This window comes from Miniopterus schreibersii (assembly GCF_964146895.1).
Source record: "Miniopterus schreibersii genome assembly, chromosome: 5".
NCBI classification, from domain to species: Eukaryota; Metazoa; Chordata; class Mammalia; order Chiroptera; family Miniopteridae; genus Miniopterus; species Miniopterus schreibersii.
Window position 1 is genome coordinate 70,407,377 of NC_138106.1, and position 144,179 is coordinate 70,551,555.

Below are 144,179 nucleotides of genomic sequence, written 5' to 3' on the forward strand. Positions count from 1 at the left end.
TATTAATAATATATGTATATATATTTCCACTTAGCCTTTTATGAACATTGCATAGGCAAAATACTTACAATGAATTATTTTCTAATTTTGAGTACTCTAGAACAATGGTCAAAAGAAACATCTTTATATCAATAAATTTTATATTCATGTTGCTATTAAAATATAAACTATATTCTTATTACTTTAGCAGTTTTAATTTATTTCCTTCTAAAAGTTTAAGTGTTTCATCACTTAGCATTCATTTAGTTACTTCACCTCAAAAAAACCCCCAACCTTTTAATAATAAACCCTTTTTAAACTAACATCGGCATCTCACAAGTTTTTGGAATGCTTTCTTGAAATCTTCGTTAAAAATTGTATAAATCAGCGGATTTATAAGGGAATTGAGATAGCCAAGCCATGTCAAAAAATTTGACATTTCTTCAGAAATTTTACAGTTTTCACAGACATTAACCACCAATTCTTTTACAAAAAAGGGAAGCCAGCATATTACAAATGCACCCAGAATGAGGCCCAGGGTGGTGGCTGCTTTGCGCTCCCTGGTGCCTGAGATCCTCTGCCTTCTCCAGGATTTCTCGTGCCTGAAGCCCCCGGGCGTTTTCCCGGCGCCGTGAGTTTTATCCAAGTCTGTCGAGGGGTCGGACAGAGACTTCTCCAGCGCGCAGGCTGCCGAGGCCAGTCTAGAGCTTCTGTGCTCACTCTCCAGAAGCACCTGGCCGTTCAGGTCCTCCTTGGCGATCCTGCTCGCTTGCCTCTTGTGGTACAAGGTCTTCGCTGCTCTATATATTTTGTAATAGAGGATCAAAATCAATGTCAGGGGGATGTAGAAAGCTCCAAACGTTGAGTAAATGGTGGAAACGATGTGGTCGTGCTTGATGACGCACTCGTCCTCTCGGCTGGTTGCCTGGTGCCTCCAGAAGAGAGGAGGCATGGAGATGAAGACAGATAGGGTCCACACCACCGCAATCATGATGCCCGCGCGCCTGGGGGTCCTTTTCCTGGCATACTCCACAGCGTCCGTGATGGCCCGGTACCGGTCCAAGGCGATGGCCGAGAGATGCAGGATGGAGCAGGTACAGCAGGTGATGTCAACGCTCAGCCAGATGTCACAGACGGCCTGGCCCATGACCCAGCTCTCTCTCACGATGTACACAATGCTGAAAGGCATCACCAGGACGGCCACCAGGAAATCTGTAACTGCCAGGGAGCAGATTAAATAGTTGGCCGGGTGGTGCAGCTTCCTGGTCACAAGAATGGCAGTGATCACCAGAGAGTTGATGGTGGTTGTCATCAGCGCCAGCCCGGACAGGGTGAGGGACACCAGAATCTTGGATGGCGTTCTGTTGAATAGGTCTTCTGAGGTCAGGTTCTGATCAGACGTGTTTAAGAAATCCATTTTGGTGGTTGTCTTAAAACATCAATATAGTTGGAAATTGGTTACCTGTAACAAAGGAGGGGAAAACAGTTCAAAGAAGGCTTTAAAGATCTTTTCCTTTCAGAACAATTTTTAAAAAGCATATGTGTATTTTCCCCCAGAATATTCTATGGATTAAAAAAATGAGTTGACATTGCACATTTTCTTTTTTGTTTTTAATAAGAAACCCATGAGAACAGCAACAAATAACTTTCAAAACATTTCTTAAAATATAGCTCAAATAAAACAATTTTTATGAGTAAGCTAAACTATTATGCAGTAAAATCTCTACCATTATAGAATTGCATTAAAAAGACTGTATTAATCCTAGCTATGATTTTCTCTTGTCTGCACCAGAAAAAGTTTAAAAGCACATGTCATTAATATTTATTTGTGCATTATATAAGAAAATATTATTTTAAAGGCAGTATTTTAAACCATAAACAATTTTGTACTTAATTCAAAGTTACATTGAGAACATTATTATTGAGTTTATGGAGACTAAAGGAACTTTTAATGTATTTTATGTCATGATATAAAGGAAAATAAACAAAAATAAAATATTTTTAGTATCTCTCTAGCATTCCATGATTATTTTATGAAATTAGGAAAATGTCAGAGTGTTTAGTAGTCTTTGTGGTTAGAAGTAGTTAATTTAGTTTAAAATAAAATTAGTTACAGTCAAATAACTGGACAACACTGCCCATTATTACAGTAAAATATATGACCAAACAGCCCACTCAACAAGGTGAACGTCACTCTAAGGACAACTCAGAATGGCACACACCCTGAAATGCAAAGTATTCTTTTTACAACTCACCATTATGACAATCATGCAACCTTACTTCTGAAAGAAGACCCTCCAAACATGGTTTATGATTTTTAAATCAGTCCATGCTATTGTTTAATTATAAGTCAAATAAAAGCAATTGGAATGTAACCAAATAAGAATAATCATTTTTATAAGATAATTTTTTTGCATCTACACTTCTCTCTTTTTAAAATTTATTTTTTAAATTTATCTTTATTGCTAAAAGTATGACAGATGTCCTCCTTGCTCCCCATTGACCCCTCTCTTGCTTTAATAATTCTTTAGTAGCTACCTATATCTTAGGAAGAGACAGAGAGGAGATGGAACCTGAAACTTTATTCTTACTAATAACTAATAATAATTTTACCTCCATAGTCCTTAAATAGTTTTTTACTTTAAATGGTTATATTTCATTTGTTGGAACAAATAGAACAATAATTAAAAATACGTGGTATTTCTATATCAAGTGCTTCTTATGAAATGTGTGTATTAGAAAACATTGGAGTGCACGGTATTTAATATTCTACTTGTTTTTGGTTCACCAGCACTAAATTTAATTTTTATTTTCTCATATTCATTGAAGGCAGGTTCTGATGGCTTGCTCCTAAGTAAATTGAGAGGCAGAAGAAATTTGAATACCTGCTACCTGGAAAATGAGTATTTCTTCAGTGTGTAATTGAAAAGGAGTTGTATATCTATAATTTATATCAACAGTTACCCACTTTTTAAAAAAAATGTTTTTATTGATTTTGTTTTTGAGAGCGAGAAAGGGAGAGGGAGAGAGATAGAAACATTGATGCATCAACATTGGTTGGCTGGCTCCTGAACACCCGCTGCTGGGGATCGAACCTGGAAACCCAGGCATGTGCCCTGACCTGGAATGGAACCAGTGACTTCTTGGTGCATGGGCCAGTGCTCAACCTCTGAGCTACACCAGCCGGGCAACATTTACCTATTTTCAAAGGTCAAGGAAGACAACTCCAGATAAAGGATAGAGGCTAAAGTCTCCTTCGGAATTCTAAACCAGTTGCTCTGGAATTTAATTGCTTCAGAATTACCAGGAGGAGTTGTTAAAACACAGATTGCTAGGTCCCACTCTCTGGGGTTTGAGAGATGGTAAATCTGAGGCGGGAGCTTTAAATCTGCATTTCTAGCAGGAGCCCAGGTGATGCTGCTGCTGGTCCAGGAAGTCAGGTTTGTGGAGGGTAATCAGTATGATTGTTAGCTCTTTGCTTAATCCTTTCACTGCTGTAGCATCTCCGAGCGCCTGTCACTGAGAGCAGCTCTGACATTTCTGCTGTACGACTTTCTCAGCATCTCTCTTTCCCACATTCCTCACTTTCTTCTTGGAGTGCCTCAAATAAATGATCTTACTCCAGTTTTTCTCCTGTTGTTTCCCTATTTCATTGAGGTCTTAGGGCAGCTCTTGGACCTCCTGCTCTAGGCCTTTTAACTCCCTCGTCCCCACATCATTTCCACTCTTTCCAACCCATTATGAGAGTTATGCCATATGACAATATTTCCTAAATCAATATTGGATCATAGGTCCTGGGGCATAATGATGCGCTCATTGGTACCATGAGAACTGTCATGAAAATCTTTGATATGTGTTTTCAATATCAGTGAACCTCATAGTATTTAGCTAGCTTCCCTGGAAACATCTCTGGGGTGTGTGTGGGGGGGGTCCATGGTCAACGGTGAAACGCCTACTCCAAAGCCATTTAGACATTTTAGAAACATGGTAGATTAATTAATTTCTACATTCCTTCCGATTTTACCCCCATCATAAAATTTGCACTACAAATTAGACTATTCAATAAAAAGGCTAAATGTTTTCTTAATTGGTTAATTCTTTTGAAAAAGTATTTAGTATTATGAAAATTCATTTAAAAGTGCTGACACTTTCCATGTTATAAGCAAAAGTAACTTTCCATTTTAATTTGCCTGATAAACAATGTTGGAACACGAGCCTCTTCAAGAGATAACTTCAAATTACACTTTGAGTAGAATATTAAAAAAGATAAACTGAAAATAGTAATGTGTGTTTCCATAATAAAAATAATTCTGTAAAAAAATGGACCAGTTTATAAAAAGGTGAATTATTTGATAATTCAATTGATTTCTCTAACCATCACACTGTAGCATTTAAATTAAGCCCAATAAAATGGTATTTACTAAGGAAAAAAATCAAAGTGTGTCATAAATTCAACTGCAGTTTATCAGAAATCTCATTATTAAATTTAGAAAAATTAATCTTCTAATAGTATATTTATAGAAAGCAAAGAAAATAGGAAAACAAGTGTAGCCAATCACAAATGGGTTTCTTTATCTTTTTGTCTTATTTCCTTGCCACTTACAATTAAAATTTCAATGAATCATGTACCATTATTAAATCAAACACAGCCTTTAATCAGATTTGTTCGTATTCCTTTCATTTAAAGTTCCCACTGTGAGTCCTCATGATGGTAGGTACTACCTTTGGGTTACTGAACATAGGCTATGTCACACAAGTTTCTCTTATTCTTAGAACACAGATTGTATTCTGTATTTTGAATGTCTTCACTGGGTAATAGTCAGGATTACTCTTTAAGTGGAGCCTGTAGTCCCATCAATTATATGTAGTCTTTAAAAATTTTATTTAATATGTCTTTATTGATTTCAGGGGACAGGGTGAGAGAAATAGAAACATCAATGATGAGAGAGCCACTGGTGGCCTGCCTCCTGCACGCCCCCTGCTGGGGATCCAGCCCGAAGCCTGGGCTTGTGCCCTGACCAGGAAGAGAACCAGCGACCTCTTGGTGCAGGGGATGGCACTCAACCACTGAGCCACACTGGCTGAACATATTTTATTTTTTAAGGTACAGGAGACAACACTCATAAATTGTTTTGCTACCACAAAACATAGGTTGCCCTCTTTCTAGTCTCCTAGGTATTGTTTCATCACTTCCTTTTCAGACACCACTAAAAGTTTGTTCAGAGTCTCCTCACTTTTTTTCAGTTTCTCCAGGCCACCTAGTCTTAAAGCCAATGCCATGTGTATTGACTCTAAGTTGACAAGGATGGACTGTGCTGGATTATTTGTTGTCAACTCGGCATCCCTATGAGCTCCAGCCCCTGCAATGTAAAGTGGATGTAGGGAACTATATTTCCCAGAATCTACTTTACAGAGTTTGGATTTAATTTGATAATGAGAGGAATTCCCACAAGGTTTGGGAGGCAGAGGAGGAGGAGAGCTGATGGGCCTCTGAATGTGGTTGCAGCTAAATGCATGGGCAGACATTGATAGGAGCTTCTGTGAGCTCTTGGAAAATTTCTCAGATATTTTTGAGAACTACAACGGTTTCTAAGGAAGCCTTTGAGAACTATCCACTTTGGGGCCTTAGGCTGACATGTTCAGTGTCTGTTTCTTTAACTTTAGGCAGCAACTGGATTTTGACTTTAAATTTGACTTTAAATTCAATGTTTACTTTCCTGATCTTCTCCTAGCTTTTCCAACATTAATGTAAACTCCAATATCTTCATTAAATCCCTTTATTCCAGGAATGTGTTGGGTGACTCTGTTACCCTGACCAGTCTTAGACAGATACAAGGAGACATATTGCTAAGCGGTAACTGGAAATTAACAACCAAAGTAGCTTTAACCAATCTTAAAAATACTAAGCACAATGTTCATTAAAACCATTAATGAAAGCAGCTTTAACCATTAAAGCATCTTTTAACTAGCTTTAACCAAACAAATCTTAAAAATATTTAGGAAGAAGAGAGCATGTTCAATGAAATTTTGCATATTCACACATTTCTTTGTTTGAATGATTCTGGTTATTGTTTTCAAGTATTGCTTGCAGAATAGTCTGCTACAGTTGGGAAAATAATTGCAACAATGAAAATCTTAGGGAAAACTGCAGTGTGTTCAATGAGCACTGTGAAACTAGCCAGCAAACACACACAGAACAGACTCGTATGCTGCACTATTTCCTTTGGCTGTAACTGACCCTTGAAGAGGGAGGAAGCTGAGCGTTTGTGTGGGTGGAGGAGGGATGGGGGGACATGGAGGAATGGGGTTGTGGAGGCAGTAGAACTGATGTTTATTCCTGAGATGGACACTTCAGTTTATTAAGAGAATATCAAGCATTGTGAATGAAACCTACGAGTATTAGAGCTGAACAGAATTTCGGTTGACGTCTGTCTTCTCCATTTACTAGTGTGGGCCAGGAAAGTCATTTCAATTTTCAAAGACTCAGCTTCATTACCTGTAGAGTGAGAATAATAAGTTTCAAACCTTATAAAGTGTTATTGAAGATTAAATACAAATCCCTTAGGTGCCCGGCACCTCATAAACTTGATATTTAGACTTGTCATCCGTAGTGTGGAGCTAGCAACCTTTGCCTTTAGGATTATCAAAAGCATTAATCATGAAATGGGTCTAACAAGGTAAAAAATATTACTTTAATTTTTACCTCAGTCAACATTTTATAGTACCATCATTGTCTAATACCATGTTTTCTAATTCCTCTATAAGAAGGTGCCTTCTCTTTGGGTAAGACAAATAGTTCACTCCACAGTGACATTAGATATAAGAATGTAATAATGTCTTATGTGAGTAATTGTCACCAGGAACTAGATAAGAAATCTGGAAATTCTGTACCCTTACTGGAAAATTACTGAAAAAGTTAGATTTAGCTATATGCTAGAAGTGAAAAATATTTTTCAAAATTTCTTTCTAAGGAATGGAAAAAGATATTTCATGAAAATGGAAACAAACAAATAAAGCTGGAGTAGCAATATTTATAAAAGACAAAGTACAATTTAAAACAAAGGTTATAAAAGAGACAAAGAAAGACCCAGAAATTCCACTTCTGGGTATTTATCCAAAAAACCCAAAACCCTAATTCGAAAAGATATATGCACCCATATGTTCATTGCAACATGGTTTACAATAGCCAAGATACAGAAGTAACCTAAGTGTCCATCAGTAGATGAACGAATATATACATTCCTTATGTAAAATGGAATATTACTCATTCATAAAAATGAATGAAATTTTGCCATCTGCAACATGGAGGGGCCTAGAAGGTATTATACTAAGTGAAATAGGACAGATGAGAAAGATAATACCATATGATTTCACTTATTTGTGGAATTTAACCAATGAAATAAATCAACAAGCAAAACAGAAACCCACTCATAGATACAGAGAACATTTTTATGATTGCCAGATGGGAGTGAAGTTAGGGGTATGGATGAAAAGAGGGAAGAGATTAAGAAGTACAAAGTGGTAGTTACAAAACAGTCATGGGGATGTAAATACAGCATAGGGAATATAGTCAATAATATTATAATAACTATGCATGGTGTCAGATGGATGTAAGAATTATTGGGGTGATCACTTTGTAAGTTATATAAATGTATAATCACTATGTTATACACTGGAAGCTAATATTGTATGCCAGCCATAATTGAAAAATAAATTATTAAAAAATTCTTTCTAAAGTTAGTATTAATAATCTGATAAATATCTTAATCCAGGCATTTCATTTTTTATTCTTAATCTAGAATAAAATAGTACATTAGACAAAATCTAATCTCAAAATTTGGGTAAACAACAGTCCAGTTTACCTAAACATGAATAAAAACATCATGGTGAATTATTTGGAAAAAAAATATCACATGCTTAGGATGTATTAAAATTCAATGAAAGTTGTTGTTGTGAGGTTAAAAAAGATCTAATTTTAGTGATGATGTTTAATTTAACAGCTTCAAATTTTTTATGCACAATAACTAGTAAACCAAGCTAGGCTGGCAAGGTTTAAGCAGTTTCAAGCACAATATCCTCTCTCTCTCTCTCTCTAACCAGAACTTGAAAGGCATTACACTGTTACTTATATTTTATGCAAATGTTACTAATGGAATGAAAGGTATTTCACTTGAACATGATGTATACTCTATTTTATTCTACTTTCTTTTGTAAATATGCTAAATTGGAAGCATTTCTTTTCCTCTTCTTTAATTTTTAATCCACTTTCTCCCTTTCGATCCCTTATATGTGGAAGCCTTATAAAGTATATATTTGCATTTGGAAGGTTTAGTAAGCACCAACTGATTATCATAAATAAAATTAATATTGACATTTATTTAGCACCCTTGGGTTGGTAGAGCTGGTATACAAGGCAGAAATCTAGCAACATAGTGCGAGTGCTTAATAGCTGTCAGATCAAATTGGGTAGCTGATCTGTCATCTTCACCTAATGATATTATAGAATATTCAGCACTGAGCAGACGGCAGATGTTATATAGCCATGATTTGGACCTCAGTTTAAGTGCAATCTGGTCTTCCAGTCAGCTAGCTAATCACGGCTCTTAACTAAAATATGAAGAAAAATTCAACTTTTAAACTTGGATAAAACAAGCAGTGCTTGACTGAGACATATTTAGCCTAAATATATACTGATTTTATATAAATATAAGGTATTAAATAGTCACGATTTTAAATAAGATGGGTATTTTCTATTTTAATTTTATTTGGTTAACTTTACTTAATGCTGTAGAACTTGTACATCTCTGTTTTATGCAGTAAATTACCCTAGAATCCCAAGATATAAATTAAAGTGCAGGGGGTGATTAAGATAGCAACATCTTGAGATTCAACCCCAAAATAATTATGAAAATATTTTCAAAACATATTTTATAGTAAAAAAAATCATAGTGCAGAAAGAATGTATAGTATGTCCTATTCATGTAACATAAAGACTATTTATGAATATACTTATTTGTACATTGAATATCTCTGTAAGGATACACAAGAATCTGTTAACTTGGTTCTCTCCAGAGGATACAAATGCATGGCTAGGGAGATAAGGTTTGGAAAGAGACTCTAAAATTTTACACACATTATGCATGTTATCTATTTTTAAAAAAGAATAAAGTAAAAACTAACCAACCAATCAAACTTATTGAGTATATTAGTTTTTGTCAAACACTTTGTATAGTCTTATTTGAAACTAGAAGAAAAGAGCTAAGTGAAGGATTTAAGTTTGTAGCTAGTGAATATGTGAGCACGTATGTATCGGGGGTGTGGAAAACAGCAGGAACTTGGAGTTTCCATGTGTCATAGGCTCTTGTTTTCTCTCTGAATAGGAGACTGTGTCATCTGTTGAGGGGGAGGAGGCAGGGATCATGAGGGGTATGATGAACATTTGGCACAGCTGCTATAGAGGGTAGGAAGGGAAGTGATCAAAGGCAGCCAAAGAATTCTGCGTATTGTTTAGGGCTGTATGTGCCTCAGTCTTTACTAGGGTGCGGTTGTTCTTTGGAAATGCTCGGGAGCTTTGGTATGAGAGCAGAAAATGAACATTGCTGGATTATCTATCTTGTGGGAGAAGCACAAGGTAGCAAGGGAGTTGAGGATATTAGTGGAAAAGTCGTTAAAGTCAACTGATAAAGATACCAATTGGGAAATAAGTTTAGATTACAAGTGGAGGAGGCAGTGTCTTGGAAGAAGAAGTGGATTTAATTAGTTAAGAGAGGATTTCAAGGCAGAGCTCTTATCTTCTCTGGTTAGTGAGGACAACTCTTCCTTAGTCCCTGGTTTTCTTTTTCTTTTTTTAAAAATTGAATTTATTGGGGTGACATTGGTTCACAAAACCGTACAGGTTTCAAGTGTACAGCTCAATGAAATATAATCTGCACACTGCATCACGCATCCATTGCCCCAAGCAAAGTCTCTTTCTGTCCCCATTTCCCCCTTTGCTCACTTCCACCTACCACTCATTCCCCTTTCCCTCTGGCTCTCATGGCTTTCTGTTACTCAGCCCAGTCTCTGAAGGTAGCCCTTTAGAGTCTTTCAGAATGGCTCCAGCTAGCTCTTCCCAAAGTGGCCTCACTCAGGGAAACATTTGAATACATCTGGCACATTCCTACCTTGAAGCTTTTCCTATAGCTCACTGATTCTCAGAGTGCAGTTCCTGGACCAGCAGCATCTGCAGCAGCTGGCAACTTTTAGAAATGCAAAATCTTGCTTCCTCCCCTGACACCGAATCAGAAACTTTGGAAGTGGAACCCAGCAATCCCTATGTTTACAAACCCTCTAGGGAATTCCGATGCCTGCTCAAGTTAGAACCAACTGCTCTAGCTGTTTCTCTGCCTGACATAGTCTTTAAAAAAAAAATTGTATATATACACATATATATATGTATGTATATATACATCTATATGTATATAGATGTATACAGTCAAGAATTTCATACATCTATGTGTGTGTGTGTGTGTGTATATATATATATAAAATTCTTGACTCTATTACACATGTTCCCCATTTTCCCCCTTGACCCTCCACCCAGCCCCTGCTCCACCCCAGGCCTTCACCACACTATTGTCTGTGTCCTTGGGCTATGCCTATATGAATATAAGTTCTTTGGTTAATCTCTTCTTATCTCCCCCCACCCCACTCCCCTCTGAAATTTGTCAGTCTGGGCACAGATGGAAGGTCGGAGCTGGGTAACGGAGAAGGATGACCTTTTCTCTCTTTTCTAGTGCCTCTACGTTGTCCGAAGGGCGTGTTATTGATATGGGAGCCCATTCAGACTTGTTTTCCAGACTCTGCGTACTCCTGCGACTGCTTACTTTGTATATATTCATATTTATGCACATCGAAAGTATAATAGTCTTTAAAAACAAAATTTACTTTGATCATATTGTTACCGGAGAATTAAACTCCCTGTTGGAGGTTCTTGGGGTGCCACTGAAAGAAGCATTTTTAGAAGCCCCCATGGGAGGATGGTCTGTGGAAGATTTTATCGGTGTGGAGTTACATTTCTCTGGCTCCAATGTCACATTTCCCCCAAGCCAGTCCTGAAAGAGGGGCAGCTGGGAGTTTAATAGAGCCAGAAACAGGGCCAGTGTCCAGAGCTTCCCTTCCCTGTTGCAGTCGGGTGTGGTTCAGCATTCAGGCCAGTTTAAAGCCCATTAGTCCATGTGTGGAGTCCAGCCTGGCTGTGAGCCATGTGGGCAGAGGGGAGCGTGTCCCTGCAACAGGAATCATAGGAGCCAAGAGAGAGTGGCTCCTTTGTCTAGAAGTTTATATATTCAGGTTTCACTTGCTTGCAGTGACCATGCCCATCCTGGATAATTACCTGTTTCCAGGTGTGATTGATGGGAAACTACCCTTCCAAGTCACTCAGACCTTACTGGGCATGCATCCAAACTGCCTTTGTCCAGTCCCTTCCCTCATCAAACAGTGGGGAACAGACTTGGAGAATGTTAAATGCAGCTTTTTCACAAAGCTGTGTCAATGGCATGCCTATGTAATGTGGTCTCTCCTTTCACTCCTCTCTTGTAAAATAATAGCCAGGTTATTAAAACAGTATCGGTATGATGATGGTATTCTATTATGGTAGATGTCTATAATAATACTAAATGTATCTGAAATTTCTATTTATTTCTTAGACACTTTTTACCAGAACATCTGATTATTGAAGTATCGATCTTTTTGCTTAAAAAAGTAAAAAAAACCCCATAAATATGAGTATTATAAATAAGAGTTAAATAAATGCTATTTAACTCATTTCTATTTATGTTTTATTAAAACTCAGATATATTTAGGTTAATGTTTTAGTGATTTGTACTATACTAGAAGTTTTCAATGTTAATGAATCATTGTAAATAATTATCATAAATAATTATCATAAATAATTCCAGAAGCAATCCCCTTTTGTAGGTTCAGCAAGCAGAGTAATTAAGAGTTCACAAGTTAATATATTTGAAAGATTTTCTGAGCCCTGTCAAAGTGGAGTTGTCTTTTATTTTATGAGTTTTAAAAAACACGTAAAAAATCCAATTAATCAGCAAATATATATTTTAGTTCTTAAATCACTAATGAAGTTTTTTTGTCATTTGGGTTGAGTCATAAATTTAAAATTTAACTTATTTACGATTTTCTGTCAGATGTCAATTGTCATAAAATGATGAATAGAAATTACAATGCCAAAGATGTTCTTGTGACAGACCATTATTTTTCTATCAAAGCTTAAGTTTAACATGCAATAGAAATAAAATACCATATTTAGCAATCAATTTTCTCCTTTGGATAGAAAAAGCTCACAAAAGTGGGAGAGAAAAAAATGATTCAAAAGTTAAATACGCAACAGTTCTGATACCTTTCTTGGTGTCCTAGACCGTCTAAGAAGGGGAGGGCATAATATGAAGTCCAAAAAGGACATTTTAGTAGAGTATTCAAAGGCCATCTGAGCTACAGGGCTACTAAGGGAAAGGGTAGAATGTTAGCAGTTTCATCTGATGTGGCTCTAACCTGGGTAGGGAAAGCCTTAGTCAGTCACCTTTTGTCTGACTTGCAGAACAATTCATGGGCACATGGATATTCCTTGCCTTTATCTCTCATGGCTAAATTCTGAACTGCACAAGCCATCTAAAATGAATGTTTTATGGGCATAATACTTGGTGTTTGTGTTAATTCTGTGTTTGTTTAGTATCCTCAAAATGGCCTTGCAAAACTTATTAATCATAGGATATACTCTCACTTATTCCCCTAAAGATGTAACAAGTATTACCTAGCATCCTTGGCACATGTCTATTGACTTTACCTTTAAGAAGGCAGCATCTGATCAATATGCTTTTTGTATGTGTGGAAGGTCCGGAATGAGATCCTCTCCTGTATCTTGCCATGGTTTTGTATAGTCCAATTCAATCTTACAATTTCCATTCTCTTATTTTATAATTTGACATTAGTTGCCTCCTTTGGACCGAAGTTTACTTCTGTTATACATATGAAAAAGTAAGTGAATAGTGAAAAGGTGGTAGGAAATGTCTACTAAGAAGATTTTGGAACATCTTTTTTGAGACCACATAATGTAGCATATTATTTACATAGAAACATATGTCACTAATTCAAAGTTTCTGAAAATTTATGTCACTAACTGGATTAACATGTTGCTAATTGAATTAATCAGGGTTTGTGAAGGGCGTGGTTGTATAAAAGAAGAAATCCAACCATTCAGCTTAAGAAGAGGGAGTCATTAGGATGAGTGACTTAGTATTATACAAGGTCAGGAAATAAAGTACAGCTGGGGACTGGAAAGGGAAAGAGAAAGGGGAATCATGTTACTTATTTCTGGATTTGAGTGGTCTCTTTCATCTTCATTTATTTTTCCCCTTTTTTTTACTAACTTTCCCTGCTTGCATGTCAACCAACAAGAAGTCCTGGTGCCAGTATTATAACCCTTCCATTCAATTGCCTGCTTTGCCTCACAGTTAATTAACTCAGTAACTCCGTGCCCCATGGATATTCTGAGAAGAATGTTTAAATTGGTTTTAGAGTAAGGTGTCTTTAGATGTTGCCAACAGAGTGGAGTCGAGCTATGGCATGGGGAAAGGGGTAGATGGCAAAAGGAATTTCAGAGAAAGGTGATTACCCCAAATGATGTCAACAAAAACTAAAAATTAAGTAATATTGAAGAATTAAATTGATTACTCCATGTTGATAATTTTCTTGATATGTTTATGGCCAGTGTAAATAAATGACATCAGAGCCTTAGAAGTGGCTTAGTTTGACCTAATTAATGTATATTCAGTTGAAGATGAGAGGATTCAGAGTAAGTGTAAGGGCTATATTGCATTTTTATACTCTAATATTTTTGGATAATTTTATAGAATTTTAATACTTGCTCTTAGAAGATCTTTAAAAGAGGCTGAATACCTTGGCATTCTTCCAAGGCAGGAAGAAGACCAGATCTGATGAGAATCTAGGGCTATGATATTTTTAGCAATTGGTACAGAATTACTATAGTAATTCTGTTAATATAAATCTGAGGAATATAAATACTTAAATAAAATGCCAATCAATACAACTGACATAATTTAGTTTTCAAAAGAATTTCTGATGACTTTATGTCTTGCTAATTTAAGTGTAAAGAAAAAACTATTATGTTTGTAATGAATTCATTCATAACACAGATATGCATTTAGCTTCCTTTTTTATTTTTAGAAACAACTTTGACAGTACAATACTCATATGTTGACTTAATTATAATGAACTTCATGTTTCTTTTTGCATATGAATTTTTCTCTTGGCTTATTTTTAATTTTATGCTGAAGAAATTATACATATATTTAAATAAAAGTTGTTTATGGATGTATGACTTTAAAATAAATTGCAATTTGAAATAGCCTTTGTAGCCCTGGCTAGTGTGGCTCAGTTGGTTGGGTGTCGTCCAGTACACCAAAGGATTGTTGGTTTGATTCCTGGTCAGGGCACAGGCCAGGTTGCAGGCTTGATCCCCAGTGGGGGTACTGCAGGAGGCAGCTGGTTCATGTTTCACTTTCATATTGATGTTTCTCCCATCCCTTTCTCTAAAAGTCAATAATAAGTAAATAAATAGTCTTTGTAGCTATTTCTCACACTATCTCCATTTCCTAAAGCAGTTTTTGCAAAATTTAATTGATTTGCCTATTAGTTTTCCACTCTTCCCTTTAAATATTGCTGTTCTAAGTAGTTGCCAAAGCAGCAATTTTGAATTGCTAGACAGATCCCAATTTTTATCATCTCTTTGCAAGAAATTGAAGCTGCCTTTCTCTCTTTCTTTTGTGGCATGTCAATATTTAAAAAGTAAAAACTTACCTATTTTCATTATTTAGATTCTATGTATGTCATTTTTTTAAAGACATTTTTATCGATTTTTTTAGAGACAGGAAGGGAGATGGAGAGAGAGAGAAATATCAATGTGAGAGCAAACATCAAGCAGCTGCCTCCTGCACACCCCTAGGGGGCATGGAGCCCACAACCCAGTCATGTGCCCTGACTGGGCATCGAACACTGCAAACTTTTTGGTGTACAGAACAACGGTGAACCAACTGAGCCACCATGGTCAGGGCTATGTATGCCATTTTTGATGCAATTTAGATGTTTAGCATATTTAGGTTGCTAGATTTAGCAAATGAAAAATAGAATGCCCAGTTAAAGTTGAATTTCAGATAAACAAGGAATACTCTTTAAAGTATGTCGAGAATGTTTAAGCTGACAAAAATATTTCTTGTCTATCTGAATTCAAGTTTAACTCGGTGTCCTGTATTTTACCTGGTTACTCTAAAACATTTTACCATATTTGGTAGAATTTATGGAAACATAGCATTCTTTTTAGATCCAATCTCCTTTTTTATATAATCTCCTTTATGTGCCATTGTTAGATTACACAATGAGAAAACAGTGAATTCAGTTTTATATATATATATATATATTTTTTTTTCATACAGTGAAGTTGTTTTCATGGGTAAGATATCAGATACTATGTCTGCATATAATACATTAAAGTTACATGAAAAAAATTCAACAACCTAACAAGTAGCCACAATCCTGGTGACACTTGTCTCCAGTTTAACATTTTATCTCAGAATTTACTTTAAAACCTCCCCTACAGCTTTTAGGCTTCCTCCCTTGATTAGAGTTTGTTGGGGATGAGCTTGCTTTCAATGACAAGGAAGGGCAGGTTAAAATTAGTTTTCTGGCTTTATACCAGTCATCAGTAATATGCAGCAGTATTTCTCAACCTATATTCCTTGGACTTGAACCACTAAAGCTATTAATGGACGCCCCTGCGGGGAGGGGTGGTCAAAGGAAATTGGGAAATTCTGGGTTAAAGGCCCATCTCTACTGTGGAACTTCTCTTAAGCTTCGGGATGCTCCTTTTCTCTGGGCATCTGGAAGAGGGGCCCACAGTAAACTGCTTTTCCGCTTTTTTTTTGGCCTATAGACCTTTTTGTGTGTGTGACACACCAAGTACATTTTGTAAGACATTAGAGTTCTAAGAAACACCATTTGGGAATTCTGAAGAAGGTTCCAACTCATTTTCACCTGATTTCCAGACCACAGGTTTTTGAGGACTAGAGGACTGTGATCGGCATCAGAAGCCAGTATCCCACAGTCTCAGCCAGGCTGCATCAACCAGGACAGACTTCAAATGGCCAACTCTGACCATTGGTGGGTTAATTTAAATAGAATAAACTCAATGAGGGAATAGGAAATAGGGAAGGCATAGGGATTGGAGAAAATGATAATTGGAAATAACTTTTATTGAACACTTACTATGTATGGTACTGGAAATCACACAAGGTGCCTTACCTAGTTTGTCTATATGATTTTCATAATATTCTCACAATAAAAGTGTTATACCCATTTATACATGAAGAAACTGAGGCTCAGAAAAGTTTAGTGATTTATTGTCACGCACAATTAAGTTGTCACAGCTGGAATTTGGTACAGGATTTTTAGGCTTTAAACACATATTCTTTCCCTACTTTTAGGAATCCACTAAAAGTCCATTTCTTTTGGCTTCTTGTATCCCTAGAACTATCCATACTACTACTTCCATTTTGAGAATTACCACTCTAATACTATCTCTAATCTAATCAGCAATGATTCTTTATTAATCATCTGGACAGCTACCATTTTTGGGTAGTTTACAAAATCTGCTTCTTTTTGTGATTCATTTAGGATGTTTCTCAAATGGCAGATCCATAACCACTCACAGGGCTAAACAAAGGTTCCTCAGGTAGTGAAATGCCAGCTGTTCTCAATTTGCTGCCTGTCATTTTGAAATCACCTGAGTACATAAAAAATATTGATGCCTGCGTTCAGCCCCAGAAATCCTGATTCAATGGATCTGGGCTGTGGCATGGGCAATGGGATTTTCAAACACCACCTGGGTGAGTTTAACATGCAGCCAGGCTGAAGGCCACTGTTCTTAGGGGTAAAGATGAACATGTAAGTATTTCCATAAAGAAACAAAGGAAATGTGTTAACGATACTTTTTATTTAACAAACTCAAAATTTTTAAAAATAGCTGCTGAGTCCAAGAATTTTTTCAGATGCAACATGAGCGGGTTGAGACTTGGTATCTTTTCCTATTTAAATGATCTTTGTATTCAGTTGGGGTACTGTGATGTAAAATGTGTACTTATTTCATTAGTTAGGTTACTGAGTCACTCCTATTTAATCTGTGAAACTCAAAATCCTCCACAAACCATGTGGTCTCACATCACATCTCAGTGTAGATTTAATTACTGTACTAAGAAAATCACATTAACAAAACAGCATGAAATACCCTGGTGGCAATGTCTTAAATCTGTTTACTAATACACTTTTTATATCTCATGCTTGTCTCTCTCATATTTACACTGCCTGAAAGTCTCCTAAAGTGATCTAAAGCAAACTATCACTTTCTCGATGTAACTAAAGCATTTTTCAAACCATTCTTCCATTTTGGATATTAATTTTTTTTTTCTTCATTTACAAAACTGATGAAAAAGACTTTATTATATTTGTTTTGGTAGCAATACAGTGTATATAACTTTTTAAAATTTATTAATTTTAGAAGGGGGAGTAAGAGAGAGAGAGAGACAGACAGAGAGAGGGAGAGAGAGAAAAAGAGAGAAACATCAATATGCTGTTCCACTTATTTATGCATTCACTGGTTGATTCTTATATGTGCCCTGACTGGGGATCGAACCTGCAACTTGGTGTATAGGGACAATGCTCTAAGCAACTGAGCTACCTGACCAGTGTGTAGTATAACTTTAATTTTAGAAGCAAATGCTAAAGTAATAGTAGTGACAATAACAATGTGTATTTATTGAAAAGACAAAGAGCTCAAATTGCCAGGCTCTGGCATGAATGGGTGTAGGAAGCAAGAGAGAATTTGAATATAATAAGACTGGTAACTTATGGTGCACTAATTGTATTATAGTCATAGTCTCCTTCAACCCTCTCAACGATGCTGCGGTTTAGGGACTATGCCATCCCCACTACATGACCGGGTGAACTGAATCTCAGAGAGCAGGCTGGGAACTCAAAGAATCTGGCTCTAAATAAATCCTGTCGTCCGAACCACCATATGTTATTGCCTTCCTCAAAATGTTCATATTTTCAGCTTGAATGGCTGAAAGCTTGGTTATATCAAACAACATACATGTATAATTTAGTTAATTAACAGTTTCAAGGTGGGTGTCAAGGTAATGAATTTGTACTTAGACATACGTAATTTAGAGTGCTGGAATTTTACTCTGAAGTGATGTTCATCAGGCAGTCCATCAGGCAATACGCATCGGAAATTCAGAAGAAAGTTCAGAGCTGAAAAGGTGGGTACATATGTATGGAGGTGGTGGTTGAAAATGTAGTAGTAAGAACTTATATGCATGTATGCATAACCCCTGCACACAGACAATAGTGCAGTGAAGTCCTGGGCTGGGGTGGATACTGGACGGAGGGGGTCAATGGGGGGAAAGGGGGACATCTGTAATACTTTCAACAATAAAGATAAATTTTTAAAAAACTGAGAACTTAAAAAAATGCTTATTATTATATGTTAACATAAATAAATTTTTATGCAAAAAAGAAAAAGGAAATGTAGTAATAGATAAAATAACCAATGGAAGAAGTATAAAAGAAGAAGTGTTTTTAACATTAATCATGTGAGGGAACACCTCTCATTGTGGAGCAGATAGAGCACAGGTGGAGGGAGGAGGGAGATGGCAAAATAAAGAGAATATATTATCACGGAAACCAAGGGAAGAGATTTTAAGAAAGAAATGATGATTAATGCAGCAGAAATGTACTAGAATAAGGTGTAGGTAAAGGGATCCTGGATTTGACTGTTAGCAAATTATTAGCAATCTTCTGTGGAATGATCTTAATAATGCTGTAAGGCTGGAAAAGAAATTGTGTTAGCTGATCGTGTAAATAAAGAATTTAGTTTAGAAGTAGCTAATGTTTTTAGAGTGCTTCCTCTGGACCACAAACTACTGAACTCTGCTTGTGCCCTTGAGTACAAAGAATTAAAGAATTAAAGAGAGAAATAGACAATATAAAAGTTTAAAAAAACCCCACCCTTTCCTACCAAATGATAGAACAATAAGACCTCTCCACCCATCCCCGCCAGCTCATAAAGAAAAAAAAAGAGTAAAAACATAGAGCATCTAAACAACACAATTTTTTACTGTGGTCTAGTTTATATGTATAGAACATCCAACAACTGCAATATATATAAAAGATGTTTAATAAAACCCTAAGTATTTGAAAATTGAACAACATACTTCTAATTATTCATGGGTCAAATAAGGAACCGCAAGGAAAATTAAAAATATTTTGAATTTAATGATAAAAATATTATATATCAAAATTTCTAGAGACAACTAAACAGTTCTTAGAAGAAAACTGAGCACTTATTGCTTTTATTAGATATAAAAGAAAACATGAATAAATAGAAGTGATAAGAAGTTGTCCTGTCAGCAGCCATTCCTTTAAGATTTTATCTCAATAAACTAGAAGAGCAAACTAAATCCAAGTAAGCTGACTGAAAGAGATCATAAAGATAAGAGCAGAAATCAATGACATAAATATAGAAAAATATTTTTAAAATGAACAAATTTAAAAATGGTGCTTTGAAAGATCACATAGGTGATGAAATTCTAGATTGATCTAGGAAAATAAAAGATTAAAAGCAAATCAGGAATAAGAGAAAAGAAAGAAGGGCTTTCTAAACAAATCATAAAGATATTAAAAGGATCGTAAGAGAGTATTAGGAATAATAATGTCAACAAATTTAGACAATTTAGATAAAATAAATTCCTTGAAAGACAGAAATTACCAAAGCTCACGAAAGGGGGGAAAAAAAGATAACCCAAAGAGCTTTATATCAGTGAAAGAAATTGAATTAGTCATTAAATACCTTCCTACAAGGAAAATTCTAATTCCACATGGTTTCACTGGTGAATTTTACTGAATATATTACAAAGAAATAGGATAAATTTAATAAAAATGCTTTTAGTAAATAGAAGAGGCAGGTACATTTCCAACTAATTTCACAAAGTCAACACTATTCTGATACCAAAACCAGAGAAAGCCATTAAAAAACAAAACCCAAACCCCAGTATCCCCATGAACCCAAATACTTCACAAAAGAAGATATCTGAATAGCCTGAATACCGTGAAATATGGTCAACATCATAATAAAAAGGGAAGGGTATTTAAATAATGAAATATGATGTTAGCTGTAAACTTCTTATAGATAACCTTTCATCAAATGAAAAGTTCCTTTCTACTCCTACTTTTCTGAGAGTTTTTACCATGAATGGGTGGGTTCTGTCATAATTTTTTTCTGCTCCAATTGAGAAAGTGGCTTTTCTCTTTTATTGTGTTAATATATTGACTTACTTTGGTAGATTTAAAAAAATATTAATGTAAGTTTGCATTTGTAAGATAACTCTCACTTTGTCATGATGTTATTCCTTTTAAATATTGCATGATTCAGTTGCTAGTATTTCAGTAAGCATTTTAACCTGGTAAGTAAAAAAAAGTAATTTCCAAGAACTCTAGAAACAAGTATTTGGGAATTAATTTTACAAAACACACACAAACCATCCCCTTTGAAAATCATAGAACAGAGTTGAGACAAATTTAAAGAAGATCTAAATAAACAGAGAGAAATAGATTTGAAGACTCAATATAATGAAGTGTAAAATTATCTCCAAATTTATATACAGATTCCAAACCATCCAAGTGAAAATTCAAGTAGGATCAACTGTAGAAGTTGGCAAACCGATTATAAAATTTATATGGAAAGTTAACCTTATTTTAAAAAAATAGCAGTTTAGGATGTATAGTTCTTGATTTCAAGACTTACTCTAAAGTTATCATAATAGAGGCAGTGTAATATTCATGAAAGGACAGAAATAGAAATCATAAGAATAGAAACATATAAATCATACACATATGGTCAACTGATTGTTGAAGTGCCAGGGTAATTCACTGGGAAAAAGGAAAGTCTTTTCATTAAATTTGCTGGAATATTGGGTTATCCAGACAGAAAGAAAAGAATGTCTATCCTTCACAATACACAACATATAACTTCAAATGGATCATAGACATAAAAGTAAAAGCCCAAACTTTAAAACTTCTTAAATAAAACAGAGGGGAGAATCTTAGTCACTTTCATTTAAACAAAGCTTTCCTTAATAGGATAAATTAGTACAAACCACAGTTGAAGAAAACAATTAAACTTTAATCAGTGTTTTAACTTTTGATTTCTGAAAAACAGTGTCAAAAAAATAAAAAGTCCAGCCACGGATTGGAAGACAAAATCCATTCAGCATATAAATGACAAAATATTTGTATACAGAATATACAAAGATCTCTTATAATTTAATAATAAGACAAGTAACTCATTTTAAAAAAGTATACACAAGGTTTAAACAGACACTTCACAAAAGAAGATATCTGAATAGCCTGAATACTGTGAAATAATGAACAGCGAAGGACATTTAAAGTAACAATGAAATTATCATTAGAATGGCTGATATTAAAATGATGAAAAATACCAATTCGTGAAAATATGGAACAAGTAGAATTCTCATTTGCTTTTAATTTTAGTATCAAATTATACAACTACTTTGGAAAACTGCAAGTTTGAAAAAGGTAAACATATACATGTCATATGACCTAGTCATTCCATTGCTATGTCTTTACTCATGAGAAATAAAAACATGTCACCCTGGCCGGTGTGGCTTAGTTGGTTGGAGTGTCATCCCATACCCAAAAGGTTGTGGGTTCGATTCCCCATCGGGGCATGTATGGAAGGCAAACGATCAATGTTCTCTCTCACATCAATGTCTTTTTCTCTCTCTCTCTCTGTCTCTCTTTCCCTTATGTCTAATCAATAAACATATCCTCCTGTGAGGATTAAAAAACAAAAACATAAAACGTATGTCCACAAAAAGCTGTGTACCTGAATGTTCAATTCACTTGTGGAGTCAGGTGAGAGAGTAAAGGTCTGATGTGGCAGAAGGAAACCAGGAGGATGTCAGCCGTCCTGGCTCCATGAGAAGAAGAAAGATGGTAGTGGCTTTTATTTGAACTTTTTAACCTGATATTAAATTGTTTACTTTTCCCAATGTCACATTTTTCCCTCTAAACATGCATCAGACTTGAAGGAATTTGGAATTTCTTTACAGTAGCCCATCTTTCTGAAGGAGTTGTCTTTCCCAAGGACTGGGGCAAAAGAGGCATGGATTCTTTCCTTAAATATCCTTTCCTTCCCTTCTTGAGATGTAGATCCATACATTGAAGCTGCTGCTCTTCTTAGGAACTGGCTGATCTGTCAGTAGCAGAGGCCCTGAAGCAATCATTTCCTAAGTACTTAGAATGGAGTTGTTTATAAGGCAGCATTAGAAACTATCCCATAAAAGATCTCTGGTCTAGTGGGCAATACAATTAACTTCTACTCTTGGGTATTTGTGTGAAGAACAAACTTGCGCACACACTTTAGCAAGTTAGGAGTCTGCTTTGAGAATTGTCTTTAAAAACGGTCATTTCCAAAACCAGTGCTAAGGTAAACACTGGTTGAATTTAGGGATACAAATTTTGGTTTAAAACATAATAGTTTATGTAACTAATATGAAAATAAATATGCTTCCTTTTTGATAGACCTTAGTAAGTATGCTCAAAGTAAGGTTTCAATGCTTAACACCATTGGGAGTGCCATCCTGGCTTATTAAGTGGCTCTGAAGCAAGTTTCTAGAACTGTTATTGAAAAGGAAACGTAAGACAGAGAAGCATGCAACAGACCGACACATTTCAGAGCAAAGGGTGGGCCGGAAGGGGTTAACCAATGAATTTATAGGCATACAGGCCTAGTCCATGGACAGAAAACACTGCGGGGAAGGCCTGGGGAGGGGCAAGGCCAATGGGGGGAAAAGGGGGCATCTGTAATACTTTCCACAATAAAGATAAATTTAAAAAAAGGAAACATAAGATTAAAAATGACAGTCTTCAGAGAACAGCCCTGAAGCAGTACATAAAAAAAGATTACCAGCTGGTAGAACTGAAATGCTACTTTCCTTGGGTCCTTCTCTTACGTGGGCCTTTCCGTTTATGTGTAGATGGGTTTAAGGAAGGAATGCGACAGGACAAAGATAAGAATTTTTAGACCCAGTACAACGCCTTAGAGCATTTCCATCCTAGTGACTCTTCCTTTTTAGGAAGGGCAGCTGCCGTTTGGTCTTTCAAATCCACCCAGTTCACAGGCGGTGTTATAATAACTCGCGAGGCCGCTCTGAACGGCGCGAGCGGCCAGCCAAAGCAAGCGAAGCAGGGAAAGTCCACCTAAAACTCACAACCTTGCAACTGAAGGTCAACGATACTTACCTTCCCTCATTCCTCTGGGATGTCAGGGTACGTTTGAAAGTTTTATAATACTTTTCTTTCAATGAGGTAAGGATCTGAGAAAATTAGTATTACTAAATAAAATCTTATTTATTTCATTCTTTGACAAAACTATGCCTATGTGTGGTTTAATAAATTTTAAAGCATAGCAGAAGATTTGATCCTGACAATCTCAAACTCTGACTTTGCAATGTTAAGGCAAATTTAAAGTAACACATCAACAGGATTCCATAAGCATTTATGGAAACTATCCTCGTTAATAAGAAATACAAGAATAATTATGATAGTAAGTATAAAGATAGCTAATATTTTTTGCGCAGTTGCTTTCTGCCAAGCATTTTAGTTTTCATATACATTATCTCTATTAATTTTCATCAAAATCTCAGGTGGTAGGTGTTATTATCCCATTTTACAGATGATGCAAATAAGGCTTAGAAAGTTTAAATAATTTTCTCAAGTGCCTGTAACTAGGAAGTGGGTATTGTTGCCCTTTGGACTCCCCAAATCCAAGTACTGTACTATAGAGCTTCTCTAATATCTTTTGAACCTTTGACATGTGTGCTTATAGCTAATCAAAATGTCTGTCTTTCTAAGAGTTATCATTTGATGTAATACAATATGTATCAATAATTTCTTTTTAGACTTGCAATTATAATTCCCTGAGAAGGTGAATTTATTTTTCATTTGGTAATTTAAAAAGAACTATTCCAGCAGTTATTTACCCAAAACATGCTGCTTTCTTATGCTTTAACATTTAATTTAAAGACAATTTGAAAGCAAAGATTCCTATTTAGCACAGTCCTTCTAGTAATGAAATTTTAAAATTACTCTAAATGAATTACAAAAAGAAAATACTGTGATGGTATTGATATTACTTCAAGGCAAAAGATAATTTTATTAAATAATACTGTGAATAGCTGATTTTAAAATACAAATTTCATTTCATTTTAAAAGGGGTTCGAAGATACTCATTGAAAGAAATACTTGAAGTAAAAGAACAAATGTGTTTCTAGACTCAGAATATTCATGACCATTTTCAACACAGCCATTAAAATATAAAATTAATAATTCAGAATATTTAGGGACAGAACCTAATTGTTTCTTCTGTTTTCACTCCTTTCCTAGGCTTACTAGTATATATATGAATTATCTCTATCTTTTTATTCATATTTATCAGCAACATTCAACATTTTTTAGTGTAAACAAACATTTGTTTTTAGAAAAGTTAGAGAAACTTATATTTGTTTTATTTTCATAAATAATAATAAACTACATTCAGGCACTATAGTATGCTATATTCTTTGGGTGGCAAGATTACAGGTTTTTTAAATTTTATTATATTTCTTTAGTAGTTTTTCAAATTCTTCTGAGAACTTAAATTAAGCACAAAATAAATCAATAAACTGGAAAAAATAAATTAAAAATAAGCATTGCAGTTTTAGCTTTATTTTTACTTTTTGTATCTATGGAAAAATACAATAATAATTGATTTTTACAATGATAACTTTGAGACATTACAGAATTTTAAGTAACATTGTGCTAATGTTCAATAATTTCAAATCGTACTTCTTTGCTTCTGATTCAAATACTATAGAAATGCCAATATTTGCATGGTTTATGTAAACTAATATATGTATTTCCCCAAATATAATTAAATTCAGACTCTTAAGTCTTTTTTAACTTTGTAAATCAATCATACTTTATATTTTTTAGAAGGATTTTTTTCCTAGTTATTAAAGACACTTTTATTCCAAAAAGTATGGAGACCACAGATAAGGGGGAAAAACTTCCCACAATCAACATTAAGACGTGCTTTCCAGATAAAATGAGCAGTTCACAGTCAAACAAATGGATTTCTGTGTTTACACGTCCTATTGTTTTGTAAAACAAGCTTGTTATTATGAGCATTGGCTCTTCTGAACCCCAAACAAAACTTATTTCAGTTATGTTCCCTGATTTCATGTGTGAAATCAACTTTAAATCATGTATTTTTGTGCTTTGAAATCCATTCTAACTCTTCTTTGCTTTATATTTTATAGTTTAATATCTCTCCAAAATTTTGCTGCAACATATGGTCAGCAACATCACAAACTTTGCCTTTGTTCTGTGGTCAGTCTCTCAATAGAGTGTTACATTAAAAACAATTATTTTTGTAAGTTAATTAATTCATATATTTTTAAAAAGTAAATCCTTGTTTTATAGTTTCTAGTGGAGGACTTAAATAAATAACTAGTTGGTGGACTTAAATAAATTCAAACCTGAAATACAAGCATACATGGAGACTCAGACTGATGAGTGGAAGAAAGAAATTATTAATCTTTCAATCAAAATGCAATGTACTCTATAGTGTCATTTACAAATTATTCACTTTTATTTGCTTAATTTTCATATTAAAAAGTTATAACAGAAGACAGTACGTTTAATTTTAGATGCTGAATGCACAACTGTATTCTTTTCAAAAATTCTCCAATGTGTAAAACTTATCAGAGTATTAATAAGTTATTTAGGGTATGTGATAATACAGGGGGCATCAACAAATACTGAAAACCCCCAACATATGTGGAAAATGTTATTAAGCTTAAACTTCTTAAAGATTGTAACACACACACACACACACACACACACCCGCCAAATCATTTCATTTGCAGTCAGTAAATAAATTTCTAACCTGGAGATATTGCTGGAGCCTCACTCTAGCAATTCAGATTTCCAAATATAATATACCATTTGGGGTTTCTAAATAGGTTAGAATAAAAAGGTTAATGGTCAATATTTCAAAGAAAGAGGTCCATAGAAGAGGGGGCATATAAAAAAATAATTAGAATATTATAAGTATTCTGATTAAGATCAAAATGGGGTGCTATGGGACCATATAGAACCCGCCTGCGGTTGTGCTGACAAGTGAGATATGTGAAAGCTACTGTTTCAAGAAGAGCCCTGTGTATACATAGCCGAATTTGATCCTGTGTCTAAGGTAAAGTCTCAGGTTAATCTGAAGTCCCTGCTAAACTTGAGAGTCAGCCCTAAATCATCTGCAGGAAGTACCTTTTGAGGGAATTGTGGACATAACATCAAAAACTCAACTTCATGGAGATCTATCCATGTCAACTTCAGCCACTTAGATACTTTCATTGCAGTAATGTAAGGAATGCAAATGCGTGACTATGATTGCATTGCTGTGAAAGAGACTCTATAAGCTCAGCCTTAAAATATGAAATGAAATGAATATATCTTCTTTGTGAAAAAGCAAAGAGTAAATAATATATTTCAAGTTAAAATGTTCATGACCTCTGGAGCTTGCCCTGCACATAAATTAAACAAATTATTTCTTTGTGGAAAATTTCCAACAACGGCCCAATTGTTGTGATAATTTATAACCTCACATTAAAGAGTATGTTAAATCCAATCAATATGTAGTTACACTCTAGGTGCTCTGCCATTTTCTATTTTGTCTTATGCTGTTAATGCAAAACGACAGAATTATGTTATGTAATATTGGTTTATTCTTAGTTTTAATGATTCCTCTAAACACCCAGCAATAGGTATCTACTCTCGGTGGGTCATCTTCAAATATGAAAAATAAGGTTACTTTTTCAGTGATAATGAAAAGCTCAGTTGTGCATATAATATGTAGAATTACATCAAAGACCAAATATTGAGCTGAGAAGGATACCATATGAGACAGTAAATTAAAACACAAGAAAAGGTATAATCAGAGAGGAGAAAGGAGAAGCAGGAAGAACAACTCTTTCAATTTGGAAGAGTTTCAAGTTGTGAGAGGTGCCAAGAGAACTTAGAATAAAAAAGGATCATTGCATTTGTGAAGGAAAGAGAAAAAGGTATAATACATAAGAGTAATATCAATATGTATGTGGAGGATGAGTAGGGATAGAAGTTATATTTTAAGGGGTTAAGAGAATTTAAACAGAAAATTATTATAACCAACATAGGATAGAATCCTTGGTAAGGGGTGTGGTCCAGATTGTAATTGCCATCGAATATTCACTCGCTCTTACTTTTATCTAAAATACTATATTTCCAAGCCACATTTGTAGGTAATTGAGTTTATGTGACCAAGTTCTGGCCAATGAGTTGTAACAGGAAGTGTTGTAGGAAATTTCATGGAAGAACCACGAAGGCTGTTTAAAGGAAGCTGAAAGGGATACTCTTTTGTCATTTTCCTCTTTCTCCTGCTGTAGGCCTGGATGCCAGTGCAGTGGATGGAGCTATGCAGCTATCTTAGACCAAAGAGGTGACCTTGAAGATAAAACCATGAACTGAGGAAGGTAGAACAGAAAGATAGGAACCTGGAGATCTGAAGACACTGTGAATCTGTCATACAAGCTTTCAATTTCAAGTTCAGCTTCTCTTACATAAAAGAAAAATAAACTTATATCGTGTTTAAGAAAATCTTATTTTTATTACTGTTTTACAGCTGAACTTAATCCTTATCATAGAGACTGAGTCTGCATCTCCAGGGCCTTTAAATTTCTACAAAGTGTCTGCCACTCGTAGGCTTCTAAAGGGAAAAAGAAAGGGAAACTATGATTGATGATATAAATCTGCTGAATTATTCTACCTTTACATCAAGGAAATGAAACATATCATGAATTATCTGTGTTTTTTTCACTGTTAGTGAATGTACGCATGGTCTTGAAGACAGACTCTGTATGTAGAGACAGACCAGAGGCATCCTGAAGCATACAAGCTAGGTGACGCTGTGGCAACAAACAATGCAAAAATGTCATGACTTCAAACAAAATTTCTTGCTCACTGCACATGTACAACATGGGTTGATGGGGGACCATATTGTATTTCCTTTGCAGAGAAGGCGAAGAATGGTTGTGTAGTGGGCATGATTATTTACTGCTGGTAACACCTCTCCTCACATTCCAGTTGTCAGAATTGCTTATATAGCCATGATTGACTTTAAAGGGTGGGAAAATACAGTCTTTCTCATACCCAGAAGCAGAAGAAAAGCGGATATTGGGGAATATTAGTAATATCTAATACCTTACAAAAATATAAAAGAATCTATGTGAAAACTTTTAATGCACAATAATAATGTTTTTACCTTTTGGTTGCAAAATTCTACTGTAAATTAATTTCTTAAGAAAGATTTTCCTCCACAAAAATATAAAAGATTTCCAGATAAGAATACCTATTAAAACTAAAAGTTCTTTAGCAGGTATAAAGCAATTTAACTGAGAAATAACAAGTCTCTTTGCTTGAGGAGAGGAGCACTAAAATCCTATAGATTCACAAGCACCTACACGTTTATTCATCCATTCATTTAGCAGACACAGATTGAGCATTTGTTAAGTGCAGTTCAGATAAAACCTACTGAGTTCAGGGCATAGAAAGAAGGATTTGAGAAGGGAAATGGACATGACTCGAAATATTTCTAGAATTCTCTCTTGAAATATAATTTTATTCAGAATACAGCAACTATATTATAGTCTCCAAATACATTTTGGTTATCAGATGGTTCTTGGAAACTAATTACATCATTGTGATTAAAATACTGCAGTAACATTTATCCCAATTGGGGAATTTTAAAAAGGATATATCTAAGTAAACAAGATTTCTCTGTGTATAAGATCCTCAGGAGAATTTCCTGACCAGCTGACGCTTGCTAGCTGCATAAACATTTGTTGCAATAATGTAACAACGCTGCTATTTTTCACAGAATACAAGATTCACTGGCATTTTAATTCGAGTCATCAATCTAATTCTTTTTGATTCCTTAAAATGGTATTTATTGAGCTGCTATAAATGAAGTATTACTGTCAGAATATTTTATGAAAGATACATAGCAATAAAAGCAACATTTAAAAGAATAATTATGCTAAGTGAAATAAGCCAGATACAGTCAAATACTATATAATCTTATTTGTATATAGAATATAAAAAAGTCAAACTCATACAAACCAGAGAGTAAAATGGTGGTAGCCAGGAAGGTAGGAGGTAGGGAGTATGGCAAGAGGATGGTCAAAGGGTACAAACTTTCTAAGATAAATAACTTCTGGAGATCTAATGTACACCATGTGATTATATTTAATAATACTATATTGTATACTTGAAATTTTCTAGGACAGTAGATCTTAAGTGCTTTTTACCCCTTCCCCCCACAAAAGGTAGGTGAAGTGGTAGATGTCTTAACTTGATTGTGGTAATCATAACACTATATATATGTATATCAATCATATATATAAACTTTAAAAATAAGTCACATCATACAACTTTTAAAAAAGAATAACTTGGGAAAAATCTATGATGGGTAGTACCTCAATAAAAAAGTTGTCAACTATGCTATTATGTTTTAAATGTGCTGGCATAACACTTTTGGAAATATTTAAAAAGTATTTTTGCCAATTCTGATCATTTCTCTAGGCTAGATGTCTTGAAATGGAAAGGACACAGACAATAGTGTGGTGAAGGCCTGGTGGTGGGGGTGCGGGGAGGGCAGCAATGGGGGGGAAAGGGGGACGTCTGGAATACAATAAAGATAAATTTTAAAAAACTCTATACTTATTAAAAGTAACTTACTACCTAAAAAATAAAAGAAATATTGGTTCAAAGTGTATGAACACAAATTTGATCTGCCCCTCCCTATTCAGAAGGTATATTATTATTTACCTACATTTAATTCTAGTACAGTATTATGATTTGTCTCATTCTCTTGCCTTTGATCTAGTTATTTTATATTTATTTTACTTACTCCTGTTTTCCTGAACAGCTTTCAACCTAAAATAGCATTCTCATGGGAGACATGGTATGAATATTTTTAGAATAAATGGTCACTACAATTGTTTTTACCTGTAAAACATCCAATGAATTTGCTATAGCTAAATGAGACCTTCCAAATCAATTTTGTTTTAGACAACTTACTACTTTTTTATTATGAAAACAAAACAACTTTAATTTTAGGGTTTTTTTTTCTGTTGTGGTCAAACCATTTGATTAAAAATGTCATTAACTCTTCATTTCTACTGATTAAAACTCCAACAGTTCAGTTCAACAAGCAACATTATCAGCAGACTGTCAACAGAATGGATATTTATTTCAAAATTGAATGTGAAAAAAACAATTTTGGCTTAGCATTCTTATAATGAGTTGTTCGATTGCTACTACTTGTAGTTCCATGAAAGTGACCGCTCTGATATAGGACAAATACAGGTCAAGAATGACAGGTAAGTTTCATGAGACCTTACAAGTTTCAGCGAATGTTAGCTATGCAAGACCAATTTGAAAAGTTAGTCTGCAGCCTTAGCCTTTGGTATTCCCCGGCTCCCCGAATCATATATTGTGATACTTTTATTTTCAAGTGAGAATTTAAGTTAAAAAATTTTTTTCGTCTCTTATTGTCAAAAAGAACACAAAACAAATGTATACTTCAGTAGATTGTTTTAAGGGGCACTCATGTAACCATCATCCAGGTCAAAAAATGGTCCTTGCCAGCCATCCCAGAAGCCCTCCCTTGTTCTTGATCCCAGTCAGGGTCCTTCTCCCTTCAACAATAACCATTGTCTTGACTTCCACAGATACCAAATCCCTGTGTTTCTTTGTGGTTTACCACCCAAAATGTGCATCTTTAACTCCACAGCTTAGTCTTTAAGCATTTTATTTTAAAGCTTTAAAAAATGCTATCTTTGTGCCAATTTCTCAGAGGGAAGAGTGGAGTGACATTTTCCATTTTTGCTAAATAAAGAGTCTTTAAAATAGAAAGATTAACCTCTAGCTCCTTGGTCAGTGAAATTTACATTCTCCTACTCAGCCAAAGTAGACAATCAGTAATAACATTCTTTAGAAGAAATTCATTTAAAAAATTTTCAATGCCAGTCACTATTGTCATAGGAGCAATCCAAACTCTTTACAATTTATTTTATATTACTTATTTCTTTGTGTGGACCACATACAATTTTTGTTACTACCAATGATCTCAATTATATACCTTCTGAAGGAAAAGAAAATATGTATTTTTTAAAAATCAAGGGACAGTGGAGAAAAGGAGAGAAAAAAGTAAAGTTTTGAGTAGGGAATGTTAGATGAGCCTAGGCCAACAATTTATTTATTTTTGTTTTTTAGACAAATAGTTTTGTTGAAGAATAAAACAATATGGAAAAGTGCACAAATCGTCAGTGTACAGCTTTAAAATTTTTAGAAAGTGAACATATCATGAATCACCTCTAAGTAGGCTGAAGGTCACTATGGGCACCACAGAAGGTTCCCTCATGTCTCCTCCCAGACATTATCACCCCAAATCACACAAAAGGAAACCACTACGCATTGCTACCTGTATTTCCCGTGTGCTACCTGTATTTCCCTTGTACAGAACTTTTACATTTTTTATATCCCTGTCACTTTTGATTGTGTCTGATGAGAACTGAGTTGATGGCCTTTGTGAAATTTTTGGCTCTTGAGAAAGAATTCTTATGAATTGTGTGGGAATGCATGCACTGCTGTAGATTAGTTTGCTGGTATCTGAATTTTATATAAATGGAAACATGTGGTATTAGACATTCTATTGTGCCTGGCTTCTTTTACTCAACATTATGATTGCAATATTTATATTGTTAGTTCTCTTTTATTAAAACAAAAAATAGCAATAGTAGTTCCTTTTTATTGCTGTATATTATTCTACTGTATGAATATATTACAATTTATTACCCATTCTACTGCTGATGGGCATTTGTTTTTCAGTTTTTGATCTTTTATATATTAAGCCTGTGGGGGCTTCTTTATTTATCTTTTGGAGAATACATAGGGGTACCTATTTCTGTTGAGTAAATAGATAGGAAAGAAATGGTTTTGTGAAGGAGTATTGAATGCACAACTCAGATACTGCTAAAGGGTTTTCCAAAGTGTTTGAAGCTTTTTACACTCTCACCAACAATGTATAAGATTTCCAGTTGCTTGTTATCCTCATTAACACTTGGTATTATCAGCCTTTTAAGTTTTATCCATTACGTTAAGTGTGCAATGGCCTATCATTGTGGTTTTACCTTATGTTTCTCCCATGACTAAGGAAAAGTCATCAGAAAAACATCTTTTCTTATGCTTATTGGCCACTGGTTATCTTCATTTCTGAAATGTTGGCTCACATCTTTGCTCATTTTGTGTTAAATTTCATTGTCTGTAGAATTTCTTTATATATTCTAGATAAAAATTTTCAATTTTCATCAGATAGATGTATTGCAACTATCTAGTTAACTGTGGCTTCACTTTAACTTTCTTAATCTTTTGGTTATTAAAAATTCTTGAGTGTAACCAAGTCTATATTTGTCTTTCTTGTTTTGCTGTTTGTGTTGTTTAAGAAATCTTGGCTTACTCCTAACTCATGAAGGTGTCTTGTAGATACTTTATTGTATTTTTTTTTTTTTTACATTTAGGACTATGATTCATTTGGAATGGACTTTTATGCATATGAAGGATAGGGATCATGGTTAATTTTTTTCTTCTCCCAATGAAATTAAATTGATTGAGAATAATTCTTTTTTCTTTTTGCTGCCCTGGATGTTTCTGTTATCTTGTACTGATTCAGTCTTCTGCTTCATCTAACCTGCTGTTGATTCATTCCAGTGTATTCTTCATTTCAGATATTGTGTTTTTCATTTCTGACTGGTTCTTTTTATGGTTTCTATGTTCTTTTTATGCTTACTATCTCTTTGTTTAAGTTCTCACTGAGATCTTACATCCTTCCCTTAAGGTTCTTGAGCATCCTTATAATCGTTGTTGTGAATTCTGCATCTGGTATTTTGGTTGCTTCCATTTCATTTAATTATTATTATTATTTTTTTAATTTCTCTTGTTCTTTAATTTCTGGCATGTTTTTCTACACTTTGTGTGTGTGTGTGTGTGTGTGTGTGTGTGTGTGTAGTAGGTAGATATGCTATGACTCTCAAATGTGTTACGGTGGTTTTACATTGTATGTGTCTTGTAGGGCTCACTGGCATAATCTGCCAGCCCACCTAATCTACGTTCTCCAGGAATGTCTCATGTGGTTAAAGGAAAGTGCACTTAAAATATACCATCATATATTAATGATGTTGATGAAGAGATTAAGGAAGATACAAACAAGTGGAAGAATATATAGTGTTCATGGACTGGTAGAATTAACATCATTAAAATGTCCATTCTACCCAAAGCAATCTATAGATTCAATACAATCCCTATGAAAACACCAATGATGTATTTCACAGATCTAGAACAAATACTCCAAAAATTTGTGGAACCAAAAAAGACCCCAAATAGCTGCAGAAATCTTGAGAAAGAACAAAGTTGGAGGGATCACAATACCAGATATCAAGTTACACTACAAAGCCATTATAATCAAAACAGCCTGGTACTGGCACAAGAACAAGCATATAGATCAATGGAACAGAAGACAGAACCCAGAAATAGACTCAAGCCATTATGCTCTACTAATATTTGACAAAGCACACAATGGAGTAAAGGCAGCCTCTTCAAAAAATGGTGTGGAGAAAATTGTACAGGTACATGCAAAAAAATGAAACTAGGCCATTAACTTACACCATACACAAGAATAAACCCAAAATAGATTAATGACTGATATCTTAAATTGAGAAACCATAAAAATTCTAGAAGAAACCATAGACAGCAAAACGTCAGACATCTCTAGTAGCAATATGCTTTCCAATACATCTCCCAGGGCAAGAGAAACAAAGGTGAAAATAAATAAATGAGACTACATCAAAATAAAAAGCTTCTGCACAGCAAAAGAGACCATCAACAAAACAAAAAGGAGGCCCACTGTATGGGAGAACATATTTGTCAATGATACATCTGATAAGGGGTTAATATCCAAAATTTATAAGGAACTCATACAACTTAACAAAAGGAAGACAAACAATTCAATTAAAAAATGGGCAAAGGACCTACACAGACACTGCTCCAAAGTAGACATACAGACGGCCAAGAGACATACGAAAAAATGCTCAAAGTCACTAATCAGAGAGATGCAAATTAAAACAACAATGAGATATAACCTCACACCTGTCAGTTTGGTTGCCATCAACAAATCAACAGATGACAAGTCCTGGCAAGGGTGTGGAGAAAAGAGCACCCTGGTACACTGCTGGTGGGAATGCAGACTGGTGCAGCCACTGTGGAAAACAGTATGGAGTTTCCTCAAAAATTAAATTTGGAACTGCCATTTGACTCAGTGATCCCACTTCTGGGAATATATTCTAAGAAACCCAAAACACCAATCAGAAAGAATATATGCACCCCTATGTTCATAGCAGTGCAACTGACAATAGCTAAGATCTGCAAACAGCCCAAGTGCCCATCAGTAGATGAGTGGATAAAGAAGCTGTGGGACATTCACACCATAGAATACTATGCAGCTGTAAAAAAGAAGGATCTCTTACCTTTTGGGACAGCATGGGTGGACCCGGAGAGTATTATGCTAAGTGAAATAAGCCAGTCAGAGAAAGACAAGTATCACATGATCTCACTCATATGTGGAATCTAATAAACAAAATAAACTGATGAACAAAATAGATCCAGAGACATAGAAGCATGAACAGACTGACAAATCTCAGAGGGAAGGCGGGGGTGGGGATATGGTTGGGGAGAGATTAACCTAAGAACTTATATGCATATATGCATAACCCATGGACACAGACAACAGTGTGGAGAAGGCCTGGGGGTGGGGGGCAGATGCAGAGAGGAGGGAATCAATGGGAGGAAAAAGGGGACATCTGTAATACTTTCAACAATAAAGATAAATTTTAAAAATAATCAGAAAAATTGAAACTCTTTTCAATTTGAAGTATGAAAAATATTATCACACACCCTGCTGGTGTGGCTCAATGGTTCAGCATTGACCTATGATCCAGGAGATCATGGTTTGATTCCTTGCCAGGGCACATGCCCGGTTTGCAGGCCCGATCCTTAGAAGGGGGCGTGCAGGAGGCAGCTGATCAATGATCTCTATCATCATTGATGTTTCTATCTCTCTCTTCCTTTCCCTTCCTCTCTCTGAAATCAAATATATTTTAAAAAAATATAACAATGGGATATTCTAAAAGCTGAAAGAAACTCAATTTAGTTAAATTTTATATAATTTGTTTAAATTTTGTTTGATGAAAGCTTTGTAGATTTTCAGTTTCAGCGGTGTTGCAATCATAAGTAGTCCTCTAACAGAACTATGCACATAACAATTTCAATTAAAATTCACCTTAGAAAGCATTCAGTATTATTCACTATAGAAATGAGCATTCAGTATTATTCACCACATAATCCTTTGTTTAATTAAAATGATGATAGTAAAAATAAATAAAATAATGATAGTAAACATGCACCAATATTAATAAATCAGTGCAGACAAACTAATTTAGACCCAACTCTTGTAAATTTCCTGGAAAAATTAAAATTACCCTTCAAGATCCCTTTCAGGTAAAGAAACTGTTTCTATAACAGAATATTTAAAAATAAATGTGACAGACAGTGGGAAACAAATCAAATTTTTAAATTACAGTTTTGATGCCAAGAATACTTTTATGTCATTACAGAGTCCAAAAATTTAGGTTAGGTAGACCTATTTTTAAATTTAAATCACTTTACTGTTCTTTCAGCTAATTAGTTTGGATAGATAACAAGGAATATTCTATCTCGGGCAACACAGTATATTGATGTCTATCACAGTGCCTGGCACAAATTAGACAATCAGACAAAATAGTAGATGGACTCAAAGCCACCTCCCTGTAACCTGGGCAGGTCTAGGTCCTGTCCCATGCTCAGAAGAATGCCTACGCTGCTGCTGTGGCCATTAGTATATACATTGGAAAGGTAAAGCCCCTTTTAGTTAATGGGCGTGGGTGAAATAGACTGACAAGTAAATCGTCAATAAGGTCCTAGCTGGGCAGCACTGGGAGACAGAAACATTCAGAGGCCAGGAGGACATCTGCTGTTCCCTGGCAATGTCGCTGTCCAAAGTGGGGGGGGGGGGGAAATCAATGATTCACAACAGTTTCTCTTTCCCATTTTATTTTAAAATTATTTATAATTTAGCAATATAGGTGACGTTTTTAAAGCACTCTTTTGGTAAATACATCTTTTGGAAGGGCTTCAATTCATTATTATTATAAGTCACTTACCACACCACCTGCCAGTGTTTCTCTCCCCCCACTTCTCTTTTTTTGGTGTCAGTGCTATTAACCTGTATCTTACTTTAACCAAATTTTATGAATTGTTAGAAAAATGCGAAAATTCATCAAGTTTTAACTTCATATTAAGGAATTAAAAATTTATGAATACTCACTAAATACAAAGCTTTTAATCTACAAGTAGGATATATTCATTCACTTAATCTGGCAAATAACAGGCAATTTAAAGATGATAGTTGGAAACTACAAGGATCATAAATCACTTAATTGAACTTAACTCTTTTCCTCCTATAAACTGAACTTCTTATTAATTGGGTAAAATCCAAAGATGTATTTTGTATGTTTGGGAAATCAGTCCCAAGAGTCAAACAAAAATTATTTTTGAAGGGAAGGTAAGAGAAAACATTGATGAAGTACGTACTTTCTGTCAATATTTCATATGCATATCTCCTTAATTTTCACAAGAATCTTAAGGGATAGGTATTTTCAACTTCATATGATCTATACAGATGCCAGTGTTATGCAGCTAGTAAGGGAAAGTGTGCGTCTGTTTGACATCAAGCCTGTGCCCTTTTCATCATTCCTGCTTCTGAGTAGACACTCCTTAAACAGCTTTTGAATTCTGCAAACTATTAAACTCCCTTTAATCCTTTAGTATAAAAACCTAATTTGCTATTTTAGATCTATAGTAGTGATAGCAGTACTAGTGCTATTCACTGAGCCTTAATCATGAGCCAGCACCATGCTAATGGTGCTGTACACACTATTCTATCTTCTCAAGAACTCTGGAGGTGGTTAATAAAAACTGATATTTGTGCAGCCCTTCTAATGTGCTCATGACCATTCTCAGGACTTTATACATATTAACTCACTTAATCTCATGTGCTGTTGATTATTTTATCCCCATTTTACAGTGAAGGAAACTGAAGCACAGAAGATTAAATTTCTTGGTCAAGGTAACCCTGCTGACAAATGCAGAGATGAGATTCACATCAAGATAGTCTGACTCCAAAGTCTTTGCTCTATTTTTCTTATTTTGAAGACAAGCAAATAATTCAGAAAAGTTAAGCAACTTGAAGAAGGTGATTCATGGATAAGTGGCCAAGTAAGACCTGTACAGACAAGCGACTGATTTCAAGGAACTATATGCACCTTTGTTTATGCCACATCATAATGAAATTAATGATACAACTTGTAATCATTTTGAATGAATATAATCCTTGTCTTGATGGGAAGAATGTGGAGCACACCTTTCTGAGAGGACTTAGGATAAGTCTTATGAAAGAGTGCTGGTACCTGCCATGGTCAGTTTTTGTACAAACATAGAAATCAAACACACACACACAGAGGCAATCCTTTAAATACTCTCTAAAACAGTTTTTTCAAACTTTAGGGTATATGTGAATCACCTGAAGATCTTATTAAAATATATATTTGGATTCTGTAGGTCTGGAGTGAGGCCTGTGATTCTACATTTTTAACAACTTCTGGGTAATGCTGATGCTTGCTGCTGGTACTTGAAAAGTACTTTGGGTAGCAGGGTTTTAAAAGCAATATTTATCTATCTATTTTAAAATTAAATGTATTGGAGTGACATTGGTTAATAATAGTATAAGTTTCAAGTGTACAATTCTACAAGACATCATTTGCATAATGCGCTGTGTGCTTGCCACGGAAAGTCTAGTGTCCTTCTGTCACCATATATTTGATCTCCTCCACCCTCTTCATCTTCACCCTACCCCGCCCCCTCTGCTAACCACTGCACTGTTGTCTGTGTCTATGAGTTTGTTTGCTGGTTTTATTTCTTCATTTGTTATTTCTGTTTTATGTCCCACATATGAGTGAAATCATATGGTTATTGTCCTTTTCTTTGTGACTTATTTCACTCAGCATGATACTCTGAAGATCCATCCATGTCACAAATGGCAGTATTTCACCTTTTCTTATGGCTGAGTAGTATTCCACATGTTCTTCTTTTTAAAAAAATTTAAAAATATATATATTTTAACTGAGCCAGCTGGCATGGTTCAGCGGATGAGCATCAACCTATGATCCAGGAGACTGAGGTTTGATTCCCAGTCAGGGCCCATACCCAGGTTGTGGGCTCGACTCCTGGTTGGGGAACTGCCGGAGGTGGCTAATCAATGACTCTCAGCATGGATGTTTCTCTCTCTCTCTCCCTCTCCCTTCCCCTCTCTGAAATCAATCAATCTCTCTCTCTATATATATATCTATCTATATATATATATTTTAATTATGTCTTTATTGATTTCAAAGAGAGGAAGGGAGAGGGAGAGAGGTAGAAACATCCATGATGAGAGAGTCACTGATCCACTGCCTCCTGCATGCCCCCGGCTGGAGACTGAGCCTGCGACCCGGGTATGTGTCGTGATCAAAAATCGAACGGAGATCTCCTGGATCATAGGTTGATGCTCAACTGCTGAGCCATGCTGGCTGGACAGTACCACATCATCTTTATCTAATCATCTATCAGACTTTGGTTGCTTCCATGTCTTGGCCACCATAAATAATGCTGCAATGAACATAGGGGTACACATACCTTTGCGAAAAAATGTTTTCAAATTTTGAGGGTAGATATCCAGAGGAGGGATTGCTGTGTCACATGGTAACTCTATTTTTAATTTTTTGAGGAACTGCCACACTATTTTCCATAGTGGCTGTACCAGTTTACATTCCCCCCCAGCAGTGAATGAGGGCTCCTTTTTCTCCACAATCTCTCCAACACTTGTTATTACTTATCTTGTTGATAAGAGCCACTCTAACAGGTGCGAGGTGGTACCTTATTATAGTTTTGGTTTGCATTTCCCTAATAGCTAGTGAAGTTGAGCATCTTTTCATATGTCTGTTGATCATTTGCATGCTTTCTTGAGAGAAGTGTCCAGGTTCCTCTGCCTGTTTTTTAATTGAATTGTTTTGTTGTTGTTGTTGATTTGTATGAGTTCTTTATATATTTTTTATATTAACCCCTTATCAGAGGTGTTGTTTGCAAATATTTTCTCCCATTCAGTTGGTTTCCTTTTTGTTTTGTAGATTTTTTTTTTTCTGTGCAGAAGCTGTTTAGTTTGATAGAGTCCTATTCATTTTTATTTTTGCTTTTACTTCCTTTGCTTTTGAGGTCAAATTCATAAAATCCTAAGACCAAGGTCCATAAGTTTAGTACTTATGTTTTCTTTTATATAATTTACTGTTTCAGGTTTTATATTTGGGTTTTTGATCCATTTTGACTTAATTTTTGTGTATGGTGACAAAAACATAGTTAAAATGGCTATATTACCCAAAACAATATTCAGATTTAATGTAATCCCTATCAAAATACCAATAGCATTTTTCAAAGAAATAGAGCAAAAAAATATCAAATTCGTATGGAACCACAAATGACCCCAAGTAGCCAAAGCAATCTTGAGAAAAAAGAACAAAGCCACAGGTATCAAACTCCCTGACTTCAAATAAAGTCACAATAATCAAAATAGGATGGTACTGGCAGAAAAACATACCCACAGACCAATGGAGCAGAATTGAGAGCCCAGAAGTAAAACTACATGTATCTGGGCAAATAATTTTTCACAGAGGAGACAAAAACATACACTGGGGAAAAGAAAGAGAGAATATCATAAAGGAGGTCTTTGCAGTGATGGCATAGTTTTGTGTCTTTTTTGTGGTGGTAGTTATATGGATCTATACATTTGATAAAATAGCACAGAAATATGTAAGCACATTTTAGCAAAGCTAACTGGGTGAACGGTACATGGGACCCCTTCCTACTATTTTGCACTTTGTTATGAATGTATTAATTATTTCAAAATGATAAATAGGACCATTAGTATCATCAAATAAGCAAAGTCGTTAAATAACTTGAAACTTTCACCCATGAATTTTATTTTTAATTTAAGATAAATTTAAAAAATATTCAGCCATATAGTAGAAATACCAAATAAATCCATATCTGAAGCCTTGAAGTCCATCTTTCATAAAATAAAAAATGTCCTTTGTGTTCAATCACTTCTCCTATTTGTTATATTTTAGTAACAAATCAAAGCATTCAACATATAAAGGCAAGAAAACTGATTCTAATAAATGCACCAGCCAAAAAAATTTAGGAAGTGTCAGACTGAGAAGGAAGAAAATGAATACAGTAGTTTCATGAATTTTTACTGTTTTTTTAGTGTGGATTCCTAAAAATTTCCTTTTCGTTTTATTTATTAAAAAGGGCTATGGCAATATATCTTTTGTTTTAGAGCCTCTCTATATAGGCTGAAGATTTAAAATGATAATATATTAAAATGATAAATATGATTTGATTTTCTATAGGGTTTATAGTAGAAACTCATGGGAACTGTGTTCAACTTCTGGCTGAGTGACTTGCTGCTGCTAGCTTGGTGACTCAATTAGTTATAATGCAGCAATAGGGTAAGAGCCACCTTGAAGTGGGCAAGGGGTGAACAAAGCAAACAGAAATGATTTCAGAGGAATAATTAAACCCTTATTTCTGGAAATCAGGGCTGAAAAGAATTCAACAGTATGTGAGTGGTCAGTCTTAAGAGCCAAATTATCTAATAGCATGAGGATCCACAGCATCTGATTGAATTGGCAAGTGCATGACCATTGTAATTTTGGTAAAAATAATTTTAGTTTAGTGATGATAATACTTGAGGAATAAATTAAAAAATATAAAATATCAAATGAAATCATTATCAGGATTAGAGATGCCAAGGAAATGAGAGATTACGCATAGTATAAAAAGATACAGAGTGAGGGAGATTCTTATGAGTGGAAGAGACAAGATCATGAAGAGAGCTGAAGATAGAAAAGCATGGGAGATGTTGGTAGATCAAGGTCCCTGAAGTTGCTGGAAGGGATGGAATTCAAAGCAAAAAGGGTATGTTTATCCTGCTTCTACAAGGGTCCCTCTTCCATTGAGAGGGGATAGAAAATTGCAGGGATAGTGTTTTGATTAATAGTTGCTTCCTCCAACATATACACCAGCTAACTCAGCTTTTTTTTTTTTATTTTTTTTTTATTAAATATATCTTTATTGATTTCAGAGAGAGGAAAGGAGAGGGAGAGAGAGAGACAGAAACATCAATGATGAGAGAGTCATTGATCGAGCCTGCAATCGGGCATGTGCCCTGACAGGGAATCGAACCCCAATCGTCTGGATCCTAGGTTGATGCTCAACCGCTGAGTGCCACCCAGCTGGGCACTAATTCAGCCCTTAACATCTTTTCTCTCTCATGGTCAGATCCTATTAGGGATCATTAGATGATTAATTTTCCTTCTGAGTTGGATTTTGGCTTTTTTTTTTTCCTTTTTTTTTTGAAACTTAAATTTAGTTACTTTCCAGAGATTTCAAAATAAATAATCCTTTTACTTTCTGAAATTGTTCAATAATCTCAGTTATTATTTTCAGATACTATTCTCCCAGATAAAATAAATTCTATAAAAATATTATTAAGTAAATAGAAGTATAATACACAGATTTTGAGTAAAAGATAATAAAAAGATTCTTCAATAGAGATAACTATGACATGGTAATAACATTTTATCTAAGCCGAATGCATTTGATGTAATTTAATCTGGAGTAACGGGTTAAGTGTCATTCAGTGAAAAAATATGTGGTACTTACAAAAGAAAATACGAGGCAAGAATTTAGAAACTTGTCAGCCAATCAATATATAATATGCTTTCATATAATCTAATAATAAATCATCAGAATTCATTTGGGGCCTTGACGATTCATCTACTTCTATTGTTAAACTATGGAGGACATTTCTTGTTCCTCCCCATGGAGAATCCATTACTCTCAGTTCCAGCACCCTGATTTCCCTTGGGTAACTTCCCCTCTTCACTTTTCCCCCCTGTAATTCAGGTGCATTGGTCATGTACTCAGGTTCTTGACTGTGATCACGCCTCAGGAAGGGTCATCAAAAAGTTGCAATAATGCTCAATCCCAGGATTATTGCTGGAACTATTAGAAAAGAGGTTTTTTGTTTTGTTTTGTTGGTATTTTTAAGCTAGTTAAATATGAGCCCGGAGTTGCTGTAATTATATTATTTCTATAAAGATAATGAAGGCCTGATAATGAAACTAACACAGAGGATAGCAGAGCAGAGAAAATGGAGAAACACTGAGCCTTTATGCCACGCGTGAGACCCAAACCCTGGCCTGCTCAGTTATGTGAGTCAAATTCTTCTTCTTTGTTAACAGAAGATAGTTTGATTGGATTGCTGATATTGTAATTAAAAAGCCCTATTTAATATTCTTGAAAGTGCATATCCGTGACATTTAGGGAATTAATACTGGTTAATAGACTATGTTAAATAATAGACTGTATTAAAGAATCCATATCCTTCTGAATTCTTTGTATACGTGATAAATCTGTGAAAAAAATTAATGTTTCTTATTACAAAAAAATCACAACATATCATTAATATGTTCTTCCTAAAGTCTACAAAGTATTATTTTTGTAATGATGATATATTAATAACTCAAAGTTAAAAGTCACTGTCATTAAGGCCCTGGCCAGGCAGCTCAGTTGATTGGAGCATTGTCCTGATGTACCAAGGTTGCAGGTCCAGTCTCAGTCAGGGCACAAACAAGAAGCAACCAATGAATAAATAAGTGGAACAACAAATCGATGTCTCTCTTTCTTCCTCTCTCTCTAAAATCAATAAAAACATATCCTCAGGTGAGGATAAAAAAAATACTGGAGTCTAAACACCCGACTGTGATTCTAAGTCTACTTTTTTGTAACATCCTGAGTGAGACAGTTCATGTGTCTCAACCAGGATATTGGTAAACTTGCTGCAAAAGGCCAGACAGTAAATATTTCAACTTTCAGGCCATATGGCTTCTGTTGCAAATACTCAACTCCATCATTGTAGCACAAGAGCAGCCACAGACAATCCCTAAATAAATAAGCATGAATTCTTTTTTAATAAGTTTTAATCATGGACACTGAAATGTGAATTTCCTGTAATTTTTACGTCATTAAATATCTCTGATTTTAAAAACAATTAGAAATATTTTAAAAATTAAAAGCAATTTAAAAGTATTACATTTTGATTTTTAAAAACAATTTAAAAATGTAAAAACCATTCTTAATTCCCAGACTATTTAAAAACAATTTGTAGGATGGATTTGACCTGTGGACCATAGTTTGCAGATTTCTGTCCAAGCCTTTCTATCCCCATTCATTCATTCATCACCATTCAGTGATTTGTGCTTATCACTGTAATAAGCATTAGGAATTAAAGAATATCTTTTTATTTCTCAAGGAACCAGATTATCATGGAGGAAACACAAATAATTATTATCCTATATGATGCATATACAAAGTGATACAGTAGTGTGGGGGAGGTGGAATTGGAAGAATAAGAATAACAGTGTATATTAGTTATTACTACTGTCTTCAAAAACAACAGCAATATCTATTAAGAGGTTAAATATAAAAACAGAAATTATGTTGTAAAGGCTAAATATCTACAGAAATGTTAGTAATTACTATGTCTACTAATTTTCTCCAGAAATTTAACATTTATTAAACACTGGTTCTCTACAAATATAAAAGGAAAGTGTGAACAAATTTAACTACATCAAACTGAAAAGTTTTTGCACAGCAAAGGAAACCATCAACAAAATGAAAAGACAACCCACCGAATGGGAGAACATATTCATTGATACATCTGATAAGGGGTTAATATCCAAAATTTATAAAGAACTTATAAAAATCAACACCAAAAAACCCAAACAATCCAATTAAAAAATGGGCAAAGGACCTGACTAGACACTTCTCCAAAGAGGACATGCAGATGACTAAGAGACATATGAAAAGATGCTCAATGTTACCAATCACCAGAGAGATGCAAATTAAAACCACAATGAGGTATCACCTCACCCCTGTCAGAATGGCTCCATCAACAAGTCAACAAACGACAAGTGCTGGTGAGGGTGTGGAGAAAGGGGAACATTTGTGTACTGTTAGTGGGAATGCAGGTTGGTGCAACAATTGTGGAAAGCAGTATGGAGATACTTCAAAAAATTAAAAATGGAACAGCCTTATGACCCAGCAATTCCACTTCTAGGAATTTATCTGAAAAAATCTGAAACACCAATTCAAAATAATATATGCACCCTTACGTTCATTGCAGCGTTACATACAATAGCCAAGATGTGGAAGCAACCCGTGTCCATCAGTAGATGAGTGGATTAAAAAGCTTTGGTACAGCCCAGCTGGAGTGGCTCAGTGGTTGAGCATCGACCTAAGTTCCAGAAGGTCGCAGTTTGATTTCCAGTCAGGGCACATGCCTGGGTTTCAGGCTCTGTCCCAAGTGGGGGGCGTGCAGGAGGCAGCTGATCAATGGTTCTCTCATCATTGATGTTTCTATCTCTCTCTCTCCCTTCCTCTCTCTGAAATCAATAAAAACATATATTTTTTTTAAAAATGCTATAGTACATTTACACAATGGGACACTACTAGGCAGTAAAAAACAATAAAATGTTACCCTTTGCGACAGCTAGGATGGACCAGGAGAACACCATGCTAAGCCAGTCAGAGAAAGACAAGGACCATATGATTTCACTCATATCTGGAATCTAATGAAAAAACTGAACTAACAAGCAAAATAGAGACAGATTCATAGATAGAGAGCAGGCTGAGAACTCCGGGTGAGGGTGGGGCCTGGGGTGTGTGGAGGAATTGAACAAAAAATTAAAAAAGGGAGATAGAACTCATGGACACAGAAAACAGTGTGGTGATCTTTGGTGGGGGAAAAGGGTGTGGGTGGAGGTAGAGGAGGGTATAGGAGGGATAAATGGTGATGGAAAAAAAATTATATATATATATTAAGTAGAATTTTTAAAAATGAAAGACTCTAAAATAACATTGACCTAAAATTATTTCTCATATTGTATATGTATACACTCATGCATATACACATACATATACATGACATATTAGAATTTTAATTTAGAAATTCAATTACCTGTCACGTGTAGTTTATGGATTAGAAGTATTCAAATTTATGTTTTATATCCAAATATTTCATTTCTGTCCCAGATACAGCCACTGAAGTTAATCAGGAACAAAACTATCTGGTAGTTTGCAGCAGTTCAGATACTCAAACTATGTAGTTCCTTGCCACACATTAAACAAAATATCCTCCTGAATTAAGCAGCCAATATATATACAGGGTGGGACAAAAGTAGGTTTGCAGTTGTGAGCATGTGAAAGTTTATTCTTGTGTTATTACTTATTAATTATTGTATTACTTTCCACACAAACAACTGTAAACCTACTTTGGCCCCAGCCGATTTTATTTGAATATAGAGCAAAATAACTTTCCTTTAATCAGAACTTTACATGTAAGCTCTGTTTCCTAAGTTACATATTTAAAATGCAAGTAGATTATTAATCATTTGAAATGGATTTTTTAGATACTAAAAGCATGCCCCCTTGCCTTGTTTAGATATATTAAATAATTTTTCTTAATGCCACTTAATGTACAAGAACCCTATACAAGTTAGTTACTAATACTTTTATCAGTATTCTGTATTTTGTAGGCCAACATGTTTTGTTCCCTCCCATTAGGCTCTCACTTTACAGTATTATGATGCTTGTCTATCATATTGGCAAATCCTATAATGCCTGTAAGAACACCGAAAGAATTACTCGGGCTATACTGAGGTCATGCACTACTCCTACTACTCGCAGGAACCAGGACAACTATGGATTTACCTTATATATTGATTGATTGATTTCTCATTCATCCACTATTGATCGAATGTCAGACTCAGGATACTGCACTGAATAGGACACATCCTGCTCTCAGGGAACTGTGTCTCACATTTATTTATATATAATATTATTTAAAACTCATTTCTACTTCAAATGTCAATACATGTACCATGATCATTGACTAGAAAAAGAACCCACAGTAAAGCATTTTTAAGTGAAATCTATTTTCATCCAGGAACTTCTTTATACAACTTAAATTATCTGCAGCAAATCCATCAGAGTCCCCTAATTCAAGATATAGTAAGCAGCATAATGTCAGTGCTCACAGTTGCAGCTCTCTAGTTCTGTCCATTTGTTTTTTAAACAGCCAAAATATTTTCTGCATTTTAAAATAAAGCAATCAAGATTCAGTAAGATGTCACTGCATACACATTAAATACATCTCAAATCTAATTGCTGTCATTAATTCCACAATATTTATTTTTTTCATTAAAGAAATTTTTCCATAAAGTGAAGGGAAATTGTTAGGAAATATCTTTATGATGATAAACCAGAGCATAATAAAAGGAGCAAATGAGTAATAAAATTGTATCATTATAATACATATCATTTATGTTATGACCAAGTATATCACTGTTGTTCTGAAAAGAGATCTATGTGCATATGTTGATGGACTCGTGAATATTCCTCATACATTTCAGTGAGTACACACACAAGGGTATTTCTCAGTATTAAAAACAACACGTGCATTTTATACACAATAGAGGAATTTATACACTATAAATGGAATTTGCTTAATGCCATCGTTCTCAGGAAAGCTGTTTTGCTTTCCCCCCCAAAGTGATATACATAAAAATATCACATTTTTGTTCATAATTTCAAGGGGCCCACAGATCCTCTAAAATTGTATTCTAAAGTGACAAATATACCACAAAAACTTAAATACTTAAATGCTTAGGGAGAATTTATTTTTTATGTTCTGTCAAATTATTTTCAAAATAAAAAATTTATATTCAAATCTAATAATAAGACTATTTTGTATAGACTAGAGGTTAAGTTGGCTTAAATTAGGGGGAATACTACTGTATATGTCAAACTAAAGACAAATATTTTGGGGTTAAAAATTTTAAACAAGGAATAGTAGTTATTTCATTGAGATCATAGCGATACTTCTTTTGCAAATATCAGTTATTAGTTTTAACTCAGGATATCAGTAATTTCCAAAGTATTTACAAATTGAATCCATTTTTGATTAAATAGAAGATCTCCATCATTTTCACAAACAATTTATTTATTCATTTATTTATTTTTAATCTTCACTCAAGGATATGTCTTTTTGCTGATTTTAGAGAGAGAGGAAGCGAGAGAGAGAAAGGAATATCAATGTGAGATTGAATTCACAACCTAGGCGTGTGCATTGACCAGGAATCAAACCTGCAAACTTTTGGTGTTTGTGACGATCGATGCTCCAACCAATTGAGCCACCCGTTCAGGGCTCAAACAATTTAAATAAATCATTCCTTTCCAAAGGAGGACCTATTTATTATCTCCAAGAGAATAATAGTGTGTCTTGTTTACTTGAGACACCAAAGAGTAGTAATTACATGCTTGGTGAATGGAAGTGTGCAAACCTAGACGCAATACTTCCCAGTCCCACTCATGCTAGGGTGGGAAATGGGAACTCCCAGGAGAGTGATTGTGAGGGACACTGGTCTGAATGCCTTCTCATGAATGGAGGATTTGAGTTTTAGCTTTTTAAAATGATAATTTCTTTAGGCACATCCAACATATCACTTAAGCTTCATTTGACAATTTCAATGCTGGATTTCAGATGCTGTATGTTATATACAACTGTTAATAAATAAAAATAAGTGTCCTTTTAGAAATCAGTGGACCTTTCTCATGAAGTCACCCAACCAAAATATCAGAGTTTGGAGGCAAAACTGAGGTTTTGCAATACACAGAAGGAAGTGTTGGTGAGCTCGTCAGTGGTTGCTGCTGTATTTGCTCTCTTGTCCTGGAGCTCATTGGGTGGTGATTCTTTCCAAAGAAAGAGGCAGAACTAAAGATAGCATCAAAACAGATCTTATTGACTTGTTTTTTTGCATTCTGACTTTGCACAGCAAATAAAAAAACATTATTTGTTTACCTTTGACATGATTTTCTGTTGATAAACAGCACTTGAAAAATCCAGAAGGAAAACAAAAAAAATGTTTTGTTTTGTTTTGTGGCTTGGGAACAAATGGATTTGATAAAATATGAAATAGTTGTTTGCACTTTCTAATCTAGAAAGTTAAACCAAAAAGTACTAATCTATAATCTGCATTTTTAAATGACAAGAGAAGACCCTTTTTAGAAAATTTGCACTCAACATGTTTAGTATTTAGTATTCCATTTACTAAATGGAATGTCTATTTATATTATAAAACCAAAATGAAGATTTATTTCATATTAAATTTTCAGGGCTTAGATATAAATTTTGTGTTTGATTCAAGTCCTTTGAATTCTGAATTCACTCTTTTCCCACTACTTTCTACTTAGTGTCTAATTAACTGCTGATCAGCTCCTCTTCCATGGGTGAGGTGTCATGTTTAAAAAGTTAGAATCCACACAAATTAATTCTCAGCTCTGAGCAATGTTAAGAAGCTCACTGGGAACAAAGACTCAATGTGCTTTTTAAAATAAAATTTCAAATTATTTGTAGATTTCAATTTTCCACTCACCATTGTTATAGATAATTAAGAGTTGTATTTATACTTAAATTGAATTGTTATAAAATTCCTTTTCAAGTAATAAAAAAAGGCCTAAAAAATTCTATCTTTCTCCAAGCATGAGATTAACATTTTTAAATGCTTAACTAACTGAACTTGAATGAGCTCGGTCCGTGTTATGTCAGAAAGTACAAATTTCCCACTTCAGTTATTTTTCAAAGTGGGGCTTTCAAAATTCTCATGCACAAGCTGAAAAAATGTAGAGATATATGTTAACCTATCAGATTTCTTAAGAGATGGAACAGAACTTAAAAGGACAATACAATTGCCCTCCCCATTCCCAGATGGAATTACGGAAATTTTCAAATCTTCTGGTAGATCTAGATGTTTAAATGCTCTCCTCTCTGACCTTAACCTCAGTGCTGAAGATCTTGTGCAGGGAACCAAAGAAATTCATTAAGTTACCGGAAGGGGTAAGGACACAGATCTTAGGTATGTGTGGTTTCCTTTGGCCTGGCTGTACTGAGGCTAAATCTGGTACAATAGCTGGATGCCAGTTATTCTTATATCTCTTCATCTTTTTCCAAGTAAGGAGTTTTTTTCCTCAGGGCTATCAAGGTAGGGATACATATTTTCTGAAATAAACTTGCAATATGAAAGAACTCTGGGGATGAGTGTTTATTTTGAAGGTTATTAAAATTATGCTTCATTGCTTTCCAATTTATTTATTTAATAAACTGCCTAAAATATGATTAACTTTTCTAAGTTTTTTATTTTAAGAGGACTTTGAAATTTCTCAGCTTTGAAATCTCAATGTCAAAATGTTATTTTCATGCAAATAAGAGAAGTACACATACCAGAGTATGCATCTGGGTTTTTAAATCTTGGTGCTCTGAATTATATGAAAATAGCTATTGAATATAAATCATATTTGTTTATGATATGTGATAACACAGTTTGACAAAGAAAATCTAGGAAAAGAAAAAAAATTTCAATAGTAATGATAATAAATCCTTCATTATTCATTAATATTTTATGACCCTTCAAGCACATTCTAGATACTGTCAGCCATTCAAGGAATTTGCACGATAGTCAGTAAGACAAATAGTATACAAATAGTACCAACATGACAAGATACATGCTTATAGAGACATATCAAAGTATAAAGTGGGCTTCTGGCCAACATGGCATTGTAGGTAAATGCAGAACCTCCCACAACCACATCAACTACAGAACAACCATCATTCAGAACCACCTAAAATCTAGCTGAACAGAAGTCCTATAATTAAGGACATAAAGAAGAAGCCACAACAAGACTGCTAGCAGGGGGTGGAGATGCAAAATGTGCTAGTCCCACACCCACATGTAGTAGAATCAGCCCATGATTCCAATGCAGGGAAGAAAAAACCTTATTACTTCTGGCTGTAAAAACCAGCAGCAATTGTGGCTGAGATGAAGGGCTGCTGGAGTCCCAGGTGTTCCTCTTAAAGGGCCCCTGCATTGACTTACTTGGACTCACAGACTCTGAGCCAGCAAAGCTGGAGCAGCAGCTCAAACAGCTCCAGAGACATATGGAGAGGGAGTGAAGTGTCTGGGATCAGGGTGAGAGCTGGGGGACAGCTTTCTGCTAGACAAAAGTGCTGGCAGAGGCCCTTGTTTCTTTGTTGAGCCCTCCCCCGACAAAGCAGCCATGGAAGCACCATATCTGAGTCGCCATCAACCTGGCTCACACTATTTATGCCACCTGGGTGATTCCATGATACTCTACCACACCCAACTTCCGGGCCCACCCAAGCTGTTTCCAGTGGCTTTTCCATATAAATGGTTGGTCTTGGCTCATGATGCTGAGTTTCCTAAAATCTCTCAAATAAGCAGCACCTGTTCTTGGTGTGCCCTGTACCTCTTACTAAATGCCCCAGGCCTGGCACTATTGGCAGGTGGCCTTGGTTCACAACCTGGCCTCTCCTGGGCACTTCTGAGCACAGCATAAGTAGCAGCCATCTGCAGACACATTTCAGTTTATGCTGGTGGCCCTGGGTGGGGCACAGGTGGTGGCTGACCTAGGCCTGCACTTCCCAAGAGGCCCCAGAGCCAGCACACCTAGTGAACAACTTCAGACCATGCTAAAGTACCACCTAACCACCTACATGAGCAGCACACTCAAGGAATGGACTTGTAAGGTACCTGAGCCCTGCTGAAGTGAATTCTGCTCTGTGGGGTCAGCTGCTGCACAGCAGATTCTTCACAGTCCTTGCAGCTGATCGGCCAGGGGTAAATCTCTCCCACTGATGTGCCAACAGCAATCAAGGCTCCACTTAAACAGGAGGGTGTACACAGCACACATTGTGGGGGCACACTTGGAGAGCCCAGCTTGGGTGTCTAGGGAGGCTGTGCCACTGGACCTTACAGGACACCTACTATATTAGGCCACTCTACAAAGACAAGGAGATGTAGCAGCTCTACCTAAAACATGGAAACAATCACAGGGAGGCAGCCAAAATGAGGAGACAAAGAAACATGTCCTAAATGAAAGAACAGAACAAAACTCCAGAAAAAGAAATAAACAAAATCCAGACAAGCAATCTACCAAAAACAAATTTCAAAATACTGTTTGTAAGGATGTTAATGAACTTAGGGGAAGAATAGAGGAACTTCATGAGAATTTCAACAGAGTTAGGAAACATAAAAATGGAGATAGGAAACACAAAAAAACCCCAGTCAGAAATGAAGAATACACTAACTGAAATGAAGAATACATCACAGGGAATCAACAGTAGAGTAAATGAAGCAGAGGGTCAAATCAGCAATTTGGAAGATAAAGAAGCAGAAAACACCCAATTATAACAACAGAAAGAAAAAGAATCCAAAAAAATGAGGATAGTGTAAAGAGCTTCTAGGACAACTTCAAGCCCAATATTTGCATCATGGGGGTACCAGAAGGAGTAGAGAGAGGAAAAGAAATTGAAAATCTATTTGAAAAATACAATGACAGAAAACTTCCCGAACCTGGTGAAGGAAATAGACATACAATCCAGGAAGCACAGAGTCCCAAACAAGATGAACCCAAAGAGGACCAAGACACATCATAATTAAAACGCAAAAGGTTAAAGATAAAGAAGAGCATATTGAAAGTAGCAAGAGAATAGCAGTGCGTTACATACAAGAGAGCTCCCATAAGACTGTCAGCTGATTTCTTAACAGAAACTTTGTAGGCCAGAAGGGAGTAGCAAGAAATATTCAAAGTGATGAAAAGCTAGGACCTACAACCAAGTTTACTCTACCCAACAAAGCTATTATTTAGAATCAAAGGACAGTTAAAGAGTTTCCCAGACAAGAAAAATCTAAAGGAGTTCATCACCACCAAACCAGTATCCCAAGAAATGTTAAAGGGTCTTCTTTAAGAAAAAGAAGAAGAAAAGAACAAATATGAACAATAAAATGGTAATAAATACATATCTATCAATAATTACTTTAAATGCAAATGGATTATATGCTCCAATAAAAAGACATATGGTGGCTGAATGGATAACAAAACAAAATCCTTACATATGCTGTCTACAAGAGATTTGCTTCAGATCAAAAGACACACATAGACTGAAAGTAAGGGATGGTAAAAGTTATTTCATGAAAATGGAAACAAACAAAAAAATACTGGGTGGCAATACTTATACCAGACAAAACAGACTTTGAAACAAAGGCTATATAACAAGACACAAAGAAAGACCCATATATACATATGTTTATTGCAGCATTATTTACAATAGCCAAGATACGGAAGCAACCTAAGTGTTCATCAATAGATGAATGGATAAAGAAATGTTGCATATATATAATGGAATATGATTCAGCCATAAAAAAGAATGAAATCTTGCCATCAACAACAACATGGATGGACCTACAGAGTATTTTGCTGAGTGAAATAAGTCAGAGAAAGACAAATGTTGGATGATTTCACTTATACGTGAAATCTAAAAAAAACCAAAAAAAACAGACTCATAAAAGCAGAGAACATTTTGATGGTTGTCAGATGAGGGGGTGGTTGTGTGGTTTGGTAAAAAGTGTAAAGGGATTTATTAGTACAAATTGGTAGTTACAGAACAGTCATGGGGATGTGAAGTACAGCATAGGGAATATAGTCAATAATATTGTAATAACTATATATGGTGTCAGATGGGTACTAGATTTATTAGGGTGATCACTTCATAAGTTTTATAAATATCTTGTCATAGGGTTGTACACTAGAAACTAATATAATATTGTACATCAACTGTAATTTAAAATTTAAAAATATTTTTTAAAAAGTGTAATGGGAACATTAAGCTGGGAAAATCCTACTTCCTGAGATGTGGCAAAGGAGCACTTTATCTGAGAATATTAGGTGTTTACTGGACATACAAAGAGGGAATAACATTCTAATTGGACAGACTGGCCAAGAAGGGCACAGAGGAGTAAAGACCATGAACTTTATGAGAAAGCCAAGTAGCTAAAAAGAATGAATGTCAGAGCTGAGTTTTAAAAAAATATGCCAGGGTAGAGTAGGGAAGGCTAAGAAATCTGTATTTTCATTTGTAACCTAGGGGAACTCACTGATGTATACTAAAGCAAGAAAACAACATGAAGAGAATTAGTTTTCAACTATTCTAGAATTAAGATATTCAGAAACAAATAGTTGCCTTAGACAAAACAAGATTTCACTGAGGTTTCTTTATCCTGGTTAAAAAATAAGGATGTCTTTAGGACAAGCTATCAATAAGTACAAGAGGGCTATAAAAGTTTCTGCAGGTGTGTTTTGGGTAACATGATGGTGCCTAGAAGGGGAAGGAGAAGGCAAGAGAACTAACATCTGATGAGCATCCAATATATGTCAGGAAATATCTTTCAGTACATGTTATCCTATTTAGTTTCACAACAATCTTATGAAGTGTGAATTCTTATCTCAAAATTAAATACAGTTTCAAAGAGGTAAACTTGCCCAAGATGATAGATACCCCTGGTAGAGGCTGAGACAGGATATGAAGCCCTGCCTCTCTGGTATTACAACTTTTACTCTTTTTGTAGAATCTCCTACCTCAGGTGGCATCTCTGCAGTTTAGTGTATATTAGCAAGATGACGAAGCATTCCCAAATCCTACTGCCTTTCAGGACTTTGGGATATCATTCTGAGCTAATCCCCTTCCCCCCTCCCCCCCTTTGATTTTATGGAGAAGAGATGGTGTAGTGAGAAGCCAGGTGAATGCATCTCTGAGGCTAGAATGAGTCAATCTTTAATAGAGGTCATGGTGCTGGAGAAGGAAATAGATGCCAGAGATATTCTGTAAGCAGAACTGAGAGGATATAGTGACTCATTTGATGTAGGAAATGAAGGACAGCCAGGCATTACGGAATGACTCTTGTAGCTTGAGAGACTAGATTAGAGAAGGTACCATCAGTTGACATACAGAATATGGGAGGAGGAACAAGATCCATGCTTAGGAGATTAAATTTGACTCCAAAACAGTGTGACATACTTTAGTAATTATCCAAATAAATTCAGGAGAGAGAAACCAGGGATTTTACAAAAGTATGTTTTTCATACATTCCCTGGTAATTAATTTATTACAGGCCCAGGCAAACAAACACTACAGTGGGCTATAAAATTCATTATCAGTCAGGTCAGAACAACCTAGAAAAGTATTATTTAGAATTCTTTAAATATATAAAAAATACCTGGTGAAAGATATGCAACTCACACAGGAAAGTTAATTTATTATGGCTCTCATCTGAAAAGTTGTTAGGGCAAATAAGACATTGTGAAGAGTAGGAAAACAGATTTATTACCATGACATATTTTTATGTGCTTTGGCTATTGCACAATTGGAAATGATTTGACATAGCAATATTTCTTATGATCACCACCATCAAGTCTGAACATCAATTTTGACTAAGGAAGGAAAGACAAAATATGTTTCTAAGTATAAAAAACTCAAGAGGTAAGACAGGATGATTGGAGAGATGGATTGTTCAAACATAAACAAAATGAATTTCCTTGTCTTGTTTTTGAGAGCTTTAATTCTTAAAGAATTACCTTGAGTTGAAAATAGGTAGAATTATTTCTTTAAACAATATGACATTTTTGCCTCTTTGTTTCCACAAGGAACACCAAGAATGTATTTCATAAACAAACGATGTGTTTACGAAAGCACATCTAGCACACTGATGGCCACGTACAGCTGCCAATCTGATTCCCATCAATTCCACGGCCGTTCATATTAGGGCTACGAATTCATTCATTCACAAGTATTACTGAATGTCTACAATATACCAGCCAGCATTCTAAGTATGGATCTGAGAATAAAACTGAAAAAGTCCTTCTGTAATAGGGGAGAGAGACAACGAATAGATCAGTAAATATAATTGTAAGAAGGCCTTTGAGCTACGAGGAGTGATAAATAAAAAGACCTGTTTTACACAGATGAGCTTGAAATAGTGGCCAGGGATCCAATTATGTGGCATTTTTTTAGGGCATAATAAGGGATATATACTAGAATAGGACCAATAGGACTTGCTGATGGATTGGATTGGGGTGAGAGGGAAAAAGAGGGGGTCAAGAATAACACTCATATTTTTGGCCAAAGCAACCAAGGGTTTAATGAGACTATAAGAAAAATAGGAAATATTTGGAGTGGAACAAGCTTAGAGGGAACATTGAGAAGTTGATTTGGGGCATGTTTATTATGCGGTGTAGATTAGACACATAAAAGATGTGTCAGAGCCAGGATAAATCGAGAGGTCATGGGCAATTCAGGGCTGGGGCTATAAATCTGGAAAACTTCTGCATATGTATGTTTTTTAAGCCATGAGAACTGTTGGGAACAACCTGAGTGTAGATAAAGGAGGGAAGAGGGTTGGAGGAAAACTCCTAGAGCATTCAACATCTAGAGGCCCTAAAAAAGAGGGCGAGCTGCAGAGTAGATTGTGCGTGGACAAGAGGCTCTAGAACCAGACTACCTCTGCTCTCTACAGTACTTCTCTCAAACTCAGACTAGCAGTCCACTACAGCTTAGAAACTGTGGATATTCTCTATCATAACAGACAATCAACTGACTGGGAAAAGAAAAACGTTTTAAAAGAATATTAGGCAGAATGGGGACCACTGAGATTTCTAAATCTAATATATGGAATTATGAATTAGTATAAACTTAATATTTTTCACCTATGGTAACATTATGGCGATTTAACCAAAATAGTAGTTCATTTATTAAATAGGTATTTCTAGCTTTGGAACTATAGTTACAAGATATAGGATGCCCTGCTATCCCTTCAAAAAGATGAATATCCATATATGTAGCAGCATGATTATCTGATGGTTTCATTAATCTTTTCAATAATAATGTGCATTTCTATAAAACTTGAAATTTTAGAAAACATTCTTCTATTAGCTCAGACAACTGTTTAAGTTTGGAAGATGAAATGTCTTATCACTGTTTTGCTAATAAGGACATTGGGATTTAGAAAGGTTGCTTAATTTGAATAATATCATCCAGCTAGGAGCTAGGAGATACACGACCTGAACAAGGATCTTCTGACTCCTAATGCACTGCTTTTCCCAAGATGACCATTTATTATGTAGTTTGGTTTATTTACACTTAGAGTCAGAGACATGTATGTGGATGGCACAGGTTTTGTATTGCATGGGTAAGCTATGAACAATTCCTTCATACTGGGCAGTAAGCAGCCTGAGCAATATAAATAGTGGCTATGCTTAAACTAATACTTTGACTATTACTTCAGATAGCCCTAGATACATCGAAAGATAAGAGCTAAAACTGATTTATCATTCCATCAGGGATAATTATCATCCCTCCAAATAATAAGAAAGAAAAACTGGATTTTCTAAATGATGATAAAGATATAGTAGTTTATGATATAGTTTACGTCTATTTTTTGTTTTCTAGAAACGTTTCTCTAAATTCACTTTATCCTTAATTCATGTTTACTCGCATGTTTCCTTGGCAACACTTCTAAGTTTCTAGCCCATCTTCTTCCAGTAGGTTGGACACTAACGTCCTTTCAGCTTTAACTGCTACTGGCCACTAAGTGAACCAATCAATCAATGGTAGTGGTCTTTCCTGGCAACAGTACTTAGCCCCCAAGTGTCAATTCTGCTGTTGGTTCCTTGATTTACCACATTGTTTTTCATTTTCTCCCTAATTCTCAACTTACTTTCCTTTATTATTTAACTCTGGGAATGCTCACCATATTGTGGTAGATGGAATTATTGGTTTTCATCACCACTCTGCCTCCTCACGTTCCTGCTCTTGTGAGAAGTTAGCGAAAGGCTTGTCATCCAATTTAGTCTCACTCACTCTTCTTAGCCCCTCCTTAAAAAAAATAAAAGAGTAAAACAAATTAATTCTTTTCTGTTCTTGGGAAATTTCTTCCTGCTCTAGCTCTGACGTATTGATACAACTGTAGCCTGTCCTCCCTCTCCCCGACAAATAGTCTTTTTTTAAAGGTTTAAAAGTCAAAGAAAAGAAAAAGGGTTTCTTAAAGATAAACTATAATAACTGCACTAAGAAATACATGCTATATTAGCATATTTGGCTAGTTCTTTTGTAATTAACATTTATCAATATCCATCAGCCATTTAATTAGAAAATCACCTAGAGAACTGGAATAAATTTAATTATGACACTTGAAACAATGGTTTCATTGACCTACTTTTTATGAAACTATTTACACAGGGAACAGGGCTAGTGTTATCAGTTATAAATACTTTGGGATTTCAGGTATTTTGGGAAGACTGTGCTTCTAGTAGGTGTGGGACATCAAATTGCTAACATTTTAATGTAGAATAAGCTAATGGCATACTACACGTCATGCTTTGTGGGATTAAGGTTAGAATACCATAAAGATCATTGACTATTTAGGCTGGAGTCAATTTCTCATGGGGGAAAAAAGAAACCGATAGAGTTGATATGAGAATCAAAGGAGATAATGTACTTACAAGTACTTTGGAAAATACAAAGATTACATAAATGTAGCATATAATGAGTTCCTGAAATTCTTTACAGTGGTGTTCAATAAAAATATAAGGCAAAAAAACTTGTGGATTTTAAAATCTAAATAACATTTTTCATAGAATTTAGTAAATAATCTCTGTGCACCAAGAGCACATATCATTATTTAATATTTTTAGGCAGGAATAAAATATTGAATAAAGCACTATTGATATGAAATGCCAACTATTACTAAAGAATTGGTTTACTTATTGGCAATTCTGCTATTATTTGTCTAAATCAGTTAGGAAACCAATGTATATTAACTTCAGCTGGAAAAAATTTGGTTTATCTGATGCATTCCAGAATGCTTACACTGACTTTTGATTTACTCATGTTTAGTATCGTTCAAGATAAATTTAAAATTTGACTTACCTGAGTTAACATTCAAATGGTCATGTAAAACTTTACAGAACATAAATAAGGTAAAAAATACTTGATTGAATCTTTAAATCTTACCCACTTTATTTTAAGTTCATCCCTTTCTCTTTAAATTAGGAAACCAGTAATATTAAAAGTAACACATTTATGAGATTGACTTTAGCGAAGTGTACCAATATCAATCTTTTATGAAGTGATATTAATTATTCTATAGCATATTAGTATATTTCATCTTTGATGGTATGTGACCTCCCATTGCACATTTCTCAACATCTTAGAGATGGCAGTTAGCAACACATCCCATTCTGTACACATAAGCATAAGTTATGTTAAATGGCTCATTATTCTAGAAAACTTGTGCTATTGAAATCCCTACTCATGCTTATTTCTTTCATTTTTGTCTACCAGGTATTAGGATTTAGATCTGCTTATTATTACTACTTTTCAAAGTTGAGTTAAAGTATTTCTACTGTTCAAAGGGAAATAGGAACATCCACATATGTAAAAAAGCAGAATATTAAAGTCAAAAATTATATATTAGTGCAATACCCCTGAAGATAAACTCAGTAAGTTTGAGTTAAGTAGTTCACATTCAATATTTATTTTTTTCCTCATTTTACTAAAGTCTGTAGCTTGTCAATAATAAGCATGAATTTTGGTTGAAATACTAATTAATATTGAATCTCATTATGGGAAATTTATAAAATATAAAAACATTTTGCATTATATTAGCTAACTTTCTTTTGTTATCTTATATCCATTATAACCATATATGTTGGCATGATGGAGATACTTGACAATTATAAAGCTTTTTCATTAATAAATAATTCATATTTCCAAATTTTACTGCTTTTTATAACTTGTCAAATCCCAACATGAATATAAATGAGAAGATATTTTAAAAACAAATAGCATTATAATGATGATGTAAAAAAAAAAAAAAAAGAAATCCAGAGAAAAAATAGAAAGGGAGAGTCTAGTCAACATGTTATTTACTAAAATTCTCCTAGCATTCTTCTATAAATTTAGAAGCTCTCAACTTACAATCTAGATAAAAAATAAAACTGTCCTATAAAAAGAATACAAAAGATAAAACAACTGACATAAATATTTTAAAATATTTAAGAGTTAAGAAAAAAATCTTATGCCAACGGGTTAACAATTAAAATACATATACGTATATCAAGTTGTCAGGAATAAATATAATTGTACAAATTTACAGCCACAACTAATAAAATTCTTTTAAAAAGAACGTTGGCGCCCAGCCGGGGTGGCTCAGTGGGTGAGTGTCGACCTATGAACCAGGAGGTCGTGGTTCGATTCCCAGTTAGGGCACATGGCCAGGCTGCAGGCTCAGTCCCAGGTGGGGGGGTTGCAGGAGGCAGCTCATTGTTATTGATGTGTATCTCTCTTTCTCCCTTCCTCTTTCTAAAATCAATAATAAAAACACACAAACATAAATAAAAGAACTTTGGCAGTAAGCAACACCCCCCGAAAACGTTCATATTATTTGACTAATAATCCTACTGCTAGATATTTATAATGAAGAAATAATTTAAATTAAGTAAAATAGTATGCACATAAAAAAATTCATTGAGCTGTTTATAACAGTGAAAAACTGGAAGGAAACTTTTTCTGTTGTTCCGTATGTAACAGGATATCAAGGCTATTTTTCCTGTTTCCTGGAATTTCAGAACAAAGCTGAAGACAGAAGGCAAGAAGAACCTAATGTATAAGTTTATCTATCTAGAAAAAAGGTTCTAGTTTTTGAGACTAAAATTCCTGCAGAATTTATGGAGAGGATTTCAAAGTTATCCTGTGCTATAGCCTGAACGTTTGCTACCCTAAAATTCATTATGTTGAAACCAAGGCCCCACTGTGATGGTATTTGGTGGTGGGGCCTTTGGGAGTGTTTAGGTCATGAAGTTGGAACCCTCATGAATGGAATTAGCGCCCTTATGAAAGCGGCTCCAGAGACATTCTCCGCCCTTCCATCACCTGATGACAGCCATCTATGAACCAGGAAACAGCTCTCACAAGACATTATTCTGCCAGCACTTTGATCTTGGACTTCTCAGCCTCCAGGACTGTGAGAAATAAATTTCTTTTGTTTATGTTCCACCCAGTCTATGGTATTTTGGGGGAACAAAGGAGGGGTGTCAGTGGAGGAGCCTACAAGTCCACCCTTTGGCCTGGCAGAGGTGCAGCTCTCCTGTGGGTCAAGTGGCAGCCTAGGATGACCTTTAGGTGTGAGCCATCTTCTTCCACCATTCCTGCTGCTCCCTGGATCCTCCTGCTCCCTGGATCCTCCTGCTCCCTGGATCCTTCTGCTTCTGGGGCTGCCTCACTCTCTGAGCAGCCTTCATGGCGGCTTACAGGCCGGCTGGCTCAAACACGGGAAACAGGCAAGCTTGCTTTGCTAAACCTTGGGTTCACTCTTCCTTCCAACAGCCCCAACACCTTGTGCATAGATTATTTTTAAAGTTCCTATCACAAACCCTCTGGTCTCCATGTCAATTGGTATCAACACTGTTAATACTGTCTTACATGTGTATGTATTTAGTACAGCTCTTCACAGGTTCTCTGCTTCATTCAGGGGGCTGCTGCTTTGCATCTTAGCTGAAGTCTCTCTGTTGAGAGCTCCTCAAACATGAGGCAAATAACTATGTGCAGAATTCCCAGAGTTACACCGTATTTGTGTAATTCTTTAGAGCAACCAAGAATTTGGCTTTCCTTCCTAATAATGTCACTTTGGGGTCCTACAAAAGTAGGGTATCATTTCTGAACGTATCAAACAGTTTCCACAGAATTTGTACTTGTCAATTCCACCTCTGACAAAGAATATCTTTCTGTTCACTCTCCTGAATTTGACAGAGCTGTGCTTTATAGAGCACGGTTTCATCAGCGACATGAGCAATAGGACTGAGGTGGCATCTGGAAAACCAATGAATGATGAAAAAATTGACATATATTTAAAACACCTCAGTAATCTTACTGTTTGTCTTCTTTAACTTTTAAAATTTAGATTTTCTTTATGTCACTTGGATTAAAGGTATCTGAGAGATTGCGGGAAGCAGAGGTCAAGTTACATTCCAGTTGTACATTTCATTTGTAAAATTTAACAGTTTTCAGAATGCCAAAGGCACTGCTTAGTTCACAAACAGTACAATAAGAAAAAACCTAAGCGCTCAGCAGTTCAACAAGTGTAACATTCCCAACTGGTACAGTTTTAGGACTTTGAAATTGTGTTTTGCTAGCCAAAATACTATTCTGTGTAGAAATTTTGAAATGGGAATCTTAAGGACAATTGCCTGACTTTTCTGATTGCATATCAATTTTTTTATTACTTTTAATCTTGTTTATAACATTCACAAAATCATTATCACTATCAAAGATGCTTTTTGCCCTGGCTGGAGGCTCAGTTGGTTGGAGTGTTATCCTGCACACCAAAAGGTTGCTAGTTCGATTCCCAGTCAGGGCATGTATGGGAGGCAACCAATCCATGTTTCTCTCTCTCTCTCTCTCTCTCTCTCTCTCTCTCTCTCTCTCTCTCTCTCCTCCCTCCTCTCTTTCTCTAAAATCAATAAAAACACATCCTCAGATGAGGATTAAAAAAAGATAACTTTTTATTGAATGTGTAAAATAGTATATTATGTACTACACAGAGATGTACTTCTTACCTTTCAGAAACTTAAAATCTAAGAAAACAATAATAACATAGACTAAGACAATTTAAAAGCTCTAAAATGAAGTTAATAATTCCCCCTTGATAGCAAAGCTAATACTTTTTCAGCACATTTGGAAATGTAAGAATTAGTAAGAATAACACATCTGGTAGCATTTAATATCATTTGTGTGTGTATGTAGATATGCTTGTATGCATGTGTGTGCTATTTGAAACTTCAGAAAAACTATGGACTCATAACATTCAAAGATCACATAGGGAACTTCTACAACTACATTTTCAAGCCATATATCTGCTAAAAGATTAGTATCCAAAAATACATGGAACTCCTACAACTCAATAACAAAAAACCAACCAACAAAACAAAACAAAACAAAAAACACCACAAAAATCCCTGATTAAAAATGCGCAAAGGAATTAGACATTTCTCCAAAGAAGACATATGACTGGCCAAAAGGTATATTAAAAAGTGTTCTGCATTATTAATCATCAAGAAAGTACAAGTTAAAACCACTTGACATGTTAGTTAGGGTGGGTATTATAAAAAAGAAGGGCGATAACAAATTTGTTGAGGATGTGAAGAAAAGGAAAACCTTGTGCAACGTTGGTAGAATTATAAATTGTTGCAGTGATTATGGAAAACAATATGAAGATTCCTCAAAAAATTAAAAATAGAACTACCATATAATCCAGCAATCTCATTTCTGGAATTATCGACAGGAATTAAAATAATGTTTTTAAGAAGATATTTGGCACATGAATGCATAAACAATATTATATATACATATATAATGGACTATTATTCAACCTTAAAAAGAAGGAAATTCTGCCTTTTGCAGCAACATGGATGGACCTGGAGGACATCATCTTAAGTGAAAACAGCCAGTCACAAAAGGACAAATACTACATAATTCCTTTTATATGAAGAATCTAAAATAGTCAAACTCACAGAAGCAAAAATTAGCATGGTGGTTGCAAGGAACTAGGGGGAAGAGGAAATGGGACGATATTAATCGAAGTGTACAAAGTATCACTTATGTGAGATGCATACATCCTAGAGATCATAGTGCCTATATTTAATAATGCTGTATTGCATACTTAACAATTTGCTAAGAAGGTAGATCTTATTTTAAGTGTTCTGATTACAAAAAAAGTAAGAACTAAAGATAGCAAAAGAAAACTTTTGGAAGTGATGGATATGTTTATGTCATAGATTGTGGTGGCTTTAAATGTGTATTTATCTCCAAATTTATCAAACTGTATACTTCAAATATGTACAGCTTTTGTATGTCAATCATACCTCAAAAAACAGAAATGGTGTCTGCAAATTACAGCAAATCCTGCCAAGTAATAAGATAAGATGAGGACTGGCCAGGAGATCACAGTTCGATTCCCGGGCAGGGCACAGGCCCGGGTTGTGGGCTTGACCCCGATGGGGGCGTGCAGGAGGCAGCCGATTAATGACTCTCTCATCATGGATGTTTCTATATCTCCCTCTTCCTTCCTCTCTCTAAAATCAATAAAGATATATTAAAAAAAAAAAAAGATAGGATGAGGACTGAAGATTTTTTTTTGGATTTACCAACTTGGAAGTCACTGGTGATTTCAGTAAGAACTACAGGAGAATTATTTCTCCCTAGCCACTCACCTAAGTCCCTCCTCTCAACTGGAAAAACACATTTGCAAACATTGTCCTTTCCTTAATCACATTTTCCTGTCATGTTTCAATTTTCCTCAGGGCTTAGTTCTCTGCAAACGAAACTGAAAAAAAATAAAACAAACTAATGCTTTGCAGAACAGTAGATGGGTTATTATTCTTCAATGAAAATGTGAATAAAAATCCTAAAGTAATTATCTAGACAACCTTTGTTTATACACCAGGAAGGGCAAAAACATCTTCAATGATCTGTTGCAAAGAGAAAGGAAAGTGAAATGCTGGCGAGGTCACTCTTGCTTCCATAAGGAAAACTACTAAAACAAGATAATCTGCTACAAAATTAATGACCCTCCCAGGGTTGTAGTGATCAATAACTTCTAATTTTACCTTGGGCATAGAGTAAGTTAAGACTTTGAATTATCGATTATCAAATAACTATAGGAATTTACACTTTCCATCATCTTACCTCCCTGATGAAAAACTTTCAATGTCTCTCTGGTGATGTTTTATAATTTCAGATCATCCATGTATAACTGGGCAGCAGCTTCGTCTTCTACAAAATGAGATAACATGTTCTTTTCAGTATTGATCTGGGGATGAAATGTAAACATACAAAACAGCTAGTATAGAGTATGCATCTTCAATATGTTTACACAGAAAATAATCATACTCTCATTTGTTAATATGGTATCAAGCTACTTTATAGTATACCTCCTGAGCCTACCCTAGGTTTATTTTGCATTTGTAATATATTTGGCTATGTATTTTTAAATTAAAAATAATAATCTCTTCTATTTTTGTTTTGGCTCATTTTTTTTGATTCACTCAAACTGTTCTGAATCTGACTGTTTCCATCTATCAAAATTCTGCAAATATAATTTTAAATGTCAGACTTTTAAGTTTAACCTGTTTAATATAGCCAAAAGTTATTTTCTTCCAAAAATTCCCATGGCATATTATTTCTACTTTTCTATAAGAATTGTATTTTTGTGGCAAATACCATGAGTTGGCACCTTCAATATTCATTCCACAACCCTTGCCTTCCATTTCCTTGCTCACAGAGGTTGCAAAATGTAAGCAATAAAATCAAGTCATGAAGATTATCCAGTGCCATTGCCCCATAGCTTCTTCCAAGTTTTGTGCTTTTTTTTTACACTTGGAGGATGGAAAGGAAAACAAATGTAGGTAATTCTGCCCGAGTTCTTCCCATGGTATCTGCATTTCCCAAGAACTCACCCCCTAAATAAGAGCAATTTTCAGGTAGCTACATAGGTGTATAAACAACTGAGGCACGATCATCTGCTTACTAATTATACTATAACAATCCTGACCGCATTTCAATACTTTCTAAGAGTAAGAGCAGGAAGAAGGAAATGAATAGTACAGAGGATGAAAGAAAAATAGTATTTATCTATTTACATACCAACCACATTCTTATTTATTGTGTCTTTTAATCACTAAAAGATGTCTGAAATAGCTTTCATTATTCAGAATTTTACAGATGAATAAATTAAGGCTTAGATAAATTAGGTAATTTTCTAAAATCACACACTAGTGATGAAACTTGGATCCCAACCCGAGTTTCTGATCTTATAATCTCAGGCACTTTGAATTGTACCACATCACCTCATTCCTTATTTTAAGGGTGAAAATACATGCCACCAGGTATAAAATACCCTTTACCTTTATCAGTTAGATCTTATGTAGCCTGGCAGTCATTTTTTAAAAATGTTATAAAGATTATACCAGTGATATGCTGGAGTTGGTTCCCACTGGCTTATGGGAGTCATTGGGCACATTTCTTCCCACCTGTGTGTTCAGTGACTTCACCTTGATAGTTTGAAATTCACCATGTTGAAGTATTTACACTGTAAAAATTGGCAAACTCTACAAACTGAGGCTCTTGCCTTCCTGATGGTCATTACACATTTAATAGAACACCACCAGCCGAAACACTTTCATCCAGATTCTTTAGAAGTACCTGGTTATAATTTTTATATTAATCTCTTTCTTTTGCTATTAAATATCTTTCAGAGCTGAGTTTTCACCTGTTGACATTTGAAATATCATTGCCATGTCTTTTATGCTCCAAGGACTCCCACTGTTACAAAATAAGACCCATCAATTTCCTTTATCCCCTCCTTTACTCAGAGCCCTTCTTTGCCCCTTTTTAAAATTGTAATTTCAGTGTGTACTTGTGCCAAGAACTATTGTATTCAACTAGTTTAAATGCTTGTCTGTAGGAATGTTCCTTTTCACAACAGTACTCTATTGAATTTCCTGAAAATAACTGAAGGTGAGATTTATGGGTAATTATTTAGAGAAGCCAACGAGCCAGACTATTAAATAATTCCCAATTTCCTGACCCTGAGTCACATATAATTTAAAATGTTTCCTGAGTGAGAATCTAAGAAATATGAATTGAGGGGATTTTCTGAATTACGAGAAGAAAAAAGTTAATAAACTGCCTGAAATCAGGATTATGTATTAGTACTTAGTCTATGACTGATTAGTACACACAAAAGTGAGTCAGATTACTTGAGCGAAAATAAAACAAAGTTTTAAAATTCTGAAAAGATAGAAGATCTATATCAGATAGAGTTCAATGTATACACTTCTGGCCGAGTGCTTCTTAAAATTAATAACTCCTGTGTAAATTTTCTATTTATTCTTCAGAGAATATATAAACTGGGTCAGAAGTCACAACTTGAGGATTTCATTACAATATTACATACAGTTGTGAAGTTATTTGAGTTCACATTGAAATAATTTATAAACCAATAAAGAAGAAACAACTGAGCTATTGTTAGAAACCAGTAATACCTGACATCTTACTGGCAAAAATTTCAGGAATTTTTGCATGAAATAGTGTAAATCAGTTTGATGAAGCACCTCGTAGATAATAAACTTAAAATTTCATGCCTGTGAGGGATAAAATAACTTTTCAAAATTGAATATTAAGATGATAGGCTAACATTTTAGAAAAGAGATCAAGGTGTCAACTCATGGTACATAATATATAAAAATAAATTACAGCTTGATAAGGGAACTAAATACAAAGTAAATAAGACCATTGAAATTAGAAAATATGAACAAATATCTAACTGACCTTGGAATTGAAAGTTGTAAACTTTTTCTGGTTACGTGAAACCAAAAACCAAACCAAAGGAAAAAAAAGGGGAAAAAAAAAGAAATATCGGACGATATAAAACTTAAACCTACATGGCATCAATAATTACCATGGACAAGTTCAAAGACATCAACAAAGGGGAAAATTTGCAACATATGACAGACAAAAGTTTGGAAAAACATAAACATTTCTATAGTGATGTGAGCAATACGCATGCATAGATAATTCTAGAAGGAAAAATTCAAATGACCATAAAGGTTTTTAAGAAGTAAACCTTGTAGGTAATCAAATAAAAATATATTGAGACACAATTTTGGCTATTAATTCCAGAAAAAATTTATTAAAAACATATAATACTCAATTCTTGTGAGAATGTTGTAATAGAATTATGTAGATTTTTTAAAAAATTATCTTTATTGTTGAAAGTATTACAGATGTCTCCCTTTTTCCCCTCATCGACCCCCTCCACCGCACTACTATCAGTCCATGGGTTATGCATATATGCATATAAATTCTTTGGTTAATCTCTTCCCACCCCCAAACCCCCCCTTCCCTCTGAGATTTGTCAGTCTGTTGCATGCTTCAATGTCTGGATCTATTTTGTTCATCATTTCATTCCACATTTAAGTGAGATCATGTGATAACAGTACTAAGTGGCAGATTTTTATTTTATTCTTTAAATCACTTTATATATTCATGTTTTCAACAATGAGGAAAATGTTACCAAAATAAAATCATATTTTTGTATATTGGAAGAATCTGTAAAAAATACTTTTTAGTTTTAAGGTGTAAATTTTGCAATTTTTTTTTTTGTTTTAAACCTAACAATGAAAATAGTAAAATGGATCTTAAAAAATGAATCCAGAGGAGGGTGCAGCTTTTTCTCAAATACTTTAGTGTCAAAGGGCAACATATTCTACAGACACAAGATAATTGAATTGAGCTGAAATGTGAATTTGTGTCCCTAGTTTCAGGATTTATGAGCTCTAAGCTATAGGAAAAACCATTTAGTTTCTGGGAATCACTTCCCTCTTCCACTAAATGGGGTATCATTCCTGTCTGGATGAGAAGATAAAATGTAGTTATACATTGGATTGCAAATGGGAAAACTTTTAAACAATTCTTGTTTTCAAGCCATTTAGATTGTACTCATGGAATTATGCATTTGTACATCTAATTTTGTCAGTTACTCTCCCAGTTACTCAAGTAGTTTGTAGACAGGGCAGGTGCATTTCTTCTACTTTTCATTTAGTGAGGTCCAATACCACTTTTGAATGCTATAATCATAAATTTATTCATTTAGAAAGCACTTTCTTCCTTCCTATTTCAGTATGATTTCTACATATTTGTGTTATATCAAATTGTATGTTCTCCTGAGAAAACAAATGTGTCAACATGTGAGAGGGCTTTAATGTAACCTTCTTTAGCCACTGCAGAATTATTGTCTACCTACAGTTTTACAATAGTGTGATGCACTTACATACTTTTTTAAAAGTGCAGCAATCCTGGCAGATTTTCTCCACTTAGGTCCCGAGGAAGCAATGATGTTTATGAAAGGTTGCAACTGCTTTTAGTCAGAGTATACAGTGAGGATAAGCATAGAAAAGAAGCGTATAGATTTGAGCTAAATCTTGGTAAACTTCAGGACAAAAATGAAGCTTGTCAGGATTATAACCCATTCATCTGAAAGTCCTTTCCAGGATTATGACTATGAAGAGAAGAATCTTAGTTTCTCTCTTCTGATATCTTCTCGAACTAATGGTGGCTGACTGAACCTAATCAGGAGAGGGGGAAGGAAGATCCACAGATGAATTGGAGAGAAAATGGCTCTGTGAGCATTTGAAATTCTTTTCTGAAAACAGAAAGGCTCCAAATCACACAGTTTAGACTTTAGTTGTGAAAGGTAAGAATAGAGTGCTCCGGTGCTTTTATTTCAAGTAGAATTAAAAAGATTAAAGGGGCCTTGCCTTGTCAAGCACAGCTGCCAAGATTCCAAAGAACAGCTAAATGATGCCTTGACTTACCAGTGCTGTTGCAGTGGCTGTGTGGAATCATACGCAGATAAAATGCTAAAATGACCATGTCCCAAATCTGGAACTCACTATTTCAAATATTATTTAATAAGAAGGTATGAAAAGATGCAATTAACTACTCACTGTTACTTGCACCACATAACTAAGCCACCTCTGCTTGTCAGCTGAGCCAAATTAGTCTTTTCCTAAAATTATCTCAGCTCTAAATGCAGTAGTCAGGAATATTGCTTGCTACGGTCATTAGTAAACAAAATCATACTTCATATACTTTTCAAAATATCATAAAGGTCTTAAAAAGCAAAATATTATAAGGCCAAAATATAATTATAAAATTAGGGCTTTTGATGGCTAGGTACTTGCACATAACTTTGACTGTTTTAGTGTACATACTGGTTTCTACTTATACATCGATCTCAGAGATTTGATTTTATTTATTTTTTAATTTAATATATCTTTATTGATTTCAGAGAGAGGAAAGGAGAGGGAGAGAGAGACAGAAACATCAATGATGAGAGAGTCATTGATCGAGCCCGCAACGTGGGCATGCGCCCTGACCGGGAATCGAACCCCGATCGCCTGGATCCCAGGTCAATGCTCAACCGCTGAGCCACGCCCGGCTGGGCTCAGAGATTTTATTTTATTAATTCTTACCCTGAGTTTATACACTGTTAATATACTGCTATATATTAATTGCAAGATGAAAAAATAACACAAAAAGAAGACTAAAGTTGAAATGTAGTCAAAGAACCCTGTATTTTAGATAAAGTTGAAAGTCAAACATTTGCAAAACATGAGTGAATATTCATAACTCTTGATTTAGCTGAGATATTTTTGTTCAATGTTAGCTGACATTGTTTTGAAATAGATGAAAGACTGATATAAGGAAACGGACCACATATTATCCATTTCAGAAAACAGTAAAAACAGCTACAGCAATGTTAATTTATGTTGCATAAAAAATAAAGGTATCAAACACTGAAGTGGGCTATCAAGTGAGGTTATATAATTTTTTTCACTTGAGGTTTATTATACACAAAAAATAGCCATCTGTCTTGGAGACTGTGGTACAGAAGATTAAGTTAGGAAGCTTCTCTGAGTTTTATGGCCTTTTAATTTTATGAAACAGTTTGAAAGAGTAAAATGCCATAGACAGAGCCACCAATAAATAGAGAAAAAGGAATTTGTGAAATGATTTTTAGAAAATCACTCCCACCCGGGGGTATTTGTGAAGTGGCCAGAGCCACAGTTTGTTTGCAGGTGCTTTTACCCCAGGCAACCCGAGAGTCCGAGAAGTTTTCCTTTGATGACATTTGTGCCCATGGCTCATTAAGGCTGGTGGAACAAATGAAAAAGACTGAATTCCTGCCTCCAGGACTCAGAGTCTAATTGGAGAGAAAGATGTATGTAAATACATAAAATACAACAGCTTGGGGAGTGCAGCATGGAAGCTTGCAAAAGGTTCCGAACTAGTGTACAGGAGTGGGCTGTTTTCAGGTTAAGGAAAGGGTCTAGAAAGAAAAACACATAAATCTGAATTTTGTCAAATGACTAAAAATTTGCCGGGTGGAAGCAGGGACATTCAGAGCTAAGTGAAGAACAGGGAGGAAAACTTAGTGTGTCAGATAAGTAAGTGCAAGCAGCTCCCTATAGCTGAAGCACAGCTGGCTGGTGGGCAAGGCTGAGTGGCCGGAGGGAGGCAGGAGCAGAAATCCAGATAAAGGAGGGCTGGAAGGGTGAGCTACAGGGCTTGGCTTGTTCCCAGAGGAAAGGGGGGCACCAAAGGAATTTAAGCATCTTTGAGTCTACGGAAAGAGAAGGCATGAGTGGTTAATGGTTAACTTTGCCAAGTGCTCCTATCATAGGTCAGCGAGCTTTCAGTGATCAATGGTCACTGATTTAATAATATGGTGACTGTTGCCAAATGAGTTTCATGGGGTGGTGGGTGTGAAAGCCAAACTACGGCAAGAGAGGAGTCAAGGAGATGGGGGGAGATTGTGACAAGAAATAAAAATTAGTTTTTTCTAGAAGCTGGCTAAGGAAAGGAGAAATGAATAGGAGACTAGCTGTAGGGGATCCCCCTATAAAACCATGAGAGGCTTTTCTGTTTGCTTGTTTTAAGGATGGATGTGATATGATCTTAACAATCAACTTAAATGATGGATCATTACGTAAAGAAGAAACTAAAGTTTCAGGTGATGAAAAAAAAAAGAAAAATAATGTTTTCTGAGCCAAGTTCAGATTGAAAAGGGACAGTTGTGGGATCCAGAGCAGAGAGGGAGGTCAGCTTGACTACAGATAGCATTGGAGGGAAGGAGAACAGCTGAGCAGACAAATATGCAGGAGTTAAAACCCATGAGGGAGCTTCATTCCTGGGAGTCTGAATTCCCAGTAAAGAAGAATCCTCCTGAGAGTGAAGGGGGCCAAGGGCAGAGACAGGGTTACTTTTGAGCAGGAGGGGGCAAGCTGTGCTCCAGCTGCTAAGGGGAGCGAATAGATAAGATTTGATGAGAAGTCCAAATAACATTAGAACTAGGACTTCACAGTAGCGCCATTTGGAATAGTTTATACAAATGTCCCTGAGGCAGCACTTAGCTTTAGGAAGGTAGTAGGTGGACCAAATGACTGATCCAGATCTGGGGCTTTGCAGGAAAAGGCACTGTCTCTAGTCATGCTGGTTCCCTACCTCTCGAGTACCTGCAAGGCCATCCCCTACCACTATTAAAAGATTGTGCTGTCATAGCTGGCCTCTTTCTTTTTTATCATCAGCTTTCCCTTCTCTCCGGTTCACTGCTGTTGGTTTCACTGGGGACATTAATGGCTCCCAGTGTAAAACAAGTCTCCATGGCCTACTCCAGCTACCTTCATTCCCCTTCTTGAAAATTTCTCGAAAGTGTTATTTTATGCAGAGTATTCACTGCTTTGCCTCCCATTCCTTCTTTTCTCTTAAAGTTGTAATATTTTTTAGATTTATCTAGAAAGTTTTATTTGGTATTCTTAAAAATATTTTTTAATTTATTGATTTTAGAGAAGGGAGGGAGGGAGAGAAACATTGATTTTTTTATTCCACTTATTTATGCATTCATTGGTTGCTTCTTGTATGAGCCTGACCGGCGATCAAACCCACAAACCTTTGCAAATCGGGTCAACTCTCTAACCAACTGCGCTATACAGCCAGAGCTTATTTGGTATTTTGAATAGCTAATCTATGTGCACATGAGTCAAAAGTGTTCAAGTACACACCAGAGTTAATCTCCCTCCCATTATTGTGCCCTCCCATTCAGTTTCCATCCTGTAGGCAACTATTATTCATTTTTTTGTGTGTTTACTTGCATATATAGGTTCATTTTTCTTTGTTATTTAATAAATGATAATATACCATGCATACTGGACTGCAACTTTTTCTCCTTACTTAATATACTTTGGAAACCTTTTCCTATTAGTACATAGAAAACTGCCTTAATAATTTTAACAGATGAATAGTATTCCATTGAATGGATGCACGCTGTTTATTTTCCTTGTTTTCCAGTTATTTATTGTTTTCAATGTCTCACACAAAAAATGGCAGGGAGTGCCCGTCCAGGGCATGGCTCAGCGGTTGAGCATCAGCCTGGGATCCAGGAGATCGTAGTTCCATTCTTGGTCAGGGCACATGCCTGGGTTGTGGGTTCGATCCCCAGTGGGGGTGTGTGCAGGAGCCGGCCAATCTATGACTCTCCTATCATTGATGTTTCTCTCTCTCTCTCTCTCTCTCTCTCTCTCTACCTCTCCTTTCCTCTCTCTGAAAATCAATAAAAATATATTTAAAACAAAACAAAACAAAACAAAAACAGCAGTGAGTAACTTTAAGCATATACTACTTTTCCTAATTGCCACCATATCTGTAAGATAAATTTTTAGGATGAGAATCACTACATCACCAGTGAGCAGTCTTTATCAATCCTTATCAGTCAATCTTTTGTTACCACCATTTCAACTGAATAGCTCTTATCAAGGTTAAATAAAATTCCACGGTAATTCTTTGTCCTTGTATAATGTAACTCTTCTGCAGCATAGCCCATAGTCGATCATCACTTCCTCCTCAAAATACTTTTTTCTGGCTCTTACTCTTTTCAATACCTATATTTTAGACTCTTCTAGGGTGCTTTTCTCAGTCTGATCCTTTACATGCAGCCTTTCTTAAATCATTTCATGAAGTCCCACTTTTCTAAATACTATGTACACACTGATGTCTCACAAATTTTTATCTCCAACTCTGCCGTTTCCTCTGAGCTCTGTCCCAGCTACCCTTGTGATGCCTGGACCTGAGTATCTGATAGGAGCTCAAAACTTAACTGCTTCTCCTTAGTTTTCCCATATCAGTTGATGACAATTGCATTCTTCCAGTGTCTGGCCATAAATCTAGGCATGAGCCAGATCTATCAGCAACTGTATCTAATCTGTTATCAAGTCTTGTCTCCTCTACCTCCAAATATATCCAGAATTTGGCCACTTCTCACCATCTCTACTGCTATCACTCTGGCTAAAGATGATTCTAGGAAACTCTAGTACCTTCTCAACCACATCCTTGCTACCTTCTTGTCTTTCATCAGACCACCTGAAACAATAGCAAGAGGATCCTGGTAAACAGCTTCCCACTAGAAATGCTTTAATGGCTTCCCATTGTACATAGAAGAAAATGGAAACTCCGTACCATTAAAGGGCCACCCATTACTTCTGAGAGAAAGAACCACCAATAAGGAATTGGGGAAATTATGAGATCAAAACAGTCCCCTCTCTTTAATACTCATGTACACTATTGATATAATTTTTGCCTGCTTATGTTCATTCTTAGGCTGTGAAACATTTCTCCAAGTACCTTTTTCAAGTGGAAGTAATAATTTTTGTTACAGATGCCAGACGCCAACTCCAAGTTTCCCTACTGCACTTCAAGAGCTTTTCACTTTTACAGCAGAAATTAGTATTTCTTGCCTAATTTAAGGCTGAGGGAATGGAAGAACAAGGTTTCTGGCTGTGGGACACAGGCACTGTGGCTCTCTATCAGATCACTACAGGTGCCTCCCCATCACCTAAGGATTACCAGCGCTTTCAGTTAGAGCACCCAGGAAGCCACACACTGCATCTTGGTTGCTCTGCCACAAACAGCATCCCTCCCACCTTTTAAATGAATATTGAAAAAGAATCCTGTCATGGACTTTCAAATATTGCCATGTCCATTTTGTTTTACACTAGCCATTTATTTTTAATGGACTAGAAAGTGCCCCATAAAAAATCTTTGAAACAATTTCAATAATAGTTAATCAAATTCAAAAGGGGCCATATTTATTAAATAAGAAAATTCAAACTATCACTCCTCTCATTTCCAGTTAAGAATTAAGTTATGCCCGGCCAACGTGGCTCAGTGGTTGAGCATTGACCTAGGATCCAGGAGATCGAGGTTCGATTCCCGGTTAGGGCACATGCCTGGGTTGCGGGCTCGATCCCTAGTGGGGTCATGCAGGAGGCAGCCGATCAATGACTCTCTCATCAGTGATGATTCTATCTCTCTCCCTCTCCCTTCTTCTCTCTGAAATCAATAAATACATATTTTTTAAAAAAGAATTAAGTTATAATTTGCAAGTCTTTGAAAAGAGACAATGCATCCAATTTTAAATTAAAAACAAACAAAAAAATTCCTAAGAAAGGTAGTATTATTTTTATTAGCAGCTTTACGGTAGTCTTTACTAGAACAATATGCCCAAGAACTTTATAAAACTAGTTAAGTAATACATTTATTTATTTAAAACAATGAAAAAGCTGCCTTTTACAAATGTGCTCTTGCTCAATCCCGGCCATCTATAAAATTTGCCTAATGAGGCAAAATGGCAAAAAAAAAGCATTATTCTTTAAATCTTCATTCCCACGGAGATCTTTATATACTGTTGAAAGAGAACAACCCCCTGATATAACAGGCTCATTAGCTCTATAATAAGTCTCAGTGTATGAAGCTTGACAAACGATTTATACTGACCAAAGGGGGTGTGAAAAACTATACTAAAATTTCTTGAGAAAATAAAAGTAAAATAAGTTATCTGTCATAGTCGGGAACTCCTAAGCTAATACCAGGCAATTATAACATTTGTTCTAGATTGGATGCCAAAATGAGTGCCATCCCATGTTCCCATCCAATGCCTATCAAGGGCCACCTCTAAGTGCAAATGGAAATAACCTAAAACCCAAATCCAGCATTTGGGGCACCCCAAATTCTAATCTCTGCATGCAGTTTTCCTCATCTCCCCCCTTAAACTCCATCTGAGTTTAATGAACATCTACCTAAAGCATAGAAAACTACATCTTATTAGAAACAGAAGTGGTCTTATTACCTAGAGGGACCCTGACACACAGGTTTGAGTGGGTGGAGGGGGGCAAGAACTGCACTTCCCTTGGAGGAGACACCTGCTGATGCTCAAGCCTGCTTAGGAGTCTGGAGGGGGAGGAGGGAAGGGGGGACAGCAAGGGCAGGCCCAGGGGGACCGGAGTCTTCCTCAGCTGGCCTTGTGGATTGATACCCCCACCCCATCAGTTCCAGCCAGCTCTGCATCCAGTCCACTTTCCTCAACACAGACAAATGGGGCAAGTCAGACTTTATGATGGTTGTGGGGTTGTTGATAACCGAGTCAATTTTCAAAAATTTGTCTGTAAATGGGAGCAGAGTGAAACATATTTGAATGTTTCATTTTTTTCTGGCTGATTACACAGATATTCCAGAAAAACCGAGGGGAGGGGCTGGTGAGCTCTCCGCGTATGTTACCTTAAATGTTCACTTAAATCAGTTTATATTACAAGCAGATGGGTGCCTGGGAAGTAGTTTACATGCAGAAAACAAAGTCTTCTCAAGGTTTCTACCAAAATGCGTGGCCCTCAATACTCCCATCCGATGCCTCATCAAGGGCCACCTTAAGTGCAAGTGGAAACCACCCCAACTCAGATCCAGCACTGGGGGCGCCCAAACTGCTAATCTCGGCACGTACTTTCACCCCATCTCCATTTCATTCCTTAACTGACTGGAGACGCAGATGCGGCTCTTCCAGCCCCGCTGGGGCCAGGAACCCGGCGCGTGCCCCCCAGGACCCCCTGTCTCCCCGCTCCGCGCCCCCGCCCCAGGCAGGGCGGTCCCGCGCTGGGCAGGGCCCGCGGCGGCTCGGAGAGGCCCGGAGCTCTCCTGCCCTTTACTTCAGGGGTTCGTACCCGCAGGGAGTCAAGTTAGAAAACTGCGACCGTTTTCCAGGCGACGCCTCTGCCCGCCTCATCTATCTTATCAGGCTCCCCAGAACCCTCCCCAGACCCCACCGAGGGGCAGGTTCGAAGACGCTCCTGTCTTCCCAGCGCTCTCTCCACCCCAGAGGCGCCTCAGACCCGCAGCCTCTGCCCTGAGCGGGGTGTCGCGGGCTGGGACCGCCACCCCCGGGCCCCGCGCCGGAGCCGGCCCCTCCCTCGCAGCCTGGCCCACCTGCTCCGCCCAGACCACGCCTGCGCCCCGCAACTTCGCTTCGGGGGAGCAGAGGTTCTCAGTAGAACGGGGAAGGGCGATCTCCCCGAAGCGCAGGAAAGGGCTTGGCTGCAGCCGCGCAGGTCCTCCCCTGGCGCGCGGGGCTCCGCGCCCCTTCCCACCTGCGCGCCGGCCGCGGGCGCCGCTCCCCGCCGGGCTGGAGGCGCGCACTTACCGCGAGCGCTGCTCCGCCGCGGTCGGGGCGGGAGAGGCGGCCCCAGGTCCGGGGAGGACGCGCGCGGGGCGGCCGGAGCGCGGGGGGCGGCGCGTCCCGGTGCGCTCGGTGCGCTCGGTGCGCTCGGGTCGGCCGCGCGCTGCGGGCTCGGGCGCGGCGCCCCGGCGGGCACCCAGCGCGGGCGGACGGGCGGGCGCGCCGACAGCCCTACGGCTCCTCCCGTCCTGCCCTCTTCTCTATCCCGCTTCTGCACCCCTTCTCATCCTGCTTCTCTCACTTTCCCCCTCCGCCCCCTGCTCCCCGCCGTCTCCTCCCTCCCTCCCTTCCGCCGATGCGTGGACGAGGGCGCGAGAGGAAGAAAGTCCCGTGCCCTGAACTTGAGGGATACCTTGGAGAGGGTCTGCCCGCGGAGCCTGGCGATGACGCGAGCGACCTTTCCCAAAGCGTGAAACACAAAACAGCAGGCGCCGGCTCCCTTGCGTCCGCACCTCCCTCCCGGGGGCCCTTCTGCCCGGTGGGTGCGGAGGTCGGCGGGGGAAGCGAGGCGGGAACTGGGGCAGCGGCCGCGGAGCGGGGCCCAGAGGTGTGCGGACCCGCGACCCGCACAGCGGGCTGCTCGGGAAACGGGCCGGTGTGGAGGGCGAGAGGGGAGAGGCGGGCGGCGTGAGGGCAGGGTTGCCTCGAGACCATTCCGAGGCTCCCCCTGTGCTTGACTTTCTCTCGAGATGCCTCGGAATCTCTCTCCAGTGTTTTGAGCCGGCTTTGACCTTGAGAAAATACTTGACCTTTTCCTACTTCTGGGCCTTGAATTTGTTTTCTTCTTCTTTCTAATTTCATTTTTCTTTCAGAGTAACGTTTTATATAGCTCAGTAGACAGAGTCCCTTCAGCTAGCCCACCAGACACTCCCCAAGCCAGTTTTGAGTGACCGCAGAAACTTAAGTGCTTCTTGGAAGGTCTCAGTTCTCCAGCCCTGGTACAGGTCCCCAGTGATGCAAAGGGAGGGACAGATTTTTTGTGCAGAGCACCACCCTACACTCCACAGGCTGACCCCCCAGGACTGTTTCACCTTGGGCCTGACTGTTCTAGATCCCTTTTCCCAGAAGAGAACTCCTGTCACTGAAGACTTTCTGCTCTCCTACCTCCTAAAACTTCTTGCCATTCAAAGACAATCTTATATAAATCTCCCTTATAGACTAAACCTGCATTTTGCAGCCCACCTTTCCTCTGTTGGGTGATGTCCCCCTTGCTCTCTGGCTCCAAATATTCACGAGGTAGGTAAATAAAACACTAAACATAATGCTTGGCACTTAGTACTCAAGAAATGTTAGCTGAATTGTTATGGAGAGTGACTTCAGATTATCGTTAACATTTATTTCATGTTTTTATCATCTCACATAATTCTTAAACCTCGATTCCCTGTGCCATGATTTGCACAGTTCCAGCCCTTGTCCCTTATAAATATCTGACTATATGGTTATGGCTACTCATTTAGGAAAACATAGTAAAAATAATCCCAGAAGAAGTCAAGATTAATAACTTTCCTAACCAAACACAGTAATTTCCTTAGAAGATATGGTATTGACCACATTGATTTTACACTTGTACCCAGAGTAATTTGTAACAGACCTTGCAGATGACAGCCATGGAGAGAGTCCAAGGTTATACCTCCTCAGCAAGCAATTAGGAATGTGTCTGATGGGGCACTTATAATGTGCAAAGATTGAGCACCTGAATTAATCTGAAATATAATTATATTACTTATAAAATTATAGAACACATATACTTATGTAAGCAGGGATTTAAGTTTTTTTCCTTAGGCTTGTTTCTCCTAGGCCTTTGCACCCTGCACTCCCCTTGATCCCAGACTGAAACAACTAAGGAGGTGGCGTAGCTGTGAACAATGGATTAAGATATCACCTTATCATCGAGCCATCCACAGGCCACCCAGATCAAAGGAGTGAAGATCTCAACTTATGGAGACATCCCCAGGCGACCAAGATCAAAAGACTGACTTCCAGGACTGCAGGCGGCTGCACTCCATTCCCAGCCCATTTGCCCCATAGAACCCGCTCCCTCAGGCCACTCCTGACGACAGGATTCCGATGCTTGCGCCTCCCCGTCTTCTGGGTTGGCCGCCTTCTCAATAAACGCCTTATATGATGGACCCTGCCTCCGCTGAACTGGATACAGCCACAGGCAGGCCTGAGCCCCACCGAGATTTGCTGGTAACACATCCACCTTCCACACAGAGGGATGTTTCCAGATGCCATATTTGGACTTGAGCAATTGGAATTAACAGTTCCATAGTACATCTGGGAAATAAATGATATTAAAAGAAGATGTGGGAAAGACCTCATCTATGATGCAAAGGGGACCTAAGATTTCACACGTTTCTGCTGTTGCTACTGCAGCAAATTTGCCTAGGTATTAGAGATGAACATGTCTCTTGCATTCTACAACAGGATGTTGTGTCCTAGAGATATTCCATTTGCTATTCAGTACACAGATAGCTAACCCAGCAGGCAAGACACAGTCATAAGACTCAGCGTGGGTTATTCTGAGTAAGCAGAAGATGAGTGACTAGTCTATTTCTTTAGTTATCTTAAGCCTAAATCTCACTGAGAAAGAGACCAAATTCTCAGTCAGTTTTTAAGTTCACAGATTTTAAGTCGTTTAGGATGAATTAAGTCATGAAAGACACGTTCTTTTTGAAAGCTTAAATGAAAGATTCAGAGAGTGTCAGTGCTTAAAGGTCCTGTTTGTTTTTAATCTTAAATATGCGGGGACACATATTTATAGGCAAGACACTAATAGTCTGTTTCTTGAGCTTTTGACAGAAAGGAGATTTTCACTTAGGACAAATTGTGCTAGTGTGATACTGTTGATCTCAGTTTAAGACTAAGTTGAAGTTCCCATGTTTCTTTCAGTTAAGCTGACTACACTGTTAAGGTAACTGTAAAAGCCCACCATAAATTGAAAAAGCCGAGAAGCTATAAAAGGATGTCATTGTAGACAGAATTAGCACGAACAGTGCAGGCATAAATACTGTAACCTTTCCTTAGTGGCTTGTTTTTTCCTTGCGTTACTTGGATAACTACAGAAGATTAGCCTGACCTCATAAACCTCACAAGCAAAATGACATCAAATGGTTACTTTTTAGGAGCATTAAGTACCTTTTTTTTTTCTATTTTGGAAAAAATACTGCAGAGTAAAATGAAAACTCATGATCAAATAGGCAACCTCTCCCTAAGTTTATGAAAAAGCTTTTTATTTTTGGTAATAATTCGGATTGACCATTAAATTTATCACATAATTGCTTAGGTCTTTTGCGATTCAAATAGAAAGGTATGCAGAGGCCCAATAAATACAATTTATTAATTTCATAATACCCTGGGAAGACTGAATTGGGAAATGATCCCTATCATATAATAATGCTTATTTTCTTCTAAACAGAAAATATGCTTAGGCGATGCTGAGAGAATATGAGCATATCTAAAACACCACAGGAAATGTGAGTTGTTTAAAACTCTTTTCCCATAAATTTAGGGAGAGGTTGCTGTCTTGATTGCTTTAATTGCACCATGAGTTTTGTTTTATTCTGCAATATTTCTTCCAAAAAAAAAAAGTTTCTTAAAATAATGCTTATAAAAAGTGGCCTTTTAGTGTGACTTACCTAAATTTATCAGTCATTATCCAAACATGTGGAGTATGATGTAACTGAAAGGCCACTTAACTAGAAGGTTCCAACCCTGTCACTATGGAACAATTTATTGTAGGTGAGTAGGAGCAGTTTGTTGGGTGGGGGAGTAGTGCACCAGATAACTCAAACTCTTAACTGAAGTTCACATTTGTAGCCACATTTTCCTGTAGTTCCACAACTGAAAAAATTGCAGCATGTTGTCTGGCACACTCTAGTATGTAATATGGCTACGCAAAAATCTTAAGGACCATGTGATGTGTAAAAATGAGTAGTTACTTAAGTCTACTATGATGGCCGGATAACAAAATGTTGCTCAATTAAGGTAAAGAAATACTAACAACATTAACTTACTATATAATCAAACCCTCTAGCTAAATTCTCAGCTATCTCAAGAGATAGTCAATACCAATAAATCTGTTTCTTAATAGTTTTGTGCTCTTCTCAGTTATATTATAATTGTGTTTTACCTATAGTCATCATTTATATTAGTTGAATATTTTCAATATCATTTTATAATTTCTCATTTACTCTGTATTTGGTAAGGCAATAGGAAAATTGTGGTAATCTCTCTGCGTTCATGAGAAAACTAGGCATAAAGATCACAAAGGAGACTTCCATTAGAATTGAACTAACTTGATTCTTAATTTTGTCTGGTCATTAACCAGTTTGGTGACTTGAAGGTATTTAATTTCTCCCAATTTTAGCTTCCTCAAATTTTATATGGAAATAATGCCAAATTTTTTCTATCTACAGAAGTTCCCTGAGTATACTGGAATACAGTATATGAACTTTCAAAGAAAGGGTAAAGTATTGCACAATAGGAGATTAAATTTACATGAAGAAAATTAGCAAGATCAGAATAAAATCATCAGGTTTTGACATTTAATGAGATACCTCCAAAACTGTTAATCTTTTGATCAGAATCTTGTCATGTCAACACTTATAAACCAAATTTTAAAGTGAAGATATTTTGTAGAAATGTAATTTGCAACCGTACAGCTCTGGACAGCCAGATAGGGAGCTTTGCGGGCATTTGTAGCAGTGAGTGCTCAAGCAATTAGAACGCTCAGAGGCAGCGTTAAAAAAAACAGCCAGCATGCAGTTACGATAAATATCTCTTTCTCTCTTGTCTGCACAATGTCCTGATGGCTATTTCTACATAGATGTAGTTACAGAGATAATGCCAGTGAAAACAAGGATGCTTTTGAAAAGAATCAGGGTAAAACCCTATACTGGATCATTGCCAGTTTTTAATAGTATATCCACGTAAAACGAGCTTTACTATAATTAAGTTCTCTTATAAGTTTACTAGAACAAAAAAGTAGATTCCAAGTCTTTAAAATGGAATAAAATAATCTCAAAACATTAGTATTTAGGACATTGATTAATATGTGTCCTTGATGGAAAACAAATTGTGATTCTTTGAAAAATAATATATTTATTATATCTTTATGTGTATGCTTCTTCTTATGAATGTGAAATGAGACTAACTACCTAGCAGCTGGGTAAAGCCACTGATAAATTGGTGTTACTTAATTAAGTGCAGTTCCCAAAGGATTTTAATTCAATTTGTTTAAAGCTCCATGCCAATTTTGTAACCACTTAAAGTGCCTTCATAGTAATAGCCCAAAGAGAGACCCCAATGCATCAGTTAATTAATATGAATAAGCTTGCTATTATAACTGGACTCTTACTAAGAACATTTGATAAAGTAGAGTTTCTTTGAATGAATTTGGGTTCGCCCATAAAGCTTTTAGTTTTGAAAAATTTCTCAACATTTTCAAATTATAAATTTTTCCTTATATTACCTTAAAAAGCACACATTTACATAGATAATAGTATTAGTGAGTTTGAGTTACACTATGTCTCAATACTGCTTTGGGAAGCAGACTCTCTGAAGCATTTAAGTATTTTTCCTAGATGATGCCTCAGACTGTACCCATCCTATTACTTTATCATTTTATCACACTTTGTTGTGATTTTTTTGTGTTTGTGTATTTGTCTCTTTTCTTCTAGACTCTGAGCTATTTCAAGGAGAAACTGTTTCATTCATCTTTGCTTGCCCTTGGTAATTTTCCTAGTTCCTAGAAATTAGAAGATGCTCAGTAATTTTTGAAACATATGAAAGAATAAATATATAAGTATTTTTAACTTTTATGTTAAATATAGCCTACCAGAGGGAAGGGGGTGCGGGCAGTAAAGGGTAGTGGGGCCCGGGTATCTGGTGACAAAGAATGATTTGACTGTGAGTGGTGGGCACACAATGTAGTGTGCAGATCATGTGTCACGGAGATGTACACTTGAAACATGTATGATCTTGTTGACCAATTTCACCTCAATAAATTGAATTAAAACTAAATAAAACATCAATTTCTGTTTTCCAAAATGGCATTTTTTCTATTTTTTATATATTTCAATTAGAGTTTACACTCAATATTATTTTGTATTCTTTTTAGGTGTAGAGCATAGTGGTTAGACAGTCATATACTTTACAGTGTTCCCCTGATATTTCCACTAACCAACTGGCACCATACATGGTTATTAAAATATTATTGACCATATTTCCTATGTTGTACTTTATATCCCCTTGACTATTTTGTAACTACCAATATGTACTTCTCAATCCCTTCACCTTTTTTATCCAGTCCCCCAACCACCCCCTCCCCTCTGGCAACCGTCAGTCTGTTCTCTGTATCTAGGAGTCTTGTTTCTGTTTTGTTTGTTCATTTATATTGTTTTTTAGATTCCACATATAAGTGAAATCATATAGTATTTGTCTTTCTCTGACTGGTTTATTTCACTTAGCATAATATCCTCTGGGTCCATCTGTACTGTTGCAAATGATAAGAATTTGCTCTTTTTTATAGCTGAGTAATATCCCTTAGTGTAAATGTACCACAGCTTTTTTATCAACTCATCTAATGATGGGCACTTGGGTTGCTTCCATAGCTTGGCTATTGTAAATAACACTGCAGTGAACACAGGGGTACATCTATTCTTTCAAGTGAGTGTTTCGGTTTCTTTGGGTATATACCAAGAAGCGGAATCGCTGGGTCATAAGGCAGCTCCATTTTTAACTTCTTGAGGAAACTCCACACTGTTTCCGCAGTGGCTGCCCCAGTCTGCATTCCCGCCAGTGCACAGGGTGCCCCTTTCTCCACACCCTCGCCAGCACTTGTTGCTTGTTGATTTGCTGATGGTGGCCGTTCTGACAGGTGTGACGTAATATCTCATTGTGGTTTTAATTTGCATCTTTCTGATGTTTAGTGATGTTGAGCATTTTTTTATATGCCTGCTGGCTATTTGTATGGCCTCTTTGGAGAAGTGTTTATCCCAGTCCTTTGCCCCCAAAATGCTATTTATTAAATGTTAAAAGTTATTCAGTGCCTTTTACAGTGTTATCCAATGATGTTATATAAAATATTCTCTTTTTTCTTCCCCCTGTCACTCTCTGCTTTTCATGTTGAAGGTATCCTCAAATGTCTGGTGTTCTTTGGATGTTCATTAAAGTGGGACACAGGAGGTCTGTGTGCCAGTTTGTACCAACCTAAGAGTGGGCTTCATGAAAAATGATGGGAGAACACTGTGTACTCCATGGGAAGAATCTACTCTCTGGGGCCATTCAATTCCTACAAAGAAGAATCTTCCAGTCTCTTCTCTGAAGGCATTCTGAGAATAGTAAGGGGTAAGGCAACTGGGGCTCCCACTCTTTATTAGGTCAGGTTTCATTTCATTTGCTTATGTGGTGCTTTGTGCTCAGTATTTTCTGTGCAGAAAATCTCTGGCGCCGTTTTCCTAGAGAATAAATCTCCAGTCTCTCTCCTGGAATGAGGAGAGATAAATCAGTGCCCAGCTGCAATATGTGGCCACAGGACCTAACCATAGTTTTCCATGACACATACAAGGCATACACACCTGTGATACTATGTTGCACCCACTTTTTAAGATGTCTTGTGCTATCTTTCTTTCTTTCTTTCTTTCTTTCTTTCTTTCTTTCTTTCTTTCTTTCTTTCTTTCTTTCTTTCTTTCTTTCTTTCTTTCTTTCTTTCTTTCTTTCTTTCTTTCCTTTCTTTCTTTCTTTCTTTCTTTCTTTCTTTCTTTCTTTCTTTCTTTCTTTCTTTCTTTCTATTTCTTTTCTTTCTCCTTCCTTCCTTCCTTCCTTCCTTCCTTCCTTCCTTCCTTCCTTCCTTCCTTCCTTCCTTCCTTCCTTCCTTCCTTCCTTCCTTCCTTCCTCCCTCCCTCCCTCCCTCCCTCCCTCCCTCCCTCCCTCCCTCTCTCTCTCTCTCTAATAGTTTACTGATTTTTAGAGAGCAGGGAAAGGAGAATAGAGAAACACTGATGTGGTTGGCTGCCCACAACCCAAGCATGTGCTCTGGCTGGGAATCAAACCAGCAACCTTGTGGTGCAGGGGAAGACGATAACCAGCTGAGCCACAGTAGCCGGGGCTGCCTTGTGCTTCCATAGGTGCGAGGGGCCAGCAACCACTCACCTATCTGCTTTCAGTTTTCCCATATCCAAGTAAAATTTGGAAATCTCATGTCTGCTCTTCTCTTGTTTTGTTCCCTGTGGCTTAATGCCACTTTATTCCTTAATTGCCAAGTGAGCAGAGATGTTATGGATGAATGCACAATGCATGATGTTTCATTAACCTTTTAAAGTTAAAAGAGGATCTTTCTGTAAAATAGGCAAAGGTCTGGCATTAATTATTATGTATTATTATATACTAAGCTATGTTAGAATGTTGTATTATGACATACAAAATGCATGCTATTTTTGCCTTTTCTATGTTATTGTCATTACTGAAACTGTCTATTTATTTGAGTTGATGAAATAACAATTATTTGCCCTCAGTTGCATATTTTTTGCTCTTCCTCTCCTTTTTGAAACTCTAATTTCTATTAGTTTTCTATTTTTTATACATCTAGCTGTATATTCCTTTCACTTTCACTTTCTTTTCTAAATGGTGATACTACTGTGTAATCTGTGGTGATACCAAAGTTATGTTATTGTGTAATATTATTCTGTTGGGCTGCATGGAAGCTTTTTATGTTTATTTTTTTCTCTAGTGTTTTGTTCTGCATAATGGAAAATATTTGCTATTCTATAATTGGATGATATAAAATAGAAAGAAAAAAACTTTTTAGGCTACCTCTCCCTGTAGAACCTAGAAATAGTACTCTACTAAGTAACGAGGTTTGGTTACCCTGTTGGCAGAACTTTCAGTAGATTATGGCAAACTGGTAATAACGGTTACTGAACGATGATTATCACTGCTGCTTCTACTAACAGCTGGCGGTTATTGAATCCAACACCATGCCAGCCACAAGCACCTGGCATGTATTTTGAGACTAAGAGAAATATATCAGTGTCCATATCTCACAAAGAGGAAAAGTTGAGGCTTATAGAAGCTTGTGCCTTAGTAAGTGGTATACATTGGATTGAATCCATCTTATGACTGATTCCAAAGTACGTCTTTCCCCCCCCAAAACACTGTTAATAAAAACCAGTTGTGTATATTGATTTATCTTTATCTTTATGCTAGTAGTTCATCTCTTTGATTTCTGTAGCTTTGTGGTAAGTTTTGAAATTGAGAAATATGAGTCCTCCAAATTTGCTCTTTTCCAAAGGGTTTTGGCTATTCTCTGACCCTTGAATTTTCATATAAATTTTAGTCAGCTTGTAAATTTCTTCAATAAACTAACCAGAGTTTTGATAGGGATTGTGATTAACCTATAAATCAATTTGGGGAGTATTGCCAAGTTAACCATGCTCATGTTCTGATTTTTGAAAAAGGAATGCCTTTCCATTTATTTAAGTCTTCTTTAATTTCTTTCAACATTGTATTGTGGTTTTCAGACTATAAGTTTTGCACATCTTTTGTTGAGATTGTCCCTAGTATTTTATTTTCCATGCTATTGGTAATGGAATTGTTTTTTTAATTTTATTTTTTGAATTATTCATTGTTAATGTATAGACATAAAATCAAATTTTATAGATTGATCATATAACCCAAAGTTTTCTGAGCTCTTTCAATAGTTCTAATAGATTTTTAGTGAATGAAAGATGAATGATCACTGCACACCCTGTGGACATTAAAAGGATACTAAGACAATGCTTTGAATCCAACTAGTTTATATACAAAAAGATAATGCATCATAAACAAGTAAGGTTTATCCCAAAAATGGCTTAACATTCTAATATAAATAAATGTAATGTATCATATTAACAGTATATAGGAGAAAAGCCATATGATCATTTGAATAGATACAGAAAAAACTTTTGGTAAAATTCAAATCTATTTATGATTAGAAGTCCCAGCAAACTGAGATGAGATGCCTTCTATCAGTTTTAAGAAGTTACTCTCTATTCTTAATTTGCTTTTTTGGTATAAACTCTATGGCTACCATGATTCCCTCTTCTATCAATCTGTTGACTGACAATGACAGAAGCAGGCCTTATGAACCATATGGGATGGTGAAGGGTGCTTAGAAACCATCTCTTTGATATATGTTGCTTTTTAAAACTTTTTTAAAATAAAAAATAATACATATTCATTAGATAATTTTTATGGAATATAGGTAAACAAAACATGTTTAAAATCACAACTTCAAAATATTAGAAGTGTTTTACACATTTTATCTTTCAATGAACTTTTTCTAGACTTTTTTACTCAATAAATTTACACCTAAACACACAGACAGTTGAAGAGGCTCGCGACTTTTTCATTCATCAGAAATTAAACTTTTGGCCCCAAACACTGAGATTACCTTTTTCTTGCTCTTCTATTCAAACTCAATTCAAAAGAGTGAAGAGGAAAGACTTTTTGTTTTGTATGTAGATTTGTGGCAAACCTCATTTTGTTCTCGAGTCTATAAAATGCTATAGTCACAAGTCAGTTTTAGAAAATCAGTGTCTACATATGTATTCATTCCCCCATTCATTCATTGACCCATTCATCCACAAACGTTTATTGGGTATCTGCTATATGACAGCTATTGTATCTGTGTTTTAACAAAGTAATGAAGAAATCACAGTCGCAGCCTGCTCTTGAGGAGCTTATAGTAGAGTTGTTACTATCTAAACTCTTTTTAACTAAAGTAAGCAAAAGTAGAATTGTATTCTCCAAACACTCTAGATAACAGATTTTATTTTGTACTGTGGCAGGCTTTATTAGTTGCCTACCCCAAATCTGTTTCCTCCCTTTTTTTCTATTGTTCTCTTGTTTAGTTTGGGCCTACAAGAGCACAGCCCTAAGCAATGCGTAATGTTTGGCTTAATCCAATCTCTAGAATCTGTTCTTTGCTTTCCTGGTCTCTCTTGCATCAACGAGTAGCCAATGAGATTAAAATGACAGTATATGGAGGGATTTCTGCAAAGGCTTTTCCCTTCTTGAAATACAGAACTGTGGTGGTCAGCATCTTTTGTTCCCTTTTTTTCCCCTGCTCTGAAAACAGACAGACATCTGGACCTGCAGCAGACATTATGATCACAAGACTATAGATGGTGAGGCAGAGGGATAGAAAGAGCAGTTCCCTGGAAATGTTATTGAAGAGCTGAACCAGCTACAGACACCTCCTACCTCCAAACTTATTACGTGAGAAAAATAAACTCCATTAGTGGGAGTCTTTATAAATTGGGTTTTCTATTACTTAGTGAAACATATTCCTAGTGGATACACATATTCAGATGGATCAATAGGGATGTAACAGAGCAACATAAATTAAAGCCAACACTCACAGAGCAAATTTTGTATTCCTAGCAACCATGTGAATTAAGCGGGCCATTGGTAGGAGCTTGGAAATCATTATCACATCAATTCTTGGTTGTAATTGGATTTGGAAGGCGGTAAAAATGTCAAAACTTTGTTCTTAATGAAGAGTGTAACCTCTTGTGTAGAGGTCAGTGGTAGCGGCTACACATTCATGTTTTACTTTCTACTGTCCCTGCTGCAGAACTAAAAACAAGCTTATTGACTAAGGATGAAGAAAGTTCAGTTACTTGAACTTTGAATGTATTCAAGGTCCCTCTGAAATACATTTTTCAAAAGTAAGGCATTTTTTTTCTTGTTCCCTGGGTCGTGAACTATAGTCCTTTGTTAATATAATTAGAAACATTTTGGAAAGAGACAGGGCAAGAATTGTGACTGCAATTGTAGCTTTATTGCATAAAGGGAAAGACCCAATCTGTGTTTAAAATCTCATTCCTTCATAGGTAATATTGATTGCGTGAGTCATTAGGAAACTCTTGTTTAACTAAATAACAGTTCAGATTTTATTATCAATTTGAAGGACTCTTTGGGTTTTTATAGTTATCTATGCTTCAGAGACTCTAGTGGTATATATAACACTAAGTAGCAGCGTTAATTCTGATGTCTCGCAACATTAGCATATTTCACATTTTTGCTATAACTGCAAATTATCCATTCTCATTTGGAGGCCGTTTATCCAGTGAAGACTGACGATGTTCATGGGAGTAGGCTGAAGGTACATGGAGTTGTTTGTATATGTTATTTACAGCTAGGGTGGTAAGAAAATCAAGAACTAGAAAGAAAACCTCACTTTAACTTCGAAGTGTTTTGTTTGTCATGTTACGGACTCCTGAGGCCTCATGGAAATAAAATGAGAGCTAATTGAAGTTACTTGGAAATTCCTTTACCTTTAGAATATAGTCCTTTGAGTCAGGACTGCTCAGCCCTGCGCTGAGAGCATTTTGTTATCAACGCTCATTTGTTATGCGTGTGCTAAGTGCCAGGCACTACTCTCATTATGGGTGAAACTCGATATGCCTGCTCCTGGTTGCACTGAGCTCACTGTTCACTGGGGGGAAGCACATAAAAATAATCACAATAAAGCAGGGGTGTGTGCGTGGCTGTGCAGACCGCGAAGCAGAACCCCTCATTCTTGGGAGGTCACGGGGGGCCAACCGCTTCTTGCTTTCACATCCTGTTTCTCATTCAAGGCTCACTTCTTCAGTCGTGCTCTTGGTTTAAACTAACCCTACCCCATCTAGGACCTTGCCAGCAATAATTGTTGTTCCCTTTCTTATCTGGAGTTTCAAATGTTTCTTTCTAGTGTTCTTTTGTCCTGCGGCCCAAATATGTTCATTATCATCTTAATAATAAGAGGTGGCTCGTGATGGGCCAGTCCAGAGCTACTGACTTTTCCTTGCCCCTGCTTCATGGCCACGCTGGTCAACATTCCCACCTACAGCTGAGGTTGCCTCCCTTTCATTCCACTCACGTTCCCGCACCTGTAGTTTGGGTTTTGACCTGGTCGCCGCACGGACACTGCCTTGTCTTAGGTGAGAAGCAACCCAAGGAGACTGTAAGCTCCAGGAGAGTGTGCACTTTGCCTGTTGCATTGTGTGCATCTCACAACAGCACATGGCGCAAGGTAAGAGCGTGATAAACATTATGGATGAATGAGGGATTCCTTCGCTCCCTTTCTGTGGCATTTTCAGCATCTCCTTCATTCCCTTCCAGGCCTTCTTTTCCTCCTTGCTTCCGGATGCACCATCCCCGCAGCTCTCCTGTTGCTTTCCTGGGCTCTTCCTGTATTTCCTTTATTGGACTTTTTTCCTCTGACTGCACATTAAATATTAACCTTCTTTCTAAATTTTACCCTTTATTACTTTTTCTTTTCCCTCAATATGTATCACTGTAGGTATTTATAGTTCTCAAATTTGTGTTGCAGAGTGTATCCACTGCTTACTTTTGTATTTCTTACGGTTGCTTCAAAAATCAACATAGACAAACCTATTTTTACCTTCAGTATTGTCTTGCATTAGTTTCAGGGATATAGCACAGTGGTCAGACAATCATATACTTTACAAGGTGCTCCCCCTGATATTCCCAGTAGCTACCCGCGCCATACATAGCTATTAAAATATTATTGACTATATTCTCTAATCTGTATTTTATACCCCTGTGACTATTTTGTAACTATTAATTTGTATTTCTTAATTCCTTTCACCCAGTCTCCCAACACCTTTCCCCCTCCGGCAACCATCAGTCTGTTCTCTGTATCTATGAGTCTGTTTCAATTTTATCTGTTTGTTTATTTTGTTCTTTAGATTCTACATGTAAGTGAAATCATATGGTATTTTCTTTCTCTGTCTGATTTATTTTACTTAGCATAATACCCTCTAGGTCCATCCATGTGGTCCCAAATGGTTAAGATTTCATTGTTTATTTTATGGCTAAGCAATATTTCATTTTATATATATGCAACATAACTTTTTTACCCACTCATCTATTGATGGGCACTTGGGTTGCCTCCATATCTTGGCTAAAATATCCAAATCTACTTGAAGAATTTTTCCACTTCAAGGGTTTCTTGTCTAATAAAAGACAATGTATCCCAAACCCAGAAGCACTGGGATAACTGTGTAATAATTCTCTTCTTTCCTGACCCCTCTGTCCCAGGCCCCAGATCACTAAGTTTTATAGGTTTTTTTCTTCTCATTACATCAGGTATTTGACTTTTGAGTCCATCACTACTGCTGTAGATCTTTATCGCCTCTAACGTGGGCCAACGAAGTAGGTTTTTAACAGAATTCACTGACCTCAGTCTTATGCTTTTCAAATATAATTGATCCTTAACTAAAATGTTTCAATGGCTCTGATAGGGTGCTGTATGAGAAAATTGAACACTGTGTCTAAATGGTAAAGTCACTTAACTGGATCATAAAATATAGGGTGGGTCTCACACACCTTTTCTCTTTTATTTTTTTTAAATTTACTCGCTCTTCCACTGCATTAGCTTCACTTGAAAATGGTACAAGAGTTTCCTTTTTCAGAGGAGGGGCAGTCCCAGTCAATTCCCACAACCGTGTAAAAGAGACCTTAGTTTCATGCTGATTGGACCTCCTTTGAACAAATCCCTTTGGGTAAAGAATTGCAGTGCTTTGACTCATTTAGGACTTGGTTAGCGTCTCTCACTGAACCAACCACTTGTGGGAAGGGGAGTGAGATTACTTTGATGGTTGAGATCTACCATGGCCCACCACTGAACTTGGAGTGTAGTGAATCCCACACAAACTACATGGCTGCCACACAATGGGAATGGGGTAGGTCAGCATAGGACAGGCAATCACAGTGCCCCTAGAGATGTCACGGGTTTTCTGTAAAAGGAATCTGGCCTGCCTATCCATTTTTTCTCTTGTAGAAGACTCGTTTGCACTCTCCTTTTATACATACCAATCTGCTAGCCATACCCCCAGAATGCCAGTTTGTTTGCTGAATCTGTACTTATGCTCACCTGCTTTCTCTGCATGGATGCAAACTCCTATTTCAGGTTCAAAAGTAAGTCAAGTCATCACCTCTGCAAAGCCATTTGTGATGCCTCATTCCCTAGGTAGAATTTGTTAATTTGTGTGGACTTCTCCCTTCTCTTTTACCAAAAACTTGACAAATTGTATGGTATTTATTTATTTACTGGCACATTTAAATTTAAGCCTTTTGGGGCAGAGAAGTTTTCTCAGTTGCCTTGGGATTTCTGGTGCTAGTATAATGTCTGGCATCATAGAGGATAGGGTTCCCTAGAGTCAGGCACAAGAAATGCCATTTTCTCTAACATTTTATTTTATTTACTTATTTATTTAATGTTTCTTTATCTTTATTGTTGAGACCATTACAGATGTCCCCCTTTTAACCCCACTGATCCCTTCCACCCCACATCCATCCCACCCCCAGGCCCTCCCCACACCAATGTCCACATCCATGGGCCATGCACATAAACATACAAGTTCCCTGATTAATCTCTCCCCACCCACACCCCGCTCCCCACCTTCCCTCTGAGATCCCTCAGTCTGTTCCATGCTTCTATGTCTCTGGGTGCACTTTGTTCATCAGTTTATTTTGTTTATTATATTCCACATATAAGTGAGATCATTTGGTACTTGTCCTTCTCTGACTGGCTGATTTCACTCAGCATAATACTCTCTAGTTCTCTCCATGCTGTGCCAAAGGCCAACAGGTCCTTCCTCGTCACAGCTGCATAGTATTCCATGGTGTAAATGTGCCACAGCTTTTTATCCACTCATCTACTGAGGGGCACTTGGGCTGTTTCCAGATCTTAGCTATTGTGAATTGCGCTGCTATGAACATAGGGGTGCATAAGTTCTTTGTGACTGGTGTTTGGGGTTCCTTAGGATGTATTCCCAGAAGTGGGATCACTGGGTCAAATGGCAGGTCAATTTTTAATCTTTTGAGGAAACTCCATACTGCTTTCCATAGTGGCTGCACCAGTCTGCATTCCCACCAGCAGTGTACCAGGGGTCCCCTTTCTCCACACCCTCGCCAGCACTTGTAGTTCTCTGACTTGTTGATGGAGCCATTCTGACAGGTGTGAAGTGATACCTCATTGTGGTTTCAATTTGCATCTCTGATGATTAGTGACTTTGAGTATTTTTTCATATGTCTCTTGGCCATTTATATGTCCTCTTTAGAGAAGTGTCTATTTAGGTCCTTTGCCCATTTTTTAATTGGATTGTTTGTCTTCCTTTTGTTAAGTTGTATGAGTTCCTTATATATTTTGGATATTAACCCTTTATCCGATGTGTCGTTGGCAAATATGTTCTCCCACAAGTGGGCTCCCTTTTTGTTTTGTTGATGGTTTCCTTTGCTGTGCAGAAGCTTTTTATTTTGATGCAGTCCCATTTGTTTATTTTCTCCTTAGTTTCTCTTGCCCTAGGAGATGTATCAGCAAACATATTGCTACGAGAGATGTCTGAGATTTTGCTGCCTGTGTTTTCCTCTAGGATTTTTATGGTTTCATGCCTTACATTTAGGTCTTTTATCCATTTTGAATTTACTTTTCTGTATGGCATCCCTTTTCAGTTGGCGGTCCCTTTCATAATTTACTTTATGAAAATGTTAGAGAAAAGGGATATTTTCTCTAACATTTTAGACATAAGCACATTTCAAAGGAGAATGTTTTCCAATGAAAAGCTTTCAAGTTCCCAGTTTCAAGTGTATAGTCAAGATCTGGAAGAAAAGATTTAATTTCAAGTAAGGCAGCACAGAGAGAAAAAAATCTAAACTATTTTGGCAAATAAAGTCAACAAGCATTCTAAAATAGATCAAAACTTGGACTGGATGCTTAAGATAGTTTTGATTTCTCACTGTGTTTCTTGATTGTTTAGGGAAATCAACAGAAACCTCAGTAAATGTCCCAGAACCCAAGCTGGCAGCAAACATTTCAGTAAGGGAACTGTGCAGAAGATGATTCTTACTTCCAAGAATAAATAAACATCTTACCTTCATTTTTGCTGGTAACCAAAGTCTTCAGATTCTCATTATCTAAATGCCATCATCTCCCTTGCCCCCAATATCAAATAAGTCATCAGATCCCACTGAGTCATCCTTAGAAATGTCTCTCAAGTTTGTACTTGACAAACAAGAACCTATGAAGGGATAGTGAAGACAGTAAGCAGTCTTTCTGCAGAGAAAGTAAATTATGAAAAGAGACAGGGTTTCAGAAATGTCCTGGGAGTCACAAGGAGAGAAAGTAGCCAGGACTGTGGGGTAGCAGTTAGAGTTTAAAGGGAAGAAATGTAATAAATTCTTTATCAATAACCTTCAATTCACTGAAACCCTTTCAAGTTTTATATTAAGAGAAGAATACCTTAGAAAGTAATATATCCATTTTTTTCCCAGGGTATTTGAGAATTTTGGAAATATTCTATTAGGAAATCTAGAACACTTCCTTCAAGTTGTTATGAATGTTCTGCTGCTTACTGAAATGCTGTTTCTATGCAAAACAAGCAAACCCACCACTACCGACATGGCTGGCATATACTCACTCCCCAGTGTCCTCTAGTGAGGGTTCACATATTAAACCGAAAAGGTAAAACTTTGACAAGTTCTTTGTAAAATGCTTTTGACTACATGCCTGCTTTGATATTTTGGATGGATATTTTCAGCAAAATGATAAGAAAAACCCTTGAGCTTCTTGAATTAACTTGGGTACTCTTTATAGCTATGATGAAAGAATGGACAAATAATTTTACTGCTTTGCCTTAGGAGAAGAAATAGTTTTATTTCATACAGTCAGGGAGCTGGGAAAACACAATGATAGTTCTTAATGGAGGAGACCAAACAAACGACTAAAACAGCTGATTCCTTCAGTGACTCTGTCTAACAGACTGAAGCGCTGTGAGCCACGGAATGCCTTATCTCTGGAAAAAAGACACTACATGAAGAGAGATTACTAAGCACCAATCTTGCTTCATAATTCAAGCCATTGCCTCTCCACTTAAGTAACCAAGTCTATTTCCCTTTAATATTTTGAGGCTTACTCTTATCAACGAGTGCTTGAAATAGGACTTAAGACAAAGTTTAGGTCATTGGGTTTGCAAAAGATTTTGCCATCCTGGACAGTTTCTCAAGTGCCACACTCATGGCAATGAGATTTTGGCTTTAAGAAACATGATTGTCTGCTTCCGAATGAGTTTGATTAGTGAATAAGTGAACAATGAATTAATGGGGTCAAATGATGTAGCACACAACATCCATCTTTCTCCTCCCCTCCACCCCCGAGCTCCAACACAAACCCTAGACACTCATTTCCTTCCTTTTCTGTGTATTTGAAATACCTGTCATCCTACACTTCACGCTTGGAAGAGTTAATTTGTGAAAATCTACACATGGGGGCTGAGCTGGCAGTGAGCTAGGATAGTGCTTAGAGCACATTCACTTAGCTGACAGGCACCTAACACCTTCCAGAATCTTGACTGGTGCTGAAGTCTTGGAGCTCTGTCAACAGGAATCCTGTGGTTTTCTGTAAAAACACCAAGTTTGGTGTTTAGTAATGATGTGGAATATAAATTGTTTCTATAAATAAATTTAATAATGTAGGAAATCTTACTGAATATATATTTAGATAGAGCCTTTCACCTCAAAGAAACATGTTCCTCGCCTTATTTTTCAGTTGTAAAAGAAAAATAAAATTTGACTAACTATTTTTCCAACTTTGTTTTTAAAAATATGATTGTTTACCTTTCTCAGATTTTGGAAGGTTGTTGCCATATACCTGAAGCTCTAAATCTAAAAATTATGAGAAATGAATGTTTTAAGACTGTTCAGTATGACTGCACATTATGACACTTAATGATCATAATAGTAATCCTGATTTATCAATAAATGATTAAATGTATTTTAAGTACTACTTTTAAGAAGGTAAGAATCTATGTGATACATTTTAAAAAGGTGACACTTCCAAATCTTAAAAAGAAGCTCAGTGTTTTAAAAAGACACTTTAATAATCCCACATAGTATTCAAAAAGACTTTTATTCTCTTAGAAATTTGTAGCATAGTAATGGTCAGTTAGTTCAAACCCCTAATTTCTTTTTAGGTTCAGGAATTTAAGTAACTTGCTTAAGCTTACACTGATGAAGAGTGATGGACCACAGTCTGTATCTAGATTTGTAGATTCAAAGTCCAATTTATTTTCAACATGTCACATTGTGTAGGTTAAGTGTTATTATTTCTCTTAAAGACAGTAGCTTAAAGTCTCAATAAATGACTAAAGAAAAATAATGAAGCCCTGGCCTGTTTGGCTCAGTAGTTAGAGTGTCGGCCTGCAGATTGAAGGGTCCCGGTTCGATTCCGACCAAGGGCAGGTACCTCTGTTGCAGGCCAGGCCGAGGCACGTGTGGGAGGCAACCAACCGACGTCTCTCTTTCACTCTCTCTCTCCCTTCCACTCTCTCTGAAAAGCAATGGAAAAAGTATTGAGTGAGGATTAAAATAAATAATAAATAAAAATTAAAATAAAAAGAAAAATAATGAAAAAATATTTCAATAGTATCATTAAAGATTTTAAGTAAAGCAAGGAAAAGAAAGAAATCTTCATTTATTTGAGTCTCTATTGTATGCCTGTAACTGTGCCAGACAAGTTCATGTTAGTTTTGGTAATATTATCCACATTTTCAGAGATTAAAAAAAAAAACCCACTGAAGTGTTCTGATTCTCAAGGTCATTCCATTACTGATGCGGCACATCTGGAATTTGAACCCATGTCTTTTGGAGAGATGTTATCTGATTGCCAAGCTCATGTTCCTGAAAGGACACAATCTGTGGTGACTTATTAGAACTTGTTGACTGGTTATACAGAGATATAAACACTCTTACACACAGTAGTTTAATTTTACAAATTTGTACCACCTTTTCTAATGGAATGACTCCCATTGTTTGTAAAACTGTCCACTCTATGCTCATGAATCATGAGTCAGTTATCTCTCTTGGAAATTCCCTGAAGGAATTGAGGGTGGCCACTTTAAAGAGATCTCCACAGTCACCTGAGGGCTACATCAATTTGAGCTCCAATCAGGTTGAGTTCCCTTAAATACTTGATGAAGGGAGAAAAGTTAATGGTGACTTCTGCAGTAGGGTATGCAAGGGTACATGTGGATCTCAGAAAGAAAGTGTTGTTAACAATTGTAAGAATCCCCCAAGTGGGACCTAGTTTGGTCAGGAGACACAAGTTGACAGTGTCTCCCAAAGCACCCCCTGGCCAGCTGGTGTAATTCCAAATTCAGTCTGAATAGTTGAGTCTAATTTCTTGTTTTTGGAGAGACTTCCTAGAGACAATTTGGCTGATCTGTTTTGTTCTCTCATGCCACCAGCTGGTGAATATTTGTCTGCCCCACGGAGCATCAGAGCAACAGCTACAAGAATAAGGGCAGAAAAGACACCCAGAAGTATTGGCAAGTGTTTAATGAAGAAGATGGGGCCTTTCCCTGCTATTTACAATAGATTTCTTAGATGGTTAAGGGAAATAGTGATCAAATCACCAGATTCTCCAGGCAGAGACAGAAAACTCAGCAGTTAGTTAAATTCAAGGTGCTTGCAGACATCTGGGAGAGTTATGGGAAGGAATTTTTTTCCAGGAGAAGGCTTCCAGGGCAGTTCTGAAATGTAAAAGATCATTATGATCCTTCACTCTCTCTCACCTTCTGGGTTTAAGGTGTTCCCTCTTAAGGTGTCAGGGTTGTAGCTCTCTCTTCACTACTAAAATCTACATAACTTATTACAGCAGCTATAATGTCACTTTTCCCCAACCATCATCCTCTGTCATCTAAATCTTTCACCCAGAAAAATCATGTGCAAGAGGAATAAGGACATTTTTATAAAACTTTAAGAGGCTCGGTATATCCCCTACTTTGGCCACGTGGGCCAGTGTAGCAGACTAGTTTTACAGTGTGCTCAACCTAATAGGCTTTATTCTTGTGTTCTAAAACCATGTAAATTTAACAAGAGAATCCACGTGGCTAGGCCAGAATTCAGTAAGAATCCCCTAAGGCCCTTTTCGCTGCATTCATTTGACACTCAGAGAATGTACTAATTCATCTAGCCTAGGGCTGCTGTTAAGGGAAAGAAGCATAATGCTCAAGATTGGTCAGGTTGGAATGCCAAATTTTCAAAACAGCTCTACGTAGTTTTCCCCTCTACTTTCACCCTGATCATTAGATTCTCTTTAATGACCGACCTGCCTTACTCAGGTGTGTGGATCAGGAGGAAGTGAGGGAAGCATAGTCAGAAATCTTCTTGAGCAGATTTTTAGGAGACCTTTTCAATGCTCAAATAATAATAGATGCCTAGGGATGGTAGGCAGTGTGGAAAACCCATCCAATACTTATCATGGCATTGTTGAGTTTCTTGAGTGACTTTTATGATTAAAGGAACACCATTTAATCATAAAACTGCAAATGGTCTAGAAAGTAAAACACATAATAGAGGTTAATTCCAAGGGCCACAATGGTGTTAGCAAAGTCAGCTGTCAGGATTGGGATAGCAATTTCATAAACTGAAAATGTACTGACAGCTGAGGCACCATTAGTACCCTCGATTAGGGGGGTCAAAAGGCTAATGTAATCACTCTGTAAGGATTAGGTAAGAGCCAAGTCCCATGCATTTTTGTTCCTCCCACCTCAAGACAAGAGGCCAACTTTTGGCAAGAGTTTTTCTTGTGGTGGTAGCCTCTGCATGAGGAACATAGAATCCTTTCTCTTGTGCTGAGTCTACGATGGGAAATAGATTGCCATATTCAGTATTGTGATGAATACATGAGATAATTGTGGCAGTCTAGGCAGTGCAGGCTCAATCATTAGTGTGATGAAAGTCAGTCTCATTAGAGAAGATATTCTTATCATGGGAATGTTAACATTAAATAAATAGCCAGACATTCCTCCAGTAAAATAGGTTTATTCAGAAACAAAAAAGAATTGCAATTTTGGACATGAGTTCTATTTGCAAACCATGTGCAAGCCCAGAGCACAAAGGAGAATACTATACTTTTATAGAGGAAAGAGGGGTTCAGAGGGGTGGTTGTAAACAGAGTCCATTGGAGGAAACTTGAAGTTCTCAGTGTAGTGACTTTTCATTGACTGAGTTGTAGCAGTCTTTCATTGCCTCAGTGGTTGCCAGGTGAGAAGATTCTCAGTCTTCCTATTGGAATACTGGAGTAGGAAAACATCTTCCTATTGAAGATGGAAAGTACATCTCTTCCTGTTTTTGGTACTTGACGTGTAGTAAGGTGTGAGAGCTCCCCCTACAGGCTCTCACAAATCTAATTTAATCGAGATTTCTGTTCATTAGTCTTCACATTGGCCATCTATACAAGTGGCCCAGATAGTTTAATTAGCAGCCTTGATTTGTTTCCATACTTCTGGTCCCAAAAGAAAGGTGCCTTTAATCTGACAGTTTGTAGTTTTCTATGCTGCTGATTATTCCTCTAGACCTTTTGCAAGAGCTCAAGGGTCAGTAAAAATATAACAAGTTTTATCAGGGGAAGTATTGTCTGAATTGTGAGAATCGTTTAAGATCTTCCCATATTATAAAATAGCCACAATCCTTTTCAGTTTGGCACAGCTGGTCCTGAGGTTGAACTTACAGAACCCCTGAATATATCAGCAGGTTTCAGTTTAGAAGGACCATTAGTAAACCAGGCCCAGTCATGTCAGGGAATCTCAGTGACATGAGGATTCACTGAGCAGGCAGCTTTGCTTCAGGCAGTGGAGTGGGAAATAAAATATTCCTCACAGGTAAAGCTGTCACTTTCTCATGTAAAACTAAGATGCTGCTGAAACCAGGATAAATATACCATTTCTACTTTACAAGTGAGACTTGTTAACATGCCTTATCTTGTTAGTCATGGACTCTGAGTTGACCCATTGGAAAATGTGAATGTTATGTTGGATAATTATGAGTCCTCTTTGGGTAAGGTGTTTGGTTTCGAACAAAGCTCAACCTTATGCTGATAGTTGTTTAAGTAGCTGTATCAAGGCAACAATGATTCCAAAACCCTAAGGTGATCTCCAAGGAGAGACTCCCTCCCATTGCTGGAAACTTCAATGGAAAAAATTATCAGTTACAGAAATTTGTAACTCAAACAGATCATTAGGATTGTGAGACCCAAAGGTAGAGAGCACAATTCAATCTACCGGGAAGTTTCTGAGGAGACTTTGATTTAGACGCCACTCTAAGCAAGCTGATTTGCAGGTCGGTCAATGAAAGGGGTCAAGTAAGAATTTCAAGTGGGCCCGGCCGGGAGTGGCTCAGCGGTTGAGCGTCCACCTGGGATCCAGGCTATAGGGGTTCGATTCCCGGTCAGGGCACATGCCCGGGTTGCAGGCTCAATCAATGACTCTCTCATCATTGATGTTTTTCTCTCTCTCTCCTTCCCTCTCTCTGAAATCAGTAAAGATAAATTAAAAAAAAAGAAAATGAATTTCAAGTGAGACACAGCTTGCTTCTAATACCCAGAGTCCAAGAATGTTGGGACTCCTCTTTGGTGGGGCCAGGGGCAAAGAGAACAGACCTTAACTGCTGAAGGAATTGATGATTGTGATCCATAACATAGTTCCAAGTTCATGAATTTTATCAGGATTTATCTGCCACAACTGATGGCTGAGGTAGACTAAGACCTGATAGCTACTCCCAGATGAGTACTCATGCCTCTTTTCATCCTGCCTGTGTCAGTGCCTGTGGGTGTCTCTTTAGACTGAGCTCTGCAACCTCAGTTCTCTAGTGGGTTTTTTAAAAGTCATGAACTTGAAGTTAGCCAACAAATTTTTATTCTAAGCATGATGGCACTGTTTTTTCCAACTCTCTACATTCCAGCGTAGGAAATAGAAGTCATCAGGAGTAGCTTTTGAGGAAGAAGATAGGGAGAAAAACCTCTTTCAAAGATATCACAAGCTAATATCTTTAGAAATATTTCAAATATCTTTTATTGTTTTGAAGATGAACTAGTGACCTTGTTCTATTCAGTGCACTTGAACCTTCTCTTTATCTCCCACCTGTATTTTTCAGTACTACTGTTATATAGATGTATTTATTAATTCCCATAGCTGCTCTAGATATACCTCCTCTCTCTCCATCCTGAGTAGCCATCAGTTATATTATTACAAGTTTACATTTGTAGATCATATTTACAGGTCTACTTTTAAATTAATGTCTAATATTGAACTTTGTTTCTCCAGTTCATGATTTAAGTAAAAAACTGCTTTAAGGAATTTTAGGTCAAGATGGCAGAGTAGGTTAATACTGTGCTTGCTTATCTTGCATCAGAATTATAACCAAATTAGGATTACTCTATTCAGCAAGGGTAACATTTAGAATCAAAGGAGAGATAAAGAGCTACCCAGATTCAAAAAAGAAAGAAAAGGAAAAAAAAGGCTAAAGGAGTTCATCACCACCAAACCAGTATTATAAGACATGTAAAAGGGACTCCTTTAAGAAGAACAATTTTAAAAAGATAAAAATATGAATAATTAAATGGCAATAACTAAATACCTATTAATAATTACTTTAAATGTAAATGGATAAAATGCTTCAATCAAAAGACATAGTGTGGTTGAATGGATAAGAAAACAAGACCCATACATATGTTGCCTTTAAGAGACCACTTCAGAATACTCTTGGTTGTAAGTCCTTGTTTTTCATTACTTTACATATTTCATGCCAATCCCTCTGGCCTGCAAAGTTTCTGTTGAGAAATCAGCTGATAGTTTTATGGGAGCCCCCTTGTAGGTGACTAACTTCTTTTTTTCTTGCTGCTTTTAAGATTCTCTCTTTATCTTTAAACTTTGACATTTTAATTATGATGTGTCTTGGTGTGGGCCGCTTTGCATTCATCTTGTTTGGGACTCTCTGCCCTTCATGGACATGTGTGTTTTTTTCCTTCACCAGGTTAGGGAAGATTTCAGTCATTATTTGTTCAAATAGGTTGTCAATCTCTTGCTCTTTCTCTTTCTCTCTGGTACACCTATGATGCAAATATTGTTACACTTGACATCCCAAATATCCCTTAAACTGTCCTCATTTCCTCCCTCTTTTTCTTATAGTTCCTCAGGTAGGGGGCTTTCTGCCATCTAGTCTTCAAAATAGCTGATTTGATCCTCTACTTCATCTAATATACTGTGGATTACGTCTAGTGTATTATTCTTTTCAGTCATTGTATTCTTCACTTCTGACTGTTGTTTTTTTTAATGGTTTCATATCTCTTTGCGTAAGTTCTTCCTGAGTTTATCCATTCTTTCCCTAAGTTCATTGAGCATTCTTACAACCAGTGTTTTGAACTCTGCATCAAGCTTGCTTCCTTCCACTTTCTTTGTGTTTTTTTTTCTGGAGTTACGCCTTCTTCTTTCAAATGGGACATGCTTCTTTGTCTCCTCATTTTGGCTGCCTCTGTGTTTGTTCTTACATATTAGGTAGATTTACTATGTCTCCCAGTCTTGGCAGGGTGGTCTGGTATAGTGGGTGTCCTGTGGAAGACCAGTGGCACAGAATCCCTGGTCACCTGGGCTGGGTGCTCCAGGAGTGTTCCTTGTGGGGGCTTTGTGTGCCGCCTATTGTAGTTGAGTCTTGATTACTGTTACATGTCTGGGTGGGGGGTTGACCCTCAGGGTGAGTTACTATGAGGACTGGCCATGACTACAGTGGATGAGTTGTTGTGTGGGGCTGACCCCACATGGTGGGATTCACTGTAGCAGGGGTCCAGTGCCCACTGAGTCCACCCTTTGGGTGTGTCAGTTGTGGAGCTAATTGGGTGGTGCTCTGGTGTGGTTTGAAGCTGGCCACCAAGAGTGTTGGTTCTGGGGTCTCTTGGGAGGGGGTCCAGTGCAGACCCTGGTCAGCCACTGCTAGGGTCTTATTCATTGCCATGTGGTAGAAGCTGTGTAAGAAGTGATCTGTGATTGGTAGTTGCCTGTGCTAGGTTTAGTGGCATCTGGGAGAGGCTAAGCTGTGAACTGAGGTCAGCTGCCACTGGTGCCAGCTGGGGCTGCTTAGCAAGAGGTACAGGGCACACTGAGGCCAGCTGCTGCTTGTTTTGGGTTTGTGGCACTTTTCAGAGATTTTAGGGAAGTTTTCACCATGGGCCAAGGCTGGCTGCTTGTGAAAAATCTGCTGAAAGAGGTTCGGCCCTGTGCAGGACTTGGGTGGGGTGGGTTCTCAGGAAATCAAGGTGGGGCAAGTGGTGTTTAGCCAATTTGATGGAAACTCAGATTTGTCCTGAAGCCAGACAATTCACTTCCTCCTTGTCTTTCCTGGTGCTTTTGAGCTGCTGCCCCAGTGCTGAAGCTCTGAGTGAGTGTATCTGCTAGCAGGTAGGTCCATGCATGGGTCCTTTAAGAGGACAGTCTGGGGCTTCTGGCAGCCCTTTGTCTCACTCAGATTGGATTCCCCACTGATTTTCACAGCCAGAATTGTGGGGACTCCTCTTTCCAGCACTGGTGGTTCAGAGGTGAAGGGATTAAGCAAAACAAATAAACAAATAAACACATAGACACAGATAACAGTTTGGTGATTATCAGAGGGAAAGGTGGGTAGGGAGTTGGTAGAAGATGATAAAGTGGGGATAAATGGTGATGGAAGGAGACTTGACTTGGGATGGTGGACACACAATACAATATACAGATGATGTGTTATAGAATTGTACACCTGAAGCCTATATAATTTTATTAACAAGTGTCACCCCAATAAATTCAATAAAAATAAATAAATAAAATAAAATTGTAAAAAAAGAAAGGAAGAAAAGCACTGTGCTAAGTGAAAGAAGCCAGACCCACAAGGCTACATACTGTTTCTGACCATTTATATGATAATCTGAAAGGGCAAAACTGCAGGCACAGAAAACACATTTGTAGTTTCCAGAGTCTGGGTTAGGGAGAAAGCAAGGAGGGCCAGGAAGCTTCTTTAAAGCAATGCAAACTTCTATGTCTTTATTTTTGTGGTGATTTTTCAAAAGTCACAGAACTTTACACTAAAAAAAGATGAATTTTTTAAAAAAAGAGAAAGAAAAATGTAGGGTAAGAAAGAACAAATTTTGGGACCACCAGTGTCTAAAATCCTACCTCTGGAACCTATTAACTATAGGAACTTAAGCAAGATGGCTTTGGATTAAACTTTCTAAAACACAGAAATAATTACATTTCTGCTCTGTTAAAATATTAACTGGTGCTCCATTTCTCATAATAAATGTTCAGTGCACTTAGTTTCACCCATCACTGTTTGTCTGTAAACTATTTTTGCAATCTTATTTCCTTTTTTCCCCCATTCCCCAAAACTGTGATGGATCAACTAACTATTACTTGTTTATATTATATTCTTATATTTCTCTATCTTAGTTTATACTCAATTATTCTTTACCCTAAGAATGCCTTTCCCATAAAATTCTAGTAGTCCAATTTCTACCCACACTTTATTAAAAGCACATCAACTCCTCTCCAAATTCCACTTCAATCTTTAAGCTGCAAGTAATGTATCCATGGTTTGAATACCAGTAGTATTTATTTTGTGAACCCTGTTTATCATTTTCTACCTTACACATATTTGTATAGTCATCCTAGCTGCTTAAGATTAGTGTAGTGCCTAGGGGAAATAAATAGTATCTAATTTATCATTCTAATCTTCCAAATACCTAGTATAATGCCCAGCATTTTCAAAGCCAGTGATTCTCAAAATGTAGGCACTGGACTAATAGCATCAGCATCACCTAGATGCTTGTTGGAAATATACTGAATCAGAAAATCTGGGGGTGGGACCCTATAATTTGGGCCTTAACAAGCCCTCCAGATGATTCCTGATGCTACCTAAAATTTGGGATGCACTCTTGTTGAATGGATGAATGGATAAACAGATGATGAATAAATTTAGTAGATATATAAATAAAACATGACATGTAATATAATTATTTCTGCTCAAAAATACATACTGTTGAGATTTAGAAAATAAATTAGGAAACACGTTTGCATTTTAATTAGGACAAATTTGATATGTCTTACTTCCTAGCAATACTTTCCAACATGATGCTTTTTTCAAGCATTTTCTCTGAATTTATACATTATTTATACCTGAAAGTGTGAATGCTAAAATTTTTTGTAAATGTTTACAAGCAAATCACTGATTTCAATTCACTGGTAAAATGAAAGATATCCTTAAGGAGCTCTTGAAGTTTTTTCTATGAAATATAGTGTGGTATAGTGCTTCATGAGTTGAATGTGCATATGACTCATTCAAGGAACTTGTTAAAATGAAAATTTGATCCAGTAGGCCTAGAATGGTGCCTGGGATTCACAAACTCCCAAGTGACGGCATTGCTGCTGTGCCAGAGACCATCTTATGCAGCAAAGGGTTACAGTATAGTGTGGTTTCCAATCTAACAGGCCAATTCCAATCATTATGTAGATGAGTAAGGGGCTTGAGGATCTGGGAAGATTATTAATCTTCCATGAGCTTTGTGTGTTTTTTTTGTCTGTGAACCATAAATAATATGTAAAACATCTAGTATGATTCTTGACACATAATTATTACTCAATAAAAGGAAACTATTATTATTTGAATAGAAATTAATGACAAAATTATAAGGAATGCCAAAATATCATGGCTTCATCTGGTAGTAGTATCTACAGCCTGGGATGCAGCTAGTTAACCCTATTCGTGACGTGCTCACTGTGGAGTATGAGGGCAATAAAACTGAGATCTGCCTGCTGTCAACAGTTTTACAACTTCTGCAATTTCAGCTTTGAGTGTCTGCCATTGACCTACAGCAGTTGAAATCACACCTGCAACTTCCCAAAAAACCAAGCCCTTCTTCTGACACTTGATTATCAGTTTATTCCTGTTAGGAACAAAAAAAGCTGAAATCCACTGAAAAAAACTTTTTGATTTCTTTATTGTATACTTAAGGACATTATTTTCACCCTGGGATCAATTTTATTGCATATGGATATTAGTAACTGAGATTTAAATAATAAATCTATTGTTAAGAGATTTCTCATTAATATCAAGCATTAGTCAAAGAATCTGGTGCATTCATCCCATGTAATAGTTATCATAATATTAAAAAACTAGTTATTTAAATTATACAGCTTAATGGAACAGCCTTTCTTTTTTAAATCCTCACCCAAGGATATTTTTTCCATTGTTTTTCAGAGAGAGTGGAAGGGAGTGAGAGAGAGAGAGAGAGAGAGAGAAACACTGATGTAAGAGAGACACATTGATTGGTTGCCTCCCAATCAGGACTGGAGATAAGCCTGCAACCGAGGTACATGCCCTTGGCCAGAATTGAACCAGGGACACTTCAGTCTGTGGGCCTACGCTCTAACCACTGAACCAAACTGGCTGGGGTGGAGCAACCTTTCTTTCCAGTTTATAAAATCAAAATCAATAAATCCAATGAAGGATTTACCACTCATAGAAATGAATTTCTGAGTGACTGTGAAATTAGGTCATATATTTGGAACTTCTTTGGGAATTACGGACATTTAAATATAACAGCTATATACTCAGTTTAAGCTACTATGATTCATCAGAAAAATAAAAATATGTTTCAGATCCGAAGATAAATAGATTTATCTCCAAAGATGACTTTGAAAGACATTATTCTAAATATTTAAGAAAACGTGCATCATCTGATATCATCTTATTCCTTTACCAAAATTGAGAAAGAACAGAAAAACAAATACAGCTTTCTGGGCTTGGGGTGGGGGTGCAGTTTAGAAACATAGAGGATAGATCGAATTTTAAAAATGATTTCCAGTTTGATACTCATAGTGAATGATCTACTGATTATTATAGAATCCTATATCTATGTGTTGAATTTTTCAGATCTTCATTGTGAGAAATTGAATTCATTTTTCTATTAAAATATTATTAGTAATTAAGTCCTAGTGGTAGATTTAATTAAAACAGGTTTTTGATAAGCATTTGGTTGAAGTTCAGCAACAATTCCATAAGCAGTCAGTGCCCACCTTGTCTGGATGGAGTAGCAAGAGCAAATTTATGACCCAGTGACAGACTGATTGATTATCACCTTCAGATGCCAGGTCAGCAGATAGTGGTTCTTTTATAGTCGGAAAATTGGTGGCATTAAAAAAAAAAAAAAAGGGCATATGTCAGCTTTTTGTATAATTTATGAAATAAAAAAAGGAAAATCAAATAGATTTTTTTCCTTCAAGTTTAATGGCTTCACTTGACTTCAGGAACATGAATATTAAATTGGGAGTGCAAAGTTTTTCTTTTGTCATTACATTTCCTTAACTCCACCTCATTAATATTGAGGGTATTTTTATTCCTTAGTTTTCATATCTTTTTAACATATTTTCAAATTAATTCAAGAAGGAAATCTGTATTTTAAAAGGCAATCAAGTTTTAAAAGTTCATTATGATTTCTCTAAGACAAACTTTATTTTTATACATCAATTGATTTCTCCCTATAAAAAAAAGTCTCACCCCAAATTATTTCCTTACTTTTCAATTCTCTCCTTTTCTCTCCCCCCCAGTCCACGCTCTTTATCCTCAATTTGAGGTTTCTGACATATATTTTCTAGGTGACATCAGTGAATGTTGCTGTTGGGAAGGCAGAGGTGGAAGCAGATTCTTATAGAATTTTGAGGGCCTTCTTTAGGAAAAGAGAATACCACCCCACAACCCTACAAAAAGCATTTGACCATGGAACACATTACTAGGGCCTCTGGTGAGGGGCTGGTGCAAACAAGGAGCCCTGACATAAGCTTTATTAGCCTCCTGGTAAGTGGCTTTTGCAGGAAGTGGGTAGAACGTGCCAGAATTCCTACATCTATGTATCTCAGAGAGAAAACCCAAATATTTTCTTATGATCAGTGGTTTGTCAACTGGACTCCAGAAATAGTTAGGCATTTATCCCTTCACCCACTTTTTCATGCTTTAGGTTGAACTATTATGTAAATTCCCCATAACCAGTTACAGTTGTGCTCTTTGAAAATGCTCAGCGAAAGCCAGCACAAAGGCAATGTGACCAGTAGATTTTGCTTTTTGTTTTCCTTATTTCATTTGCCATATTTACCAGTTAGTTTTCAAGAGTGCTTTCAGCGGTATTAAGGCAAGATGGGAGATTCAAATGAGACAGAGAAATATCTAAATCCCAACTCCTTTAGTTTTATAGTCCTTGCAGTTGCTACTCTACCATTTCTAATTATCAATTAACATCGCAAGCCATAGGAAGGAGAGCTAGAGGAATTCGGGACTAGCAGTCCCGGTTTTGAATTACTGAGAAACTTCACACATGCACACTTTTGCTTTTTGTCTTACAGCACTAATTTTTCCTCTGGTTCCATTTTCGTGTATTAGATTCAATGCTAATACACAGTAATTTCAGAATAGGCTTCCATGGGTTGTCAGAAACATAGCCTGCTTTACAATAAATGTATTTCATATATAAAGACAACTGAAAACTTAATTTTGTGTTTTCCTTTGCTAGGGAAAGTATCACCAACTAGAAGGCTTAACAACAGAAATTTATTATCTTTCAGTTCCAGAGATGCTTTCACCACCACCACAGGCATCATCATCCCATAGCTTCCATGAGTGTGGTAGGCACTGTCTTAGGAACCGTGGGCTAAGCAGTGAGCTAGGCATTCCATAGATATTACCATTTTAATCATCAAAAAAAGTCCATCATGTAGATATTATCATTGCCATTTTGCAAAACTATTAGCTTTAAGCACTATGCATACCACCTCTGTCATTAAAAGTTCCAACTACTAGCCATCTCCCCCATCAAACTTCCCTAATTCTTCATTTTTTAAATGCTTCCAAGCATTTTTTATTACATAGTGGTTCTTTGGTTGTTGTTTCCCATTGGCAGATTACATAGTTTTAAAAATCAGATTCATGTTTTACTCTTATGCATGAAATACATTGACATATGTGATTTCCCAATTACTGGGAGTCATCAGGAAGGATACTGGGACAAAAAGAAATGCATTCCCTACTCTTTATTAAAATGTCTGTATTTTAACTATTTTGCCCAGAACATATTGGTAACAAAGTAGTACCAGAGAAGCACAAATAAAAGGAATTGGGGTAGAGAACAGGTTGTTATCTGCTTATCGATAAGTGATAAGGGATCTTTAGTTTAGAATTAAACTAGTAAAAGATATATTAAAAACAAAACAAAACAAGACAAAAAACCTCTAAGCAGAGTAAACCTAATTTTTAAATAGCAGATTGAAAGTGACTTTCAAAGACAGGCACTTTCATTCATCGAAGGACACTCAAGTTGTTTCCATGGCTTGGGTACCACGAATAACGCTGCAGTGGACACAAGGGTTCATATATCTTTATGAATAAACATTTTCAAGTCATTTGGGTAGATGCCTAAAAGAGGGGTTGCTGGGTCATATGGTAGCTCTAGTCTTAATTTTTAGACGCGCCTCCATACTGTTTTCCACGGTGGCTGCTCCAGTTCGCATGCCCCCCAGCAGTGAAGGGGGGTTCCCTTTTCGCCACACCCTCTCCAACACTTGTGATTCCTTGTCTTGTTGATAACAGTTATTTCAACAGATGTGAGCTGGTATCTCATCGTGGTCTTGATTTGTGCTTCCCTAATAGCTGGTGAAGTTGAGCATCTTTTCATATATCTGTTCACCATCCATATGTCTTCTTGGGAGAGGTGTCTGTTCAGGTCTTCTGCCCATTTTTTAATTGTTTTTGTTTTTTTATCCTTACCTGAGGATATTTTTTTTCCTGATTTTACAGAGAGGAAAGGGTAGAGAGAAACATTGATGTCAGAGAGAAACATTGATCGGTTACCTACCGTATGCCCTGACCAGGGATTGAACCCACAACCTGGGTATGTGCCCCGACTGGGAATCGAACCCACAACCTTTCCGTGTACAGCACGAACTCCAGCCAACTTAGCCATACCAGCCAGGGTGAATTTTATTTTTATTGCTGTTGACTTATATGAGTTCTTTATATACTTTGGGTATTAGCCCCTTATTGGAGGTATTGTTTGCAAATACCTTCTCTCATTCAGTTGGTTGCCTTTTTTGTTTTGTTGATGGTTTCTTTTGCTGTGCAGAAGTTTTTTAGTTTGATGTAGTCCCAGTCATTTATTTTTTGCTTTTACTCCCCTTGCCTTTGGGATCAGGTTCATAGAAACTTATTTGAGACTAAGGTCTATAAGTTTAGTACCTATGTTTTCATCTATGTGTTTTATTGTTTCAGATCTTATATTTAAAACATTTTGAGTTAATTTTTGTGTATGGTGCCAAATAGTAGTCTAGTTTCATACTGTTGCATGTGGTTTTCCAATTTTTCCAATACCATTTATCAAAGAGGCTTTCCTTTCTCCATTGTATGTTTTTGACTCTTTTGTTGAAAATTAGTTGCCCAACCCGGCCGGGCGTGGTTCAGCGGTTGAGCATCGACCTAGGATCCAGGCGATCGGGTTCGATTCCCAGTCAGGGCACATGCCCGGGTTGCGGGCTCAATCCCCAATCGGGGGCCTGCAAGAGGCAGCCGATCAATGACTCTCTCATCATTGATGTTTCTATCTCTCTCTCTCCCTCTCCTTTTTGCTCTCTGAAATCAATAAAGATATACTAAAAAAAAAAAGAAAAAGAAAATTAGTTGCCCATATATCTGTGGGTTCATTTCTGGGCCCTCAATTCTGTTCCACAAGGATATTTTCAATTACACCTCAGTTATTATGAGAGGTAAAGATACAAATAACGAATGATAAAATAACCTTTCTTTCAAGAAAATCAAACTCTAGGGATGGATATGTAAGAGTAAATTAATATAAAATTTCTATATTTTTATAGGCAACTGACATTCTTTTGTTAGTTTTCTAAAAAATACTGAAAGTTTTCAAAATTTAGAACATGAGTTAGCTTAGTAATTAGTATTATTTTAATTGCTTATTTTTTAGCTTTTCTTCAGAAGATTGTTTTCGTTTGATGTTCTTCAGAAGATTGTTTTTCACTGTTTGTATTCCATTCTTAAATATTTTGTTTAGCATATTTCAAAATATAATCCTTAATTTAGATGTTTAAACATCACCAATTTTAATTCTATTTTATTCTTTTTTAATGACCACTTTGAAAATTTTTCACTGAATTAATTGTTTAGTGCATCAATGTCTTCCCAGTAACATAATTATTAATTCCATACTCATTTGTTTGTTGAAAGTCCTATTTTGGTAGAAATTCATCAGATTATTTCTATATTTAGCATCAGAAATATTGCTGCTAGCATTATATCTGTCTCTTCTTTTCATTTATTTTCATTTGGTCATTTGTATTATGGTCCTGGGTATGTTTAGCTTCCCTCCTCCTGTTCTTTACAGCATGCCATTAGGCTAATTTCAGTCTTCTCTTGTAATTTTCAAATATCTGTTTCTGGACCACAGGATACAATATTTAATCAATATTTTATAAGTATACTTTAACTTTTGGAAATGTTAATGCTTGTCTCATTATAGAACCCTTGAATAGCAGCATATTTAGTTAAAATATGCAACATTCATGCTCTGGGATGCAGACTGAATAAATATTTGAGGAGGTTAAATAATTATTCAAACTTAGAATATAGTATAGATTTTATAAACATGTTCTGAATTGAATTAATTTACATCTTGTACTTACTATTCAATATTAACTCCACTTGCTTACTTTCTAGGCCATTGGTTAATTTAGCTCTTATCACATGTCACCCTTTATTATTAATTATTTGGATAGTATAAATGTATACTACCTCCTCCAGTAAGGTGTTAATATTATTGAGAAGAGAAACATATTTCATGTCTTTTTTTTAATTTTCTTCAGGGCGTTAGCATATAACCTTGCATGTGGTAGGTGGTAAAAAAATAATTATTCAATTAAAATTTCCACAAAGACCATGCTCACTGTATTATAGACATTGCTAAACAAGTAGTTGTTCCCTAGCTATAGAGATTAATAAAGAGGCCTCTGTCTTCTTTTCTCAAATGATTTGCTCCCCTACGGTTTTGTTTTGATGGGAGAAATTTAGGAAGGCACTGAAAAGCAGTCAATATGACTCTAAGAGCAACCTGTAGCCACTCTGATGAGGCACAGAGTGAAGCCTGCCAACTACTCACAATAGAAGTCTATTCTCTATTTGAATATTTCCAAAAAATCAAGCTCTTCCTGGGTAGCCAACGTGGTGGCTGTCCAGTGGTCTTGAAAAGAAAGGCACTTGGCCCAGCAGGTGTGGTACAGTGGTTGAGCACTGACCCATGAACCAAGAGGTTACCTGTTCGATTCCCAGTCATGGCACATGCCCGGGTTGTGGGCTCGATCCTCAGTGGGGGGTGAACGCGAGGCAGCCCATCAATGATGTTTCTCTCCTGTGAATGTTTCTATCTCTCTATCCCTCTCCCTTCATCTCTCTAAATATCATTTTAAAAAAAGAAAAGAAAATGAAAGGGAAGGAAAGGAAAGGAAAGAAAAAAGAAAAAAGGAGAGGAGAGGAGAGGAGAGGAGAGGAGAGGAGAGGAGAGGAGAGGAGAGGAGAGGAGAGGAGAGGAGAGGAGAGGAGAGGAGAGGAGAGGAGAGGAGAGGAGAGGAGAGGAGAGGAGAGGAGAGGAGAGGAAAGGAAAGGAAAGGAAAGGAAAGGAAAGGAAAGGAAAGGAAAGGAAAGGAAAGGAAAGGAAAGGAAAGGAAAGAGGAAAGGAAAAGCATTTAGCCATAATCATCATCAGTAAACTCTTTACTGGTTTAGGCTTTGAGTTTTCATGCTGCTCTTAGTTAATCAGTGACTGTGGTTTTGTTCCAGAAGCTATCCAAAGAGAGCAACAATTGAGCCATCCTTAATTCATACCCAGTTGGAAGTGAAGGGCTGGGAAAATTAAAAATATTTCTAGGTGAGGACATTGAAATGTATTTGTTTGTGTGAGGAGAATATCACCCCTGCATCTATAATTTCCCAACTGATAACCTGTGTCTTACATCCCAAATTCATTTGGTTTTACCATTATAAAGAGAGTAGGTCCTTTTGAATATTCTCTGTATTTTAGCTTCTTAGGATATATTCCTAGAAGTGGGATCACTGTATCAGATGGCAGTTCTAGTTTTAATTTTTTGAGGAAACTCCGCACTGTTTCCCATAATGGTTGTACCAGTCTTTGTTCCCACCAGCAGTGTACTAGGGTTCCCCTTTTTCCACACCCTCACCAGCACTTGTCCTTTGGTTTATTGATGGTACCCATTCTGGCAGGTGTGAGGTGGTACCTCATTGTCATTTTAATTTGCATCTCTCTGATAATTAGTGACACTGAGTATTTTTTCATGTCTCCTGGTCATTTGTACGTCCTCTTTGGAGAAGTGTCTATTCAGGTCCTCTACCCATTTTTAACTGGGTTGCCTTTCTTTTGTTGAGTTGTATGAGTACTTCATGTATTTTGGAAATTAATCCCTTATAAGATATACCATTGGCAAATATGTTCTCCCATACAGTGGATACCCTTTCTCATTTTGATCCTGGTTTCTTTTGCCCCAATCAGAAAGAATATATGCACCTCTATGTTCATAGCAGCGTTATTTGCAATAGCTAAGATCTGGAAACAGCCCAAGTGCCCATCAGCAAATGAGTGGACAAAAAAGCTGTGGTACATTTACACAATGAAATACTATGCAGCTATAAAAATGAAGGATTTCTTACCCTTTGAGACAGCATGGAGGGACCTGAAGAGTATTATGCTAAGTTAAATAAACCAGTCAGATAAAGACAAGTATCACATGATCTCACTTACATGTGGAATCTAATGAAAAAAATAAACTGATGAACAAAATATATCCAGAGATATTGAAGGATTCAACAGACTGACATATTTTAGAGGGAAGGTTGGGCGGGGGGTGGAGGATGAGGAAGGCAGGTAAAAATTAACCAAAGAACTTATATGCATATATGCATAACCCATGAGCAGACAATAGATCTGTAAAGGCCTGGGGAAGGGGCAGGAGTGGAGGGGAGGAAGCCAATGGGGGGGAAAAGTATCTGTAATACTTTCAACAATAAAGATAAATTTTAAAAATATGTCTTGTAAAAACTCAGTAAGACTCTAGCATTGAAAACAATACTCTGCTCTCCATGTACCCTACAAAACACTCATACATGACATGGCTCCATCACTGAAGCATTTTTTTGTGTGTGTGAATTATATAATGCCTTCCTGCAGAAGTTTTCTTTTTAATTGCAATTACTCATGGAAATGACAGCATAGTAAATTCCTAACACCAAACATACTAACTGGAGGGAAAGGGAACAAAACACTTGGAGCAAAACACAAACTCTTTCAGCAGAATTTTGCTTGAAAGTTTACTCTGACTCACTCAGAATAAAGGAAACCCTCTGGTCATATACAAAGGAAAGCTCCTTTTCACTTCAGGCTTTTATCTATGCTGTTTGTACTGTTTGGAAACTTTTGCAGCCTTGCCAACCTCATTCATCAAGTTAATATTCACATATCCTTCAGTTCTGAGCTAGAATAGTATTTCTTGAGCACAGCCTTCGCTGGCTGAGGCCTTCCATTATTCTTTCTCATCACACACTGTAACTTTCCACTGTAGTAAGCTATTTCAGGTCACTGACCATGCAGGTCTTAACCATTATGGTGATTCCTGTTCCTAGCACAGTGCCTGACAAAGCAGGGATAACATTGTGAAGATGCTAATGCACTGGCCACTGGCAATGAATTCCATTTATTCTTGTGAAACAGGTCAATCCACCCATGTAATGACATTGCTAATCAGAGTTCCAGGTTTTGGATTGATTCTCTTGAGTTTACAGGCTCTCATGATTCCCAAGAGATGCCAGAGGCAATATTTTATTCACTTACTCTCCTCATACTATTACTTCCTTTCTTATTGTATTTCTTGAGAATCCAGATTTGAATGTATTCAGACAATTGCTATTTCTTATGATTTTTAGCTTTTGTCTGTGGAGACTCTCTCATAGAGCATTATTATGATGCCCAAGCAAAGTCTGATGGACCAGCATGAAAACATGCTACCCCCATATCACATGTAAAGACCAAAGTAAAGTGGATTTCCTAGTGTCGAGGCAGTACATAAACAATTAATTTTGTCCTTGGCACAATTTCCAGTAAACTCTTTACAGATGTGTATCCCTGTCTTCATTGCAACTTTTATGTTTGAGGAAAAAGATGGCAGGAGGCTCAGGGAGCTACAATACAAAATGTTGCTGTATTTCCTTTCAGGTGCTCTCGCCTTCCCTACCACAGCATGGGGAATGGGTGTGGCCAGACTTACTGATAAGCATATGGATTTAAAATATATTAATGTGCATCATTTTACGCAATTCAATCTACCTTCAGTTTTAAATCTAGAGGCATATGATGGGAACACAGAGATGACAAAAAAGAAATGAACATCAACCACAGTCAGTGAACATGTTCTGCTGTTTCCCTGGAGTTATTCAAGGGAGGGTTTATAAAGATCTGAATGATATGATCTCATATTCTGGTTATTATGGCCAGTGTCTTCTCTTCAGTCTAATTTTTTTTTTTTAGCTTATGATTAGATTCATGCAGAATGTGAAATAGGAGTTACAGCAAAACCTACAAGAAACAAGTATTAAATTCCAGAAAAGGAAAATATCGCTCATTTCTGTGATTTAAAATACAAATTTGAGGGCAGGCTGTCAACACACTTGTCACTGCTGTCATCTCACCAGCACTCAAAGTCCATGGAACTACTTCTATTAAAAATAATTATCTGTTCATGGGAGTGCAACATCCAAACAAATTATAGTCTCTTTGGTGTGCTGAGTGAATAGATTTTAGAATCCCTTATTATCTTGACCCTTTTTAGCCTTGAACAGTAGCGAGCTACTTGCATTGTGATAGATATTATGTCTGGATATTTAGGACAAGATTGTCCTAAATCCTTAAAGATAAGGCCTTGTTCACACCCTTTCTGCTAATTATATGAATGTATGAACAATCTCCTGAAAATGTTACAGCTAAAGCCCCAGTAATATCCTGATCCAAGAATAAAGCAACAGAAAGTGGGGTTTTTGATGTAGGAAAGGTAGATAATCAACATTTAATAGTCACAACAGTGTTTTCTTTTACATGTTTATGGCAATATTTAAGCATAACAAAAATGGCCTGTTATATTTTTAAACTTGTGTGATTTTCCTGAGTTTCCTTGTTATATGATTCCTAAACCTCTTTAACCATGATGGATAGGATGTCAATAAAAAATAAATTACATCATTGCAAGGTAGTCCCAATTGGTTCAAATCATCAGAGGGTCAGTCAATTTTAACACAGTAGAAAAACAAAAGACATGAGGTAGCAAAAGCTCAATAACCATGTCAGATATATGTTTTGGTCATTTTCCTGGGGACTACAGATTGTCACATGACTAGCCACTTCCTAATATCATGTTCATTCTAAAAGTTTAATTAATTTTTCTGCAGAAATCCACACTAGAGGCTTAACACCTCAGTTCTCCAGTGTCCATCACACCCCACTGACATCCATAAAAATTTAAAATAAATCAACACAAATTATAATTTTGTTGTCAAGTAACAAGATAAAACAGGCCTAGGAAAATTTTGGGCACAGTTGAGGAAGAAACACAATTTGAAGAATAAAGTCCAAACTACTTTTACCCATTGCTAGAAACTGAGAGGGTTTCTTTTACATGTGGTTCTCATCACTAGGAAACAGGATCCTGTATTAGTGAAAACTGGTCTGTGCCATATCAGGACATTTATAGTCAATGTCATTAGAGGTGTATATTCTTATAAAATAGCTACGTCTCATATCTGGGACAATCAGTCTAGTAAGTTCAGAGAAAAGATACATTTTAGATTAATTTTAAGGGCATAATTAAAAATTTACTAGTTTAATAGGATGAAAAATATAATTGAATTTTTGTCAAGCTTTTTCAATTTTAGTTCTAAAATTCCACCTGTGTTAAGATTAAGTCCTTGTTTATTGCTTGGTACTAAATGACCGAATAAAAGGAATTAAAAGTGATAGTAATGTTTAAGTTTGTAAAAATTTAATTCACTCATTTAACAATAGTTATTTTTAGCTTCTACCATATGTGAATTATTCCCAAGTCAAAAGGAGTACAGCAATAGAGATATCAGACTTGATTTCTTCCTTCACGGAGCTTATAATTTGAAGTAAGAAACATATTATCAAGTAATTGCTCATGCACACACATGCACACACTACACTGCTCTGTGAAGGAAAAGTAGATGGTACCATCAGAACTTGCAATAAAGGGAGCCTGTCTAGTCTGAGCAGGGATGGGGTGATGTCTAGGAAGAAGTGATATTTTAGCTTATGAAGAAGTGATATTTAAACTGGACTGTGGGACGTGTGGCAAAAGGAGAGAAGGGCATTTTTATGTGGAAGACCCAGTACGTGCACAGATCTTGAGCAGAAGTGAAGAGAACAAAAGAAGGGTGTGGATCAAGATGTTCTGGGAGGCCAACTGGAGGCCATATAAAAACATTTGCAACTTTATCTTTAGAGCAATGGATGTCAGTGATCAGGAGAGTTAAATGACAAATCCGCACCCTTAAAAAGAAGTATCTTACTTGGCAAAATAAAAAGTTAACAAAATCTATGCTTATGCTCCATATTTTCCTCTCCCCCAAATCTCATTCCAACTCTATTTAATTCAAAAGTCTTGAACTGTAGAGTTTTCAGAAACAAAAATTTGGTCATCGAGGGTGATCTCCCTTTAATGATCTACACACGTGTAATCATTCATTCATGGTAGAAAGGTCTCAGTAGGGATCTGATGCTTTCAGTAGGTCATGCAGAACAGAAAAAAACCTTGTATGACCTTCTCTAAGGATCAGTCTGGTGGTAGCAGAGCAGTGCAGTGACTTAGTGTTACAATACCCAGGGTTACAACAAATCAATGATGGAGAGGGCTTGTTTCACTACTGCACTTGATGAATGGCCATCACTACATAGGAGATGAACAATTTCGGCCAAACTGGCAAGCAGGGGACAAGAGAATCTCAAGAAAGATTTCTGAACTTAAAAATTGAAGCAATCTGGCTTTAAGTGAGGAGATGTTGATGGGTGACTTAAGGAGAAACCAAGGCTTCTTTGATGGATCAGGGCAAGAAGATTAGTAGCTCCTCTTGGACCTGTAAACCTGCCCTGGCCTGGGTACCTGGGTGCATTATGATTTTTCTGGCAGTAGTGTTTATCTTTCTCTCCTCAAACATGGTTCTCTCTCAAATTTTCCCTATATCTATTTTTTCTCCCCTCCATTCCTCTGATTATTTCCCTTCTCTCATTTTCCTCTCTCTCTCTTCCTCACTCTCTTTTTTCAATTTAATTTCCCCATCTCTCCTCCTCATTACTATTTTAATTTTTTTCTTTTTCTTAACTGACCATAATATGAAACAGAGATGAGTGCTTTAAAATGTTTGTTGCATTTATTAAAAAACAAATTGTATAATTTTTATACATCATTTACAACTTATCTAAAACTACACCACCACATAAAATCAATTATAAATTGCTGTATTTGGGTCAAATTTATTTTTTTATAAGTCGGGGGTCCTCAATAGAAAAAAATCAAAGATCTTTTTCTGGAACAGAATGATATTCTGCTGAAATGTAAAGAACAGGAGGTGTACTGTGATGCCGTATCACAGTAGCAAAAGCTCTGATTAACACTGTCTCTTATTTAGACTGGATATTTTAATCATTATCTAGGTAGGTGAATTATAATATTGATTGATGAATCTTTAGGATAAACAAGTTAACCAAGGGTTGTTGGAAAATCACACTGTATTAATAGGAGAACATATCTGAAAAAGCATAGGGTTTAGGGTTTTGCATGGGTTATCCTCATTAAATCCTCACAACAATCTTGTACGAGAGGAACTGGCATGTTGTGCCTTTGCAAGCTGTGAAACTGAAGTTTAAAAAGGTAAAATGAATTGCCTAAAGTCTTGAACAGACAGTTGGAGAGCTGAGATTCAAATCTAGGTGGTCTTATTCCAGAGCTAGAACCAAACCGCTTTGCTGATTTGGCTCAATTGCCTCTTATTGCTTCTACATCTGTAATGTTGCATCAACTTTGTAAAATATGATATTTAGTAATTTGCAGATTAAAAAATTCTCAATTTATAATTCATGTGACTTTCCTTGGATAACTATATTTATTCCTAAACAATGATTCTCTACTTCACTTTATTTTTATTTTTAGCAATAAACAATGTCTTTACACATTGATATAAAAATTGTCAAACATATAACTCTAGCCAACAACATCCTTTTAAAAAATTCAGTAAGTAATTTGAGAATAAATACTGAAAGCAAAGCAACATTCAGATTTGACCTTGCATCATCACATTTCCTTGGAATTTTCTAAAATAAAGTGGTTGTACATCTCTTTTCATACCTACTTGTAGTAAGCAAAACCTGCATTTGCAGTAAGTAGAACTTGCTCTTGGTAATGTATTTGCTTATTTATTTTTTTATTGGCCAGCTCTTAGCATCAGGTTGTGTGCTAGTTTACATGATTGGCAAATTGTCAGGAGCGAGCCAGTTCTCATTCAGAACTTGCCAAGCTATCTAAATTGGCAATGGGGCATTCAAGTTCCTAAAAGCTTCAATGCCTTAAGGGATGGCTGCTGTCCAATATCCTTACAGAGAGTTGAATTAGAATCACCAATACATCTGAAAAGAAACATAAACTCTGTTGTAGGGAAATCTGAAGGCCCCCAAAGGCCTTTGAACTCTCACTCCTGATCAGCAAGACGCTGGCCTGGGATGGCTCTTGCTGCTAAAAGATGGTGAGCTCTCCCTTCGCCATTCTATTTCAGATTCCTTCACATCTCTAGGTAACATTTATGCTGCGGGTTTCTATACATCTACCATAGGTGGAAGAGGAATCAAGAGGCAAAGGGAAATCATTAAATTTGCAATAAGAATGTTTGTGTTCAAGTTCCATTTTGGGAATTTACTAACATCAATGAGCTAGCTATATAATTCTCCCTCTGATTTTCAGTTGCCACATTTGTAATGTGGGGCTTGTAGGTAGAGCATCAGAGCAAAAAATAAATAAAATATGACTCACTGTAAATCCCTCCCATCACTTGAAATAAAAGACCCGAAATATGTAATATAAAATAAACACATAATAGCTCATAATAACAACTGGCCAACTCATCTTACAAAAGTAGAATGGTTTCTAGGATAAAGACCCAATTGAAATATTAAATAATCTTCAGAAGTTATGTGTTATCAGACAGGGATGTGGATGGGTAGAGAATAAGAGATAAGAAAAAAAATCACAGAGGCACACGTGCATTTTGATAGGTGGGTGGGAGAAGTAATTTAAAGTAAATGAATCATTCTCTATTTTCTACCCCAAATGTGTGGTTTGAAAGAAGCAATTTGAGCTTGAAATAGAGTCTGTCTGCCCTCCATCCAATAGAAGTTGCTCTGACAGGTTATTGCAGAAATTTTGGGACCTACCTGATTAGACTTTGTAAACTTGCCTGTCTAGAAAGTACTAACAGGCCAGTGTGAATGCTTGCCTTTTTTCTCATTTAAAATTATTGATTGAAAGTTTGAATTTACTGCTCAATCCCCAGTTTCTTGGGTTAGCCTCAGTCAACATCTCGAAGCCCAATAATATATTATTAAAGTGTTAGAAAAAGGTTAATACCAGTCACATAGCAGATGCTTTATAAATGTTTGTTGAATGAAAAACGAGCCAATCTAGTTTATTTCATTTCATTTGTACAGTTCTATAATACATTATCTGTATATTGCATTCTGTGCCCACCACCTAAAGTCTAGTCTCCTGTCACCATATATTTGATCCCTTTTACCTTCTTTATCTTTCCCCCTGTCCCAAGAAGGGGATTGTTTTGAATTCAACTTATGGTGAAAAATGAGAGGCTCTTTTAGCATAATAATTTACAATCATTATGCAAGAAAGAGTCATCTGACTTAGCTTCCTGATGATGCTGGAGTGTGGATCTGTGTTGTGAGGAATAATTATGTTATTAAAAAATGTTGTTTTTTGATGATCAGTCTGGTGCAGACACGAAAAAACATTGCAGAGGGGCTATGAAAGTAAAAAAGATTTATTAAACTTACAGGTCCTAGAAGAGCGAGGTGTTGCACGCCATGTAGGGATCATATGGGAGAAGCTCCAAGGGGACTCAGAGAGAGTAAGAACCCATGGGCAAGTGCCTTTATTGGGGATCAGGGTGGAGTACCAGGATAAAAGATGGGGGGGCATTTCATTGGTGTGTTTGAATGTCCCTAGGTCACAGACAAGGTAGGGCAAGAATAGGAACTTGTGTCAGGGACCAGACTTATCACACTGGTGCCGCTGTTCCTCTGGGAGTGCTCATGGCCTATTCATGGGGACGTTGAGGCATCAGGAAAATATGAAGTTTTAAAAATTTACAATACAGGGTTATACAGCTAGAGTCCCTAGATTTTATTCTTGAATACCAGTACATTCTCTGTGCCTGTGAGGAGTGGATGATAATTTCTCAGCCAAATTAGATCTATACAGATTGAAACAGGTCATTTGAACTTGAAAAACAGAATGTTCTGCATCCAGCTCTGATCACCAAGTGTGACTGATGTGCAAAGTATAGGATTTGTTTGTTTGCATAGTAGGCAGAGCTGCCCACATTCTGATATTAAAGACATTGCAAAAATTACATTTTTTGAACAAAATAAGAATTATTCATCTATAATACTTTCAACAATGAAGATAAAAATTTTAAAAAGAATTATTGATTTTATTTTCTATAGAGCGAAATACAATTTTGAACCTAGGAAGGATAACTGAGCTCTAGCATCAGACCACTTCTCCGTCTCCCCCTTTTGCAAATGAGGAAAACTGAAGGTCAAAGATAGGGGCTATGACTTGTTAGGTCTCATAGTAGGTAGTTATAAGATGGGGACTAGAATGAAAATTTTCTGGGTGACTTTTTTATATCACCTATGCATTATGTCTTGATTTTTTAATTTAGTTTGAGAAAAATAAGATGATAGTGAGTTCTTCTTCCATCTAAAATATTCTTTATATATTTAACCCAAGATGTACAGGAATCTATGGTTAAGTTAGACGCTAAAGACAGAGCCTATAAAGTATTTTTCCCCCAAGAAATACTGAAACCTGAGGGTGCACTCCCTATAAAATGTGCCTACAGATAACAGAACCACAGCAATCAGAAGTGTCTTTAATACCTAGGGTCCTGAATTGGGACACATAGACCCTCAAACTTGAGAGCAATTCTTAAAAAGTGTTATTTATTAGTTGTTTTTTGGTCTTTTTATTCCTATGGAAGGAACAGACTTAAAGACATATTCAAGATGATTAAAAGGAGAATGGAATTATGCCTTCATGCTACTTTAATGCTCAGATATTCTTAAATTTAAAAACTTTATGTAAAAACAAAGTGTTTGGTTTTTGTTTTTTTCAGGTAAGGAATGAGCCAAAGAAGAGTTAAGTTACTCCCCCAAATTAGCAGTTCTAGAATTCAATTTTTCAGATATCTGGGCTCCAGTGATTGCACTCTTAGGTTCTACATTATTCTGAGGCATAAATGGCCAAATGTACAAAAGGTCAAGACTGTTTTTAGTGGCATTCTTCAAGCCTCTGAATTTTATTCTAATTTTGGATTCTTCCATTGCAGACAATGCCTTGTTGTGATTAACATGTGGCTGGACACAAAATCTGTCTTCTTGCTCACTCTGAAGTTGTCTTTAGTGACCCTTCTCTAGAACTAATTCCTTGGACCCAGCCTTTGTCCTGCAGCCCTGGTAGCTTGGCATCTGCCATACGTGAATACATACTATTTCCATAATCGACTATCTTTTTGGAATTCCAAATATCACACTCCTAAGGCCTCCATCTTTTTTCTCTGTATCCTTGTGCCTTTTGTTGCAATATCTCAAACTGCTGTCTTATGTCTTTGCTACCAAACATGTACTTGGAGAATTTTGACCTTAGACTTTTCCAAATCCCTTGGACACTGGCTCTTACGTGTCTTACTTGTCTAACGTTTCCACTGTTAGTCTAAACCAACCAGGAGGTCTCATTGCATATCGTCTGTCCTGTAGTGTTCACTATTGTTCCATAACTTGTCTAACTAATGAATTTAGATATATAATAGTATCCTCTGTTATTAATTTCGATTTCAAAAATACTAGAAAATATACTCAGGAAGTTGGGTGGTAAAATATATGCCAAAACTGGATCTGCTATGTATTTTTAAAGAGGTAAAATGTAGTGCTATGTAGTGAGATGAAATATTGAAAGAGAATAGCCAAGCTCCTAGTAGAACACTTAAGAGAGCCAAAAACCTGCAGCTCCAAGTCAAAATATGCTGCTCTGAGAGATAAGCTAATCACAACCTAAAGAGATAAGGAGACTCAATTCTTCATATTTTCTAGTAGCTATCATTTGTTGCACTTAATCTGTCAAGGACAAATCTCTAAGGGTAACATTACCAGAAGTGAGCTCAGGAGCTCTTAAAACAACCTGAATTTCTAGGGTCATCCAAGGAGTTTTAAAAATACTGATGGTTGGGCCTTACTTCCAAAGATCCTGATTGAATAGGTCTGAGATGGGTCACAGACATCGGTATTGTGTTTAAAAGCTTCCAGGGTGATTGTATTATACAGCTAGAGTTGAGAATATGTCATGAGCCCTTGGCAACCTTATTGAAAGAGTCCAGTGGTTTTCTTTTTCCCCAAACCTTCCGCATGTCTAAGCACATAGCGATCTGCTTGTTGGGGCCTAGTTGTTCAGGACCCCTGATCTCGGTCCTTCCTGTGTCTGGCCACTTTTCAGTCTGAGCCTTTCTCATGTAATGAACTTGCCTCTCTGTTTCTGTAAGTGGCAGGAAAAATGCTTGCTGAACCAAGCTAAGATGTGAAGAGATAATCACAATTTAACATGATTAATAGCATTATAGGATAATCTTCTGTTCACCCCAAATGAAAAGGCTCTTTATTGGCATTGAGTATATTTGGAGGCAGGAGTGATTATCCAGTTTCTTAGGTCACGGCTGGCTTCTTCTCCGTCTGCTCGAAAATCTGTCTCTGAAAACTGAGCTTAGTCTCCTCAGAGGGTTCAACTGCATCTACTGGTATTAATAACTGTGCAAAAGCAGCCATATTTCCTGTGCAGTTGGAACTTCTGTGGTTGCATTTGTTAGGAAGGGATATAAAAACAACAGTAATAATGAAACAACTCAACTATGATTTGGAAAAGTACTGAATGGAAATATACTTATTTTCCATATAAATGTTTCCCCTTTTGTTAAAAAAAAAAAAGAAAATATAATTTTTAGGATGTTAAATGAATTTTTAAAGTATGTTTCACCAGACAAAAAGCTTGTTTTGAAACCCTAAAGGTTAATATTTTAGATACTTTTTAATTCTGATCACACTTGGGAACCTAACAAAACTAATTATCTTGGAATTAAATTGAGGATCTATGTTAAGACTCGGTACTATTAAAATATCTAAGAGAAAATAAAACCTGGAGGGAGGTTGTTTGCTGTTTGCTTTTTGTTTGTTTGCTTGCTTTTGAGCAAATATAATTACTTTTGACAAAGCCTTGGTGGTCTTAGAAATCTGCCATGAGTGAGTGTGTGTTTGTCTATGGTTATGGGGAAAATTACCTTTTCAAAAGTATCAAGCATTTCAACATTCATGGCATAGGAGATAATTGTATTATTGATATTATAGGAGACAATATTAATAAAATAAACATTTAACTAGGTGTGGGGAGCCTCTGTGACCCCAGGCACGGAGGAGCTGCCTGGGTGAGCTGCAGAAGTGCTCCCCTGCTCCCTGGGAGATGTGGGTGAGCTGCTGTGGCCCCAGGCACAGAGGAGCTGCCTGGGTGAGCTGCCGAGGTGCTCTCCTGCTCCCTGACCCAGTCCTTGAGGCACCAAAGCAATATTAATTTAGCTTGCCGCCATAAATTCTCGAAAGGCTAATTAGGAAGCTGGCCCCGGCCTGAAGGGTTAAGGGATAGTCAAGCCACATACCAAGCCAAGGACTCAATCCTCCCCAAAAGTTCCCATTAGAAGCTGAGATAAGGATACTTTCCAAGGCCTGAGCTCCTGCAGGAGGCAGGGTGTTTACTCTGAAAAAGCATTCGTAGGACCTTGGAGGAATTACTTTGTATCGGGCAAGGGGAAGAAATGCGGGGCGGGGTGCTATTCAGCACAATCAACAGTGCCTGTATATATTGAGCTGGGAAAATAAACTCGGGGCTGCAGCAGCCACGAGCTGCAGCCCTCCCGATCGCATCTTTTTTGTGTCTGTCTTTTCTCCATCCTCACCCCTTCCTCAGGACCGTTCGATTCTGCCGGTGGGCTCCGGCAACTAGGAAAATTAAATCTAGGGAAAACATAACTATTAAGAACAGGTGCTATAACACAGACAGATACTCTGCAGTTCAATGGAAAATGCAAAGATCTGGGAAGCCAAAAGTTTGGCATAAGTTGGTTGTATGACTTTTAGCAAAATGACCTCTTGGTACTCCTTCCTTTAAAAGTGGCATTGGAAAATATTATGTGTTAAAAAATGTAAAGCTCTCAATAAATAAATAAATAAATAAATAAATAAATAAATAAATAAAAATGCTTTGAAAAATTATAAAAAATTTTGTAACTTATTTTGTTAAACTGAAACTACAATATGTGTAGAAGACTGTTATATTTAGCTTAAGCAATAATCAGAGATCATAGTCTTTTTTATAATTAAACAAAAATTTAAAAAATAACCAAGTGATTTAGATTCCAGATTTACAAAAAGACCAGCAAAATCAACCAAATATATATTTAAGAAATTAATCTAGAGGTAGAACTCAAGGAACAGAATTGTAAACATCACATAACAAAATAACTGCCCCCCTTCCTGATGGAATTAAGAAATATAAGAATGAGTTCTTTCAAGGGTATCATACAGAAAAATCTCTGAAACCTTTGATCAAGGAGTAGAGGAAAAGTCCTAGCATTAGGAAGGAGAAGGAGATATCACTCTAGATAGGTAGGAGAGTAAAACAACAAAAGGATGACAAATGAAATAGATAAGGGAATATTGTATAAATATTAACTTGGAAATAAATGGTAAGGACAATAATATATATAAAAATTCCTAAGCTATGACCAAAACAATACTGAGAGGGTAACCATTAACTTTAATATGTGCAATGACTTTTATTCTGAAACAAAGAGGGGAAACACAGACAAATAATTTTTGCCAGCACCTGCAGTTAGAGCCCTGTGCCTCTGACTCACCTGACCTTGGAAATGGTTCTGGTTTTTGTTTTGTCTTTTTAATTTTTAAAAATTTTATTTTATTGATTCTTTTAGAGGGAGGAAGGAAGGGAGAGAGAGAGAGAAACATTTATGTGAGAGAGAAACATGGATAGTTGCCTCCCACATGCGTGTCTGGACCGGGGATTGACCCTGCAACCTGGGTGGGGACAAATAATATTTAAAATGAAGAGAATCTGTCCACAGTTAAAGAGCATATTAAGTTAAACAAGGATGAATCATGTATAACTTTTAACACACACACATACACACAAAATAAGTGGAATAAAATTTTTTCTAAGAAATAAGAACACTGGACATTGATTAAATGAAATGAAAGAAAAACTGAAGTTGTACTTTTCGTGGCTCATTTCACTTGGTTTAATGGGCCTCTTCTTGACGCTAATAATATTATCAGAAAGAGCATGTAAATAAAGTTTAACTGAAATTAGAGGCTTAACCATATTTAGTTGAATTAACTCCAGTTTTGAGGAAAAATTATGGAGGATTTTGGGAGGACTTTATAATACTGACAAAGGAAAAGAATTTTATTCACAGGAAAAGATTGGTTTGAGTGTCTCTCTCATAACTACTGTGACCTGCAGTTCTGCTTCTTTGACTAGGTCCCTAATCAGATGGATTTTGGAAATAAATTGTGTAGTTGCCTAAGCATGGTGTTTCACCCACTCTACTCATCAGAAGTGCTGGTTTGAGAAAAACCTTAGAAATTATGATCATGAAATCTGTTTCTGAACTATATTTTCAAAGTGATGGTCTAGTAGACTGAATTGGAAAGCATTTTGACTTTTTATTGTTACAAATAAGATAACATTATTCAATTCATCTTTCACTATTACTGCTTAATGTGCATAGCGAGCTTTAAAGAAAAGTTTTTGGACAACGTTGGGATACTAGAATTCTACAAATATCTGCAGGATAGCTCTCAAATTTTTTATGTATATTTGCATTTGCTCATAATTGTGATAAAATATTTTCTGTAAATAAACTCAATAACATTAAATATTATTTATACTTTTAGAAACCTAAAATAGTTTTATTCTACAAATCACATCAAGAAGTGCAAGAGCTTACATCAACAATTTAATACAGAGGAAAATATGATGTTCTTAGTTCCAAAATTCAGCAGTAGTAAAAAGACAATTTTTATTTTCTAATTTTAAAATTTATATTTACATTTCAACAATAATCTCCAGTATATTTAAATTATATTGTTGACCTCTGCTTTTTCATGCGAAAGGGCATGGGAGTCTTTATGGGACTTCTCCCTCTATAAACAACCACCAAGAGGACTAAAAAAAAAAAACTCAAGTGAAACAACTATTTTCAGACTTTGGGTAGCTGGCAGCACATGTTCAACAAGAAAAATATTAAGAATTTCAATACGGAGACAGAAGAGCATTAAACCAAGTGTGGAGCCCTGCTTTCAGGCCCCTGTACTGCTCCGACCATGGAGCTGGCCCAGGGTATTAGCCATGGAGCTAAACTGGCTCTAGAATAAAGGCTAATCTAGACCCACTTGAAAAGCTTAGAAGCCAGCCTCAAAAGAATCCAGTTGACCTATAAGTCCTGTAAGTGACTTATGACAAAGTCCAGCAGTCTTTAGAGGAAGAATATAAATCCAACAGTTATAAAATTCATACCCAACATGCAAAACAAAATTTCTAGATGTGGGAAGAAGCAGGAAAAATATCAGTTAATAAAATAGACACAAAAATGGCAGAGAGAATGGAATTAGCAAGCAACAATGTTAAAACAACTATTGTACAAATTATAATATGTTCAAGGGTTTAAAGCAGGGAAATGGAAGATATAAAATAGAACCAATAGAAATAGAAAAAATAAAAAACAAACAAAAAAACAAACACAGAGAAAAATCAATACAACCAAGATTTTGATTCTTTTAAAAGGTTAATAAAATTGATAAACTTCCAATAAGATTTAATTAGAAAAAAACCAAGAAGACATACATGATCAGTTATAGAAATTTAAGAAAAATATTTTTATTAATAATACAAATACTAAAATGATAAAATGTAATACCATGAACAACTTTCTTTCAACTAAACTTAGCAACTTATATGAAATAGACAAATTCTCTGAAAGGTGAAACAGAAACTATTAATAGCTTTATATTTATCAAATAAGTTGAATTAGATACCAAACACCTTTTCACAGAGAAAACTCCAAATGCAGATGTGTACACTGGGAAATTATCTTAAGCATTTAAGGAAGCAATAATAGTGTAAAATCTCACAAAAAATACAAAAGAAATATTTCTCAACTCATGATGCCAGCATTATCCTGATAGTAAAAGCTGACAAAAACATTACAAGAGAAGAAAATTACATGCAAGAGCCTCATCCCAGATCTAAAATGAATACTTCTCAGAAATAACAAAAAATGAATTACTGACACAGACATCTACATAGATGAAGCTCACAGACAAAATGGTAAAGAAAAAAAGCCATACACAAAAGAATATACACTATGTAATTCCATTTTTATGAAATCCCACAATAGACAATAATAATCTCATTTGAAGCAATTAGAGGAGTGGTTGTCCCTGAGGGTTAGTTTGACTGGGAAGGGACTCAGGGAAATTTCTGGAAGATAGAAATATGATAGAGGTGTGTTCTTTCTGGGGCATCTATTTTTCAAAATTGTACATTTAAGTTTTACATTTCAATGTATGTAAATGCCACCTGAAAAAAAGTTTACTGTAATCATCATAATTGTCATCATTGTCATGGTAGAGAGTGGGGAGTGGAAGAACTATAGATGAAATGAGAATAGTATAACAGATAATTTTTGCATTTGGGGAAAGGATACAAGGAATTTATCATGCTATTTAATTTATTTGATACATGTTTAAATTTTCTATAATAAAATAGAAAATGCACAACTAAACAATATAAAATCCTTGAATTCTAACTCAATGATCAAAAAACTTGGAATCAGTCTCAACTGTGAAAGAAAATATTCCTGAAGAAACAGTAAGAAAAAACCAGTGCAAAACAGCGATCTGAAAAATGATTTTGATTGTAGTCTTGTTTTCTCCTTTTGTCTTTAAGAAAGTCAAAGAACAACTCTTTCATACAATTAAGAACTTATTCCTGAGGCATAAGTTGTTCCTTAGTTTAGGTCTCTGTTGCAAAATAAAGTGTCTTTGCTTACTCCTGAGTTAAAAAAATATCATTCACTGTCTAAAGTATAGAGCAAGCTCAGAAGTAGAATTTCCCAGAAATAAATATTCATGTTTCATAGAAAATATTAGTGTCTATGTAAAAAAACTGTTAATAATTCTCTTGTGAAATAATCAAGTTAAGCGATAAGGTAAACAGACCTACCTAATTGTATTTTGAAAAGAAATGGAATGATCAATAGATCTTCTATATAACAATTTTCCACAGATTCTTATTAAATGAACAGTTGTTTTTAATTTATAAGTCACTTGGATGTTACCTAGTATTTAAATTTGGTTATGACTAATGAGTTAGTAATTCCTTTAAAAAAAGAATAACAATTTTTTACATTTTATTTTTCAGCTCTCACACAAGCTAAAATCAAACTATGGAAGGAAAGTGGGGATTCAAATTTATATAAAGATTCTGATATAATGACCCATTTTGGCAATATCTCTGAAGGGATTGTCGGGAACATTATCATGACTTACCTAAATGGCATTAATTGCTAACGTAAGATGTAGAACTATGTACATTTGATGATATCAGACAGAGAAATAATTGCTTCAGAATAAAAATCAATAAAATAAAACTAAAGTTAAATCACATTTCATATCTTTTTGAAAAATTCATCCTCAAATGAAAACAAAATGAGGATACACTCTCTACATGTTGAGATGGATATTTCATGTTTATCTGTTTTACACAATTGTGCTTATACACACCTTTTTATAATTTTAAAATATTCAATTGTAACATAAACATCAATATGTCATAAGTTTTATAAACCTAAGTTTTAGAGAATGTAAATTTTCCACAGTATATGGTTTCTTTCTCCCTACAAATATTGATGCATTTAAGCTTTTTCTAATTTTTCTTGTAATAACTAATGCTATTAAACTTTTCTTCATAAAGAAGCATCCCTCTTTCTGTCAATCTATTCATTATATTTACCCATATATATGAAAGTAATTTTTAATCTAATAGAGAGGCTGAAAATTGTAAGTTAAAATGTGTATTATCTAAGAACTTGAACTCTATTGTTGGTGTTGATGCTGTTGCATATATGCATATATTTTGTATGTTTTGCATTTATTTGGACATTCTTTCAATAATTATTTCTTGAGCACTATGTACTATGAACTATGCTTAATTATTTATATATATACATACATCTATGTGTGTGTGCGTGTGTTCTATAGGTATATATGTCAGTGTGAACATGAAAATACATACATATAATTTTCTTGAGGTTTTGTGAATTATTTATCTGAGAGTTTATTGTATGTACCATTTTTGAAACTTGCATTTTCCTCATTGAGAAGAAGTTACATTGGGAAATTCTCCTTGTTCTGCACTCCCCTTCTAACAGAGCTTAGTAGAAGTAATTGCTTGATAATCTACCTTGATTGAAGGTTTCATGTAAATTCAAAAAAATAATTTTGTGGCATTAGTATTCAAATATATTGGGACAGTTATATAGGTTGTCTATTTCTTTTTAGGAGACACCTGAACCTATTATGCCTGTAAGGAAAATCCTGCTCATTATTAACTGTGTTTTTGAGTCAGTTCCCAGGATATAGACATGTGAATGAAAATACATTTAAAAAAAGGCCAGGCTTAAGTATAAGGGTCTTTTATAATTCTCTACACAGCATAGAAAAATTTTCAATCTTGCAAACTTGTCCACCAACCAAATTACAAACTGAAGGCACTTTATATCATCAAAACAGCAACAACCTCCCTTCCCCAGAAATCATGAACAGACTGAATGAATGAATCTAATGTTTTGACTTATATTTTTAATGTTTTCTAAAATGTTTAACATGTGTAATAAAACTATATTTTAGATACGATTTAAACTGTACATGATTCTTAGTAGGTTTTCTAATTTTAATAGTTACTGAATAATTTACATTCTTTGAATACATCATGAGGTAATCTACTGGTATATAAGAGGCATGGTGTTATAAATTTACATATAATAAAAGAACATAGATGCTTCAGTGACTAAAACAATTTAAAATATAATAAATTAGTGTCAAAAAGAGAATAGATAGAGTATTAGCAATAATTCCTTTAACAAGATGATAAACTACAATGACAGTAAAAATAGCTTCTTAACACATTTCATCTCCAGGGAAAGATTTCAACATATTCCCTTATATGTCAGACTGCATAAGAGAAAAATTCTTTTATTTGTAAGTCAAAGTGTTTTCATTAATGAATGCACTAAATTAGAAACATTTAATTTTAGATATATAAGTATTAAGAAAAGAATTTATTTTCTTAGCAACCCGATTTTGCAGTAACATTTCTCAGTTCTTTCCAACACCCAGATCTCTATTTAAATCTTAGGTTATAGAATAAACCAGAAAGATTCAACAATTAAAAACACAAAGGTTGTGCAAATTTATGACACTTTTATTTTTATCTTTCAAAGCAGCAACTTTTGATCAGTTTCACATTAAGTAAACAGTCCAGTCAGTCATTACTGAATTACTGAAAACCTATTACAGAGATAGGTTTAAAATATTCTCCTCTCCAGGTAGTCCTGAAGCCTTGACAAGTTGGAAAATAACTCTAGGATGTTCTAATGAAATTTGCTGGAATGGATATCTGGTTTTGTTGATAAACTCAGCGTATGAATGTAGTAGCATTGAGATTTTCCCCTTACCAACTTTTCTTCTTGAATTATGTTCTTATTTCTTAGTTTACTGTTCTTTATTTTGCTTTCATATTTTATTTAAGTGATGGACTTATATTTGAAAGAAATATTTCTATTCTTGGCCTTATTTTCAATGAAATACTTTTCATTCAAATGATTTAATTCAATTTAATAAATACATACCATGAAGCAGACATTGCACTGTGTTTGGAAACAATGGGGAACATTTTAGACCCATACATTACAGTCTTGCAGGGAGGGCAGATTTTAAAATGGTAAATAACTATTCATTAGGGAAAGTGCAATTAGATTATGTTGCAAAAGAATGAGACTAATCAAATAGATTAGGGATGGCCTGCCTAAAAAATTGTTATTCAAAATGATTTGGAGTTCTCTAAATTAGGAATGAAAAGGAACATTGTCCTAACCGAAGGGAGCAGTATTTTTGAAGACCCTCAGACTAGATGAGGTCCTCAATATTAAAGGAAGCAGATAGAACAAAGGGATGATTAATGGTGCCGCTTTCGGATGGAGAGTAGAGAGCAGTAGATTAGGTGGGGATACAGAAGGTGAATAATAAATTCAGTTTAAGACAAGCCTGCTCCTAACATTTGTAAACACTTCACATAGAGGCTTACTTATTATGTGATTAATAATGAAATATTATGTCAAGCTAGTAATATTACATCATATATGTTCTATCATCTTACTTTGACAAATACAACTATATTTACAATATCAAAAATGTTAAGTTATGGTTGTTATATTACTGAAAGTTTACAAACTAGCAAAGATAGAATTTAATTATGCACATATCTTTGTGTTCTGTGGATGGACAGCAATGTGTGGACACACAGTAAAACAGAGAGATGTAACTCCTAAAGTACTACTTTTTATGACTTGAAATTATTTTCTTGCCTTTATTTCAGCAAATTCACTAATTACATTGGAATAATAATATAATTGGAATAATAATAATATCACACAATTCATGGTATTTTGACATTAATATCAATGACATTAATGGCAAATAAGATCTTTCTTTATTATCAGAATTTCTAGGTAGCTTCTTAAAATTTATTTCTTATTATCAAACTTCTCTTTTGAATAATTAGGAAGTTGAAATGTCAAAAAATTTCTTAAAATAATACTCAGACTACAAATAAACTGAGTTCAAATATTGTAAGAGAATCTTACACAATATATTATTATTATCACAGAAAACTATTGCAAAATATTTTAATTTCCTTAAATAAGTTACTATCACATATAAAAAAATTTAACCATCTTTTAAAGTAACATGTAGTTTTATACAGAAATATGAAGAATATGACTAATGCATATTATGACTAGACATATTTTTATACAATTAAAGTATTTCTAAAGAATAATATAAATTAACAGTTCAGTTATTCATGTCCCCCGTGCAGCTCCTGTGAATACCTTGAGTACCTTCAGAACTACAATTAAATGATGAAGAAAAATAAATAACAAAGAGTTGTTAAGCGAGAACACCTTGCAATCCTGCTGAGAGAAAAAATTTGACAAATGAATTTATTTGCTTTTCTAAGACCACTGTTCAAAACTGGACCCACTCTTTGAAGTTATGTCCATTGAGATGTTCGCAACAACAAAACCCTCAAACTGTCATTGCATTTGGCCATAGCCACGTTTCATTTCAAGGACACAGGATGAGTGATGTAAACAACAATTTCCCAGGGCCTACACGACGTCAGTCATGAGAATGAATGTTTGAGACTGTGAAGAGCTCTGTGCTAGTGTGGAGTGCCAAACCCTGAGTTTCAGAGGCACTCATGTGTCCTTCAGTAAATTTACTTGTAGTACGTTTTTGGTGCTTGGGACTCCTAAAGTGTAAGGCCCAGAGAAGTGGCCCCTCTTACTAGTTCTAAAAGTTGTGCTTGTTTAATGTATGTTCGTTTTGAATCCATTGGAAACATTCAATTAGAATATCCAGGAAGCAGCTAAATGAGCATATGGGTCTGGAGCCAAAAAGAATTAGAAATTGTCAGCATGCCAGTGGTTATTAGACAAAATCATCTCTTCAGCCAGTCAGCCGTTTGGAGTTCTCATTACCATGTTCGCTGACCAGAGATCCTCACCGAGTGGGAGAAATATGAACTGAATGAGTCACTAGAGCTCAATGGGGAGGTTTGGTTCTGTTGCTGACGGCAGTGTGCATCTCTGGCATTATGAAGACTGCAGTCTAGTAGGAGAGGTAGAAAGGGAAAAATAAAATAAAGGGCTAACTAAATTGGGGATATTTAGGGAAATTCTGTCTGAAAGAATGAGTAATGTAGAAACGAACACTTGAAAAATGAAAAGAACTTACCTAGGTGGAAAGGGGGGCAGGGGACATTGAAAACGGCATGAAGCTTGAGTTATTAAAGGGACAGAAAAAATTCATGGATAGAGAAGGAAGGGCAAAGTGCCAAGTTAGTGTTGCATTCAGTTTCTTGTGAGCTCTGGTAGAGATTTCAGAAACGATATTAAAGGAAATCCGATGTTACCGAAGTATATTGGTGGGGAGTAAGTGATTAGATTTGATTTTTAAACATTTTTACTCTGGCTCCTGTATTGAAGGGTTGAAAGAATGAAGAGGCTCCTAGAAAATAATTAGAATGCTATTGAAGTCGAGAGAATATTGAGTTTTGGATGAAGATGTTGGTAGTAAAAATAGACCCAAGAGACCAGAGTAAAGAAATTATTTAGGAAATAAAATTGGTAAGTCTTGATGAGTGGTTAAGAGGGAGATCTCCTTCTCATGGCATGCTGTGTCCCGGCCCAAGCTGTTGTGTGGATGGGGTTATAATTTTCTAAGTAAGAGATATCAGACAAGAAGGAAGAGAGCCTGGTTTAGATGTGTTTGTGTAAATTGAAGTGCCTCTGTCTCATCTAAGTGGAAATCTCAGCAGGCAATTATACATGTGTTCTGAAGATCAAAAGAGATGTAAGTTTACTGATCAAGAGAATAAAATTTAAGAGGGAGATCTTCAAGATGATGCCTGGTCAATTCTTAGCTCAATTTCTATTATGTGCATTGCTTATTTTACTTTATAGTCACAAAAGCGCTGGAATAGCTTCATATTTTGCCTAGTTCTCTTATACCTAGCTGGCCTATATATTTCTGATTTAATATGTTTCTTTTTTGCTAATGGTGCACATAGAAGATCCCCCAATATAGTGTCATATCCTGAGTGTCTCTTACAAACACACTTAATAGTTTACCCTAACATTTTGGCACAGTTTCCTCCTGATTAGCACTAGCCATTATACATTAGAAAATCAATCAAATGGTTAAAATAAAAGATATGTAAGAGTTAAAAATTGGTTGATTTTAGTTTTCTAGAAAATTAATGTTATTTAATATTTCATTTACTCGAAAAAATAGACTACAATGATACCCTACTTGGATGAAATAATAAGACGTGATTCATGAAACAATTAGATGACATTAAAGCTCAAAATCTAATGATTTGTTAAATGTCTTTTTCTTAGAAAATTCTTTTTGCTTTTTCTCTACTTTACAAAAGGTAGTTATTTTGTATTTAATAAAGAGGGGGAAAATCGTGTTGTAAGACTCAATGCTGTTATTATCTATTTTAAATTCCAACCAAACCAGCTGAAAGATATTAAAAATAAATTACCAGTGTGCAGTTACCATAGGTATATATTGTGCTGTCACCAAAAAATAATGGGTGAATGGCAGATGAAATGCACAGTTGATGAGGTGCTATTTGTAACCCAGAACATAGTTCCTGATAAATCAAACTGTGTAATTAAGGCAACAGAAATATGCACATTGAGAGAAAGACTTGTCTAATATTTATAACATGAGGATGGGTATTATTTGTTTTATCACGCCTTTACTAAAAAATTAAACTTCTTCAGTTCTCAGTATTCTTGTACCTTTTAATCGAGATAAAGGCATATATTGTTATGCTTTCAGTAGTGAAAGCAGCTACGGGACTGTGTTCAGAAGGTCTTTGTTGGGGCTTTAGGCTGTATCAGCCCAATTCCCCTGCATCACTACAGCTTTTCTCACCTTCCTCATCATGTGCATCATATTACTTTTTTTTTTTTTTTACATCATTCCTGCACCTCTATAGAAACTAAACCTGGAAGTTTTTCAGCTTTGTTTAAAAACTCAAATTTTGATAACAAAATACCATATTTTAGAAAAATAAAAGATTCCATTTTTAGCAAGCATTTAAACATTCCAATCTGTATGTCTTCTAGTGTTATTAATTCAACAAACATTGATGAAGTGAATGCTCAGCGGCATTCCTATTCCTTGGATTCATTGACAAGAGAGGTAGACCGCTGTGTAAACTATACAAACATTTACACGTAACAGGTACGAAAAGGCAGGTGGGCAAAACAGTATGGGAACAGAGAAAGGAAGACTTAAGAGATTCTCTGCACAAAGAGAGGGCTGGTTTTTGACTGAATCTGAAGAGTGACAGTCACTGGAGGTTTTACGGGGGGGGGGACCTTATAGGGAGAGGCAGTACAATGACACAGGGGTGCAAGGAGGCGGTAACGTGAGGCCTGAAAGTAGTCCCATAGGCTTGCCTGGCCAGCTGTGGGCAAGTGGCACAAGATGGGCCTGAACAGGCCACTATGAATTAGGTCACGAAAACACTGTTGGTAGGCCCATGCTTCTTGCATGGAAAATGCAAAAAGTCAACACTGCATATGTTCTTGAGCTCAAATGAAGTTAACATTTTAGGGGAGAAATGTCTAAAAGAGTTTTGGGGAGGTTTTGCCACATCCACTTAAAAAGAGGAGACTCTTATTCTGCCATGCTAATGATCGGATTTTGTGTGTCGTATGTGTGTCTTTGTGGGAACATGTATGTAGATGGGTAATTGCTGAGGGCAGAAAACTTAATGATATTTGTATCTGCATGTTTATCTGATATTGTGACAAATTTAACCTTAAGTCATGATTATATGTATCAGGCACTGTTCCAGGTCATTTGTAAGTAATAACTCATATAATGAGTTAAGTAAGAACTATTATTATTTCCATTTAATATGTATGTAACTGAGCCTCAGAGAAATTAGTAACTTACATATGAGTGAGCACACTACTCATAAGCACACATAAGAATCACCAAGAGTGCACATTTAAATAACAGTCCTTGGGTCCCACAAGCAGAGACTCTTATTCATGATCTGGAATAGGGCCTAGGGATTTTCTTATATAAGAGATCAAAATGATTGTGGTGCAGTCAGTCACAGGATTTCACTTGACAAATCATGTTGTGTGAGTCTTGACAATTAAAAAAAAAATCAGAATGAGGAAATTTTTGAGAATGAAATAAAGATAAAACAATGAAAAATGTGAAGGAAAAAAATGTGACATACATGATTTCAGTTTGTCTAATCACAAGGAGCAGGGGTCCTAATAAGAGAAAAGAGAGTGTGGGGATATGCAAAATAGTAACTACAGATATTTTCTCATAATAAAAAAGGTTTCTAATAAATAACAATAACAATTTTGTGCGGTGACTAAAAAAAAAGACATAACAGTGAATTTTCCAATTTCATCATGCTCACAGATTCCAGGTCACTTCAGGCTTTTCACAACCCAAAGACATTTGGTAACAGATGCACAACAGAATTTAATGGCTTCATATTTTGCAATAGAAATGGGAGAAAGAAGAAATGAAAGGGAAAGATAGATTTTAGAGAAAGGCTTTAGAACATGCTGACTTGATAGAAAATATATAAAGGTAAAAGTATATAATATAAATACAAGTGCTAAATTGGGCAGTTTGAAGTAACTATAATAATAAAAAGACTTGTTAATGTAAAAAATTTTAAAATCAATAAAAAGTGATACATCATAATTTAGAGATATGAACATAATCATCAAATCTAAATTAGAAACAGTTAAGTCATTGAAATTATTTCCTTTGGATTGTAAAACTGCAGATCGGGAAAGGTGACATATTTTTATTACACACTCCTTTTTACTTGCTATTTTATATGTGTAAATGTATTAAAAATTAAAAGTCTATATTAAACAGCATAACTAGTAAAAACTATATATAGTCTGTAGAGATAGAAATATAAATGTTAATGCCAATTTAAAGTAAAAGTAGAATGGTTGCGTATTTGGAAGATACTTATAAGCTTTTTTCTCTTAATATCAAGTCTTAGTAGACACAATATTATATAATAAAAGTTTTCATTTCTTTCCTCAAAGCTGAATTCATCAGAGCAGTTGTTATTCAGGCCAGACTAATTTTTTGTTGTTAACCCTCACCTGATGATGTTTTTTCCACTGATTTTTTCTTTTCTTAGAGAGAGTGGAGAGTGGAGGGAGGGAGAGAGAGAGAGAGAGACATCGATGTGACAGAAACATATCGATTAGTTGCCTCCCCCCCCTCCCCCGACTGGGCCTGGATCCAGTCTGCAACTGAAGCATGTGCCCTTGACTGGGAGTGAACCTGCTACCCTTGGGTCCGAGGCTGGTGCTCTAACCCTGAGCCAAATAAGCCAGGGCAGGTCAAACTAATTCTTAACTTCAGATCCCGGTATTCTTCCTGCTTTAAGTTTGTTATAAAAAATAGAGTGAATTACATGAAGTCTACTTGTCTCCCTGAGACTTTTGACCCAGTAGGCATGGTGATGTTATCTAAGGCCTTTTCTCTACCTTCTCTCTGTGTCTTCTTCCCTCTGAAACCAAACTAATCTCAAAGGCAACCTTGGCAATGGCTGTGCTCCCATGAGTATATTATTGTCTGCAATACAGAAGGGTATGAAAACATGTAGAAAATAAATCTGAGTATCTCATCCTTCTCATGTATGTAGTCTTTTGAAAGATATGGTGTTAGCAAGTATTAGTCAACTCAGGCTTTTAATTATAATTTCCACCTCTCTCCTAGTTGAGGTTCCAAACTAATGAAACATGACAACTGTGAGTTCTTAGTATTAAGCTTTCTAGAAAACATAAGTCTTATGTTTTGTTCATAGATCTATATTTTTTCTCTTAATTATCCAACTTTGTTTTCAAACAGAACAATTTAGATTAACAAGTTCATTCCAACTGTTAAACACACACACACACACACACACACACACACAATGTCAAAATCTGATATGGCAAACATTTAATTTTAGTGCATGTATCTGACATCTACCCTGTTCTTCATTAAAAGATGCATAACATTTTAGCCCTTTTGCACAAATATTTGGTTTTGATCACATTCAAAATGACCTAAAATAACATGAGAATATTGTTAAAAATACACAGATCTTAGTGCCCCTGTGGTTTTACTGAATCATAAATGCCCAGGGTGAAACACAGGCATCTATTTTATTTTTGGTAAGATCTCTGTAATTTTCCAGGATTTCTCAGTATTTCCAAGTCTTTAGTGCCCCTTCTGCAAAGTCTAATCTTGTCTCTTAGTTTGTGTTATAATAAATAAACAGCTTAAAAGCAGGAATAAAATTTTCTATTTATCCAGTTATTTATTCAACATAAATATTATATGTCTTCTAATTGTGGGCGTGGTATGAAGTCCTGGACATATGGTCAAATGAAGGTTCCACCTCTTGAGGTGAGGCAGGGTCTTAGGCATATAGGACAGAGGAGATTAATAAATTGTTTTGGCAATTTAATATGGTTTATATAGTCAAATATAATTAATTTCCCTGTTGCATACTTTATGAGACTCTGAGAAACAACATAATGCATATCAATGTGAATTATAAATTCATATACTTCTAAAGCTCCAGGGTACACAGATAAAAGTTACTGTTACTTAGATTGAAGTCCTAATTGGACAAATAGGGCATTTTTATCTGCTTTGTACAATTTCCAGTTCAACTCAGAAAGGCCAGTGGAATCAAGGAGGAAGGATTTTTATTGTTCACATGTAAGGCTACCAATATATGCCACTTTATTTTGATGACAGAGCAACTCAATTCCAACTACTGAACTGCTAAATTTGCCTCTGCCATTTTCCTTTCCTCTATAATTTGGGAACTGTGAATAATAATTAGAGCAAAGTTGCAGTGGCCCTTGAAAAAGCCCAGATGCATTGTTTAGTCAAATTTCTTTTTCTTCTGAATTCTGGAGGTAGTTTCTTTATCATAGAAAAAAGCATATCTTAGTTATTTATGACTTTCAATACTTTCCTTTAGAGAAAAATAAAAAATAAACATACATTTTTATGTTTTTTCTTATTGAAAGTTCTTCATGAAAACAAGAAATAGTTTTCACCATAAAACTATTTTTTGATCAGTTACAAAAGCCTCAGTAAACTACATATCTATCCATACTGCAACTTGAATGGAAGAATATTCATGGTAGAATGTTTCTTTGGAAAGAAAAGCTTGGGAACTTCCATGACTTTCAAGTCCGTTTTTTCCCTAATTTCCTTTCATAACTTCTCTCTTAAATAGCTATTTGCTCTAGTGATTGTTTTAAAATAGTTCAGCAATTGCCCATTTACTGCCAGTCAATCAGTTGTTCCACAAATATTAAGAGAAGTAAATGTATGTGCTGAGAGTTACTAACATCTGATATGAGTATACAATTAATGTTCTCTTTAAAAAGAAGCAAACCAAGTTAAATGACATTACAGTACTCCAAAATGTTCCTGACCTCTATAGTTTAATTTACCTCTTTCAAAAATGTTTTTGAGGGTGAAGACTTTACATCTAGTCACATACTTCAATAAATATTATACCATCTGGTGTTATCTAAAAAGAATTGATATCTTGGCCCAGTTGGTGTTGTTCAGTTGGTTGAGCGTGGTTCCAAGTACCAAGAGGTCACAGGTTCGATTCCCGGTCAGGGCCCAGGCCCAGGTTGCAGGCTCGATCCCCAGTAGGAGGTGTGCAGGAGGCAGCTGATCTGTGTTTCTCTCTCATCAGTGTTTCTAACTCTCCCTCTCCCTTCCTCCCTCTCTAAAGAAAAAAAATCAATGAAAACATTTTTAAAAAAGAATTTGTATCTTGTCCTTTTATATGGACTACTTTATTATAATACCTATTACAAAGAGAGTTACATATTTTGTGTTAAGAGTTTGCATTGTAAGTTATTGTGGAAAGAATTTTATAACTTAAATTCAGAAATTTGTACTCTTTAGGACACGTAAGCTTCTATAATCCAATCTTAGTTTTTAGATCTTAGCAAATGAATATATGTATATTTATATCTGCTATAAATATATTTTATAAAAGTATAACATGTAAAAATGATTAGTTATATAATATATATCAGTATTTTAACCCAAAGGTGATTTTTTCCTTTCATTTTTAAATCTATCAAGTGTTAATTATTTTTTGAGTTTATGCAAAATTATGTAGAGAAAATTCAATTATAATATTGAACACAGCATGCTGGTTTCATTATTCACATTCCATTATTTCTTACATGACCACATTAAAAAAAACTTTTTATTTCTTTTCAGTGATAAAATATTGAATTTCAAGTTTTCTAGGATCTTACCAAACTTCAGTTCTTTTGGCTTTTTGTTTTAACTCAAAGTTGAAAAATAAAATATTTTCACTAAATTCTTTTCAGCATACTTGGCATGCTTTTGTGGTACTCCCTTGGTCTGTAGACTACTAGTTATTACTCAGCAGTTGTTTGAATGTGTCTTTATCAGGTACCAGCAACTTGGCAAGGGCTTTGAAGCAAAGGGAAAATATAAAGAACCTTTATACTGAAAATAATCTTGAATAAAACAGTACAATGTACCAAGTAATTCTGTATAGATCTTCACATCAAAAGTTACTCCCTTACCCCCCCTCTTTCTCTCTCTCTTTCTCTAAGAATTCTTGGCGAGGAGGGAGGGCTTGATAAAGCTTATTTTAATCTTTCTTTTTTTCAACTTAAAAACTCCCTCAAACCTTTTTTTGTGACATAATATGTTCTTTTAAATGGGGTGGCAGGCATGGATTGAAGAAACTGTGACATAAATTCGACAGAAGAATATTTTTATTTTCAATTGTTTCTTGCAAAGATGACTTATTTGAGAACTGGAGGTTTATTCAACACATCCTTTATATTCCAGTTTTCAAGAGCTCTTACCCGGGAAGCAAATGATTATAGAAGCAGAGTAATATTCTGTAGAAAAGTTTAAGAGAAGCCATTAAATCATTTTTCAGTGATCAGGAAATGTACTTTACATTTACAAGTTTGGTTTCTTTCCTGTAAAAATCAGTATCGGTGGGAAAAACTCTTAAACTTTTTCAATAAAAGTCAAAATGTTATACTCCATGCAATACTAAAATTAATAAAAACCAGACAATTCTCAAATTTGAAACCTCTTTAATGTCTTAGGGATTAAAAAACTCTCCACACAAACGCAGGTCGTATTATATGAATCTCATGGTTAAATACTCTCAATGCCCTTTCTTGGCCCTCTTTGTGTGCTTTGCAAGGTGGTGGAGGTGGGGTGAATGAAGCTTATTTTAATATTTCTTCTGTCAGCCTTTTGAAGTGTAACATTTATAAAATCCTATTATGTGGTGGATATAATTTTCTTTTAATTGGCTTCCAAATTTTTTCAAATGTATGGATTTTTTTACAGTTAAAAGAGAAAAAGAGTTAGACAGAAATGGAGAGAGAGAAGAGAATAAGAGAGAGGAAGAGAGAGTGCCATGACTGTCTTGCTTCTATAACTTAATGTCTTAGTGATTTTTTTTCTTGCCAATATATATGGATCAACTCCATTTGTCTCAAAATTCCATAGCATAAATATATCATGCTTTAATGATTTGTTAGTGGACAATGAACTACTCTTGCTTTCTCCCACAATTTTATTTATTTATTTAAAAAAATTTTTTTTATATCTTTATTGATTTCAGAGAGAGGAAAGGAGAGGGAGAGAGAGAAACATCAATGATGAGAGAGTCACTGATCGGCTGCCTCCTGCACACCCCCGACTGGGGATCGAGCCCGCAATCCGGGCATGTGCCCTGACCGGGAATCGAACCTTGATCGTCTGGATCCTAGGTTGATGCTCAACCACCGAGCCATGCCCGGCTGGGCCTTCCCACAATTTTAAATAATATTGCAATAAATATTCTCCTGTCAAATAAAAGCAGATTTCTTAGGCTTCCCTTCAATTTTATTAATGCTTGCCACCATACCTTTACTGGCTTAATTTTTCCTCTTCACTTATACACACCAAATGTTCTAGTTAAACTGATTTAATTACTATCATTGTGCACTTTCTATAATCTCACAGTTTGTACCAAATATTGAATTAATCTGCAATTGTCTCCCTATGCGTGTCTCTACATTGACGACATCTTGTACATTTATCAAGTTCTAGCTCTGTATCTTTTGGCCAGCAGTGATTGTTTGATCTTCTATAACACACAGTTCTTTGCACCAAGTGTGGTTCAGTTATTTAAGATACTTTTATTAGTTTATGTGCATAAATGTATTATTTTGCCTGCTAGCTGTACCCCTTTAAAGACATCTGCTTATTCCTTGAGTTTCCAGATTACTAATTGGATAGTTTTCTATTCATGAGAGACATTCTAAATTACAAAAACATTTGAGAGGATCATTCCCTAAATGTTATTCTTTTTAAATTTTTATTGAATTTATTGGGGTGACATTGGTTGATAAAATTACATAGGTTTCAAATGTACAATTCTAGAATACATCATCTGTATATTATATTGTGTGTTCATCCCCCAAAGTCAACCATTTATCCCTCCTCTGCCCTCTTCTTCCTTCCTCCACCCCCTTTCACTCTTATAAACACCTTACTGTTGTCTGCCTATGAGGTGTTTTTTTTGTTTTTGTTTTTTTGCTTAATCCCTTCACCTTTTTCACCCAACCTTCCAACCCCACATCCCTCTGACAGCTGTCAGTCTGTTTTCTGTATCTATGAGTCTATATTTTGTTAGTTTATTTTGTTCATTAAACTCCACATACGAGTGAAATCATACAGTATTTGTCTTCCTCTGGCTAACTTATTTCACTTAGCATAATACTCACCAGGTCCATTCATAATGTTGCAAAAGGTAAGATTTCTTTCTTTTTTATGGCTGAGTAATATTCTATTGTGTAAATGTCCCACAGCTTTTTTATCCACTGATCTACTGAGGGGCACTTGGGCTGTTTCCAATCTTGCTATTGTAAATGATGCTGCACTGAACACAGGGTTGCATATATTATTTCAAATCAGTGTTTCAGGTTTCTTCAGTTATATTCCCAAAAGGGGAATTACTGGGTGATAAAGCAGTTCCATTTTTAATTTTTTGAGGAAACTCCATACTGTTTTCCACCATGGCTATACCAATCTGTATTCCCACCAACAGTGTA

The 144,179-nt window shown here is 36.2% G+C and overlaps 1 protein-coding gene across 1 annotated transcript; it reads right to left on the reverse strand.

Annotated features, from left to right (window-relative positions):
- Positions 1-242: 242 nt before the first annotated feature.
- HTR1F (5-hydroxytryptamine receptor 1F) lies at positions 243-64,331 on the reverse strand. The gene is made up of 4 exons (XM_081138144.1): positions 64,271-64,331; positions 57,279-57,403; positions 6,374-6,475; positions 243-1,441 (listed from the first exon to the last, which is right to left on the reverse strand). The coding sequence occupies exon 4, from the start codon at positions 1,394-1,396 to the stop codon at positions 299-301; it is 1,098 nt and encodes a 365-aa protein (XP_080994270.1). The 5' UTR covers positions 1,397-1,441; positions 6,374-6,475; positions 57,279-57,403; positions 64,271-64,331; the 3' UTR covers positions 243-298.
- Between the last annotated feature and the right edge of the window lie 79,848 nt (positions 64,332-144,179).

What these genes read in the sequence shown, in the direction of transcription:
- HTR1F (XM_081138144.1), bottom strand. Translation starts at nt 1,396, where the DNA reads ATGGATTTCTTAAACACGTCTGATCAGAACCTGACCTCAGAAGACCTA.